Below are 137842 nucleotides of genomic sequence, written 5' to 3' on the forward strand. Positions count from 1 at the left end.
CTTCAAGTTGTTGTTCGTTGTTCTCGTTATTGTTATTATGCCGCCCTGCTTGCAGTCAACGCCTCCCCCTCATAACGACCTGCGTGAATATGTATCTGTGTGTGTTGGCTTTCAATCCCTTTGTATTTGACACAACAATAAAAACGGCACACACACACACACACACATACACACGCAAGCACACTTAACACATACGCGCTACACATGCATAAATATTTCATTATTTTTATCGGATTTTTCCTGAACTCCTTTTGCATTTCAAGTCAACAGCTGCTTGATTCGCCAAGTTCGCAGCTTGGCTCGATTTCGAGTGGTTGGAAAGTGATTCATTTGTTTTGATATTTATAGTGTTAGCCTAAATGCCTCAGGCAGATAGGTATCAATAAGTTATGCGCTGCAAGCCATAGTTTTATGAATAAGTTTTAAGCAGCTTACCTATTTTAAAGGACTCCCTTTTTTCCTCCTCTAGCCTGGGTTTCGAACTTAGATCGTTGTTGTCCTGTATTTCTAAGTATATTCTTTGCATTGTTTCCATTACACACTGTCATCCTTTTCTCTCTTGATGCCTCATGCCACAAATGTGGCGCAAGATCACATTTTTTCCGTTTTTGTTATTTGATTGACTTTTTAATATACCTGAAAACTTACGATCAGTGTTATTATAGTCAATGGTCATAAGGGTATATTGTATTTGTGCAAAATCCAAATGTATGTAACAGGCAAAAGGAAGCATCTCCGACCCCATAAAGTATATATATTCTTGATCAGCATCAATAGCCGAGTCGATCTAGCCATGTCCGTCTGTCTGTCCGTCCGTCCGTCTGTCTGTCCGTATGTATGAACGCAAGGATCTCAGAACCTATAAGAGCTAGAGACCAAGCAATCGATAAAAATCGATATCGATATCCTGTTCTTTGGGCAATTTTGGTAAATAATAAGAGCTAGAGTCACCAAACTTGACATATACCTTCTAAAATGTAATATATATATGCATTTGATGTTGGAAGCAGAGTGTTCAGGGTATCCCCTAGTCGGGAGCTCCCGACTAGAACCTCTTACTTGTTTTCTTTATTGGCCTCAAAAACATTTTCAATAATCAGATGCGTGTTTCGCACTTTTTGGAAAGTGGAAATGCTGGGCAATACCCGCTTTTATTAAGTGTTAATAACGAGAATTACAAATAATTACGTAATCTAATTTAAATTCCTTATCTGTTGTCCTTAAACATAATGCTTTACTTATCAAGCTTCACCTTATTTCCTTGTAAATGTTAAACATCTGATATAAGGGTTTTTCAATTTAAGATTAAGACTTAAACAACTTATCAAAAAAAAAAAATCACGAATTTATGATCTTTAATCCTAGTGGCAGTAGATAAAGCAAACACTTTGAAGTAAATTTAATATTATCTTCATATATCTCTTAACCTCTTTAAGGCCAAAATCAATCAGCATTGCCTGAAAAAACGTAAACGTGCCGAAGATTTGTCTCAACGGGGAAATCGATAAGTGAACATTTGCTTGGCTTTTCAACTCTGTTGCATATATTATCCATACATTTTGCATCAATCAAACTGCGAGCTTGTATCATTTGTGCGGACAACTTCCGTAGACTTCACTCCCACATGACTATGGGGGCGTGGCTGGTGGAATCGAACTCAAGCTGCAGATGCCCGACGTTTAATCATACGGCTGTCTGTTGATTGTTTTGTGGCAGGCGGAATATTTTTGATGGTTCGTCAGATGTTTTCTTTGTGTGTGTGATTCATGGAAATTCTGGCTGGCTCTGCTGAATGCGAAAACAAATCAAAAGACTACAAAATCGAGGCAGATATCGCACAGAATGTGGCTGACAGAAATATTTGTGTGCAGGCCCAAGCAATCAAAATTAAATTTAAAAACATTTAAATTCATAATTTGGCAAGAGCCTGTACTTGAGTTCCAGGCACGTGGCAAACGATAACCCAAGCCGAAGGCCAAGGTACCAAAGCAATTTGAGACCATTGTTGCCAGCATCCACATATTTTTCTCATACAATTTCTGTACATTTCTATGCTTATTGCATTTCCTGACTTGTAATCCGATTAAAACACAAATTTGATTTTTGGCGAAAAAACGCTTCCAATTTTGTGTAGCAATTATACATGCATTGTGCTCAACGTCACTTTTACAACGATATTTTATAACGATTCAGAAAACAGACTACGGCATTTGACACTTCCTGACAGACAGTCAGGTTAACAGGAAGCACAGTAGTCAACCTGGCTACCTCTCTGCCACCCACGCACTCGCCTGTCAAATTTGTCTGGCTTGGACAGGCGCTGGGCATTGACAGGTCCCAGCATAGGCGCCCGCCCGCAGAGTGCCTATTACATATAGAAATATATATCTATATATATATATAATGATAGATAGCTTGCATTGACCGGTTTCGGGCTGAAAGAGCACGACTCAAAGGGCTAGAGGAGAGATCTAACGAGGCATGACTAGGCGGCAGCTGTTGGCCTCCAGGTATTTGGGTGTGTGGAGCATATTTAGGCACCTAAAATATGGCGATTTTAAAACACCCTTTAACTAGCCTGAGTAATGAAAGATAAAGTTTACAAGTTAACTAATTTGAATTATGAATGAATTGATATAGTTATCTCCAAGAGTTATTTCCAAGCGTATTACAGCCTTGGCAAGCCGAAGACAACATTTCTTACTTGCTGACAATTCATATGCATAATTTTATATATAAATAAATTTGGCAGCTGAATGAGTAAAATATGTTTTGTGTTTTTTGAACATTGCAAGACGCATAACTAAGTCAACATACCCGAAAATAAGGTTTAGGCACTGCGAGCGCAACAAGAAAAATGGTCTCTGCGCACTGGCAATATTGTAGTATATAGTATAATTATTTGTTTTTTAATTTAGAAATTGTATAACCTGATTACTCAGGAGCATTGAGGTCCGTGTGCTTGTTTGTCTGTGTGCATGCCATTCAATGTTTCTATATACTTCAGTTAATGGCTTTTGACGGGCAGCAAGCCGTCAAGTAGAAGAAGAACAATGTCTGCGTCTGCCGGATCACTCCATTGCGTGCCGTATGCCAGCGTTTGGTGTCCAAAGCTCCGGGGAATTAGGTTTAGGAGCTGTCCGCTTCAAGTGTTTACCACGCAAAAGGCAATAGCAAAGTATTAACAGCATTTGTGGCTTACATATTTAATGGCACGCTTTGAGACGTTCATTTATGTGGGGTAATTGCATTTGCTGCGCACTAAAAACTGGGGCACATGTGGCCAGCCGGGTGGCTGTGTCATGAACTGGGTGCCACAAGCCACAAGGATAAGTGGCGCTCGGTTATGAAGCAACATAAATTTGGAGCATTCAACTGCAGGAACAGTAGCTGCAGCTAGTTAGCTGATGGTTCAGTTTAAATTGCTTTGAATTTATCCACGCACTCATAACATTCATAGTCAACTGTCAACCACACCCCCGGCCAGCATGTCGATGTCCATCATTGGCCATAGCCTTTTCAGTTTATGAGTCAGCCCACACACACACACACACACATTACCTGGCTGTCATTTAGCCAATTACCTGGCAAGGCAAACAAAGCACCATAGTGTACACACCGTACATTATATGCTTGCGAGTATATGCATATATACTAGGCTATATGGACAGCGATCGGTGAATGCCACCGGCCATTCATTCATATTTTTATGTCTATATTATACGCGAGAATTGATGCCCAAAAATCGCACATAAATACGGAGCCAACAATTGGCAACAGCTGTTCAGAAGCGAGAGAGAGAGATGCTGTTGCGATGCATCCCAAACGAATTGTAGCATATTGTATATTCTCATTGTCGCTTTGTCGCTTTGTAGCCGTGTTGCTTTCCAGTCGCGCTGTAGCTGAACAGATGAATTCAGCGGATCCCCGAAAAAATGCTCGCGCACAGTTGGGAGAGCTGTTTGGGGTTTTCTTTTCGCTTTGCGAACGTTTGGCGTTTGGACGTGTCCGCGTATTGCTAAATGTCGCGTCGACTTGCCGTTCGCTGAGCAAAGTTGGTTTCATTAGGCGTATACGCAATACGCGCCATCCATCACGCATACGTCCTGTGCGCCAAACCCAAGAGGTTCTTCCTGCGGGCCTAGGTTCTCATTACTGCGCGGTGGCCGATCTGCGATCAGCGATCTGTGATCAACGCTCAGTGTGCAGAGTTAGGCGTTCAGCGATCGCCTTTCCCGTTTCCATTGCCAGCGGATCGCCAGTCGTTGGCCGCCGCTCGTGCGTTCCGTTCGGTGTTCTCGCTCATATTTCGACAGCTCCGTCGTCGTCGTCGTCGTCGTTGTTGCCGTTACCGTTGTCATCTCCATTCGGTGCCGTACGCGTTGCCAGCTGTCAGCGACTCGGCGCAGCGCCGTTTGGAACTAAAAACGTTTCAAGGCACGGGATTTTCTCAACATTTTCTCAACGCCTTTGCCTTTTGCTATTTTTAACGTGTGTGTGCGGCCAAACACAAAAATTTTCACATTTTTTACCAACAATTTGCCCGAGTTGTTCTATGCGCAGCTGTGTGTTCGTGTGCGTATGCGTGTGTGCGTGTGTGAGTGCATTTGCAGGTGTGTGTGTGTGTGTGGAAAATTTTGTTGCGTTGAATAAGTTATAAAACAATTAAAAGTCCTCGCAGCAAACGCCATCAGTTCCATGGTTGGTAATAATCAAATCAACTATAAAATCAATATATATTTATTTGTTTATAAATAAATATTTATGATAAAATGCCACAAAGTAGTTTGTACAAATGAGCAACATTTGTGCAAAATAAACTCGTGAAAATTCGTCAAAATGTGAATATAATTTATTGCTTTAATCATTAACAAATGAGATGAAAATTGATTAACAAACAAAATTAAAAAATTCTATCGTCGCTGCTGATAAATAAAAAAAAACAATTATAATGAATCGATATATTAAATTATTATTGTTATCATATTCAAAATATTGCATTAAACTAAAATAAAATGAGCTGTCGTATTTTTAGTTGCTGTCCGACAAAGTTCCTAAGCCACAATTGAAATATTTATTTATACTTAAAGAAATATTTTCAAATATTTAAAGACTGTGGTGCCATTTTTTTAATTGAAATGATTTTATCTAGCAAGATATGTCTGCAAAGTTCTATTCGGAATCAAGCCATAAAACTTAGCAAGGCACTCGAATCAACTAGATAAGGCCAATAACTACAGTAGCTAGAAGGCTGGTTTGGGTGTTAATACTTAATTTTGGTGGTCCTATAAATAATTTCAATTTAGAGAATGTGTTGCCTGCCTTTTGCTACATATAATATACGAATAGTGCGCGTTGTTCGACAAAAATATGCTAAAAATACCAAAAACTGAACGCTGCGTGTCGCTGTCTATGTGTGTTTGTGTGAGTATGCATGTGTGTGTGTGCTTGTGTGTGAATAAGTGTGTGCTAGTGAGTGTGCGTGTCCGAGAGTGCAGTGGAGATTGATTGAAACGCAGTCGCATTGCTCAGCTAAAACAAAAAGTAAATGCAACTCAACCAAAACCAAAATAAAAATTTGAAATACAAAAAAAAAAAAAAACAACGCACAAAACAAACAAAATGCAAAACGCACTCAAGAACTGGCGACACTGACGACTGTCAGTCGTGCCCCAACCACATCCCCACATCCCCACCCCAATCCCCATCTTCATCCCCGTCCCCGTCCACAAACACATCGACAACGACGTCAGTCAGTGGACTATTATTTAATTTTCGTTTTAGCCAACAGAAACAGAAACAGAACCACGACTAAAACCAGAACCGGGGACACTTTTTGCTTGCAAAAAATTTAATAGACTTTGCCAAAGCACCTTAAATACAGTTCAACAATATTACGAGTTTTTTTCTTTCTTCTACATATCTTATTTTATTTTTGTTTTTGTTTTTTTTTTTTCGCAAAGCGAATTTTATTTATTTTCCTTTGCTTGTTGGCAGCCAGCAATTTTTAAAATAACAATGATACATGCGGCTGCTGCTTGTTTATAAATAAATGCGCATACGTAAATGCTTTTATCAGCTCAGCTCGAGCGAGTGCTCTGATAAAGTTGGACACTTGCCTGGCAAAACATCGAATTGGCCAGGTTTGCGCCTAGAATCTTGTTTTCCTGGTTGTGGTAAAAATTTGATGTAATTTCAAGAGCTGTTCCCAAACAGTTGTCAGTAAATCCATCTTTCCTTGGCTCAGAGAACTAAGTCCATCCAGTTCCGAAAATATAACCAACATAAATTGTGTTTCTCTAAAACAGACTCTCCCTATTTCTTTCTTTTTTTACTTTTTTTTATTTTTATTATGTACCTATTATTATACCCTGAACCCAACATGGATATAAGGGTATATTGTATTTGTGCAAAATCCAAATGTATGTAACAGGCAGAAGGAAGCATCTCCGACCCCATAAAGTATATATATTCTTGATCAGCATCAATAGCCGAGTCGATCTAGCCATGTCCGTCTATCTGTCCGTCCGTCCGTATGTATGAACGCAAGGATCTCAGAACCAATAAGAGCTAGAGACTTGAAAATAGATGTAGGTGCTCCTAGTGCCTGCGCAGATCGAGTTTGTTTCCGATAATCGATAACTTACTCCGTTTCCAAGCAATCGATAAAAATCGATATCGATATCCTGTTTTTTGGGCAATTTTGGTAAATAATAAGAGCTAGAGTCAGCAAACTTGACATATAGCTTCTAAAATAGAATATATATATGCATTTGATGTCGGAAGAAGAGGGTTCAGGGTATCCCCTAGTCGGGAGCTCCCGACTAGAACCTCTTACTTGTCTTTATTATGTAGCTATCATTAAAAAAAATTCCAAATTTGAAAAAACTTCTGTTTTAAATATTTTGTGTCGCCCTTTAATAATTTGCTGACGTAATTATTGTATACAAATGGCACAGATTTAGAAAATCATTCGTACAAGTTATTTTTTTTTAGTTAATTTATTGTATAACTTGTTAATCAATCTTTAAATAACCATTTATATTTTATAAAATTTGCACTGATTTTTTGATAACAAACCCTAATATTATCATAAGCCAAGTGCCATAAGCTAACTAAATCGATTTTAGCTGCTGCAGAAGTAAAGTTTTGAATACGGTATGTTTTTTTTTTTCTCTAAAAGTTGTTCGGCGCCCTAGCCTAATTTATGGCTCCCATTCTAAAGAACAAAATGTTGCCTGCAGCATTTGGCGTGTTGCCTGTTGCTGTTTATGCTACGCGTTCGCCTCTGCAATCCCGAGCATTTACACAGAGTAATTGAATTTTTTGGGAACAGAACAGAACAGAATAGAGAACTCGAAACGTTTACCAAGTGCGAGTGCGAGTGCGAGTGCGAATACAATCGCATGCACTGTGCGATGCGTGTGTTTTCATCATCGTTAATGTTTAAACAAAATAACATTGGCAGCCGTAACGCAGGCAACTGGGAACCTGCTCCTCCGCTGACCGCTGGCCCCTCGGCAGGCGCAGCTGCTCTGCTCGGTGTGTGTATTTTGCTATTAATAACAAAAGCTTCAGAAGAATTCAAAATTGAATTTGAATTTGAATTTCTTTTTGTTTCGTTTCGTTTCGTTTCGTTTGGTCGGCAACCGCAAGAGAACAATAAACCGAAAAACAGAGCTATGCCAAAAATGAAAAGAAAAAGTGCCCGAAACGCTTGCGATCATTTTATGAATAGCTATGTTAAATAAATAGTGCTGCAATTGGTATTTCATGATATTCAATCGATCGATTCTAAACAACACGCTAAAGAAATAATAAATATGTTCTTGTAAACAGAAAATTATTGTTCGAAATTTGCCAAAATGTGAAGAGCTGCAATACAGACATAATTCTAATGTAAGCTAATCGAAAAACTGAATAAGTTTCTCATGAGCCCAAATTCCTCTTGAATCTTAAGAACATTTCTTTTGTACGTCTTGTATTCAAATTAATTATTCTGGCCATACAACAAATGCCTTATACTAGACTATAGCCAAAATGTATTAAGCAGCACTTAAATTCTAATAAAAAGTAAATTTCATCTTTAATTATTTTGTAGTGGACATACCATGCGTATTTGACTTTTATTGCCACTTGAATTGCTTCTAAGACCAACAACGGAATTCTACGCTGAATTTATTAAAAAAAAAACAATTTCATTGTTTTTCCTATCGGAAGGTGTAATTTTTTAGCCCTTCTATCTCTGCTATTTCTCTCAACCATCTGATAAGCCTGCCCAGGCATCCGTTCTGTATCTTCTCTTTCTCTCTGTCGCCTTTGTTACGCCCCCTCTCTCTCTCTCTCTCTCTCTCTCTCTCTCTCTCTCTCTCTCTTTCTCTCTCGCTATCCAGTGTAAATTATTTGCAACAGAGTGAAGAATTTCCAAATAAACAATTTCCGCTGTAGCTCTGGTTTAACCGCACCACCGCTATCGCAATGCCAAGGCATTAAATACTGAGCCACATGGCGTATACGCAATGCGCGTTAAGCGCACATTTCCTGCCCGTTTATATTATTGTTGTTAATCTTTTTCCAGACACTGTTGCTGCCATTGTTGTAAGTTGGCTTTTTTGTGTGTTTTCCGGGTATTTGGAAGTGCTTTAGTAACAATCTATGATTACGAAATTTCGTTTAGCTATTTCTCTCGCTCTGGATATCATACCTTAAAAAAATGTACTATACTGAATAAATGTATCAATAAATTCTTTAGAATGGTACTTATTTTTTAATAATATACTTCTTCCTTGTAGAATATATAAAAATTAGATCAAAAAATGTATGTAATTCATACACTAAATAAACTCAAAGCTTAAAGCAATTGTTTATTCGACTGTTACTCGAAATGAATCACAAATACATAGCAAATGTTTGAATTTCTCATATCAACTCGTTTGCCACAATAAAAACTAAAAACCTAAAACAAAAAAATGTATGTTTAACACATGGCCCAGACGCACAAATTACACAGCTCTTAAAGAAAGCAAAAGCCCAATGGCCGAGCTACATAAATAATTACGAGGCAGTAAAAAAAAAACTACTTGGCAAAACTACAAAAAACCGCAGCGAAAAGAAAAAACAAACAACAACAACCAATACAATACACATGGGAGCTACATATAAAGAACTTTGATCTAATTCTCAGATAAAAACAATACAAGAAAATTAAAAAAAAAACAAAATGAAAACTTTGCAAGTGCTGTGCCTGGCATTTGTGTGCTACTATGCAATTTTCATAATATTTTATTACTACTATCGCGGATACGTGCAAACAAATAAACAGCCGAGTGCCCACAATCGCTGATCGCAGCAGCGAGTAGCCACAGCCGCAGCGAGTGGGGCAACAGCGAGTGGGGCAACAGCGAGTGGCTGCCACCGGGCAACAGCTGAGCGTGGCAACCTGCAGCCGCCTCCCACTCATTAGGCGGCGCGCCATTGAGAATATCTTTTTTGTTGGCCTTTGACGCTGCCCATTTGCGAGTGCCCATATACACAGATACAAACATATGTATCTGTAGATACATATACAGCTCGGTTGTATTGTATTATATACAAGATGATGCTGTGTTGCGCCTATAAATTTTGTTAGCCAAAACTTAACTGAAAATCGTTTTTGTTATTAACAAACAACAGCTCGGAATATATAAATATATACATTCATACAATTATACAGATATGTGCGAGTAGTTTTGCGATTGCACAAATACATTTTATCTACATCAACAAAAGCAACAACAACACATCTTCATCATCATCATCGTCATCGTCATTATCAACATTGCTCTCTTTCTACATTCATTTGAGGTATTTTTCTTTAGCATCTCATTCCAATAGATTTTATTTACATCATAAACATTTTGCCGCGCGCGTGCCCAAAAACAAAAACTAAAGAAAATCTGACAGATAAAAATCAATTAAATAGCGTTATAAATCATTTTGGAAAATGCAAAAACTTAATGGCCTGCAACTTTGAGCTTTTCTCAAATGTTAATACGAGAAAAGAACATTTGTTCGACTTGATTGCATAATGGGCAAATATATTTTCAAATTGATTTTACTTTTGAAATAATTGAAAAGAAGCAAGTTTATATAATTGAGCTTTAGGAATTGCAACTGAAAGTAAATCAAATTATATAAATATATAAATATAAAAAAAAAATAAAAATGTGATGAATTAAATTGAAATAATGATGAAAATATTTCTTAAATATTATTGGATTTATCTTATCGAACATATTTTTAGCTTTAAGTCTTATGTGATAACAATTGAATACAATATTAACAGTTTCAACTTTTTTCATTTTCAGCTTTAAACCTTACCCAATGATGGCCTACGACATTAGCATAAAGAGCCCCATTTTTGAGACGCCAGCGATAGAAACTTGATCGTTTATTAAAAGCTACAAGTCGAAGGCAAACAGAATCAAAAGAGAGAACAAGTTGTAACTTTCGCGTTTCAGTGAAAAATCAACAACTTAACCCAAGCAGAATTAACTTTAAGCTAAGCACAAGTCAACAAAGGAACAAATGAACAACAAACCAACTAATTACGTAGCTAATACAACAAACTAATAAAGAACGAAACTAAGCGAAACGAACTAAAAGTTAGATTTAACACAGACAACAAACAAATGCAAATGAAGCAGGAGCAACAACAACAACAACAACAACAATTGAGCAGTAAATCAATGCGCAGCATACGAAAACATAAAAAGCTCAAAGCGACATTAACAACAACTGTAACACTTAGTAGTAGAACCTAGGACGAAGAAGAAGAAGAAGAAGAAGCAAACGATATCCTTACCAAAGAACAAGCATTGAGTATGCAACAGGCTGACCAACTAACGCAACAACAACTACAGCTACAGCAGCAACAACAGCTACAGCAGCAACAACAACAACAACAACAACTGCAGCACCAACAAAATGGGGGCGACATGGCCGCCTATGCCGCTGCCCAGGCCGCTTCCGGCGCCGGCATCAAGCGCGCCCCGATGAGCGGCGGCCGCTTTGACTTTGAGGACGGCGGCACCTATTGCGGCGGCTGGGATGAGGGCAAAGCCCACGGGCACGGCGTTTGCACCGGCCCCAAGCATCAGGGCGCCTATGCAGGTGCCTGGAACTATGGCTTTGAGGTATCCGGATCGTACATTTGGCCCAGGTGAGCTCTCCTAGTTCAATTTATAAACTTAAGGACTTTCTGCATAATATAAATACCAATAATGGCAGTTCAGAACAGATAAAACAAACAAAAGCTACCTGTTTTGTGGACTTAAATTTGCCATTGATCATTTAATTACATTTAATTTCATGAATGTTCACACACTGCTTTCTAACTTGTTGCAGCGGATCACACTACGAGGGCCAATGGCAGAATGGACGACGACATGGTTTGGGCGTGGAGCAGATTGGACGCCAGATCTACCGCGGCGAGTGGTCCAAGGATGGACACAAAGGACGCTATGGTGTCAGGGAGAGCACCGTGTCGACGGCCAAGTACGAGGGCACCTGGAACGAGGGCTACCAGGATGGTTCCGGCTGCGAGACCTATGCAGATGGCGGTAAGCGAATTCACACGGCGTATACGTAACGGCGCTTTATGCATGAGATCATCTGCCGTCCGTTTCCTGGCCCATTTTCAAAAGCCAACAAAAAGCAGAAGCAGCTGAAATCAATTTGTTGTTGTTCTATTTTACTTTTTGACGTTTCTGTAATAATTCGGCACATGTGCATGTGTGTGTGTGTGTGTGTACTCATATAGGCCATTTCAATGTTCTGTTTTTGCCTTGCCGGTAAGCCAAAATCTCTCGCACACACACACACACACGCGCAGAGCACAGAGTGACCAAAGCCTGACGTCATATTTTTCTCAGTCTTTTACGTTTTTCTTTTGAAACATTTTTGCAACATGAGTTGGTTTTTTCTGGGGAAATTCGGTTAGCTCGCCTAGTGGTACGGTACCAGAGCATATGGCTCTATATCATCATGCATTGCCTTGTGTGTGGTGTGGGTGTCTGTGTGTGTGTACGTGTACACACACATGCAAATATTAAAATATAATTGCAATTTACATTGTCATTATGAATGCATGCGATGCATTCATTGTATTCAGGCGATTATTCACAAGTGTGGTTCATCGATTCATGTGCTTGCAATTATTATATATTATTTATATATTATTATATACAATATGCGCTTGCTTAAGATCTGTTAGACGAACATATTCAGCTTGTCAATGCATAATATTAGTTCGATCGTAGAGTCTCTCAAAGGGACTTGGCATATGCATATTAAATTAATATTGGTGTAAAATTATGGGAATAGTTTATCCTTAAACAGGGATACATTTTATCGACCCTTATAAATGGGATTTTCACATGCGATTAGCTTTCCAATTGTATGTGCGATATATGCGACGTTTTTTCTTTATTAAACTCTATAATTTTAGGTGTCCTCCGCTTTTTTTACGAGTTCAATTGCGAATAGCTGCAGTAACCTTTTATCCAGTTGAGTCAACTATACTAAATGTCTGCCTTCTGTTTGCTCGAACTATAAATTGCCATTTGCTAAGCCTCAGCAACATTTACTAATTAAATAACCCAACCTTTTTCGACATTCCGGCCGGAGAGCACAATATAATAGCAGGCGACCCTCTTAAGTAGGGTCCTTAAATGGCGCAAGACACGTGGACCCATTAATAGAATACTAGTTACTTTCAGCAATGCCTACGAATGAGCTCCCAGCTAATGAATGTATTCCATGCTAAGTCGATGCAGTCGAGCAGGACTTCCGCTAGCCTGAAGCATTCCAATGAGGTCACACAATGCGGTTGTGTTTATCATTTGCATTTTAATTGGCCAGCGAATGCAACAGAGACAGAGACAGAGAGAGAGATAGAGAGAGAGAGAGATAGAGTGGAGAGAGAGCAAGCGAGACTCATTAGACCTTTTTTCTTTTTTTTTTTTTTTGTTACAGGCAAGTACCAGGGTCAGTGGCAAGAGGGCAAGCGGCACGGCTACGGCATACGCACCTCGGCGCCCTTTGGCCTCGCCTCTCATCATCGTCGCAAGAATCTGCACGCCTCGTTGAGTTCCCTGCGCAGTGCTGAGAATGGCAATGCCGCCAAAGCTGTTGAGAAGACGGAGGAGATACGCGGCGGATTTGTGTTGACCGCCAAGTCGGATAAGCTTCCCGTTCGACGCAACAGTCTCACGGAAAAGACGAAGAAGGGATTTCTAATGGTAAGCAGCCGAACCCTCAACACGTTCCAAGACATTTGTAATGGGTTATCCTTCCGGCAGGGTCTGAAAATGCGTAAACAACGCAGCACCGGCGATCTGGAGAAACGTGGCACCATTGCTTCAGGCAGCATAAGGTCCACAATGTCATCGGCCTCATGGATTAGCACCGGCTCCGAGCAGTCAAATTTGACAACTAAGTAAGTGGTCTTAACTAATGAGATTAGGGGAATATTCGTTACGGATTACTCTTTAGTACTCCTCAATAGAACTGAGCTTAATTTGTAATAATATGGAATAACCCATTCTAGATAACTATGGAAACATATTTGGGATGCTATGAATGTTACTAGATTTTCCCATCTTTAAAATGCTTTTTGAGAAAAAAAATATAGCTCATATATTTATGATACTTTCAGATCTGCGCACACAGAGTCCAATGCCAGTTTCACCATGGACGATGAGCAACTGGATCCCACGGTGGTGGAAACCTACATGGGCGAATGGAAGAAGGACAAGCGCTGCGGTCACGGTGTCGCCGAGCGCAGCGATGGGCTGAAGTAAGTGGACATTTAAGATTGGCAGATCGCATTACTAATCCATACATTTGCTACACAGATACGAGGGCGAGTGGTACAACAATCGCAAGCATGGCTATGGTGTCACCACGTTCCGTGATGGCAACGTCGAGGAGGGCAAATACAAGAACAACATATTAATCACCAGCCAGAAGAAAAAGCATTTGTTCCTGGCGCGTTCGCGCAAATTCCGTGACCGCATCACGGCCGCAGTCAATTCCGCGCAGCGCGCTCTCAAGATGGCCATGCAGCGCTCGGACATGGCTATCTCGCGCATGGCCACAGCCGCAGCCAAGGCACAGAATGCGGACGTTGCCGCCGAGCAGGCGCGCATCGATTGCGAGAATGCCGTCCGCATGGCCCGCGAATTCGCGCCCGACTTCAAGCCTTCGGTGCTGGAGCGTTTCGAGAAGTTGCGCTATCGCGAGCGCGAACGTTTTCGAGGCGGCCCTGGCCCCACAAATGTGGATCTGGGTCTGGGCATGGCCGGAGCCAAGACAGCGGCCTCTATGCAGCAGCAATTCTCGCCGGCGAGTAGCGGCGGCGCTGGCTCCGGGTCCGGCTCAGATGCCTATGCCACGCAGGCGCAGCGACAGCAGCAGTACGTGAACATGCAGCAGCAGCAGCGCCGTATGTCGCAGCAGCAACACGAGTCGGAGTGCCCCGTGCCGTCGTCCATGTATTCGCAGCAGCTGCCCGTCTCGCCGCAGACGGATCTCTCGGGGCTGGTCAGCCAAGCGCAGCCGAGCCATGCGCAGGTCGTCAGCGCCATCAATCAAATGTATCACCAGCAGCAGCATCAGCAGCAACAGCAACAGCAGCAACAGCAGCAGCAGCAGCAACAGAGCAATCCACAAATGAATCCTGCATATCAGTTCCAGCAGCAACAGCCGCCCGGCGGCAACGTTAAACTGAATCAGCAGCAGACGCCGTTTGGCGCAGGCAACGCCAACCTGACGCCCAGCAACATTTCGCCGCAACAGCAGCATCAACAGTTGCTTCACCAGCAGCAGCAGCAGCAACTGCAGCAGCAGCAACAGCAGCAACAACAGCAACAAAGACTCTACCAGCAACAGATGCAGCAGCAACAACAACTGCAACAACAGCAACAGCTACAGCAGCAACAGCAACAGCTGCAGCAGCAACAGCAACAGCTGCAGCAGCAATCCTCGCTGCACTCGTCGCCCAGTCACAATACCACGAGCATGTTGCGTCGCGCGTCCCAGCAGCAGCAGCAACAGTTGGCGGATGCCGGCGCCAATGCGGCTGCGATGGCCGCGGCGCAGCAGCAGCCGCGTGGACAGCGACCGCCCATGCTGGGACAGACGGGCCAGCAGTCGTCCATTGATCACTTTGACCATTACAAGCGACCGCCGAGTCGTGACTCCTCCATTGATAGATATGCGCGCGCGGCCAGCCGCATGAGCGGCGCTTTTGCCGGCTCCCGTCAGGCCTCCCTCGATCGCTCCGGGCTTGCCGATGGTATGCCCAATGGCCCCGGCGGCGGCGGCGGCACCAGCACTCCGGATGGACGTCCACGCGCTGGCTCAGTATTTCGGGGCACGACGCCGGTGACGGGTGCTTCGGCCACGACTGCCACGTCGACCATGACCGGCAACGGTTCGCTGCCCTCTGGTGCTGGTGGGCGTTTATCACGCGCCGGAACGCCCAGTTTGGGGAGTGGCGGTGGGCGCGCGCCCAGCCAAAGCAATGCGGCGGAGCCGCTCTTTTCGTCGCCCAATCAGCCCTTCGAGGATGTGCTGCTGCGTCAACGTACGCTCGGTCAGGATATCATTCCCTCGCCCTTGCAACCCAAACGCACGGAAAGCTTGTATTTGCCAGCCAAGCCTGCGACACCGGTGGGCGTGGCCGTAGGCGGCAAAGGTGGCGGCGGCGGCGGTGGTGGCAAGAAAATGAAGGTAAGCTGTCGGCTTTTCGAAAACATTACTAGCAAATCTTAAACCCATTATTAGAAAATCTTAAACTCATTAGGAAATTGTATAAAGAGCAAATATTTTTAAGAATATTAAGAATAATCTTAACCTAAAGCTTATCCTAAAGATTATTTGTTTAGTTCCAAACTCAACTCCAGTACACATTCCGCATTTTAATAATATTTAGAGCGTTTGTAGCTAATAGTTCTTCGTACGTACACAAATTAAACGGAAGGAAGAAAAAGTTATAAAATGATAGTCGATGATAATTCAGTCAAATAGCATCTGGAGGGATGTCAGCTTCTGAGAAAGCACCCTAAGTGCTTATTCGGAAAGCAACCCAACAAAATTGAATTTTTGTAATTTTTCATAATATGTTGAATTCTCAAGATCCTTTAAGAAGCTTCAATTGCAATGATGCCGTATTTTTATACCCTTGTATAGAGTATTTTAGTTGCGTCATGAAACGTGTAACGCAAAAAGCGCAACATCTGCGACCCAATAAATTATATACATTCTTGATTAGCTTGATTAACTTAGCTTGTCTGTTAGTTTCAAAACTAATGCCATGAAATCTGTCTAAGTACATAAGTCTAAATCGGATCACTTGAACTGCAATAGGAAAGATCGGTCGCTGAGTAGGTTCTGGGATGAACAACTTGTTTGCTTATCAATATATCTGGACCGATCTCTTATTAGTTTCATTATTATACCCTATATTAGCAAAATCCTATCAATATCCGACTGCTTTAAGTATAAAGTTTATGTATGAAAAACTTATTTATATACCCAGACATCTTAAGCAAACTTGGCATTTATTAGTTTCGCCATATTTTTTACATATGAGCAAACTCTTATCAAAATCGGGCCAACGTCAATATTACAAGGGTATTTAATCTTCGATGTGCCAATAATAGTTAATATTTCGTTTTCTTAAAAAAACTTCTGATTATGAAGCGTATTCGGGAATCTGTAAGTGGTTGGTGTATTACATAGATACGCAAATCAAAATCAAAATTCTCATTTAAGTTTTTGCACTTTTATGCGGCTCATAAAATGTGCACGCGTCTGTTTGTCAGATTCCCGGGCAGCCAAGCCCAAATATTTCATAACGCAGTTAATCCGCGCAATTAACTTGATTCATATACCATATATCTGGCCAAAAGAGAATAGCTGCCAATAAGCCAAATCAGCAAGAGAGAGGGAGAGCGAGAGCGAGAGAGAGCTGGACGGAACATGTGCCCATTCCCCGGCTATTTATAGGCGGAACTGAGTGCACGCCAGGCCAGAATGGAATGCATGTGTGTCGTGGGCATGCTCTACGGCCCGCTGGTCGTCTCCGCTGAATGCGATGAACACTTCACAAGTGGTGGCCCATTGGAAGATCTGTCGCGTCGCTCAGTTGTCGCTGGCTGGCGACAGTTGGCGAAAGCACTTTGGTAGTAGCAAAAGACGCGTTGATCCCGCCAGAGGCGGCGGCCGAAAAACAAATTCTGCTAAAGTTGATTGCCACTTGGCAGCCATAAAAATATCTATTTGTCTCGTTAAACAATATAAATATATATATATATATTCTCGAAGAGCAGCAACCGCAGAGGCTGAGGCAGCAGAGGGGTTCTTGTTGTTGTTGTTGTTTTGGCTCAGTGCCGTGCGTGTTGGACTATTTTTGGCCACGGGGCGCATTGCTGGCAACTGACAACGACGAACGCCGAGTGTCGGCATAATTAGTGTTTAGTAAAAATGAACAACTCGTTTACAAGTTGGAGGCGGCGCCAATAGGACTCATAAGACTTATGCAAACTGCTGCAGCAGTGGCTGTCGAACTGTAAATATCTAGCTGTGCGGCAACAACATGGACTGGTATCCAGAGGAGGATGAGGAGGACTTGATGTTTTCGCCGGCGCTATTGGCGCGTCGCGCCAGCGAGAGCTGGATTGTTGAGCCGCCCGTTGAGGTGGTGTTGCATGCATCCAGGCGGGCATCCAAAACTGTTGCATAACTAAAATTTCTATTCTCTCTCTCTTGCCCACAGACGGTGCCCATCAATGTGTCGCTGCAGCGCAAGAAGTCCATGCCCGATTTTCAGGAGCTGCCGCGCGCCACGGAGGCGATGAGTCGCGAGGAAGTCTCCGCCCTGGGTTCGGCCCGCCGCGAGGCCGTGCGTCGTCAAATCGAAGTCAACGAACGCCTCCGGGCGAATCCCTTGCTGTATTTGGTTAGTCCGCAAGTGAAGGTGAGTGTTCCGTTCGAGTGGGCTTTAGCTCAGCCTAGCCTAGCCGGGCACTAAATGCTACTTCGTTTATTTCTTGACAGGATTGGCTGGTGCGACGACAGCTGATGCTGCTCGTGCTGTTTGTCAATATGCTGCTGGCACTCCTATTTGTCAAGATGGTTACCTAGCGCCGGATGCGCCAGACCACACGGAATCGCAGCAAAACGACAACAACAGCCGCCGGCAGCAAGGCAATAAAACTTTCAAAGTTTTGGAATCATTGTGTCACATGCTGCTAAGCGTCAAGCAGTTTGCGAGTCATTGTTAAATGACTGTGGTGAATTTGAAGCCGCCAACACGCTGCCTTCGCAGTTTGAAGGCGGTTGGACGCTGTGTTTTGTGAATTTTGTGTGGTTGAGTTTTTTTGTGGGGCGAAGGCTAACAATTTGTAGCATTTGCACTAAACAGATTTATATATATTTATATATGCTAAAATATAAATATATATATTTATTAAAAATACTATATATGTATATCAATATGTATGATAAACAAAAATCGAATTAAACACTAGACTGCAGCCAAATTCAAAATGAAAACAAACTTAAATTAAAAACGCAGAACTGCAATACACAAATCGTAGGAATATTAATATTTAAACAATAAATGGCTGTGCAGCCATTGCATTAACCAAATTTGTCAAGCCATTTGCTAGCCAAACCAACAATTTGTATTTGTGGCTCTTAAAGATCAACATAAATAGTTAAACAAAAAGAAAAACTATACTAAAAACTATACGCAAATCAATTTAACGAATTTTTCTACACATTTAAATGTAAAAGTACTATTCTACATATATATAGACATATATGTATGTAAACAAAACCCATTTATCAATATTTAAACCGTGCATACGCGCAATTTCTCTTCATGATTTCATACACACACACACACACACACACACATATATATATATATATAAATATATTTAAATTATGGCTATAATATGAGAAGCAAATTTTAGACAAATGCAAAATACAAAACCAAGAAAAACCTTATCCTATTTGCAATTGAAATTAAATTTAGTCAGCAAGCTAATCAAAAGGCAACTACATAATACTTAAAAAAAAAAATAAAACAAAAAAATTGTAATAATTGTGAACACGTATATTTGTATAATTAGCAAAATTGTGTGGGACCCAAATCGACAACAACAGCAAGATTATAAAAACAAAAACACATCTTTTATAAATAAAATTAATTTTAAGCGCCGGCTACGCGCTTTGTTTTGGGCGAGAAACAAAAAAGAATTTTGAAAATCAACTTAAAGTACATAAACGTTAAAAAAATAAAAGCGAAATATTGAGATTGAGATTGTTGATGAATGAAGCTGTATATATAACTTATAAATTATTCATATAACTATAACATTTAATTTTTTCTCTCCATACAATTATGAACATATTTAATTTCATAGCTAAAATTATGCCATTTTTGAAATGTTTGCAATTTTACTGTTTTTAGTTCCATATAATTTCAAATATACTTTAATTATTATTTAATTTTTTAATTTGTTCTTTTTTATGCATATATTATTTAAAAAAAAATAAAAAACAAACGCACACGCATATGTGCGTAAAATTTATTTATTCTCTTGGCATTACTTCTCTGATTTTCCTTATCTAAAATAATTAATATTAAAAAAAAAAAAAAACTCTCAAGTGCAATTATATAAGCTGTAAAACTTTCTGCATTCTTCAGCTGCTAATGAATGTTCGGGATTGGCAAAATGTTTGAACTGCAAACAGATAAAAACCCTACAAATCGAAAGACTTGAAACTGAAAACTGTTGGCTGATGTTGATTTGAATGGAAATTTAATTTGTCACGCATAGCTTGATGCTAGCAGTCGGAAAATATAATGAAGATATAATATAATATATATATATATTGCATACATTGCACTAAACAAACAAAAATGAAGTAATTTATGTATATACATACGTATGCCTATATACTTATATCATATGTGCTAGCATAACCAAAGAAACAAGCTGGAAAATTATATATTATAATTAACGATCAAATCTTATTAAATGTTATCAACAAAACATATATCAAAGAGAATGCATAATAAAATGAACTTTTTCAAGACTATAATGAAAATCGAAAACATTATTTGAAATATAATAGACTTTGCTAGTTTTGCTGGGCAACCTATTTATTAATCTCAATACTACATTTGCTTAAATTAAAAATTAACTTCAATTTCTTCGTTGGAATGTTTGACATAGAAGTCATAGATGATTAAGATCACATTATTTGGTAACAACATCCTTCTTGTTTTGGACAGCCTTATTCTCAAGTAAATGGCTTCTAAAATAGATATTATAATTCAAGTTAGTTACCATGGAAAGGTTCCCCAAAACTCGATGAGCTTTATATCAAAAAAGTAAACAATTGTGTATACGAAATGCTTTATTATCAATTTTGTTTAATGTTTCTTTTAGCAAAGGTTTGGGAGTACATTTTTCGCGATATCTTGTTGATGTTTTGCATATTTTAGCCTTTTGCAACAATATGACACACTGCACATAATCATTTGACTCACATATGTATTGTATGTATAAAAGATTTAAGTAAGTAGCTAGCATATTGTACTATATAGAGCTATATAATATTTAAATCGAAGAAGTTGGCCATTTTTTTTTTCATTCAATAAACAAAACTAGTTTATATATTTATGTTTGCCGGTCTGGATGTATGCATGTGTATGTAGTATGTTAAAAACATGGGTCAACCTAATAACACCTTGCTTGCATTCAAAACAATCAAACGCACTTCAAAAACAAATAAAATATAATTACAACAATGAAACCCGTTCGACTGGTTTTAAGCGCAAGCAAGGCGAAAAATCGTGGTTTAAAAAAAATAAACTAAAAAAGCAAAACAAAAAAGACAAAGGTAACGCCCACTGTATGCTGCAGGACACCTCATAACGCGCCCGGCTTCAGGGAAAACGATAGCTTTGGTCTTGAATTATTTTTGCCCAATATGACCTTTTGCTCTTCCTTGACGCGTTTCTCCTGCTCTTTGCGCATACGTTGACGCTCCTCATCCATCAGACGCTGTTCCTCAATGATAGCTAAACGTTCTTCGGCCTGTTTAGATAGATTTAAGATTTCATTAAAGACAATAAAAGAATAATCGTAAGCTATTTTGTCTTACCAATTTTCTTTGCGCCTCTTCGATTTTGCGATTATTTTCGGCCAAAATTTCTTCGAGCTCTTCGCGTTTTTGCTTTTCCTCCTCCTATAAAACCCAAATAAAATGGCGTATTAATAATTCAGATTTAAGGCTTCACGAAATGCTTAAGTCTAGTTATATTTATAAAGAAACGGTTTCTTTAACATCGGTGACGCAAACTTTGCGGCGACTTTGGACGCGTTTTTATCAGCTTTTTTTGTTTTTTTTTTTTAATTTTCGATGGGCTGCATAAATATGTATTAAATATCTAATTTAATGTTTTACAATAAGTTACATAGAAGATATTGGTAGAAAGTAAAAAACATTTAGTAGTGTCTAAAAAAAAAAGTTTAAATAAGAGTTGGTATTTTTTGCGAATTTAATTTTTAACAATAAGAGCACACAACATTAACAAATGTACTTTAACTTGATTTTTTTTTTTAAATATGATATTCTTTTTTGTTTTTTATTTTTGATTTTTTTTTTTTTTTTTTTTATTTTGTTTTTGTTTTGTTTTGTTGCTACTTACTATTGAAATAGTTCATTTTTCCAGTTTAATGGCTAAATCATTTTGTTAATTTTTGGCTTTGCTGCGAATTTGCATTTTGATTTACGGTATTCAGCTACATAGTTGTTTAATCAGAATTACATTACATATTGTGTTTAGAAAACAAATAAAAAAGCGTTTCGATAAACGATAAATGTTTGAAGAACAAACATACATAAAATTAACATTTTGGCACGACAACAACAACAAGTACAGTCATACCCATTGACAAATGGTTTATCCGGCTTATGAGTTACGATAACAATCTTAAGTCTGATCAGCTTTGGTGTTCCTATGACGAATGTTCCTAGAGGGAGAGCTTAGAGTCCTTAGAGTCTATTTTTTTGATATTGTTTATGCTTTTCGTTGCATTTAAACAATTATTGTTCACACTTTAAGACACTTCAGTTCGTTAATCCATTTTGTTGTTTCACACGTTTCGTATGCTTAAGGAACTCACTCACCCGTTTATTGGTATGGATAGGCCCCCTTACGGGATCTTTTGAGGCTTTTGGCATGCTGCGTACAGTTGGAACTAAGCTAAGCTATGCTAAGCCCGCCCCAAAGCTTGGCCAATCTGTACTGGCTAACGGTACTAACTTTACGACTAGACAACTTTACGTACAGATATATGTACGTGATACGTATGTATGTGTGTGGTACATCTTGAATGTCTCCTAGAAAGCTGTTGCTCTCATCCGTGTGGCCGAATTCTCTTCAAAGCTGGGTCCGGCTTAGGTTCGGGTGTGGGGCGGGTCGACATATACAGTTATGTATATGTACAAATTTACATGTTTTTATTACGTTCTGCTTGTTTGTTGTGATTGTGGTTCCCTCGCACACGCGTCAAATACACACACACACACCTAAACACACGCGCGCACACCCACACACGCATTCGATAAAGAAGCATTATCGCGCATTATGTAAGAACAACAACAACGAGTTACAGAAACCAATCAAAATAAAATTGAACTGATAGATGAAGCTAATGCAAGTAATGCAAAAATAGAATTATGCACTTTTGAGACGTCAAAAACTGCAAGACACATTTTTTGGCTTTAGGGAAAAATTTCTTTTTTTTTTTTTGTAGAAAAAATAAATAATAATTACAAAAATTATTTGGCAAGAGGAAATAGGCGAACTGTGCAGCGACGTGGCCAGAGGCTCAGCGTGTTTGTGTATGGATGTGTGTTGCGGCTATGAACCGAAAAATTACCAGTTAGCAGACATGAGAGAAGGTTAGTAGTTAACAGTGCAATGTGGGTTAGCCATGTTCTTGATTCAAGTAGAATATGGAAGTTCACATAGAGTCAGCTTAAGGTTAGCCGAAGTTTCTTCAGTTTTATTGGTAATTTAGCATTCTATGAAGTAAATTCAATAGTCAAAATAGAGCAAGAACATGGCTGTGTTTTATGACGATTATTAAATGGAAATTAGTAAAACTCTTATACAAACACACACACACACACACACACCCAGGCACACTGATCCGTCAGAACCCGGCAATTGCAGTTGGTAATTGGAAACGTCGCTACACAATTTCGTATTGGGGTTTACAAGACGACTGTTTGCAACTGCTGTTTGTTTTGTACGTGTGCGTGTTTCGGTAGTAGTTGTCGGAGGCTGTATATTGTGCGTGTGGTAGTTTTGGTATTTGTGGTAGCAGCAGTCGTCCAGCGAAATCTGAATACGAGCACCTACCTCGCGACGGCGTTCTTCTTCGCGTATCTGTTCGCGCCGCCTCTCCAGCTCCAGCATCATATCACGTTCCATTTCCGCTTTGGCAGTGTCGACTCGTCGGTTCACCTCCTGTTCGATTTCATCGCGTCGCTTCTCGAGCTCCTCCTCGACACGCTTCTTAACTAGCATTTCGATTCGTTTGGCCGCCTGTTCTTCGATTGTTTTCTGCTCGGCTTCTTTTTGCCGCCGCTGCCGTTCCATTTCGGCCAGTCGTTCCACCTGCAGTAAATTTTGCTGCAAGTAAATTAGTTTAGTACGCAAACCGAAGTAATAAGCTAGTCAGAAAGTCGTTTACTTCATCCAGTTTCTTAAAGCGGCTGCGCTTGTGTCGGCTGCGTTGCGTCTCATGATCCGAGTACTGTTGGCTATCACTACTTGATGAGGTGGAGCGTTTGCGGGACTTTGAGTGCGAGTGCCGGTGATAGTCTCGCTCTGTGTGTGTGTGCAGGTGCGTGTGCGTGTGCCTGTCGCTGCGGTGCCTATCGCGCTCTCGCCGGCCGTGTTGGTTAATCTCTGTTGATTTGTCTCTATCCGTGCGACTGCTGCGTGTGCAGCTGCTGCGCTCGTGGTCCCGATCCCTGTCGCGGTTGTGTGACTTACTTTTGCTGCGTTTCTTGTGTTTGCTCTTGTGATGACGACGTTTCACCGAGGGACTGCGCGAACGTGAACCCATTATTGTAAATATATATACTATATGCTATATATATTTATTGAATCAACAAAACAATAGCCCTTTTTTTAAGTAAATTTATTGAATGCTTTGCTCAGTTTCTCACAACAAAATCAATCTACAGATGCCTTAAAAATAGTGTTGCATATCGTTAAAATGCCGTACTTTATCGACACCGCTTGCAGCACTGAAATTGTGGTATTTTTATGGACATCCGCAGCCGGTCCGATTCTTATCCATATTCAGTATAATTTCATGAAACTTGTCTATCATCACTTGGTTGTCCTTAAAGCCAACGATTTCCTTTGCCGCTTCTTTGGGCAGCCATTTTAGTTCCGTGTGCTCCTCGGAGAGAACGGCCTCTTGGTTTGGATTTCGAAGCTCTGCTAGCCAGTAGATAACAACCTTGGGCTTACCTTTGACCTCATAATTAAGTGTAAGAGGCTTATCACGATAGATAATCAAATCTTTTTCATCGTAGCTTTATAAACAAAAATAGTTATTATTGTGTTCATTTTTGTACTCTTGAGTACCTACCCGGCTTCTTCCTTTGTTTCCCGCAAGGCTGTAGTGAAGTCATCTTCGCCTGGATCCACGTGTCCCTTTGGCGCGCTCCAGTGGAAATCACCATATGAAGCTCTTAAGAGTAAATATTGAATTTCTCCACATAAGCGCCGAAAAAGGACAAATCCAGCAGCTCTCTTGCCCATTATTCTCGTAACCAATTAATAACTGAGTAGTGTTGCAGAGCGAGTGAAAATAACGTTCGGGAGTTACCTTCTTGGTATAAATTTGTTTCATATTTTCAGATGGTAAAAATTAATAAACAAAATCAAATAATATTTATGCTTTAAATTATAAATGTAAGATAAGGCTTTACCATTGCCATTTCCCTGACCAACAGACTAATTAGCATAAAATGTACCAAAAAATGAATTTAAGCCAATTTATTTGCACGGCTAACAACACTGGTTGACTATTTTACACTAGACTTGCTGCGCACGTTGTCTTTATTAAATAAGTTACATAAAAATATCAAAATTGTAAAAGAAATGTTTGCACTTCTGCGCCGTTTTGCGTGCGCATCCATCACAAACAGCAACAGGGCAAGTCTGGTGCGCTGTTATGCCTCCTTCACGCCAAGGGATGTGCTGCGCGAGACATCGGATGAGGCCGGTACGCTGCTCAGCCGCTTTGCCAAGCACATAGCCATAGAGCGCTACAAGTGTGAGGAGCACGTGCTGCCACCTACGGAGATACGCTACTCCGACTATTTTCCCATAACGGACGAACGATACTTTAAGCGCTCTGTAGAGAAGACGCCGGCCTCGCAGTTGCCAGCATTGATTATACACACCTCCAGCTATCGGCCCAATGCAGCGGCGCCTATGTATGCCATGGCATTAAACACGCTGGATGCGCATGCGGCAGCAATGCTAAAGCAGATGGACACAACTACTATGCTGGAGACACTCTACGCATTTTTGTTCCTCATGCCAAATTGGCTAAAGCGCACGGACTTCTATCACGCGGCCATGCGACGTCTTTCAGGGGAAGTGCCTAGCAGCAGAGAGCGGTTTATGCAAATCTGTTTCTACCTGGGCCTTCAGAAGCAGCAGCAGCAGAACGATTTGGAGACGCTGATCGCCACACAGCTCGGTGATCATTTACCCACCTTGAGCCCTCTGGATCTGGCCCTGATCAGCAATGCTGCCTACAAGACGTCTACGTTAGTGACAGGCGCCGTGCGTGAGGCTTATGAGGCCACCCTGGTGAATGCAATTTTGAATCTACGGTTTGGTCCGGACAACGCCGCAGATGATGCGCTGCTTATTTGCTACATCAAGGCATTGCGGCTCCAGCGGGTGCAGGATGAACGCATCTGTCAGCACCTGCAGGGCATCTGTTTGGAGCCTGCGCAGCTATTGAAACTGCAGCCACGGGGCTTAGCCCATATATTCGCGTACTTTGCCGAGATGCAATGGGATCAAGCGGAATGCATGCACGCACTTGTTGAACGTTTATTGCAGTTCAAGCCCAGTGAGCTGCGTGCCAAGGACTTGGCCACATTCCTGTGGAGCTGTGCACAGCTTAATTGCCCGTTGACTACCGCACAGCTTAGGCAACTGGAGGTGATTGCCTTGCGCAAACTAGATCAAGGCGAATATGATTACTTTGCCGACCAATTGGTTGACACTTGCCTCTCCCTGTGCATCATGGGCCATCACTCAAAGGTGCTCTTTGATGCGGCAGAGGAACTAAAGGCCATACAACGCCAACGTCAGCGAGCACAACCCAAAGTAGACAGCCGCTTGACTGTACTGCGATCCGCTGTGGCCATCGAGCAGCCCAGCTGGACGGATGTCAAAAGGGAGCAGGTCTTTAAGGAGCTAGCGCGTGCGCCGGGCTATTTGCTAAAGCAGCGCGACGATCTAACAGCTTATGCCAAGCAGCTGGCTGCAGATGCCGAAGTGGAAGGTGTCGACCTGGTCTGCCCCATTGCTGGCATCAATTTGCCCAGCTTGCGTGTCCAGACACTTGGCGAGCAGTCATGTATTTATTACATAGAGCTGCTTACGCCGCAACAGACGCTGAGATTCAGTCGAACGGCGACTTCTTTGTTAAGGTTAAAAAGAAGACTCTTGGAATCGCTGGGCCAGCGCGTTGTACTCGTGAGTATTGAATTTAAAGCTAGAGTTTTTAAAACCAACTAACGTATTCCAAACCTTGCAGCTTCATTCTGGTGACATGGCGTCCAATGCGCAGGCGCTGCATCATCTTTTGGAGCAAACAACAGTCGCCAAGAACGAGGCTGACCAGGCAGTGCATGGCCTCAACAATTGAAACGTGTGATATAGAGTCTACATGAATAGCTTTAATTAACAAGTTTTTAATGTAATTAATTTAGTAAAAATAACACTAAACGTAATGTTCAACATTTTATGTATAATACAAGGGGGCAAGTTTAATCCTCGGAAAATCAACGCTCATCTGATCGACTTGATCTTTGCTTTAAGCACAATATAGGCACCCAGCCGGAAAAGAAACATCATAGCGCACAGTGCTATTATATCTGTCCAGAACTTATCGCCAGACATAGTAATCTCCTCCAGAAACTTCTTTGGATATCTGCAAATCAAAAGATTATCAATAAATCCGTTTTAAGATTCATCAATTCAGCCAATTACCTATAGTGGCAGTAGGGCGCCTCGTTGCACTCCAGAACGCCACGGTCCAGTCCATAGATGGCAGCTATGAAGCCCTCAAGGCCATAGCGCAAATGGGATATGTTACTGCCCCACTTTAGGTAACTGGGCAGATCGCGCAGTGTGACGCCAAAGCCGGCAAACATCATCATGGGTATAGTCAGCACTGGAGCCAGGAAAGTGCCATTGACCACATCGAACCAGGCTCCAATCATAAGGCCAATGCTTTGGCCCACAAACACAATTAACAAACTGATAGAGAAGAACATCCAGAAGCGTACCCATTCCAAGGGCTGATAGCTCCACAAATAAATAATCACCGAAAACAGGAAAGTACTGACAAACTGCAAGTCAAATGAAATTGTTTTTTAATGCAGTTTTTGCTTAAATTAGGTGTGGAACCTACCGTTATAGGCAGGTCAACAAGCGTCATGGCAAAGTAGTACGCCTTGAGTGAGTACCAGCGATTAAAGTGCTCCTTGATTAAAATCGTCATCTCAATGGGAACTAAAATGAAAGGCGATAAATATATGATATTAAGGGGCATTCATATATATTAGGAAATATATAATATATTAATAAGAAATTCTTTGATTTATTAAGAAGAGTACCCCATATCTTTTTGTGGATATGACAGAGAGCAATTCAGACTTGGTATAAGATTAAGACTTAGTCCAGCGCTCTAACTTGTCTTGACTACGAATCATTTCTAAGGACTTCAGAACAAGCTGACTTGGAGCCTCACATATGCAAAAGCATATCAGCTAGCTGTCAAATGGCACTTACATGTCAGGACCGTCAACATCATGGTGGTCATCGAATGATGCATCAATATGGCAAACAGTAGATTGTAGTTGTCCAAAACTCGTGAGCCCTCTCTGCCCGCACGATCGTACATGGCGCCGTAGAGTACGGCCACAGCGATGTTGACTCCAATGCGAAGATGTGTCATTGTCGTATCTCGACGTGCCTTGATATAACCGCGTCGCAGCAGCACAGAGCACTGATTCGTAAAGCTGGTGTTCTCGAGGGAAACATTTTTGGAGCGCTTGGGTATGGGATACTTGTGGATGAGCGCCTCGGAGCGCAGCACGGCGCCCGGATTGTTGAACCAGGTCAGACAGCTGCCGTTCTCCGTGGCACTCTTGAGCGTATCGATCTTGTCGAAGCCGTACTCGCCGCAGGCCAGCTCAATAACTATTGAAAGTAGGGAAGGTAAATTGTTACCTTTAATAGGAGTTAGTCTTATGCGGCACTCACTGTAATCAGCTGGATTGTGGTACATGGGGCATGGCAGGTCCACCGATTGCAGGAATGGCACCAGCTTCTGGGTGCCGCCTTGGTAGACGCAGTTGCCCGCGGAGAGCACATATACCTGATCGAATATTTGGAATAACTTGGCAGTGGGCTGATGTATGGTACAAATGATGGTGCGACCCTGGGTTGTCAGTCGCTTTAACAACTCCAAGACTTTGGTGCAGGAACTGCTGTCCAAGCCGCTGTAAGGAGAAGAGATTAAAATGGGCTCCTCAGCTTCAAGAGGCTTAAACACTTACGTCGTCGGCTCGTCCAGAAACATCACAGTGGGATTATTAATCAACTCCATTGCAATGGATAGCCTCTTCTTCTGACCACCGGACAGGCGCATGGTCAGCGTCTGGTCGTGATCATAAAGACCGAGCAGCAACAGAATATCTTCAATCTAGGATAAGCATGCCGATCTTAGACGTAACTCTCATGGAAATACTTTGCCTGTAAACTCACTCTGCTTTCCTTCTCTTCGTAGCTGACATTCTCACCCAACTTGAGGTCGGCGGCTATGTGCATGTTCTCGCTAACCGTCAGCAAAGGTTGCAGTCGATCATCCTGTGTGATGTAGCAGGACATGCGTCGAAATGAGGCTGCATCGAAAATGCTTTCAATGAGGGATAATTCTTTTAGCTTAATATGTGCTACTCACGCAAATCGCGTCGTCGTCCATTGAGTCGTATGGAGCCATCCACGCCTGTCGTCTTGAAGCCGGATAAAGCGTCGAGCAATGTGGATTTGCCAGCTCCAGATGGTCCCATTATGGCAATCAGCTGGCTTCCCGGAAACTTGCCGCACACATTATGCAAGATCTCCTTTTCACCTGTTGGCAACAATTTTTGATAAATTTGGAATCATTTCATAACTAATCTTATGGTACAGATATCAATGTGCCTTGGTCAACGAACCGTCCAAACCGTAAAAAACTAGGAAGCTGATTTTACCGTAGTTACCTTATGTGAGAAAACTTATTTGCTTCCCATCCGATAGGCATCGAGCTTATGCTCAAAGATCTTTGTTCTAATTCACTTGAGTGGTGTTTCACACTTTTCGGATAATCAACAATTCCTTGGAGGAAATGGGGCTCAAGGACCAAGTCATAAAGGCAACTGGAGACGACGGTTCTGGTTCGAATCTTAAGCAAGCGTATGGGTATATTGTACTGTCTTAGCCGGATGCAAAAATGAATATTCATAAAACTAATAAACTATTTTCAAAATGTTTGAGGATCTAGGCTAAATACGCCTAATAACATATTAAAACTCACAGTTAATGCAATCATTAAGTCATATTAAAAGTCACAGTTAATGCATTCATTAAGTCGAACCACTTATTTGACAAACAATTAGATGGTGATTAAATTAATTGGAATCTTGACTTTAAATAGTCTGCTTGACTATTTTAATGGCCAATTTATATACTAGAACTAACTTATAAAACAATTAAAATTGTCGTTATTGCTGGGTTTGATTAAATGCAAAATCGCGACTTCGGACGATCCGACCAATGCCAGCATACTCTCTGCATTGAAGTCAATTTTTTATATTTAAAAGTTTTAGTTAGGACAACTTAATTAAATACTTTTGCAAATCGAAGGCCATCCACATTTCTAAAAGGCTTTCATTCTTTTACAAAAGATATTCGCGGGAAATTCTTGCATTCTCAACTATTCATTTTGGTATGTTTATTATTGAAAAGGGGTCAAAAAATTATTCACATCTATAAAGTTAAATTTGTTTTTTGCTATGGCGGAAAAAAAAACCCGAAACAATTACGCGAACGCATCATAATCATACTATAATCAAGTTACCAGGGACAAATTACCTTCGATATAAAAGTGAACGATTTCTACTTTCTTGGACTTTGATATTAAATAGCTTCGCTAGCGTATTGACAAAAAAAAGAAAACGTTCGCAAAAATGCGATAATGATATCTTAACTAAAACGAATGCCAAATGCCCTCTAAATGCGGCGACTAAGAGCAGCACGGAGAGCTAATTATAAAATGAAAATATATAGCTCACTCTATAGATACGAGCAATGAAATTATTATTATTATATCATTATCATTATTATTACTACTACTAAATAACAAATATTATAAATAATATTATTATTCGTTTCGTTGTAACATATTTATTTTCGAACTGATATGCTCTGCTCTCTTGGCAACTTTTGACAAATTGATATTAAGGCAGTGGCAGGGGCAGGGGCAAGGGCGTCTTATCTAATCAATATGGGAAACAAAGAGCTGTTAAAAACCAGCTAACTGGTAGTTACTCGCATGTTTATAAAGCCTTCAAGAGACATGTGCCTAGGTAAGTCTGCTTGTTCCAGCTGCTTCGATGCGAGCATTATATTGATCAAAAAGTAGCCGCTGCTTCGCTAAGATTCATAAAACTTAAGGCCTTTTTATTTTGGCAATCTTATCGGGGCATGTTTGCACTTATATGGCCGAGTACATATCGAAGCAGCCGCAGCTGATCGTAAAAGTCTTACTCACCTCGATTGAAGCCCAATTTGACGGTCAGCGACAGCTCCTTGAACTCAATGTCCACGGGCTCGCGTGCCGGCAAATTGGACAACGCGTCCGTATTAAAATGTACGTCCTCCTCGCCCTCAGCCTCGGCCACTGGCTCCAACGCCGCCTGCGGCTTGGCGGCGGCCACAACTGGAGCGGCAGTGGGCGTGCTGCTGGTCTGTCCGTTCCGCCAGCTGTTGGCGCTCGTCATGGGCACTGTGGTGGCATTATAGACACCGCGTCCCGCCTTTGATGTGCTGCTCTCGCCAATCTCAATGCCCAGTCCGATGCCGGCGGTGCCGCCATCGTTGAAAAACTGCTCCCGCGCCGATAGCATTATTTTCGATCAGCTATAAAGAATTGAATGACATTTTTGCGGATCAATTACGTGAAAGGAAAGCGAATTTTTTCAGTCTGTCTTAATTTTAAATATAAGCTGATATTATTCATGTTATATAAGCTAAAAGTAACTCTTCTATAAAGACCATATATATATCTCTCTGTCATAAACTTTCAAAATGTGTAAAAATGCATTCAATGATTAATTACCAGTTGCCAGTTATGAATAGTTATAAATATGGCTAAGTAATTGAAATAGTGGGGAAAACTTGGACCTAGATTTGCCGTATAGGTTTTTTATTTCGAAATTATGGCATGTTTCAGGGTTCTATTCGACGGTGTTTTCGACAACTGATTCATATTTAAGGTTTAGTTCATTGTGCAAATAACACAATTACTTAAATATTTAGGTCAAGCTGTAAACTAAATTAGTAAATCAGTTTTCAAAATAATAAAACTGCTTTATGAAGTATTTCATAAGCATTCAATTGATGCATAATCAATTATGTATGGTAGAAAGCACACTTTTTCTAAGTTCAAATTTCTTTAGAGTATTTACATTTTTTATGATTTATTTTAATCTTCCATTAAACTTTGCATGGTGTGCAGCAGTGGAGCACTTAGCACAAGTAACTTTAACATAATGCTGGGATTTTATCAAATATTAGAGCTATTTTATTTTTTGTCTTCATATGAAAGTCGTATCGCACTATCGCACCAAGATGCAATGTGTTTAGTTCGTACGACGCTTGATTGATTTTAGAATGATGCAACGGGCGTCATGCATCAGGGAATTGTGCCACATTTTATTGGGGCAAGCAGCTAGCAGCTGCAAATGAAATTGCCAACTTGGCCAAACGGGTTTGACTGCGTGCCATAGTGCACTTTGATCGAACTGCGACGATGAGCATGGCTCCAACACGTGTGTCCAGCATTGTGAATGACTACTGTAGCTCGCTTACCTTTGCACCTGTTAATTGTCAATTTGGCGAAGCGTGCCACCCACTGCAGGTGTCCCGGAGCTTGAGCTGGAGCAAAAGCCACAGCGAAAGGGGTTTATGTTTATATTTAAATATTTAGTCGCGTATTTGTTTTTGTCACTTAAATACGCAAATGCCGATTGCAGTTGACGTCAAAATTATTCATAATATTTATTTGTTGTTTGTCAAGCTAACAAATCAAAGTGCAACCACAACTGTCACATGAAATTGAATTACTAAAGTTAAAAATCACTTATATTTGAATTAAGTTAATATGCTTATCTATTACACAAACATTTGCCAGAGGGTGTGTTCATGTACCCTACTACAACTATTTTTACACACCTTACTTTAAATGACTCTTAAGCCTGGCCTTCAAATATTTTATTTCAACTGAACTTTAAACTGGATAAGTTGATAGGAAATATTTAAAAATAGTTCTCTAAAGTTGAAATATTCTCCAATTTCAATACGTAAATATAATTTATTGACTAATTTAATAGTTCTATTAGGAACCAAAGTTCAAACCCAAGCCTGGGGTCATTGCTTTGAGCCGGGCTTTATATAATGAACTAACATATATCATATTAACAGCTACAACTGGTTGCTTTTTGAGTCTATAATTTCGTGCTAACTGTTTAAATGCACGTCGGATTTGAGTACATAAGAAATTGCAATTATCTGAAACAACCTCAATAAAATATTTAATATTTATATAAGTAATTGCAGCGCGCATTTTACTCCACTTTTCAGCACTTCTATATGTATACATACAAATATATAATTATTATTATTTTTTTTTTGTTATTAACAAACAGCTTCATTCAAATGTATATTAATTAAATAGAAAATATATTCCGTAAGATCAAGGTACAGCTGACAGAAGCAAAGCACAATTCATAGCAATAAGTATGCAGAATTGTAATTGTAGAAAAATCGTTCTGTGCCTATGTATAGTATAGTACAGGCACACGCATATATATATTTGTACACATATTTAAATATGTAATGGCATTAATCAAAACAACAAAAGCATTGTTTCAGTGCACACATTAATAAATGCTTATTGTAGGTTTGTAAATATATATGTATAAAATAAACACAAGAAATGCAATCGTCGTCGCCTTGTGACGAAGTATTTGCAATGTGTCATCTTTAACCCGCAGTCGGACACCTTATCTGCGCATCATCTGTCTCTCCATTTGAATGCGTTACATGTAAATCATGTAAATTTCATCTCACATATGGAAGGTGTCAAGTCGATAGCTCGCAGGGAAGAGGCACAGGAGCCTATCTATCATCCATCAGGTCTATTTACCTATCACTAATGGGCATTGCACTTGAACTACTTTCAGCGAAAACAGTTTCACAGCCGGTGTCAATGCCCTTTCTATACACATATATATATATATATATAGTATAGCTTACTGAAGGGCTAGACTAAAACTACGCCATTTGTGTGTGACGTGCAGGTTGAGTCTTTATCAGCAAAATTTCAATATTGATTGACACTTGTTGTCTTCTGTTTGCAGTTGTCTCTTATTGTTTGCATGCAAAAATTTTCGAAATCCGAAAATCTTTCATTTGTTGTCGTAATAGTTCGGTAATCCAGAGAGAGAAAAAACCTGTCTCAGAGTCACGCATATCGGCACAGTTTGCTTCGCAAAAATGTCGTGATTCAAACTTTGTCATTTATTTATGCTAAAGTATCAATAAAAATATATATATGTATGTATATTTGTTAAGGCAAAGTTTTGTTTTTGGAGTCTTTCGGAAAATATGCTCAAATATTATGAATTGTTATACACACATTGCACATGTGCTCTATGTACGTGCCATGTATCTGATTATGATGTTGTATGTATTGGCTAGTATTCTTTGCTCGCAAGGAAACCGGTTCAGAGAGTCCACGGCGCAGTTCTAGAGCAGGAGCATCATCTGCCAAGCCCGAAGCTCAGCACTTTTTGAGAGCAACAGAATCAAGAGCAGAACGACAGCTGCTTCCGTTTGGGAATCAGAATCAGAGCAAACCACGAAGCATTGATCAAATCTTGAATCTTAATTTGTTTTACATTCTTAAATATGCTTAACAATGTGATCATTTAATAATGGTAGCTGCTCTAAAAATGCAAATATTTTAAAAAATTGCTGAAAGGTTAATATACTCTTGGCAATGTGTAATCGAAACTAATCTTTGTGTTACGCCTTGACAGTTAATTATTGATTGAATTGTTCAGAATGAATTGGTTGTTATACCGAGCAAGAAGATCTTTGAGATAGATTATTTACAGAAAGACTCAATGTCTAGAATAAATGCAGAAGCTGGCCCATAAATATGCATAATCGAATTCGGTGATCATTATTGCAATAATTATAAACTGTTTACAAGACACTTTTTTAATCATCTAGTTACACTTTATTTTTGCGAACTATGCAGAAAGATAACTAGCTACAATGTAGAAATATTTATATAAATATATGCTTATATATAAATATATATGTTAAGATTTTAATTTTTCCACAATTCCAAATAAAATAATATAGTTATTTATTCATTTTTAATGAATTTATTTACTTTGTTTTGCTATTTAATTTTATAATAATTTAAATTTTGTTCATTTTGCTTTGCATCAGCTTTAAAGTTTTTTATAATTATTGTATTTTATTAGTTTTTTTTATTTATTACATTCTTTTTAATGATCTTTTTTTTTGTATTTTGCCAAAACACAAACGAGTCTACTTCGGTTTCACTATTCATTCCTAATTAAAATTAGATCCACATACGCGTCAGAACAATTAAATTGTTTGATTTTTGGGTTTCTTCGTCATATAATACTACTTATTTGGCGTTGTTTTGCCGTAAGGCTTCACTTTAATTAATTTTTTTGCACACAGAGTTTTAGTTCCTGGTCTTGTGTTAATTTGTAGATACAAGAGTTTCGTCATTTGCCTTACCCGTGCTTGAACGATCGCAATTAATAAATGATATTTTGCACGTCGCTGGGTATATGATATTTACGGTCTTTATATTAATTTTTCGCGCTCTATGCAAACCGCGTAACAACGTCTTCGATGTGACATCGGCGACTGGCGGCCAGCAAACAAATAATAATCCCAGCTAGCGCTGGCGATTCCCTCAGAAATCCAGTAGAGTCAGCCCCAGCCGGTTGGCGAGGCCGACACCGAGACAGAGACCGAGTCCGAGACCGAGACCGAGACGAAGACGGAGACGCAGACTGAGACTCATACAAAGACACGATCGAGCGACTCAGCTGTTGTGCGCGGGTGTGTGTGTGTGTGTGAGTGTGAGTATCTATGTGCACGTGCGTGTGTATCTGTGTGCAATGCAAGCTTTATCACAACGCTAAAACGAAGTCCGTTCGGCTCTTGGCTTTTATTAACGTACTTTTTGTTCACATCGGCTATTAATGTTTCACCGCTGTTATATTGTAGTTTTCCTTCATTGATAACAGCTCACACCTACAGCTACGAACACCTTTCAGCTTACCTGAGGCAGCTGATTGACTTTTTGGTAGTTGGCGCGATCGCTCGATCGCTTGGCAACGCCTGGGCTCGCTCTCGGGTCAGAAGTCCACATATCGAATTTATTTCTTTTAGTTCTCGTACGTAACACTACGTAATAAAATGTTGTTGCCTTTGTTGCCATATTCTTCATTTGGCTTTTTGTTGGCCCAAACTTAAACAACGCAACGCTCTATGCGAACGATATTATCGTTCAGTTTCACAATGCGAAGTCGGTCGCTTTGCGTTTTAACGTCTTTTTGTGCTCTTTCATGAATCACGTTCATTTCATTATTAACTCTAGTATATAAGAAATTATATATATATTATTGCAAGACTCTTTCTTCCTAGAGTTATAATATTAAGTAAAATTGTTTTGTTGCTTATAAAGTTATCCCTCTTTGGGGTATTTCTGCCAAAGAACTCTTATTTAGAAATCTATGTTTCTTATGTTTTTTTTTTTTGCTTATCAATGTAGCCATGGTATGATTAAATCGATTTATATGTAAGGCATGTATACTAACCATATATGAATAGAAAAATTCTTATCAGAAATTGTCAACAGGAAGCTATGAAATAATTGTCATATCAGTATACTATCTACTCATTTTTAAATTGATTCGAATATTTTACAGATAGAAATGCTTGCAAATTGAATAACACAAAGTTCAAGCTAATATACGTGTTACAGGTAGCTTGAATGTTTTACACTCATATATATCAAGCTGGTATTTTGTCATGATATTTTCAACGTTTCGTCCCAAAGTCTAAATAGATCTTTAAGAGTAAAATTTCCTATCAATATTAAACTTATAACTTATAATATAATATAAAAGTGTTTTTTCTTTCTAAGTTCAAATGCAAAGTGTATAGAAATTTTAAAATATATATATTAGAGGTCCCAGGTCTTAGGTATTATATCATAACGTTGATTTCTTGCGAGAGTAGAAATACAGTATCTTAAAGTACTTTCACCATTTCCCACATCCACAACCCTCAATACTTGAGAATACGACAAATGTGACTCATATCAAATGCTAAGCATTGCTTAGATTGTTTAAGAATAATGGTTGTGTACTTATTTATTATCGTAATTGTTGTGGTACATACACATAGTATGTGTGTGTGTGTGTGTTCAGTTTTAGACTTTGGACTGTATTTAATTTTACTGTGAATCGTGCTGAACAAAATCTAATTGAAACTTATTATAGTTTTGTAATAGAATAAAGAGAATAAATAAAATACAATTTAATTGTAATTAAGAGCTGACTGTTGAGCGCCGGTTCCCGCGAGTCTGGAGCGCTGATTAGCTGGGCAATGAGCACCCGTTTGTGGATCGTGGGTATTCAGGAGAAGGAGGCTTGACTTTGGATACTCAATGTGTTAATCAAATGCGTTGAACTCGATTTGTTTCACAATGCGAGAAGTGAAATGCTATAAATAAAAATTTACATAGGTGTCTCTTGATAAGCTACAATATCGACTAAAACACGAACTGCACATGAATTAATAAGATTAAAATATGCGACAATAAATATCACTCCATTACCACGAAATTCTAGGCAAATACTTAGTTCTTCAAGGCCCGAACTGAAAAATATTGACAACTGGCCTTCGTGTCCAGCTTACATTCTCTGCGATGTCGTCCAAAACCAAAGTCCAAATGCTTGCGGCATCTTTTGATTCCAGTTGAACCCGAAGTCAAAGTCAACGTCGACCTCGCCGTCATCAGCCTCAGTTGTGGGTGTTCTACTAAGGCGATATGCTGTATGGTATACAAATAATATGACATTGTTTTCCTGTTTGTTTATGAAGCTGATAACTCTGAATTTGAATTTGAATTGTCTTGGGCCATTTCATAAGGCAATTAATGCATTGTCTACGAATGCTCTCAACATGTGCCGATTTTATGATCTATTTGTTGATGGCGTGATTAAAAAAACCCCGACACTGCACACTGAGAAAAATATAGAATAATCATCAAAGGAGAACATATTTATTTAAATTATAGCTTAGGATCAATACAAATATTTTAGGTTTTCAAAGTAATTTAACTTGATCCCAGCGTTATTTTGTTAATCATTGTATTTTGAGAATGTATTAAAAATCCATCCGGACTGACGTGTGTTCTTTGTGAAGGTTATTATACTGACTCCATAATGAATTTATATTCTCACTCGATATAGTTTATAGCCATGCCCGTTTGTCGGGCGGTGCGAACGGTTATCTTTAAGTTATGATACTAGCCTAATGACACCTATTTTAGCTGTAGTCGGGATAGTCACATATGGCTAAAATGGAAAACGACACCTTAGTTTCTTTGTGAACCGGATAATTGAGGGGCTTAGTTTAGTTTAGTTTATGCATATAATGTTAGTATACTAGCGAGTATTCCCCGGCTTGCCGTGGCAAGACAACTTAAATCTACCTATACTATCTTGTTCACCACGTTTATTGTTATTTTTGAAATAGATAGTTAGTTCGAAGTCCATCAAATAAAGAACCAAAAGTTGGAATTAACGGTTTCCCGTGTTAGTCTTATGCTCAAAATCCTGAACCCCAAGATATAAACTTTTCTTCATTAAACATGTGACGCTCATTTTTATTCAAGAGCGCTAGATATTCCGAAAACTGAAACATGTATCATATAAACTTTTCCAACAGTTGCGGATGAAATTTCCAAAGTCACAATCGGACAAAATTATAACTTCCACCAAAAAGTCTTTGAATTGCATTTTCCACCAGGGAAGCTTGGTTTCTGTGGAATTATTGAAAGACGTCTCAAAGATCCTTTAACCTGATAACGGATCCAAAACATAACCCACCAAATTTATAACCGCCATTCCAACCGAGAAGGAATGGATTTTGGGAAAAGTTTTAAACACCCGTCTTAATAATTTAAACAAAAACCTTTGAATATAATTTTGGGTGGAATTAACCAAAGCCTTCCCGTCTTAGCGTCCGCGTCCATCGTATAAGATACAGTGAACATTCCAGCTTCCTAGCTCTTGCGGCTTGGGATGCGTGTTGATCACCAATCAGTCAAGCTATAAGGCAGTCAGGACAAACAAATATATAGAGAACATATAGACCTATTTGACCTAATCGACTGTTCAACGCACGGCCCATTCGGTTAGAGCTAGGAAGCTGCTTAGTTACCCCATGTAATATATGTGTTTTTAGGTTTCTTTATCATTTACCTTTAACATTTGTTTTTTAAGATATCTGTGAACATTTATATTTATCCCCTGGGTGATAAATGGGCCGCCAATGTTGTTTGGCGAACGTTAAATCTTCCTCCGATCGGCTTCAAGCTTATTTGCAAAGCTCTGAATAACATTTTATTATATTCCTATTTAAATGATGAGTTTTATGATTAACGATTAGGAAACGGTTCTTTTTCACTCAAATTTAATTTAATTGACAATTTTAAGGCAGTCGAGTTAAATTGAATATTCTTACTTTCGGCAAGTGGGGCGAAACCTGAGTTAAAGCTTGTAAACTACGATCTCTAAAGCTAAAGGGCGATACACATGAATTGGTAAATATTTCTAAGTTAGAGTAAAAGAACTTGGAATATAAGAACTTACGTTAAAAACTCTAATATGCAACATTATTTAATAATAAAGAATTACTGTCTATATGACTAAATGGGAAGTAAAGAAGAGGCTATATCAACGCAACAAGTCGGAAAAAATCAATGTATGTGTAATATAACAATTAAAGACCAAACGACAATATGCTCTCCAGAGACTAAAATTGTTAGATACTCACCTGTTTATCATTTTTAACAATTACTCGGATAGGTAGATTTGAAACACTTTCTTTTTTGTCATGATGATACCGCTACAAATTTCTCACACACCTGAAATTTTGCTCAACCGGATTTAGATGTCTCAATTGTAACGGTTCAGCAAGATACAGGCGCGAATGAAATATGCCGGTCAATGGATAGCACCAGAAAGATGAACTCCTGTTAGCCTGCATTCAGCTGGCAACATAATCGCAACCACAACCGCAACTATTCCTGACAACGCTCGAGCCTCGACTGATGCACGGAGCACACCAACAGCCGCTAGGTAGCCTCCCGAAATGCCACTTGATCAACTAACTAACTAACTAACCGCCCGTCCGCGCCCGACTATGTATAAAAACCTTTTTTTATTTCTATTTTTTTTGTTTGGGGAGTCGACATTAGAATTAGACTCGGAACAAAAGGAACAACAATGCCGGCTGGCCGCTTGGTTGGCTGACTGACTGACTGGGTGGGTCACTCAAATGTTGCAACAGCGGCGCATGCTTTCTAAACGCCACCGTTTCGCTTGTTCTTGTTGTTGTCGTTGTTGTGGGACGCACCTTACTAGTACAAATAGCCAGATAGAGACAGAGCGACAGCTGACACCAGCGAACGCGCCTTTTTAATGAGCTGACCCCACCTAGTCGGTGTGCGTGTGTACACCCACATAATAGCATCTACCTAACGGGAGAGGGCGCCACATGGCGTGTGTATGTGCGTGTGCGTGTGTATTTGTTGTACAGTTCCCATAGGGCGGGGGTGGCTTGGGCCTTGGTTAGCATATAATGTAACCGTTTATCATTGGACAGCCGTATATTCTTATATCCTGTCATATCAATTTTATATGTATTTAACTAAATGGGTTAATGACTTGGCAAATGCATTCCTTAATTAAATTCACGTGTCAGATGCAGCGCGTGAAACTGATCTAGAAAACCTTAATTGGTAGCATTTACGATGTAGTTCTTTTTGCAGTAATTGATTGTAGATCAATTTTCTATATATTGCTTTAAGCAATAAGTCCCCAAGAAAATTTAGAAAATAATATTATTACCATCATCTTACTTAGTTTAGCCTCCTAAACATCGAATGTAATTAAGTTAACACGGGGGTCTAACTTTTTCACAGCTGATACCTTTTATAACGAAAGTCAAGAAAGAGTTTTTCAATATCTAACCTTAAGATTGAACAATAAGTAGAAAACTTGGGCAGCCAATCTCTTAACTTATTTTAAAAGATATTTCTGCTCCTTTTACTTTTGTCAGCTTCACAAGTTTGGAACAAGTCCTTCACAAGGCTTTTCGTAGAAGGGAAAATAATTTAAATTTATAGAAAGACAACAGCTTTTACATTATATTATATATTTTTTCTTATTTTGTCGTCAACATTTATTAATCCTCCTTGTCGAATTATGATGTATGAGAAAGGCGGTGTCTATAAATTTGTCTAAAATACAGCTAAAAGAAATACTCAAGTAATATTTTTCCAAAAGCACCAGAGGGAGTCATTTTGAAGTTACAAAGACATTCGCTACCAATATTTATATGCCACTTTTAGGTATTCACAGTCCATTGCTCTATAGCACACCTTGTTAGAGGGCCAATCCTTAAAAGCATGCTACATACATATGTGCAGTCTATGTACCCATATACTGGCACACCCATGGAGTAGAGCGACGTGCCAGTTTTCGCGCCCCACAATTTGCCCTTTTTCTAGCTAGCAGCGTTATGCCAAATGGCCACGCAAGGAGCAGGACTGGCGCAGGGATGATCGGATGAGCGGTCACTAAAAGGGCGCGTTTCACATTAACACATGGTCAAATGCCAGTCTGGCTATGTGTACCACATACCCACTGTTTAATGGGATTGGCATTGGTGTCCCGAACGTACACACATTTATTAACATTTTAACTCTTAGCAGCTAGTTTGGTTAATTGAAATTTGAAGGGGTTTCAAACTCAATTCTCATAAGAGATGTCCGATCCATTCGAAAAATTATAGGTAGTTTTTTTATGAATAGAATTTTCTTTAAAAATCTCTTGATTTTGAAACATTCGTTTTTTCTTAAATTTTAAAATTAATACACTTTCAGTATTATATTTGTATACGGGAATGTAAGTTCTCCAATTACTTCGCATCTTTGATATATCCCCCGATACGCAGCATATTTAAAAACGCGTTTTAATATATATTGGTAATTACGTAGTAATGAAGGCTGTATTACACTAAACGCAGACTCTGTTTCTCGCTGCAAATTTTAAAACAACATATTTTAAAACATACCCCTCCTATGCGATTCTCATAAATTTATTGAGAACTTCAAGTTATGTTGGCAGTCTAATAAACTCTCATTTCTGGTCATAATCGTACTTTAATTTTATTATTGAGCTTAATCTCTTTCCACACTCAGTTTATTCCTTTTTCTTTCTCCTGTTCTATAAAATAAATGGCAATGAAATAATTGTGCGTGTATATGTGAATTTTCGGGCAAGTACATATTTACATATATACATAAATTGGAATATAAGTTAAGGAAATTCAGATGTGTATTATTGATTGCACATTGCTCTGATTATATATAACTGGGAGCAAAATAACTATCGAGTTTCTCACCGTTTCTTTGCACATTTGCACATTTATATAAAGTTCCGAGTCCACTGCTGGAAAATTACATACAAATCTGCCCCTTACCTTACCCATATTAGCAACGGGCGTGTTGTCAATGCTGACCATTGGCTGGAAACTACTTTTGTATACTCGTGTACATATGTATCTCATCGAAACCCGATTAAATCCATTCGTTTAGTTCATTGGTGCTCCTCTTTGTAACGCTCTGTTTTTTTATGATCTTTGTTTTCGCCATTAAACTTTAGCAGAGGGTGCGCTAGCTGTTTGAACAGCATTTACTATCAATGAAACGCTATTTAAATGCAACTAAATAATTAACAAAATTTACGCTGCGCAACGATTTGTTTGTATATAATTAAAGCAACAAATTGTTTGCTCGTTTTTTGAAGCAAATCAATTAGTGAGAGCTTGTAGCGTAAACAACATGATATTCATGTTATAACAATATATTAAACTATGCCAGTTCAGCTTGTTCCGCCGGCTCTGATTTAGGTTTAGCTTCCTTCGTTTGCGGCGTGCCCAAAGCCATAGGCAGGCGGTCGCCCCAGCGACTAACTCTTGCACAGCTGTAGGCGGCTCTGGAATAGATGCAATGATTGATCGATTAGGAACTAGAAGAAACGTTGCATACAAGATTGGTCGCTACTTACTTGCCGTGCTTTGCTGCCGTAAAGATGACTTCCTGCAAATTGCCAGATTCCGTGCACAGGCGACAAATCGAATGTTTCGAACGCACCAAAGTAGGTCGGACAATGCGTGGCCATTGTCGATAGGCATCTGTTATGGGACCTTTCTTCAAAATGGCATAACTATACACAGAACTTTGACGATCTGAAGCCGAATCACTGCTCAGACGCAGCGGAGCGTAGGAAATTTCAAAGTTGCACGGAGTGCGATCTGCCAAATCTTGCAGTCGTGGACAGGGCAGATCGTGTGGGCACTGGAAAATATATTGATAAGTTTCACCCGGAAAAAAATGTATAGGTACTTACTGGCGCCAGCGTTTGACCCGCATGTTCCCCATCAGCTCGCAGTAGAAATCGTCTCGCTTCATTGACTAGCTCGCTTCCGCGTCGTGTACCCTCCTCCACGATGACCATGTAGCCATCACACTTACGCCATAGATTCAACAGAATCTCCTGGCGCTGCTGCTTGTCGGCCAACTCGAATAGTGTATGCGAAATAATAACTAAATCATATTTCGTATCAATGGCGGGCAAAAATTGTCTATAAAAAACATTGCGCAGCGCAACTTGCTTATTCTCCTGACCCTCCTGCAGTATTAGCTCCGACAACTCGTTCATTTCCCGCGATCTGTCGACATTGTAATACTCAAAGATGCTGTCGCGCCAGAGTTCACTGGCCGCCCACATGGCGGTGCCAACGCCAGAGCCAAAGTCGAAGTAGCTGCGTGGCTTGAACTGTTCATCGCGCAACTGCAGCTCTGTCAGCACACGCTTCAGTACCGCATACTCCTGTGCGGCTCTGCCTACGGCATAAACAATGGCTTCGTATTTACCATATTCGATGCGTTTCCAGGCGTAGGTACGCTGACTCAAACGCTTGTTGATCTCTAGTTCACGCTTGCGTTGCCAACGCGCCACCTCTTCCTCACCAAGCGTGGCTAACCGTTCTAGCGGCATCTTGGAATTGACCTCTTCAATAATCAGTCGCTTTTTGTTTTCAATTTCTGATGGCGTTGGCGGCGGATGGCGCGATTTTATGTAACGGTTCAGCAGATCACTGTCGCGCAGCACTTTTCTCACAGGATGATCACCCACAATGCGCTTTAGAGTATCGCTCAGCTGTTTGGGCAGCTCGACATGATTGGGCTTTATGATGCCAGGATGCTTGCGCGGCTTTATTGCCGCCTGCTCCAAATCTGCAAGCACAGCCGGTTCAACTGCAGCACTGATTTTGGATGTGTATCGTTGCAATAGGTGTGTGCTTGTTAGAAAAAGTCGCGGCGCGAGCATTATGTGTCCAGCTGTGTCCAGAATGAAAAGCGAGCCCATGTTTAATGGACTTTTACTGCACAAAAAGAAAATAAACAAATCACATGTGGCGCCCGTTGCAAGCAGTGGACTATTTTGTTAAGTTGTGCAACACAACTGGCACGTTTTCCAGCACTATTTCAATTTAAGCTGGGTATGCAAATAAGTTGCGTTGGCACTAACAGAATTTCATTGTTGAGCACACAACAGCAACCATTTTCATTTGTTCGCCCTGGCAATTATTTGATATAATAGATACTATTTTTTGTTAACAGCTAGGTGGATTTATTAGTAAGACATTAACTCAATTTCGTTCCACATAGCATGTTCCACTATTTAAGCAGCATACTAGCCTTAAGTGCGTCGCCGCTTCGTTTTTACTGGCAAAACGGAACCATTGTAAAACAGATATAAACAAAATGTTTTAGCTATAAATTATGGACGAATATGAAGCACAGGTGAGTGTGTCACAAGATGATGATGTCGTATAATACCTATTGTCTGCATTTTAGTTGCTGGTGGTTGAGCAGGCGCTGCTTGTGACTACCGACGAACAGCAGCGGGAAGAATTAATAGCACTACGTACAAACTTGGAGGAGCTTCTTGCGCTGACCAGAAGTAGCGAAGCAGACGATACCAACGACACAAAGACACAACAGGACACTGAAATCGATGACGAGCTAAAACGTTTTCAAAGTGAGCTAAGCAGCTTAGAGCGGGAACAGACGGATTCACAAGATGACCAGCAACGATTGGAAGAACTTCGCACCAAATACAATGCTCTGTTGGGAGAAAAGTGTTCGGCACCGCATGAACATAGCTGGGGTGCACTTAGCTATCACAATGCACTGATATGTGGCGTGGACGATGAATTAATTCTGGATAAAAATGGCATTTTAGACGTACGATTGCGCGTTCTCTTTACAAACCCTACGCATCGCGAGATGTTGCCTTGCAACTATTACCTGGAGGGTGAATGTCGATTCGACGAAACTCGATGTCGTTATTCTCATGGAGCTCTAGTGCCAGGAGCGGCCATTAAAGACTACAATGCACCAGATTTTTGCAGGTTGGCTCGCAACTGTCCAGTGCTAGCCAAGCTGCAGGATCGTCTGTGGCATCGTGGTCGTGTGCTGTGTGTAAACTTCATGGAACAGCAGTGTCGCGTGCGCTTGGATGGCCAGGAACACAAGGAGCGTGAACGAGACTTTCCTTTTGAGGAACTTTTTCCGTTGATAGCCGAAGAAGATGACGAACTAAGTAGCGATAGTGAAGAAACAAATGAAACAGATGGAAGCGATGCAGCGAATGAATCCGACATGGATGACGTGGAGGCTGCACGTCAAGCACGTATGGTGGAGCTTAGCTTGTTTACGTTTAAGCCAAACGAACGATTGGGCGCCTGGGAGCAGTATACGCGTGTTAGTGCCCAGATAAATTATGACAATCAAAAAATTAATACATTCAATTACAGGGCATAGGCTCCAAACTGATGGCCAGCATGGGTTATATACACGGCACAGGCCTTGGGTCGGATGGTCGCGGAATTGTTACGCCGGTTAGCGCGCAAATACTCCCACAGGGCCGCTCGCTCGACGCCTGCATGGAGTTACGTGAGGCAGCCAACGGCGATAAGGATTACTTTAGTGTAGAACGCAAACTAAAGCGGGCCCAGCGTCGGCAGCAGGCAGCAAATGAAAAGGCCTACGAACGGGAGTCGAAACGGACAGATGTGTTTGCTTTTCTCAATGGCAGTGTGCTGGGACAGGGTAGTCAGCGGACCGAGAGCTCCACCAAGACGACAAAAATTGATAATCTCCAGAAGCATACTAACAAATCGCTTAATGTGGAAACGGTGCGCATAGCCGATGACATACGTAGAAAGCAGCGGGACATTGCCAAAACGCAGCAATCGCTTGCACGAAACGCCATCGATTCGCAGCTGCAAAAACGGTTGAGCTCCCAGCTTCAAAGCCAGAAACAGGAACTCGCTACGCTGCAGGCTGAGGAGAGCAGTCTCAGCAAAGAGCAGCAGACGCGAAAGAGTAAAAATAAAATGTTTGAGTTCTGAATTATGATTCAGTTCTTTTATATTCTTACATCTATCTAATCTATAATTCTCGGGTATATTTCTCTAAGTGCTGCCAAATGCACCTGCCGTTAGCACGGCAGTCATATACTGCTCCAACAACGCCTGCGCCAGATGTGAACCATGCTCCACGGCTAACGCGTAAGCTGTCTCTCCATTCTCATTAGTTGCACTAAAGTCCAGATCCCTGGCCAGCAGCTCATTGCAAGTGTGTGGATGATTGCCTGCCGCCGCGTACATAAGTGCCGTATTGCCCACAATGTCCATTTGGGTGGCGATTGCACCACGGTCTAACAGGAAACGCACAATTTCATTGTGTCCACCAGCGGCTGCAAGCAACAATGGTGTAACCATGTCCGGCGCCAGGCTATTCACATTTGCGCCTGCCGCAACAAGCAATTGCGCCGACACCAATTGGCCATATGACGCGGCCCAGTGGAGAGGTGTAAATCCATGCGAATCCTTGAAATCTACGTGTGGCTGTCGTTGTAGCTCGGCCTTTACCTGCTCTTCCGTGATTTCACCTTGACCGGCGCGTTCATGAAAAGACAGCGACACCTCCACAGTACAAAATGTAGCCTCAGTGTTACCACGCTGCAGATTCGTTAGGACCGTCGATTGAGGACGATATGGTAGAAATGCGCTCTTACGCTTAGTCGAGTTGGCATCCAGCAATATACTTGACCCGTGCAGCGTAGAGGAAGCCGGTGGATGTACGTGGGAAGGTCTAGAGGGTTCATCATCCTCGGAGTTTGTGCTGGTCTGTAGTTTGTTTACAGGTGCAACCATTGCCTACCTTATTCTTCTATTATCAATTCCTGCAAACGGTATTTGTAATAATTTTATAAAACATTTACTAAAAGTACCACGTTTATGGTACAAAACAGTATCTACGCAAATATGTTTTTACTGCAAATAGCGCTTGCCTTAAAATGCTCAGCTGATTTTTGCCAAACAGCTGCTCGCTCAGCTGATCAATGTGAAAAATAACAATTATTAAACGCAGCTTAAACTACCAACGGTTTTTTTTTATCATTGTTGAAAAGTGATTAAAATTGCATTTCTTGAGTAATTCCTGTGGTATATTAATTTAATTCGATATAAAGTGTTTAATAAAGTTTGTTTCGGGGTCATAAGAGTGTCAAAACAAAACCGTAGCATTCATGCATATTTATATTCATTTAGCTAGAGATGGAAGTATGGCGGTATTTTAATTTGCAAGTGCTGCTTATCGATAACAAAATTACCCAGCTGGTGATGGTTGTGTTTTGTTTGGGTTTTTTTATATTTTTTTATTAACAAAATTAATTATGTAAATATATTTAACTGATTCATTAGTACTTACTTATGTGTGTGAGCGTGTGTTTCATAACAGGTTTATTACTGTGGCGTTGTTAATAAAAAATACACCCTGCACCTGTTTGGCTGGTTTCAAAGCAAACCTGCGTTTTTGGGCCTTTTTTTGCCCCTTTAACATTGAGGAAATTTTTCGCAATTAAATTGCGACGAAGTTTGGACCCACGAACACAACACTATCACAACTTCATAACAAAATGGGGAACAATGTGAGTGCCAAGGCCGATGGCGAGGGCAGCGAACCTCCGTTGGACGGTGGGAAACATAAACACCACCATCAACATCACAAGTCCAGCATACAATCATCCAACAGCAATAACAATGCCAACGATGTTGTTGTCAGCAACAGCAGCGCCAGCGGCAGCGGCAGCAATAACAGTCTCAAGGTGCAGTCACAAACGCAAACAATGACCAGATCAGCATCAGGCGCAGATGTGACAGAGAAGTACCTTACCCAGCTGGTGCCAGTAGAGCGCCTGGCTGAAATATTAAAGGAACAGACGAGTAACAAGTACGGCATCAATGGCATTATGTCAGATGTTTTTGTGGTGAGCAAGCACAGTTAATTAGCTGATAACAGTTTTATAGCAGTTTCAAAACAATTATTTTCACGCACACAAACACACACAGTCTCAAGTGTTTCCCGAATACACTGATTTGGGCCATCGACTCTTTCAACTAATGCACCTTAACTCTAAGGCAACAACGAAGCACCTGGGCACCGTGGCCTTTCGACAGCAATGCGAACGATTCCTGGGCATCATGGATGATGCTAAGGTGCTGGAGAGTTACATCAAGATGTACGCACAGGACGATAATCCAGATTTGATAGACAAAGCAGGCGTCACACGCCTGTTGCTCATCTGCTATACGATTGCCATGCAACACTCGGGGAATGCTGTGCTCTGCACGGCCATAAACAGGACGTTTGGCTCTGTGACCAAGTCGATATTTTTTAGCCACGATAGCCTCAGCTTGGGCTTCGTTTGCCGTTGGTTCGAGCAGAATTTGATTCGTCTTGTTCTACTGGTTCACAAATACTGCGTCCATACGCTCTCCACTGCATATCGCGGCTTGGAACAACAGTCTCAGTCGTGCGGAATTGAGCTACAAACGCCAGTGCTGGAACAGCGCAATCCATTTGCATCCAGTGATGCAACGGATCACAGTGCGCCCGCCTTGCACAATGAGACGTTGATGCCGCTGTCACAAGCGTGGCTGCTGGCGGGCGCCCTACCCCCACTGTATTCCAAGCCACGGACGATTGTGCCGCCCAATAGCAGCAACAACAGCAGCGCTTCGAGCGCTGTGCAGATTTTCAAGGATAAACTGTCAATGATGCCATCACACTGGACACTACTGTACGATTCCAACGAGCATGGGGTGGGTGCCAATCGCTTTTTGCACCATGTACTCGGCTACCGCGGTCCGACGCTGGTTCTGCTGCACACCAAGGACGAGCAGACATATTGCATTGCGGCGCCCAATGAGTGGAAGGAGACGCATTTGTTTGTCGGCGGTGAGGGTAGCTGTGTGATACAGCTGTTGCCCAAGTAAGTAATAAAAAGAAAACACGGTCAGATTTAAAGGGGAACTCTACAGTAGAAACAATTTCATTTCCATTGTCCTTGTAGATTTGTGATACTAGAGAAGAAGCCCAACATTTTGTACCTTAACACCAGCATACGCGGCTATCCCAAGGGCTTGCGAGCAGGCGCTGATCCGCGCAAGCCCATCATATCGGTTGACGAACATTTCGAGAATGTAGACTGTAAGGGCATTGCGGCGGGCCTTATGTCCATTGAGGCAAGTAAATTGTTAATATGGTATATTTTTTGCTATATTTGTATGTGCAATAAGCCTTAGTCAACACAGTATACATATATAAATACTTATGTATGGTATAAAAATTCATAGACATATTCTAACGTATATCGCATATATATTAACGGCGTAATTTCCAGTCTAAGCATTTAAAAACAACACTTTCCAGCAATTGATAACCGAAGGCCAATTTCGCCTGTAAGCTTTTACAGAGCTTTTACAGAGGTAAATGAGCCCAGAGCTAACATTTAGCCGCGAAAGTGTGTGTACATTTGAATGAAGTCTAAATTCTCCTCACCAAAAATATAAACGACGATGTTACAATTACCAACAACAAAAACTGCAATGTCTTACAGGTTTGGGGCTGCGGCGATAAATCATCACGCGAAGTGCAATTGGATATTAAGAAATGGCAAATCAAGGAGGCGGAACGTCAGCGCACAGTTAAATTAACAGCCGCCGATTGGATGGATCATCCGGATCGATACCTTCTCGAGCTGGGCGGCAGGCAGAACTACAACAACTAAAAGCAATAATTATTGCTGTTGTTGTTGGTGCGTGTATTGATTCGAAAGCAATTGGTGTGTGCCTTTAATTCGAGAACGCGATTAAAATTAACGAGGAATACTTTTAAAAACGATGATACTTATTAGTCATTCGTTCTCACGCAGCGCGACAAGAGTTTGCTACCCTGGACTGAAATTGTTTTTTGATTTTTATGTTGTTTGATTAACGAATTTTGTTTCATGTTTTCCTATGTTCAACGGCAAATTGGAATCGATTTGATATATATTTTAACGTTATGTGTCGTAATGCCATTTTAATTATACTATTCGATTAAGCTTTTGCTTGTAGTTAAAAGCGTCGTCCTTGTCACCAGTTCTGTATTTCCTTTTTTCTAATCGTCCGCTTGTTTTTGCAATTTTTAAGTGTCAGGTAATTTAGTTTTTCTTTCTATTTTTTCGTTTTCTATTTGTTCTAATCTTAGAATGCAAGTATTATGAAAAGACAAAAAATTTTTAAATAATAAACATAATCAAATGTTGCAAATATGGCTTTGAATCTTTTTATGACCAGGCGCTGATTTGGTGGAACCGTTTAATTAAGTGTATGGTGCTTATCAGCCAAGCACTTCAAAAGTTGATAAATTTTCCACACTCATGCATACCATACGTATGCGTTTACAATGATTCATGATTTTATCTGTTAAAGAATGAGTTTGATAAAAAAAGCCATTATTTGCTGGGTTGCTTTAAAATGATATCATTATGTATATGGCAAGAAATAAAGTTTTAACAATCAAATGCAAAAATGATGAAGATTCATTTTTGGGTTAAGTATTCCAGTCTCAAATACAAATTCAGACAATTGACCCATTGAATATATCCAAAAAGAATCCCAGTCTTAATTATTTCAAACATAACCCAATAATTCTTAAAAAATATTTAAATGTCGTACTATTTCAAAGGACAGCAACAGTACAGCTCTATTATATTGTCATTTACAAGAGTCACAAAGACAACTCCTTGATGCTATGCATCTTGAAGAAAATTCAACGGAAATGTAAATGCTTAGTATAAATATAAACATTCTTGGTGGAATGTTTTGGTATTTTGGCAATTTAAAAATTTCTATAAAAGCTGTAAATTAAAATGGCAAATGTATAAATATAACATAATAAATTTCTTTCTGGTATCTTGAAGTAAAAGTATAAATTACTAATGTATAATGGTTCAAGAGAAATATGAATAAAACAAAAATAAAATAAAAAACGCACATTTTCCTACTGCAAGTTGAAAAAATAAAATGATATAGAAAATATCCGAATGGATTAATATAAAACAAAAATGTTTTTTAAATAATAAATACCAATAAAACTATTTGAAATGATAAAAACCGAAAAAAATACATCAATTAAGAATTTGCATAATTATATTATTGAGAATTACATAAGTTAATATACAATATATGTTTTCAATATAAGTTACGCCCTTTTCTGACCGGCAGTCACTCCATTCACAATCTTTTGCTTTAAGGGTATGTATCAATTTATCTACTAAGCAACATACGAGCACAAATACGAGGGTACAGGGTATTACTAGCCTAATAAAAGTACAAACTACTGACAGTCACCATAGCGTCGAGTCTAACTATCTGCATTTGTATAAGTGTATAATTTTCGTAGAATTTATAATTGCCTATGATTTTGAAGTTCAATGTATAAAACGTTCGAGCCTAATCTATAAATATATATATATATATGTTTAAGAAAATCTATCGATTCCCTTTGCATATAGATTTACATATGTTTAATGAAGATTCGTTGGAATTGAATGAATCTCTAAACCGATTATATATGCAGCTATTTTATAAAATCAGTTGTTGCTTTCGCATTGAAAACTAAGGCCACGCAATTTAGAATTTCCCAATTTGATTGGGTTGCCAGAAGAGTAAGCTATATGTGAGTATTAAGCTTAATTACAAAGGAATTTATGTTTGCCAATCGGTTGACTAAATAATAATTGAGTGAGTAATCGAAATAACTGATAAGGTATATAAACAGAATAAATATCGCTACTTCAATTTTAAATGGGTCTAGGTGATGTACTCTCTGTCTCGTCGACGACGCGTCGTCGATGCCACAACCACAATCGGCATCTGTTCAACATTCTCTCCACTCTCTATATCATCATCAGCGTCATCCTCATCGTCATCGTCTTCATCGTCGTCGTCATCGTTGTCATCGTCCCCGCCCGTTGAGTTGGACCACTCGGATGCAGTTTGGTTGCTGCACGTGGCGCTGAATTTTAAGCTGCTTGACATGCCAAATGAAACGGACAGCGATGCACTCAGCGATGAGGCATTCAAATTTTGACTAATTTCTACATCGTCCCCATCCTCGAGCACATCAATGTGCTGATGCTGATAGCGTTGTCATCTGCCCGCGCCCAGCAGCAGTGCATAATCATCGTTGGACTCGGGTATCGGGGCTGCCGCAGAAGCAGCAGTACGCGCCTGCAGGAAACTGCTGCCACCGGCTTGTGGCGGCCCAACGCCACCGAGAAAATGCTGCTGATCCCGTTCGCGCAGATGCTGGTTCGTATCGCGTTGGCGCGCCGACAGTTTCAGATTGGAGCCCGGCAAATGCAGTTGTTGTTGTTGGTAATTGTTGCTATTGCTATTATCATCAGCCACATCGGTGCCTGCTATAGGAAATCGAGATGGGGAATGAGTTTGGTGTTCAGTTAGTGGACCCATTAGCCCAACATTAACGGGCACAATTAACCGACTCGTTGTGGCGCCATATGTGGCATTGCTGTTACCTGCTTGTGCGACGTTACCCCCCGACATCGGCTGTTCCTGCCGCTTGCCAATTAAGTACTCGGACTCGCTGCTAGAACGGCGTGGACCCCGCGCCAGCGGCTGGTATGTACTTCGACCCTGAAAACGTCGACTAATTGAGCTGCTGACCACGCCCAAGTGCTCCGTAACATCCTCCTGCATGTCCGAGATGTCCATCATAGAGAGGAAGGCTCGACACCAGCTGTGATTTGGATTGTTCCAATACTGTGGTGAATTAATGTGGAATGGATGGTGGGGAAAGCTGTAAATGTGAGCCACGGCAGCAATAAACATCTCTATGCATATAAGAAAGTTCTAAAAACAAACAACAACAACAAAACAATTAAAATAACTTTATAGAAACCCGATCAGATATGCAATCAAAGACTTACTTGCAGCATGGACGCTAGATTTGCATCACCGACATCGCCAAAGATGCCCTTAATAATCCCGTAGTATACCAGCGCATTGAGCAGCACTCCTTGGCTAAAAATGGGAAAAATAAGAGATTACTGTTTAACTATAATGAAGTATTGTTTAAGTACTTACAAAAATGAAAAGAACACAACAGCCTTGATACACAGAAATTTTGGTATCGGCTTCATGGGCTTCAAGTCCTCTTTGTTCGCCCGATAGAAAAGCACCAGGCAGTACATGGCCACAAACTGTGAGATATTGTTAATGACCACAATATAGGGGAAGGCTACATTTCCGGCAAACTCGCCCTCGCCATAAACGCCGCACAGTTCGCAAATGCTGTGCCGATTAATAGGTAAGACATTATTTTCATTTGATTAACATCTACAGATAACGAAATATTGCTCGCCCTAATATGCCCCAGCTTAACATTGGAACATATAGAACTATTCTATGATACATAACAAAGTTGTTAAACAAAGAGTTTAGTTTTTCGATTGCCTCTTTTTCCATTATCAAATTTGATATAATTTTTAATAAATTAAATGATGTAAGCATAGCAATTATTTATCAATTTATTTTTATACATTGTAATCTCTACTATTATCATTTGTTCTCTTATTCTTATATATATTATTTTTAAGATTTCCCTCTAAGCATGCCAAACAAAACAACCTGAGGCTCATTTAATATTAATGCTAAGAAGAGAGCTCATCATTGTTTATACGGAATTGCAACGTGGCATTTTATACATTATCATACTCACACCGAGATGAATGTCGTGATGGGCCGCACCACAGTGTACTGCAATATGCCGTGCTTGCAATTGTGGATGAACTCGCGACCCATGACCCAGGGTCGCATGCAGCAGAGCGGAAAGAAGTGATGCACTTGCGGCTTGTACTCCATTGTCGCCTCCAGGTCCATGCCGAGATTCAAGTAGTTCAACAAATAAACCATGAAATTGTAGATTACGTATGCCTCATAGCACTCTCGCAGCGAGTCAACGTAGATGGAATGCTTGGGAAAGAGCAGGCCGAGCCACTGTAAACAAATTCAAATTCAAATTCGAATTTCAATGACTTCAATGCGAGCAATGTGGAACAATAATTGGACATGATTCGATTACGGGTCTCGATTTCAACCGCTTCCATTGGCCCACTTACCGCATTCAACGCGTAGATGGGCACCATCCACAGTATGCGTATTATGTGCTTTTGTAGAATGGGCTTTGTGAAATGTATGACGTGTTGTATGATGTGCCAAATGGAAATGGGCACCGCGGATAGAACGAACAGACCGCCGATGAGTATAAGCTGGTCATTTTGTTGGAAGCCATCCTTCACCGAGTTCACAATCAGCAGGGGCACCACAATGATCGCAAATATCGCATAGGTCACAATCAACAGGGGCCGTATCCAGATGCGCCATTCTTCGCAGAAGCGGCGTATGTCGAGGCGGCACATCCTGCACATAAATTTTGTGTTGGCTGTGTGTGTGTGTTTGAAGAAATGTTTCGAGTTTTGCTTTCGTCACAAGACAAAGCCCCAGAGCAGCAGCAGTAGCGGAAACGACGTCGTTGTTGTTGTTATTGTCGCCGCCGCCCCGTTATTGTTGGTTGTCGGTTTTGTTTGATACGTTTGTGTCCCTCTCAGGCTTTTAAATGGCACGTCTCTTACACCCGCGCACTGTTTGCAAGCGCCCAGCGCACATCGTTGCTATCGCTTGTTTTACAACACACACGCAACACAATATAAGCTAAGCTGTAGTATGCAAATTTTAACTATTAAGAAACTTTTGCGTTTTCTGTGTAGTGACAATCGCTTGATAAGGGGAAACTTTTAACTGTCTGGCATTATCGAAAACATTCAAGTGCTGCAAAATGTCAAGTCATTTGCATAATTTTTCAACACTGACGCAAGCAGAGTTGCTATTGGTACTTTATACTTTTTCTTGCTTATTGTATTAACATTTCTGTAATAATTTCCCCAAATTTTAACATTCTACACAAATTTCCCCCTGCTCCAAATTTAATTTTCTCTTGATATTGTATATGTATTTTAATTACAGATTAAAGAATTATAGAATTAATGCATATTCCATGCAGATAAAAACATTAAAAGCTATTAAACATATATAGTGTCCTTTAAGCTGCTGCTACGGTTCAAAAACAATATCGCATCGATCTGATTCTGGCTACCAGTTAGCATAAATCGCTTATTGTAATCATAAATCTGTTCACGCAACACCTTCTTGAAATTCAGATTTACCACACCAGGTACTCCCTGATATAGTGTAGCCAAGTCGCGTAGCGTTCCATAGATATGGCCCATTTTGTTCCACCACTCAATGGGCGACTCGTCCAACTGGACAATCACCTCATTACGATAACGCTTGAGGTCAGTTTCCACAGTGCTGTCGGCATCTCGCTTTGGCGGATTAGGTATCTCTGCAACGTCAAACAGCAGTTCCAGTTCTAGAGAAAACTCGTTTTAAATTAATCTAACTATTGCTGTAATATTTAGCAAATTCGACTTACTAGATTTCTTCGCACTGTGCGAGGTGGCAGCTGCGGCAGACGAGCTACTGCCAGACTTGACATTTGGCTCCGTTTTAATGGTTACTGTTGGAGCGTTGACGGGTGCAGTGGGTGCCACATCAGCCGAATCCCCGCTCTGACTGTCTGTGCCAACCGAGCCGCCGAACGTCTTGTTGTATTTCTGTGTTAGCATACGCACACAGCTGTCAAGGTTTTCAATTGTGGTTAAACGATGGAATCGCGGATCAAGCAGCGCAGCGCTGGTCAGCGTATCATTGGCTATAATCTGTGATTGCAGCACACCCGCAATGGTGCGCTTGATATTCATCATTAAGGGCTCGTCCTGCTCAGCAATGCCCAGTTTCTTAATTAAAATCTTTGATGTAATGGGAGACAGCATGCTGCACAGAGGCATGTCCTCGCCACGCAAAGTATCCAGTGCAATCTGATTTAAATATGAGGAATTGATATGTTTTCGCTCGAGTGGTTAATGGGCATATGACTTACCACTAGAGCGCTTAACGCTTCGGTCACGGTTTTGGCCGTGATGACAAGTTGATCCATGTCCTCTGACCAAGATATAGATTCGGCAAAGAACTTAAGCAGCTCGTACAGAGTCCAAGGGAAATGTTCATTATATGCCGGCAGCTCCGACACCTTGGAACTAATTTCTGCCGAGTGGCGCTGTATAATGTCCTTCACCTGCTCCAAGGACGTGGCAACCTCCTCCAGTTCAAAGACGTGCCGCAGGCACTTGTCAATAACCGACACATAGCAGAGCACAACGGGTATATCTGTTTGATGTTTAAACAATACATATTTATAGTCTGAAGAATGGGCATTTACAACAAATAAGCGGCTACATAGACACCCAATACTACAGCATACAAATCAGTACAGAGAAATCTCTTATTCCCTTACGTACAGGTAAAGTATTTTTGGATCAGTGTTAACACCTGATCCGATCTGGGAGCAGTTCTTATTAGTTAGCTTATTGGGTCTAGCGAAATGCTTAGGTACATAGCTCAGCACACCTAGGCCTCTGAGCTGCAGCAAGATTATGTTGTACTCACTCTTTTCCTTCAAATAGGTCTGCAGCAGATCATCCTCATCGTCATAGTTCACGATGGCCAGTGTGCAATTGGGCAAATAGAAATCGGCGAGCAGCTCGTCGAATGAGATGTAGTCAGTATACTCGATGGTGGCATACATGACGCTGCGGACGCACTGCGTCTCGTCACTCAAGTAGTGATGGTAGATGCTGAGGAAGCGACGCTGCTCCACATTCATCCACTGCTCGAAGGCCAGCGAGTAGGGCTTCTCGGCGGTAAAGTCGCGCGTGAAATCGCCCATTTCCAAGAACTTGGATGCATGCTGTTCGGTAATCAGCGCGTCAATCTTCTGGGGCATGGGCAGCGATGGCAAGTTGCCCATGGCTAGACGTATGAACTCGCTAATGCCCAGATCGTATAGGGTCTCCACGTTGCGCAGATCACGCACAACTATGTCGGCCAGGGCCTCGGGTAAATTGGTTATATAGCTGCGCACCTGCATGCCACCCGTGCCCTCCTCGTGCTTAATGTTAGCGCGCGTAAAGTGCATAGTTCCAGACGGGGCTGTACTTTTGCGCTTACGCGCATACTTCAGCTCGCGCGGCTCAATACTAATAGAGCGATCCTCCTCTTCGACCAGGTTATCGGCGTCGTCATAGGTTAGCGGTACCATGGTTTCGTATAGCATTGTCTGGGAGGCGGCATCATCTTCGGCCTGCATGGCTGCTGCGGCCACAGCTGCCTCGTCCATTTCCTCGTCTTCATCGTTCTCGTGGTGAGTGCGATTGTTAATGAACTCTAGCTTGACGCGACGTGAGGAGACGTTGCGCTTGGACAACGGTGGATGGTTTAGATTGCGCGGAGTCTTGCGCGGCGGCACTTGTATATCGTTTTCCTGGCACAAGGCCTTGAAAAGGTCCTTGTGGCGATGTTGCAGATGCGCACGCAAATTGGTGGTATTACCGTGATTGGTCAGCACTTTATGGCATTTGATGCACACAACATTTTGCTTGGTAATTACCTCGTCATTATCGTTCGATGGAAAGCCAAAGTAGCGCCAATAGACGCTTTTCATTTTGGGCGAGTACAGCTTGGAAAAGTTGAGCTGCGAGACATCCTCGTATTTGGCTTCAACAACCATTGGCGAACTGGCCACTCCGTCCATTTTTGAGTTCTTGGCTGTTTATTGATATCTGATTACCGATGCCACAAAAAAATAAGCGCGCAATTTCTCGATTATAGATAGTCAGTTCAATAGTCAATAGTTTTTTTTATCTGTATCAGAAAGTACAGTTCAGAGTTGCCACGCGACAGAGTAGCCAATCGATAAGGCAAATGCGCGTATTATATGTAATAGATGCGCAGAACTTGTAAGTTATTTATTTTTAATTGTTAGACATATAATTATTGCTGCGCGTTTGACATTTGCTTAGCGTCGGGCAGCGGAAAAATGTAAACTGTATGGAATTTTTGTTAACACTGATTGCATCACCAATCGATAGCTGGGGAAATTTTTGCGGCAGCCAGGGAAGTTTTTCGAGGGAATTTTTTAATACTGTATGCTCATGACGTGAAGTTGGCTGCGATTTTCTTTTTGATTCGTTGTTGGGTAGCAAAAGGTGTGTGGAATTTTACAATGCACAGAATTTAATATATTTAGATAAGCAGTGACGCGGAATATAATGCGATTAATAGCCTAAAGGGTGCACCGCCTAATAGGCTATGACTTAACATGAAATATGTGGGAAAAATGATTCCATAACGCCTGAAACATGCAAATATATGCCAGCCACGTGGTGTGCGCACCCGTAATTTGGTTATAATATATACAAACCTATATATATGAATGTGTACTAATTTGTGTTTTTTTACTTGATCTCTGAAACAGCTTAACTAAACCGCCAAGATGGGTAAGGGTAACAATATGATTCCAAACCAGCATTACCACAAGTGGTGGCAGCGTCATGTGCGCACCTGGTTCAACCAGCCGGCGCGCAAGATCCGCAGACACGAGAACCGCGTCAAGAAAGCCAAGGCTGTCTTCCCGCGTCCTGCCAGCGGTCCCCTGCGTCCAGTTGTGCGCTGCCCGACCATCCGCTACCACACAAAATTGCGTACCGGTCGCGGATTCACCATTGAGGAACTGAAGGTGCGTGTGTTATTTTATGCTTGCTGTGAATTAAAACTGATTTAACATTATTACACTTAGGGTGCTGGTCTGAGCCAAGCCTTCGCCAAGACCATTGGCATTGCTGTCGATCGTCGTCGCAAAAACAAGTCGCTGGAGTCTCGTCAGCGTAACATTCAGCGCCTGAAGGAGTACAGAAGCAAACTGATTCTGTTCCCCATCAATGAGAAGAAGATCCGCAAGGGCGAATCAACTGTTGAGGAATGCAAGCTGGCCACACAGCTCCAGGGACCCATTATGCCCCTTAAGAAGGAGCAGCCGGTTGTTGAGTTCCGTGAAGTTACCAAGGATGAGAAGAAGTTCAAGGCCTTCGCTACTCTGCGCAAGGTAGGTTTAATGTTTGTGACAAGTGGCTTGAATATTTATTAATCAACATTGTTATTGTTTACAGGCACGTACTGATGCTCGTTTGGTTGGCATTCGCGCTAAGCGCGCCAAGGAGGCAGCTGAGAGCGAAGAGGGCGCCAAGGCTGATACCAAGAAGGCCAAGAAGTAAACTGCATCTAGACCTGATAATTCTGTCAACAACAACAACAACCAGAATAAAGTTTTAGTTTTTTTCATAAACGTGAATGTCTTGTAGTCGTTTTTCATCCCCATTGTATCAAATAGTAATTCAAGCAAGAAGTACTCTTCTTACTGCATATTCCGTTCACTCGCTGCCAGCTGCTGAAATACCCGATTGGTTCGTGCGCTCCTTTTGCTGTCCTGTCCGAAAGATATATGAACATAGGAAGTCTCTTTTTTGAATCTGTGGAACATTCGCTAAGCTGATTGCCTTTCAATAAGGTTGCCCATCATAAGTCGTCTGCCGTTGAACAACAATGAATCCCAGCTAGAACAAAAGGAAGGTTTACTTGAGCAGCTGTTGATGGCCTTTGCACACGCACAACATTCAACAAATACGAATACTCTGTTTTTTGGAATATGTCGTGTGGGTGCACGGACATGGATGTCCAAGCAAATCGAAAATTGACAAAAGAGAGACAACGGTGGTGTTATTCTTAATTCATAAAGTCGAAAAAAACTTAACTTTAACAAATTTATTTAAGATTAAAATATTGATAAGCAATAAGTTTCAAATGAATTTCTAAAAAGATTTCTGACAATTAGAAGTTTTCAGCCTAAAGGTAATATAGTTTTATTCAACCGAGTTTCACAAATATCCCCCATTTGAGACTATAATTTTTAAATGTTTTCTTATGTAAACAGTGCATCAATAAGCTTTTACGGCTTGGGCTATGATTTGATAACCAACCAGACGAAAAGTTAGCCAGGCTATACAGCAATCAATTTAAATGTATATTCAAATGCTATGGGCACAATTATATTATCGTAGACATTTCTTTTCTTTGCAACGTTTCAGAGATGTGTGTTGAAAACTTTTTAAGTATCTCAGAGAATTTTGGCTGCTTTTAATGTTCAGTTTTTGACTCAAATGATATATTTTAAGCCTTCAACATAAATGTATAAAATATTTGTTCGTAGATAATGTTTTGTGGGATTGAGAATTAAAGATTCAAAAGGGAGCCATGCGTCTCTTTCCAGCACATATACCATAGTTTAGTTATTTTAACCTTAAGATAAGTTCACAATAAGGTCGAGTACATTTGTATATGTCGTCTGCTCTTTAACCCCTCCCAAAGCAGCCAAAGGGCGATGCAAACATATGACCACAATTCATCGAGAAATTATAATCAACTGAACAGAATTAACGTATAGAATGCAAGTGCACACTTTTAGTGTAACATATGCAAAAGGAAAACGTTTGTTACTTTTGTTAAAAAAGAAAAGGGTTGCACAGTTGTTGTTGCCTCCACCTCCGCCAAGCAAAGTCAACCCAATTCAATTATCGGGCTGCGGCTGCTGCCTGGCAGCCCGCACCTTGAACCTTGTTTATGGATTTCGGCGATTTATATTTCAGTTAACCTTGTTTTCGGCACTGTCGCTTGTTTTGTGTCAAATGCATTCAAATTTTTATTATTGAAATTTATGAGCGCAAAAGTGATTTTCCTCATAGTTTTTCCTGCCTGTCCCTCTGATTTTTTGTGCTCGTTATGCTGGTGCTGGCCAAGGGTGTCAACGGGGGTTGCCGGCAGCGGTAAACAACCAAACCGAACTAGGAGAACGCCTGACACCACACCGTAATTGGCAATTGTTTTTCTGTTTGTGTATGTGTGTGTGTGTGCTACCTTTTGGTGGCAGCAGCAGGGGCAGGGGCAGGGCGAGCATCAGGAGCAGTTGTGGCTTTCCATAACTTTTTTTTTTTGCAACATGTGCGCCAGACCCATCAAATGCAGATCCGAGTTCTTCTTCGTGTGGGCTCATTTGTTTAGTTTTGGGCAAGTAAAAAGTTCTGTTCGCCTTGACGCTTGGAAATTTCATTTCAATTTTCACAATTTACGCTTCAGCTTGCCACACTTTAAATGCAAAATCAATTTGACGTTGCATCAAAGTGTTTTTAACCGCGACATTTTCCACAGGCTCTCGATTGATATCGTAGCAGCAACGACCACCAACCCTGACCATCATCCTGCCCGCAGTGGGTTAATCTGCATATGTGCGGAATGTGCCGGGATGTACAAATCCATAGATGTATGTGCTCGAGTGTCTGCACCATAAACGCAATCAGTGCTTAATGATCCATACAGCAATTGGATTAGTGCGTGCCTCGCAGGCAAACAGAGCAGGAGCAGGGGCAGGAGGGGCAGCAGCAGGGACAGCAGCAGGAGCAGCAGAGACAGCGACAGAGCAGTTCCAGGAGCTGCAGCAGCACTTGCTGAAAGCTTCTTGTCAGGCTTCGGCATAGTGGATTGTCCATGTCCTTGGCGATTTGCGTTTGAAAGACGCAGCTGTCGAACCGTTTACATTAATGGGGCTCAGCTTAATTGATTCATGGAAAACGTTACAATATATAAATCGTATTCTTAGGTAAGCGTGATTAGCGTGATTAGAATAAGTAACTATTACTACTTATTATAACTTATTAGAAAAAGTTATCATTACTTAATCTTAATTGTATATATTAATACATTAAAAAAAAAAGATGTCCATTAATATCTGAATGTCCTTTTGACTATGCAGGCTGCGAATTCGTAATGATTATTATATGAATACTTATATTTTTTTAAACAAAATGTTAATTTATGTAAGTTAATTTTAATTATTAAAAAATGATAATTAATACTAACAAAAATGTATTTCATATCATTTTTAAATCGTTCACGTTATTAAGCTCCACCTCCTGGCAAAATCATAGTCCCTCTCTCACCCAGTCTCTCTCCCTCTCTCTCCCTCTCTCTTTCTCTCTTCTTCCCAGCTTATAAAAACAACATTTATACCCTCGATTTTCCAAATCGGTCAGTTGTCTGGTGCTCTACCCTCAAAAAAAATGCTTATTATTTTTCCATAAAAAATCACCCAAAACAGAAAATCCGAAAAAAAACAAGACAAAAAAACATATTAATCAAATATGCAAATAAGCAGAAGGCCTTCATTGAATAACACTTTGGTAGGCCACAACAAATTGTTAGAAATGCGCAATTTATGACACCCCCTGGTCCCTGCTCGGGCGCCATTTGAGTAGTTCACGCATCATCTATCAAAAATTGGCAAACCATAAAAAAGGCTCATGCAAATCTATATAAGGACCCTCTTACGAGTAAAGAACTGAATGCAGCGCCTGCTGTTGCTTTTTTAGTGCCAATCAAAAGGCAACAACTCGAGTCGATTATGATTATGAGATCAATGCCAGGGGGAGGGGAGGGGCCAAGCAAAACAAATCGTAAAAAACGCAAATTGCAAGGCGAATCGAACAAATGTGCGCGAAATATCTGAATTGCATTAGATATAACACAATAAAAGGGAAATTTATGCATATGCAAATAATAATTGGCGAAAAATATGCAAATGAGCCGCGAGCTTCAAGCCGAGCGACAGAGAGAGGGAGGGGGAGGAGGGGGGAAATCTGAGTTAGAGTTGCGTGAAATTGTAAATGGAAAATAACTGAAATGGCATCAAGGAGCACTCATCATCACAAATGGCATGTTGGCCAGCCAGCACAGGTTGAATGTCCTTTGGCGTTGACGTGACTCTGTTCTGCACCGCCCACATTTGGAGTTGTAGGCCAAAATCAATTTGCATATGTGGGCGTGGCAATAACAACTACAACAACTACAACAACAACAACAACTGCAAAGGCAGCCACATTTTGGGGCATTGTGCCAGAAAATTACAAAATGTTGCCTGCCCCTGCACTATGTCGACTCTGGAGTTTGAGATAATTAATGTGGCAATATTCTAAAGGACCTCTTGTAGGTGTGTGTGTGTGTGTGTGTCAGTGGGCGTGTATGTGAAAAGCATTTCAATGTTTTGATAGGCAATTACCCGGAATCGACTTGACGGCCTCGTTTTGTGTCACAAATAGAGAGCATAAATAGAAAGAGATGTATATATATGTATTTTTAATAGGATTATTGGCAAAGCTTCTTTTACATTTTTTTTATTTATTATATAGAAGCAGGACTTTAGAAAACTCTAAGTATACACAATTCCAGAGACAGCTTAATTCATTTATTTCAAAGAAACTTGTGATAAAACATAGAAGATTTAAATTTAATTACTAGATATATATTATACTATATTAAGGATAAGAAGAATTTGAAGTACACATCTAGTTTATTCTATAAATAATTAGAATGGCGGAATATATATCTATTTTTATTAATCATTAAAATGAAACATTTGTGGTAAAGAAAATCGAAAAAAGAAAATAGTTAAAAGCTGACCAATTGATAAGTATTGAAGATAATTCAGTCAAAATCAGCCAAGTAGAGTGCTTTAAACTTAAACCCAAGCCACAAGTAGGCCAATTTTCTAGGGGTAAATAAAAACTGAAGTCCATTGAGTCTCACTTGAGGCGAAAAACAATTACACAACTGTCCAAAAGCAATAGAAAACGAAAACGAGAGTCCCAGCAGAGTGGAGTTTATCGCATAATCAACAGCAGACAACAGATTTAAATTTTAGACCAAAAAACACATGTTCGAAAATTGCCCAGAGACCAAATGAAACCACCAAAAACCACCAACAACCACAGGCGAGCCCACATAACGAGCCCAACAAGTGAAACATTTGAATGCGGCCGGCCGGCTTTAAAATCAAGTGTCTGTGTGTAATGCGATATTTAAATTTGATATAAAAAGCGAACCAACAAAAAAAAAAATGAAAAAATGATACACTCAGATAAGGTGGTGGGTTGTTCCAAACCTGTTAATGTGAATACAATAGAGCTACTTGAAGCAGCGACCGACCGACCCTTCCTGCCTCCCTCCCTCCGGCAAGCCAAACGATCATTTAATCACGCACTGGGCCGTTCGACAATCCTGCAACCCCCTGGTTGGAGAGGCAGGACGACAAAAAAAAAAGGTTTGCCTGACTTTCAATTAATCAAATTATCGCGCCACGGGGTTGGCGGGCACAGCCGCCACTCGAGAATCGCAGCCGGGCAAACATTTGTCCACTTTTTTGCAATTTGTACAGGTCAAACGCTTCGAACTGGCGACTTTTTTTTTTTTTGCTCGATTATTGTGATTTGTCGCGCGCTCTGTGGCAACATCAATAAATTGTCAAAAGCTGTCAAAATTTTTAATGACCGTGTGACGCCTAATAACCGAAAATCGATTCGCTCGAGCCACAGCATTTCATATAGGTTTTTGCAATTTTCAATTCTCCACATTTGATTTTTTTATGATACTGTGAACATTTTTATGAATTGCTCGCGATTGTGTTTGATCAGCCGGCCTTTTAAAGTTTTCATTAATAGTGGAACATGTGGGCAGACAAGTATATCAATCACCCGAAGCTGCGAGATTTTTAGGACCCTGTTCCCTTATATTTATCTGACCCTAGAATTCGGTTCATTTGGTTCCAATAACAATATAACAAAAATGAACCTAATGAACCTGATCCAACATCAGGAATGCCTTATAAATCGTGGGCTTTAAAGTAAGAATTTCGAATAATATTCAATGTATTTCAGTTTTTGATTTCTATTAGTTTCAAATGCCTTGCAAGGCTCAAGCCAGCTCTCTGCCTGTTCAGTTCTAAGAGCACATCCTAAGGCCCAGGCTTGGTTTCAAACATTGTTTATTAAATACAATTGCCCGTTGTACGGAAAATATTAAAGTTGTAGATATTTTCCAAAAACAAGACACGGGCTAAATGTTCTATTTTGAGAAATATATTATTTGGTTAAAGATTGCTTAAGATTAAACAAGTAAGTGGTTCTAGTCGGGAGCTCCCGACTAGGGCAGGGAGGGGGAGGGACGGACGGACAGACGGACATGGCTAGATCGACTCCGCAATTGATGCTGATCAAGAATATATATACTTTATGGGGTCGGAGAAGCTTCCTTCTGCCTGTTACATACATTTGGATTTTGCACAAATTCAATATACCCTTATACCCATTTTTAATGGGTTCAGGGTATAAAAACAGCTTGGTTCGGGTACAAATAGATTTGATTCGTTTCGATTTCTCTGCATTTCATCAGTTTTCTTTCGACGGCTCACATGCTCATTGCATGACGAGATTTCTGAGTGCCTCAAGCGGATTCACGCCCAATGCTCAACCCACAAAGATAAAAAAAAGAATAGCTTTGGAAGCCCCAAAATTGAGTAGTTCCCACGAAATGCTCTGTTATTGGCACTTTCCAAGTTTCAACCACAACAATCAACACTTCTGCACCTGTCTGCCCGGTCTGTGAAGACCGACCGCAAAAAAAGAGTTCTGCCTGTCAGTTCCGTGAATCCGGCATCCACCCGGGATCGCGTGGTATTCGCTATTGTTGAACTACATCAAGCTGGAAATTGCAAACTGCAAGTTGTGCTAACCCTTTGGCTTTGATTTTGTTGGGATATCATTAAAAAAAAAAAGGAAACCTTTAAAACAGGAACGTGACAACGTTGTGTGAAACATGCATAAATTATCGTAACTGTAACAGTCGCACATAATTCACTTCATTAACGGGCAGCAACACCCTTCGGAGCACCCTTAACCCTTTCTGGACATATGCAAATAGTGCCACATCATTAGTGCGTGCAGTATCCGAATTCGAATCAGTATCTGCATCTGAATCACAATCTCAATCCCGATCCCAAGTGCAAGTGCAGCAGATAGAAAGGGTTGCGGTTGCGAGTGTGAAGCACGTGTCGAGCACTGTCTGGAACATTTTTTGGACTGCCCTTCAAACTGAATTCGAACCTGTGACCTCTGTGCTGTGAATTTGCTTTTGGTTTACTCTTTTTTTCCCTGGTATTTGCATATGTTGTTGTTCACAGCGATTAGTGAGCCATGGATATGGAAAATTTGTTTTTAGCCATTTGTCTGTTGCGGCTTGGCTGCGTCAAAGGGTTGTCGGCAGAATGAGTGCCAAAACCTATCTGAAAGTTGACTGTGTAAAATGTGCTAAGCTCGTGTCATTTAACTTTTCAATTTTGTAAGCGTTAGGTAAAGTAACACAAAGTCTTTTAGGGAAAGTAATATTATATTTGAGCAAAACTGCACAGATTGCAAATATCATGCATTTTTTCAAGGCGTGATGCTTTTATACAATTGCCTATAATTTACACAATTTAAAAATAAATAAATAATAAATATATAAAAATAATTAACATTTATTTTATTTTCTATTAGACATTCTACCATGATATAGAGTCCAATTCGTTTAGCTAATCTCTTATTAGCATCAGTTATGTTTATCCAAAAACAAATCCCTTTTATCTAACTCTTCCCGGAAAAACTCTTTAATGTTGCAACTTGTTCAAATCTAGACATCTTTCGACTGCCCAAAAGTTTCTACCCGGAATCGTTTCTATTAACTTTGTTGGCTTATCATATGTTTAACGCCTCCTGCAGCTGAGCTCAGTTCTGGACGGTTTTTTCCCACACACCGAGCCGGCAAATTAAGCCACAACAAATTTGACCTTGTTAAGTTAGCTCAAACAATCCGCAAACACCAACAAAACGAAACGAAAAAAGGAAAAGCGAAAACAAAAAATACCAAGGAGTCTGGCAGATTCCCAGCATTGTTTTATGACCAGCTCGCATAACCGAGCGTCGACAAGGCAGTTACCTACCTCAGATTGCAGGTGATCAATTGGCAGTGCCGGCATCGAGCAATGCGACGCATCGGGGCAGGTATCCACGTTTAATCCACTCATAAGTCACGCCGTTCTCTTGTAGCATCATCCTCTGTGTGTGAAGCGAAGGTGGAGCTATAAGTATGCCCACCACGCTGTTGGGATGTGTTCAGTTGAAGATCGCTTTGCAACACTAAAAAAAAGAGCTGGGAAATGGTTTGATATTAGACAAAACTGCAATACAGTGGCTTTCCCCTGACTACACAGATTAATTGCTTATTTATAACTCAAATATATTTACCAGATTAAGCGATTAAAATATATATACACATCTCCCATAAATATCTCGAAAGTAAGACATTACTGCCCAATAACCCAAGTACATGGCGATGTATTGTATGCAATAGACTATCATTATAAATAATATAGTAATTTATAAAGCACGACAAAGCATATATTTAAAGTATGAATAAAAGTGTTAACATAACATTCAATTAACTACTTAGACGAAGTGTACAAGAGTTCTCAGCGCAGAGTCCTCCGGGGCATTGGGGGCTGGCTACCATCATGACACCATCTATAAGGCAACACCAAAAGCAAGAACATGAACAACCGCCAAGCTACAATAAAGAAGATCTTTTACACACCGCCGAGTGCAACAACAAAAGCGCAGACAGAGCAGCCAAAATCAAAACCAAAACCAAGTACAACAAGAAGACAACAACAAATATGGGCAATGTTCAAGGAATCCCAAGTAAAAGAGCACAACACGATCGCCTTCACCCTCGGCCAGGGCATATGCATACAAGACGGCAATGATGCGACGATGTGATTGAAACAAAACATCTTATTATTACCAACGACGGAGCAGCCAGCCGATCGGCCGACTGGCAAGAAGAGCGACCCCGTGCGACCTCGATGTGGACCTGGACCTGGACCAGGCACTGACACTGGACGTTGCCAGAAAACAAAAAAAAAAAAAAAAGAGAAGAGCGTGCAAAAACAAAAATTCCCACGCTCAGAGACTGCCCTTTGTCGACGTCGTCGCTGTCGCTCGTCCCGCCCGCCCATATAGGGCGCAATCTGGGAAACGTCCTTACCGCCCCCCCATCCGAAGATTTTGCGAAAGCTGAGCCACTGCCAAAAATCTCTGTGGCTTTCCTGCAACGCCCCTCCCCCCCTTTGTTGTTGCACTGCAGACTGTGCCCTGTTGCAGTTTTGTGATTGATTTCACTTTGGTTTTTTGGTATGCCTCTTGACTTTCACAGCTCATTGGGCTCGCTATGTAGCTCACACGATGCCATCCAGCGGGGCATCCTCCACACACACACTCACACACACCTACTCCATATAGACGCTGGCATGCGGACAGGTTAAAAATCGACAGGTATCAAGTGGTGAACGCTCATAATTATAGTATTTAGTGGTGCGTAAAATGTGATATTCTTTTTTATTTTTGTCAAAATCTTTTGGTTTTTTAAATTGACCAGGGTTCGTCATGCGAGGAATTTAAAATTCTGTGCTCACTTATTTTATTTAAAGCTGTAAAACAAATAAAAACTGTTTAAAAAGTGAATTCATATTTATTTATTTCCCAACAGAACTTTTTATATTTAGAACATTTTAAAACAATTTGAGTTATTGTAGACTATGTTTTTCAAATGTTCTTAATCATTTAATTTTTCTAACTTGCTATTTTCTTTGTAAATTCTTTAATTTGATTAATATTCACAATACAAATTTCAATTCTTTATTATATTTTCATTTACGTACGTTACGGGTATCTTACATTTATTTACAATTATTGTTTAAAATATTCCGTCATTTCCTTTTCAATTTATCTTAACTATAATTTTCTTTTTTTTAATTGTTGATTTATAATTCTAAAAATAGAATATATGTAAAAATTTAATTTTCTCATGTTTTTATATTTATATTTTTTTATATTTATTAATGATAATGTTTGCCAATGCTTTGAATAATATCTTGCAATTAGTCATTTAACATTTTAGCTCTTCTTCTATGTTTGCAACTTTTTTCTTGTGGCTTAAAAGTTTAAATTTTTGGGCTTATTAATATCCATTTTAAATTTAAGCACCCGTTGGAATCACCCTAAGCATATGCTGCACTTTTCATTGATCAATATTATATTAATTTTATTAATGTACCGTAAAATCAAAGACCATAATACTTATGCATATTCAACGAAAGCTGAGATGTGCTCAGGACCAGCATCCAGCAGATGCTTGAGCAGCCTGGGAGTCCGAGTCCGAGTCAGGTTCGGGTTGTTGTTGTTGTTGTTGTCTGCCCGTTAAATCAGTGTTATTGATCATAGCTGCATAATCAAGTTACGGACGCTTTTCATTATGTTGCCAGTTGCCGAAAAAGCAACCAACCACCAACAACAGCATTATCATCTTTAACAGCAACATCATCATCGTCCTCGTCATCGTCATCATCAGCAATGACATTTATGTTGACCAACAGGTTGGCTGTTTCGGCTTTCGTATTCTCAACTTCACCGCGCTGCGAGGGTTGCTTATTCAACATAGGGCCACAGACAATGCTGCGTCGGTGGTGTGGGCAGTTGCCTAAGCAGCCAGTGGTGATGGTGGTGGTGGTGGCGTTGTTTCAGCCGATGTTGCTGATGGTGAGTTTTTGGCGTCAACTTGTTCGGCATTCGCTCGCAATACGCACTTGTGTACGGTCGTGTTCTCGCGTCGAATCCAAGCATAATAAAAACCCAAAACGGTTAAAGTTCAAAAACATCGTACCGTCGCCTGTCGTTGCAATTGAAATCAATTGAGTGCAATTTGCGAGTGCAAAGTTTTTCTTCGAGCGAACTGAACAAAATGTTTGCCTAAGACAATTTCGTTAATTCATCTGTGTCGCGTGTGTCGCTTGTTTGCCAAGTAATCAGCGCCAAAAACCAACTCGCTGCCATCAACTCGAATCGAAAACATAAACAACGAGGCACCAACCATGGCCGACGAGAGTCTGCACACAATGCCGCTGGAGCACAATATAGACTATCACATTGTCACATTGTTTGAGCGCTTGGAGGCGATGCGCAAAGATTCGCACGGGAACGCCATCAACAATCGACTATCGAGCACCCTGCAGGCGCCCAAGCGCAGCATGCAGGCCGAGATACGCACCCTGGAGTTCTGGAGGTGGGCCATTCGCTTCTAACCATTAGCATTAGTCCGTTCCACTGCAAGTCAGCCTCTCATAGTTGCAACCATTGTTTACCCAGTTTATTGTTTAATGCGGCTTTTTGTGCATAATGCAGACGCGGCCAGTTGTAGAATGCTTAACTAAGTGAAATTTAAGTGCTTGGTGTTTGTCTTCTGCCAGAAACTTGAGGACCTCTCAAATATTTATCCAAACTTTACAAAAAAGTGTGTATTGCTGAACGAGGCGCGAATTATATTGTTAATAATCATGAGATATGCATAATGGCTTATCAATCAAATTGTATCTATTAACTTATTGTTTTTTGCATTATTAACCATTTTTGAACATTTAATTGCATACACTTTTTGTTTTGTACATATTTGAACATATTAACTTTTATCTAAATGATTGCAGTTCTTACAAAACTTCATAAATTCAACTATAATATACCTTACTTTTATTTGAGTATATACTTAACTCACATGTTTATGAATCAAGAGAGTTTTCTTAAAAATCTCTAGATAAGAAAGTTTCTCTAATAATAATATGCATTTTCTTTATTTAATTTGCTTTCATTTCCACTGACATGAAATAATTGGGGAAAAAAAGATCTCTTAGTAATAGTTCTCAGTTGAATTTGAGTACTATTTTATGCCTTAATTTCTTCATAATTAAAATGTATAATTTGTAGACAAATACTTGCTTTTAGTGTAGCAGAAACCATTAAAAGTCTTAATATTAACGCCAAGTTGTGCTTTATTGAAATTTAATATTGTCAGTCTGCATTAAATTTGCACATAATTAACATTTCGTTGAAAGTCGACAAAGAGTAATTTAATTGTTAGTGCAAAAGGCAACGCTGTCCAACGCAGTTTACATAAGTTTCGTATGGTTTTTTGTGTGCGTTCATTAATTATTTTCGATTTTAGAATTTGAAAGAAAAGTTTGGCTTTAATGAGTTGCGTGTCCATGACAGCAGCTCCGCATAAAAAGCTAGAGCTGGGCACATGGCAATAAGTTGCATCAGAATGCAAAAGTTAAATAAGAAATTTTATGGAAATTAACAAACGTAAAGTTGGGCAGCCAAATTGCAGCTGGCCCTCGAATGTTGCTGTTGGCTGCGCTGCAGTTTGTTTGATTTTTTGTTATCTCCGTGGAGCCCGGGCAGCTGGAGGCTCATGTTTGTTCATGTTTGCGCTGGGCTGTCCAGCAAAGACCTCCGGCAATGGGCACGACCGCAGTCAGCAGCTGCTGTCCCGGGTGTTGCGATATTTAGGGTTTGCATCTGGAAGCTCGACTGTGACTGTGTGCTCGCCCCTCTGGAAAGAAGGCGCCGAACAAGGCGAACATTGTGTGCAATTTGTAGCGCAGCATAATTTCTTGAATATTTACTTTAATCATATGAAATGACATGCCCCGACTGAAGTAACTGTGCCTCACTCTTCACTCTCTGTCTCTCTTTGTGCCTTTGCAGATCCATCATCAGCGAGTGCCTAGCCTCGTTCCTGTATGTGTTCATCGTATGTGGCGCAGCTGCGGGCGCCGGTGTGGGTGCCAGCGTCTCCTCCGTGCTGCTGGCCACGGCGCTCGCCTCCGGCCTGGCGATGGCCACGTTAACGCAGTGCTTTCTGCATATATCGGGTAAGGCAAACACAAAACAAACAAACGAATAAACAGGCGACAAGTGTTGCATGTTTTTGTTGCGGCCTGCTTGTTGTTGCTGTTGTTGTTGTTGTTCTTTGGAGCGAGTTTGGGCACAAGCTCGCCCGTGGGAATTCTGCTGCCACCAAACAGCAGCAGCAGCAGCAGCCGGCGCAAGAACCCCATTTTTTTGTATTATTTTTCTTTTTTTAATTTACAAAAAGCCAACGCACTGTGGTTGTCGCCCACGTCCACGTCCACGTCTCCGTCGCTGACTCCAACTCCTACTCCTTTTTCAGTCCTCCTCTTATCTCGGCGGGCGCACTCTACTCTTGTCTCTCTGTTATTTTTCTGCTTTGTACAACATGGCCGTGTATTTGAGTTCATCTGCGTTGACATTCAGGGCAATTAAATGTTTCCACAAAAACAACATATCTCCAAAGTAACAGTTGGGGGAGCCCCAGTCCGCCCAGTCCGCCGGAGAACGAGAACATGTGTTCTTGATTTTGCCTTCAAGTTGCATTTTGTATATTTTCTTTTTCACAGCCAATTGGCTGCGCATTAAGTTATGATGTCAGCTCTTCAACTCATCCACCCTGGAAATGATATATTCCCCGAAAGTGTCAAAAAAAAAAAAATATTATTTACATATTTTATGGTAGGGTCAGCTGATTGCTGTCAATGCCCGTAAGGAGAGCACATTCGTAGTCATATATAAATTGTTATAAAGTTTATTTGCTCGCATTTCTCTATTATTTTGCTCGCTTTGACACTTTAAGACCTATAACATGACATCTTTTTTTTATGGTAATTTACCTGCAACAGCGGCAACTTTTTACTTGTTAAATATTTAATGATTAATCCACTTATCTGACATTTTCCTTTCCTACACAGGCGCTCACATCAATCCGGCCGTAACTTTGGCCTGCTGCGTGGTGCGCAGCATCTCCCCAATCCGAGCTGCCATGTACATGACCGCCCAGTGCGGCGGAGGCATCGCAGGTGCCGCCTTACTCTATGGGTGAGTCAAATGAATATCCAAGTATTTAGCAAAGCGCTAAGCTGATTAATTGGTCGCTCAGAAATTAGAACTTCCACAAATTGAGTTTGGACTTGTCTGTGAATACGCAATTTGTATTCTGTAACATAAGTCCTGAATGTTTGCTGGTAGATTAGTTGGATTATAACAATCTCTAAATTTTAAATAGACCAAAGTTTATTAGTTTTTCAAATTTAATTGCAAATATGATTTTTAAATTTTACTATTTTTTTTAATTTTTGTGGACGAAAGAACTAAAAGGATTTATATTCTTTCAAACAAATGTTGCCTTAATTCTCATACTTTTATTCTTGAAAAAAATAATTTAATTAAATTACATTAAAGCGACATTAATATATTTATTTTTATAAAGATCAAACTCTATCGTATGCAATATATTTGCATAAGCAAAAATATATATACTTTATTATTGCTTATTTATATGTCAAGATAAAAGTCTTATTACTCAAAATTTAAATTTGATAATGGACTTTTCTCTGGAATAAGTTTCTCTTTCTTGGCTTAACAATTTTGCATGTCTGTTAAATATTTCGATCAATTTCTAATATGCTGAAATTGTATGTTCTGCAATCATATTGCTAGATTACTTGTTTTGCCTTAATATTTTTCTCTCAGTGTATAGCAAATAGATTGGAATTTTATATCATGCAACTCTTTGAGTTGTTGCTGTTGTCATCATTGCAGCTGCCAAGTATTTCCAAATAACTTTATAACTTGCCAGTAGAATCGCACAGCCTTTACTTTAAGCTGCATTGGTTCTGGGTAAATTGCATTGAGCATGAAATACATTTCAATGTAAAGTATCTTTGACCGGGCAGGGACAGAGCTGGGCTTAGGTGCAGCAGCAGGATATGCTATGCTAAACAATTTCCGAATTAAATCCAACAAGGTGCTCAATGTCACTCGAAATCACTAACGCCTGATGCGGTGACTGTACACAAGGACACTTTACCAAAAACCATTTACAGGAAATACGAAGTTTATGTGCAAAAACAAAAAAAAAGAGGGGAAAGAGCTAGAGAAATGTATAAATAGGATATGCAGGTAAACGACGTGTCCTCTGCACACACACACAATCACACACACACACACATCGCTACGCACAAGCACCTGCATAGCACGCAGGTAGATCTACTTACCTTGCCTTACCTAGGAGTTGCTGTGTCTACCCACGTTTATCTACTGGAGAGAAAACATCTGCCGCTGCTGGCGACGTGATTTCCCATTTTTGAAAATGCGTTGTTGTCAGGGCCGGCTTCCTTTGTCGAGGCCAGCACCAAGTGCTGCCTAGATACACACCAACACACACACACACATACGCGCGCGAGGATACGCACAATCAAATCTTTCTACAGCCCGTCAGCGTCTTTTATGCCTAGATAACAAACTCTGCGCAGGATATGCGTGTGGAATAACAGTCTTTGTCCTCGAGAGAGAGAGAAGAAAAATATCTTCTGCAACTTCGTTTGCGACTGCGCAGCGTTTTTAGAAAAAATTTCGCTCCCATTTTTTGTTGTTGTGCGTTGAACTCCTTTTTGGAAAGTTAATGCGCCTGCGCAGCCTGCCCCTCGATGTCTCTGGGTCTGTTCAACATCTGTTTTGCTGTTGATTTTACCCCTGGCTCATTTTTTGTTGTTGTTTTTTAAGTGCATTGGCATCTTTGCTTTCTAGAGACGCGCAATCCGAGTAGCCGCTGCAACCGAAACATGTTTCAGCTGCCAGTCCGATCAGGTTCGTATCTTTTGCTTTTTTTTTTTTTTTTGTGCTGTTTCGTTCTGCATCTTCCACAAGGGTCCCGGTCGAGTTCGAGTTGTGTTTTAGTCGAAACATATGTTTCCAAAAGTATCTCTATCAAGTAGTGTGCGTGTGTGTGTTGATTAATTGGTTTAGATTTGGCAGTCGATTTTGTGGTTTTGGGGAATTTATTAGTTCTCGCCCCGGTCGTTTGATTGATGGGCTCTAGCCGAGATTGAAGCCAGCACGAAACTAAAGACGTCTTCAATTTTAAGCCAAGCACGAAATTCACTGCACAAATTAGAAGTTTCTGCGAAACTTTGGCCCTTCTTTTAGCCACAGAGCTGATATCTTAGAAACATGCATGCCTTCGCATCATTTGCCCAAATAAATAAGTTGCCAAAGTTTAGGCTCATATATTTTATTATTAATAGAACAGATCAGCCCTAAGAGAAGGGCAAATATAATTTTCACTTCTTTCGCAAACGTAACGAATCATTCGACCTACTTCAAGCTTATTTTCAAGAATCTATTTAAAATTCTATAATATACTTCTAGGAAGCAAGAGCTTGAAGGCAAACAAACAAATATTTACTGACATATTGTATTTTGTTTTTTATATATTGTCGGACGTACATTTGAGCCAAGCTACGAATTTCTAACCTTCTTTATCATATACTCTTAAATCAAAATGTAGGGGTAGGCACTTCTTCCTCTTCTCTTTTAGAGTTTTATGTGTTAGTTAGGAGTTTTTGTATCTGGAGACTTTTGGAAAATTAGTTATGTTTAGCATGTTCAAATTAGCAAAGCAGCAATGAACCCGTACTTGAATTGGGGCTCTTATTCTATATCCCAGAGCTACAACTAGGGTTGAGAATTAGCTGCCAGCTAACTTTAGAGCTTATAGAGTTGTGAGTTGTGGCACTTCCTCAGGCACTCTCCACGGCGCTGTCACATATCAATTGTCGCCTCTAGCCCCCGTAATTGCCAGACATGTGTCGCATGTGCGGCGGAGCGTGGGCAAGACAAATGCTGGAGCTGAAATGCACTTGAAGGCAGCTCGCTTTATTATTTTACATTTTTTCCATCCATTTTTTTTTTTTCGTATTTTGTAAAAACTCTTCGAAAAGTGTCTGACAGACCCGCAGCATTTTGAAGTATCGATATCCGGCTATGCGATATTTTAAGATCTCGTTCGCTTAGTTATTGTTATGCCAGTTGCGTTCCGAGGATTTTCAATGAGGATTCAGTACACAGCTTGGTTTTGCCTTTCATTTTGGCCGGCCGAACGTGCGCCAAGCACGTTCCAAATTATGCCCGAGCAGCCTTTGCAGATGATGGCAGATAAAAATCAGGTAGAGCCCGAAAAACGCATAATTAACATTGCCATTGGCCTTTGTTCAACTGGTTGCCGTCTTTCGTGACTGCCCGCTACCGTCCCATGCTCCGTCCCCGTCTCTGTCTCCGTCACCGATCTCGTCGTTGTCGTTGCGCCTGCGCAGGATGCGTCGGAAACTTGAAATCAAACACGTGTCTCGCCGGCGCTGCTCCTTTCTGGTTGGTCAGCCAGAAAGGGCAGCTGGAAAAAGCGGCACATAAACGAGCTCAGGCCAGGCACACACCTGCCGCCCAAAAATTACAGTGGTTCCACAAGAGAGGGAGATACACAAAAAAACAGGATTTTCAAGTCGAAATTTGAATTTAAACGGACTGAAACTGGGACTCGGACTGTGCCTGTGCCTGGGAGTTGAAATCGCGGCTTATGCATTCATTAGGCGAGTTGATTTGTATCTAGCATGGAAGTGCGCTTCCTGCATGAAAAGGGCACAAATCGATATCCAAAATCAATTCGTGTCACATAGGCAATTCAATTACGAAATGGAATCTGTGCACAGTTGCGTTTAGTAATTCGTTTTGATGCCGCTTTCGGCTTATCGCTAGCTACATGGAAATGGCATCCTGTTTGGCGCTTCCGGCTGTTGCGCCCTGCACAGCTGGTCCAGTTACATGCCACACACCTGACACACTTCACCTGAAGCGCAATTGAAGCCAGCACAGCTTCCATTCAATCTGTATCTGTAGCTGCAACTGTTGTACATTATTTTGTGGCCAGTGTGGTGACAAAATAATTACTTGAAATTTATAATTAATTGCTTTGTGGCACAGTCAATAAATTGCGGCCACTGTATGAATATTTATGGGGAGTTTTAATTGTATTTCCACCTATATGTTCGTGTGTGTTGAATTTGCAATTAAAGAGCACTTGGAATAGTTTATAAATTGCATAATTTACAACGAATCCGTGTTAGTTCTTCAGCTTTTACTCGCAAAGTTCTTCGATTATGCACAACTATTATGAAATGCCAAAGACAATAACTCCCGCATAGAGTCAGTCCGAATGTTAATATTCCCCGCTCCCCAAAGCAACTCACACGCGTGTCCCCTCAGACCTCAGACCACAAGCATAACACATAACCTCACTTTCCATGCGGATGTGGTGGCCAACAAATGTGCGAGGCAATGTGTTTCCTTTTTAAACCAAGCACACACACGCACACACACGCACACACACACTCGGCCACACACACGGAAACACACTCTCGCACATTTGGGAACTACTGCCATAGTTCAAGTTTGCAGTTTGTTGTAAGCTTTTAATATATGTTTATTTTCATTTTTCCTTGTTTTTCTTTTTTGTGCTGCTTTAGTTGTATTTTGCTTTTTGTTTGCCTTTATCGTGCGCAAACAATTTTGGTCAGGAAGAGATGCTGCAAAGCTTAACGGCACATAAACTTGTGGCAACATTTTGCTATTTCCTGCTACTTAGCTGTTAGTGTGTGTGCATGTGTGTGTGTGCGTGTTTGTTTTGTGTTGTTCCCCCCTATCGCTGCTCTGTAAAATTAGCACTTTATACATTTATGAGTAAGCGAGAAAATAAGTTCGAAAATCAAACTAACGCAGCAATAAGCAAAGGAATATTTGTACACTCGTTCACAAAATGAAAAGAGTATATTGGGTTTTCGAAACTATTGAAGTTGGAGATTTGAAATTTGAAATATTTATGTACTTTTTATTGCGTATGTGCTCAAAGTGCCCGCATGAGGCTTGGTATCTACCACAGCTTTAAAGCTATGGTGAATTACTGATGAACTCTCCTAAAGATCGTCTCATGAATCGCTAACATTTATATCCACCACAGAGCTGGAATATGTCGCAATACTCTGTTAGTGTGAGCGAATGTTGTGCAGTCGAGTTCACCCGTCTGCAATATGCTCACTTTTCGTTTTTTGCGATCAATTTTTAATAAATGTTCAGCCAAGTGAAAAATTGTTTTGGTCAGCGGTATTATGTGTGCATAGCACATGGTTGTAAAATATCTCCACACACACACTCTGCATTTTTCTTTCAAGCTTGAGCTTTTCATATTTTCTATTGGCAGAGCTGTTTGCCAGCAAAGCTGCCGCTTATTGCCGCTAAGCCGGCAGAGATATGTCCCGCGCTCACCTTTGCACTTTTTGCACCTGCTCCTGCCAAAGATCCCGGCATCCTGCTCCTCCTTCACCCACTCGCTCAATGCCATTTGTGTCCATTGGCAGCGCATTTCAGTTTGAGTGAGTGCTAAAACTCCGGCACTGGCTGTTCATTCTATTTGCTCAAGTACTTTTAAGTGCATTGCGAAAGCGTTTATTTCCGGATTTTCGCAGTTATTCAATCTTCCGGTGATGTGCTGCAATTGTCGTTGCGGTGTGCACTTGCTCACGTCTACGTCTAGAGAAAGCTCAACAAATATTTATTCAGCATTTCTCATAATGTGTGAAAGTGAGAAATTTACCAACACTGTTATTGCTTATGTCGTGTATATTTGACAGTTTAAACATGCATTTATGTCAGCTTAAAAATATATTTAAGCTAACCGTTTACTAAATGATAAACTTTTTCATATTTTTGCAGTTTTAATTTCTTATATATTTTAAATGGATTCTTAAAACTTCTGAAATAGTGGCAACGCCATAAGAAAAACGCACTGTTAACTGCAACTGTTATTAGCTGGCAACATTGTAATTCCTCCTTGCAAGATATTTAACAGGAAGCTAAGCTACCTGTTAATTTTTAAAACATGTTAACAACTCAGCGCAAAGTAAACTGTCTACTTTCTGTGCTCTTTGCTTTTTACAAGCTAATAACTTGACACCAGCTGCATGTCGTTAAACTCATTAACATTATCATGAAAGTTGAATTGTTCATAAATCAGAAAGAAGCTCAAAAACTTTTACACCGCACACAGCCTAGAAATAGGCAACAACTTTTGCCACTTGCCAATTGAAACTTTGGCAATCTAAATTATGTGTTGTCTCTGCCTACTATATCTATATGTACTTGTGTGAGGTGAATGTTGAGGCCTGTGAGTGGGGTTGACGACCCGCCGTCATAGGCATAGTATAGCATGATATAAATTATTATATGAGTGGTAAACTTTTGTCAATTCGCAATCAGTAATCAATGGAAATGGTTTGCTCTCTCTCTCTCGTTCTCGTTCGCAGTGTCACCGTGCCGGGCTACCAGGGCAATCTGCAAGCGGCGATCTCTCACAGCGCCGCGCTGGCCGCCTGGGAACGCTTCGGCGTGGAATTCATACTGACTTTTGTCGTGGTGCTCTGCTATTTCGTCTCCACCGATGCCATTAAGAAGTTCATGGGCAATTCGGCGTTCGCCATCGGCGCGGCATACAGCGCCTGCTGCTTTGTGTCGGTAAGTTTGACATTGATAATGATGCTTGAGGAATGCTTCGGCGAAAATCCCGCATCGCTGGAGTCGAGAGTCGAGTCAAAACGCACCTGCCGTTTAGGCATTTTTATGGTGCAAAAATCGCAGCGTGACAGGCACAGGCAGGCAGGCAGTCAACAAAGGGACCGAGAAATTGGGAGAGATAATTAATTTAGTCGCAAGTCAGGGTCGAGCTGGGCTCAGTCCTGAAATGAAAAGCAAATATTTAGCCAGATTTAAAAGCTGCACGATAAAATGCAATTTATATCGATTTGAATTACGATTTCGGACTTGCGAACACGCAATCAAAAAATTAATATTAACCAATTTATTGATTGGAATGCGGCTCCTTAATTTATAAATCGAAAAAAAATCTAAAAAATAAAATATTCAAGCAATTCAGAATGGGTTTCAGTAAATATAAATTTATAGACTTATATATTTTTGTATGATTTCAATGTTCTCCTTGTTAGGAAAAGTTTTTTGTTGTATACTCCCCGTTCTACTTCCATATCCCAAATGTTTCTAACACTTGAACCTTGTCTCTGATTCATTGCAGATGCCATATCTGAACCCGGCGCGTTCTTTGGGTCCATCGTTTGTGCTCAACAAATGGGACAACCATTGGGTATACTGGTTCGGTCCACTCGTTGGCGGCATGGCCTCCGGCCTGGTATATGAGCACATATTCAGCTCTCGGCGCAGTGTGCGACATGCCAAGGGCAGCATTGACAACGACTCGAGCTCCATACACTCCGAGGATGAGCTCAATTACGACATGGACATGGAGAAGCCGAATAAGTATCAGCAATCCCAAGGCACCTATCCGCGTGGGCAATCGAATGGTGGCGGTGCCGCGGCGGCTCAGCATGCCGCTGCCAACATGGCGCAAATGGGCGTGGTCAACGCAGGCGCTGGCAACTACTGCCAGAATCTGTACACCGCACCGCCGCTCTCCTCCAAGTACGAGCAGCAGCAACAGGAGCCGCTCTATGGCGGCACTCGGTCGCTCTACTGCCGCTCGCCCACGTTGACCCGCAGCAATCTGAACCGCTCGCAGTCGGTGTATGCCAAGAGCAATACGGCCATCAATCGTGACATTGTGCCACGTCCTGGACCGCTGGTCCCAGCACAGAGCCTCTACCCACTACGCACACACCAGCAGCAGCAGCAGCAACAACAGCAGCAGCAACAACAACAGCATCAGCAGGCAGTCACGGCAACTCAATCGTCTCATCTGCAAAACCAGAACGTGCAGAATCAAATGCAACAGCGTACAGAGAGCATCTATGCCATGCGTGGATCCATGCGCGGACAGCAGCAACCTCTGCAGCAGCAACAACAACAGCAGCAGCAGCAGCAACAGCAGGCGCCAGTTGGCATGCAACAACAACAACAGCAGCAGCAGCAACAGCAGCAACTGCATCAAGGAGCGCAGATCATGTCGGAGCCACAGGCGCAACCACAGGGCTTCCAGCCGGTCTATGGTTCACGCAACAATCCCACACCGTTGGATGGCAATCACAAGTTCGAGCGTCGGGATCAGCAGCAGCAGCAGCTCTATGGCATGACCGGTCCGCGCAATCGTGGCCAGTCGGCGCAATCCGATGACAGTTCGTATGGGTCGTATCATGGGTCGGCAGTCACGCCGCCAGCGCGTCATCCCAGCGTGGAGCCCTCCCCGCCGCCGCCTCCCATGCTGATGTATGCGCCACCGCCTCAACCCAATGCGGCTCATCCACAGCCCATACGCACGCAATCGGAGCGCAAGGTGAGCGCACCCGTTGTCGTTTCGCAGCCGGCTACCTGTGCCGTTACCTATACCACATCGCAGGTGCCCACGACGATCACGACCTCAACAGCACAGCAGCAGCAACAACAGCAGCAGCAGCAAATGATGATGCAGCAGCAGCAGCAGGCGCATCAGCAGCATTATGGCATGTTGCCATTGCGACCGAACTGAAAGCGGCTCTCCTGGGGCCCCGTAACGACGCCGCCGCCAACAATACACGCCGCCCTCGCGATCCATCCCGCGGGCACCATGACCCTGCACAGCTGCAGCCTAGCCAAGCAGAGCAGTTTGTTTTAGCTCACAGCTAACAACAATAGTTGTCCGGGCATCCAAAGGAAACGTGCGCAAAGTCCTAGCATTTAGCTCAACCCAACACCCAACACGTTAAGTGCAGTTTAGATATATATATATATATATATATAGAAAGCTATAGAAAGCCTAGAGATAACAATCGAAACATAGCCACAATGTATTAATAATATACGACAAGTAAAACGGAACTCACACCTAGCAACAGCAACAACGATAACCTTAAGTCACAATAGAATATCCGTAACACCCGAATCCTACCTATACTTAATACTGTTCTATATCATGGAATAATCGTATATAAGATATTCTTTCACTAAAATATAGCCCATACATTAATTAGGTCTCACGAATTTCCAAGCATTTTTATTAATTTTGTTGTTTTCATTTTTTTTAATTCGAATTGGATATTTCATTTTGAATACTGTATTCAAATATTCAAAATTTCTTTAACAATTTTTTCTTTTGATATCAAGCTCAATTTACTGATAAGCAACATAATTAATTCTATTATTATTTTTTTCTCAGCGTCACATTTGTAATATCTTCAAATTATTTAAATGTCAAATTTTTAATTTTTTTTAAGACCTAAATTAAATTGTTTCATGAACCACTTATAAGTTTGTATATACATAAATACTGATGAATATTTAAAGTAAATGTTACTATTAACGATATTTATGTAAATGTTAGGCTAATATGCATAAAAGTCGACATCTATATAGCATATATAGGTAATATACAAATAAATACATTACTCATGATTAATGCTTACTATTAATTGTAATACAATGTGTATTGATAGCATTGGAAAAGAAAACCAAGATATATATATGTATATCAAATACAAGAACTGTTCTGTAACCTAGATAAAAACATTTATTAAATTAAATTCAATTGAGAGCATGCCTAAAATACTCTCTAATTTAAGAACAAAATGTGGAAACTACAATGGTAAAAGTTGCCAAACATTTTGAAGGCTAGAGTAACGAGCTGCACAGTTGGTTCGCTGCCAGCTGCCAGTTAATGTCACAGGGACATGTAAATAACCATACGAGGAAAGTTGTTCTAGTTGCGGCAATTACAGTATCTTACTGTCAACTCTAATAAAGGTATAATTCTACACATACGCATACAAAGCATAAAGTTTACAACTGAAATTTCCCTAAAGGCAGAAATACCCTTGTTGCAGTGCTGCACAATTATGCAAGACTGCGAAATTAGTGCTAAGAAATCGCAAAGTTATGCACGTACTTTAAAACACTGCTGTAGCGCTTTTTTTGTATTTGCATAAATAAACAGTGAATATTTAACATTTGACCATGCAAAGGTGTCTTTACAACTTAAACTCGGACCGCAGCATGTCCCCAAGGAATATGTGCACCCGAATCGCTGTGGCAACACCAACGCCAACAACAATACGGAAACGTCTCAGAGTTGTCCTGACCACAAATTTGGGAAACACGTGCGAGCTGGATGAACGATCTAATTTGTTTCCGTCGATTGACGGATATTACGCCATCAACAGCCTACAACCGGAAAAGTGGAATACACTCAAGTTAAGAGAGTATTTGCAGATAGCCAAAGAACTTTATCAGCTGTCGGACTGCGATGCCTTGCAACTGCTTGGATTCTTTAAGAACAACTTGGCAGAGGCCTGTCGTCATCTGTACATCGACGGAACCCGGTCCACTTTACATCTGGATTTCGATTCACCCTGGCGACTTAGCTCCAAGTCAATTAGCGAGCTGTCCTGCATGGAACACTTTACCACCCATACATTCTTCAAAAGCTTTCACCAGCTCTTCATAGTCAATTCCAATATACTGACTAATGTTCTGCCACAGCAGCCACTGGCTGAGCAGTTTCCAGGACGTTATCTGCGCATACAGCGCACCTTCCATCGGGGCCATGTCATTTGGGCCGGCTGCGTGCTTCCCAATGAAAATGCACCCATTGAGGTCGCCGCGCTGCTGTTGCCGTGCTCCGAACAAAGCGAATTGAATCACTATACGGAGCTCATGGAGGAACTAGAACGATATTTGGGCCCGCTGGTGTTGGCTAGCAAATCCTGGTCACCCAAGGAGCAGAAGCCAATGCATCAAAGCGTTTTGATTCAAGTACTATCCGCATTGACTGCCTCAGTGGAAGGTCTTCTCAAGAATGAGCTGTTAACCAATCAAATTCCGAGAGACGCTGTCAGCGCTGTTCTTAGCTCTTTTGAACTTTTATATTAAGATGAGCATTAGGTTTTTGGGCTTAAAGTTAAGAAGTATTCGATCTGTAAGATCTTTAATTTAAATTTTGTATATTAAGCTAAAACGCTTTGGAATCAAACACAAATTTGTTTTTATTATACCCTGAACCCATTAAAAATGGGTATAATGGTATATTGTATTTGTGAAAATACAATAATCGATAATCGATAACTTACTCCGTTTCCAAGCAATCGATAAAAATCGATATCGCTATCCTGTTTTTTGGGCAATTTTGGTAAATAATAAGAGCTAGAGTCACCAAACTTGACATATAGCTTCAAAAATAGAATATAGAGAAGGGAGCTCCCGACTAGAACCTCTTACTTGTTTAATATTATGTCATGCAAATGGCTTGGGTATGCAAAGTAAGTATATTGATTTAGATAAATCTACCTATTTATATGGCTTGAATAAATCCAGTGGAGAGAGCTCGATTGGGACAGTACTTCGTTTAGCATAATTTAATGAATCTCACTTGAGATACTCCAAAAAAGGTGGACTTTGCAAGCGAAACGTGTTTTGGCCAACTACTTTTTTTTAATGAATGCCATATGATAGTAGGGATCCGTACGCATTCAAAAAGGTATAACATTTTAAAATGAGATTATATTTACCCGAGATTTTCAAAAAAATCATCAAACATTCCAAAACGACATAACTCCGCGCGGAGATATGACGTTCCAAAACGATATAACTCCGCGCGGAGATATGACGTTCCAAAACGATATGAATCGAAACTTTTGCGATGAGTATACCCTGAACCCATCAAAAATGGGTATAAGGGTATATTGTATTTGTGCAAAATCCAAATGTATGTAACAGGCAGAGGGAAGCTTCTCCGACCCCATAAAGTATATATATTCTTGATCAGCATCAATAGCCGAGTCGGTCTAGCCATGTCCGTCTGTCTGTCCGTCCGTCCGTATGTATGAACGCAAGGATCTCAGAACCTATGAGAGCTAGAGACTCAAATTTTAGATGTAGATGCTCCTAGTTCCCGCGCAGATCGAGTTTGTTTCCGATAATCGATAACTTACTCCGTTTCCAAGCAATCGATTAAAATCGATATCGATATCCTGTTTTTTGGGCAATTTTGGTAAATAATAAGAGCTAGAGTCATCAAACTTGACATATAGCTTATAAAATAGAATATATATATGCATTTGATGTTGGAAGAAAAGGGTTCAGGGTATCCCCTAGTCGGGAGCTCTCGACTAGAGCCTCTTACTTGTTTCATTATTATTACTAGCGGGCAATGTCGGGCCTTAACCGTGAAAAATTTGTTGCTAAAAATTATCCCCTCATTCCATCGAATAACGTACCAAACGTTGGAATCAACGGTTCTCACACAATCCCCAAATCTTGAAGCCTGAATATAAACTTTCGTTGATTAAACTTTTGACCCGAATCTTCGATCTTTTTAAAGAGTTTAAAGCCGATGATAAACAACAATTTTCATAGTGACAACTTCCACAGTTGCGGGTGGAATTTCCAAAAACACTGAAACATAAATTCATTTAATTCGCCCTTATAACCTCACACCCGCATTTATCATCGAAGAGGGGCGGATTTTGCGAAGACATGTGAGAAACGCGTCTTTGAAAATGATTTTGAATCCGATCGGATGGTAAATCTAGTAATCTAGTAGGGTGATCGAATCTAGACAGTGTAAGGAATTACACAAAAAAAAAAAAATGGTTTTCTTTATCCCGTTGCTTAACTTTTCTATTGGATGCCTTCTCGGAGCTAGCAACTGACCGGGGTTTAGTTTATACTTGTACACAATTTATTTTCAATAGTCAGAAAAACAGTCAAAATACAGATACATAAAAGAAATAACATAAATGCAGAGTTTAACAAATGGGAAATGAAACTACGCCTGCGCCTTTGATTAGAAGCCACATTCGGTTGATTACAGAATAGAAATATGTCAATTATTTTCCTATAGATCATCGCAGCTATCGGTGCCAGCAGGTTCCACATCCGAAGAATCGTTCTGCTCGTCCGCTGACCAGAAGCCATCGTTTTCGCGCTCCTTCTGGACATAATGATTTTGGTGATATCGCATCCAATAGATGCGGCCTAAATTATGCTGGGGGATGTTGGCGCGCTCCGTGTCATATACCAGCCAATGGCAATGCTGCTGTAGGTACAACGAGTCCAGCAGACTGGGCCAGTACATATTGAGACCATCTTTGGCCAACTTGACGTGCAGCTGGTAACCGTGCTGCTGCTCCGATAATATTTTAACCGCGCCCAGCAAATTCAGGATGCAGCGCTGCGGCGGTATGGTTTCGGTGACCTGGTAGAACAGCACATTGCCCTGATGCACCAGCTCGTATTGCGGCACTTGCTGTTCGAAGATGAGCTCAATCTGCAGGAGAGTCTGGTGCCAGCGCACCTTTGGGCGCGCCGCGTTGCCAGCGATGGCGGCACAGCACAGCGCACTGGTCATCTTATCAGGTGTCAACTGTGGCTTTGACCTGGACAAATTACTGGTCCCCTTAGTAAGTGTTTTCTTTGAAGGATTGGCCTCACCGGCTGTGACATTTTCGGCTCCAAGTATGTCCTGCATCAAGTGCTGTGCGGCCTCCTTCACCGCCGCATCAGCACTGCGCAGATCCTGCAGCAGCGCGTCCATAAATAAGGCAGCGCTATCTACCAATGCTGCAGTCTCTTTTTCCTCCTGCACAGTTTCCCCCATCGATTCCTTGGCTTCGGCTGCCGCATTTGGATTTTCACTTTGCTCAATTGCCTTCTCGGGTGCTTGTGCCTCTTTGCGAAGCAAGTATCTTTGCACTGCACCAAAGAGTTGACTTAATTTGCCGCCATTAGAAGTGGGATTTGATGACAGCTGTGGGTTGTTCTCTGTGGCTATTCTTTCCTCCTTCCTTGTCTTTTCGTCGCTCTCAGTTTCCTCAGTCTCCGCCAGCGGCAGCTTCACAGGCTGCATTTGTCCGTTCGGTTGCACCTGCTGCTCTTCCAACTTTGAGCTGGTGACCTGCTCTTCTATTAGTTTCTGTTGCTCTGCGACCACCTCCTCATGCAACTTGCGCAGGTTATCCATGACTTGCTGCTCTCGCTTGGCATAGCCCCGATTGATCAGCTCATCGTGCAGTTGCATGGACTTCACGCAGATTCTTATTGCTGGACAATCCTGCAGAACGGCAATTTCTTTCACATAGACAACATTCAACATGGTAAACTCCACAATTAGCTGCAAGTGCTGATTGTCGCTTAGGTCACTCAGTAACTCCTTGACCCACTTGGTGGCCTCCAGCCGCCAATCGCCCTCACCGACAGCTGGCACCAGTCCACACAATCTCACATCCATTGCCAAGGGCGGTTCCACTGTGAAGCGTGCGTCACACTCTAGCAGCTCGGCTGGCTTCACCCGCAGCAGTTCCGTACCCTCGTCCATTAGCTGAACGATGACAAGCCGCTTGTCGGACAAATCGACGACACGAACGCGCTGATATTTAATTCCACGGTGTAGAACGCAGACATCCGCGATTTTCAGCAACTGCTTGGGGCGACGATTCTGCTCGCTGCTCATGTGCATGTAGAGAGCCGTACTCAGTTTTCGCAGAGTCGACAGGTTCGACGCCTCTTGCCAGGAGTCACTGTGGCTGCTCTTGTAGCTGACAGCCATGACGGCAAAGTGTACCGGATCGTACACTTTGATAATATTGCAGCGCACCGCAGTCTTTGGCTGCCACAGGGCACAAAACTGCCGCTGAAAGTCCACACTGACTGGATAATGCCGTTTGCTGCAATACAACTGGCCGCACTCGCCGCTGCTCAGCATCTGGGGACAGAACTGACGACTCTGATCCGTCAGCTGGCGACAGCTGGCCACCATTTGCAGTATGTGCTCGCCCAGCTCAATGTCGTGGGCTTCAAGGAATTGCACCAGACGCGGCAGCTCGTAGCTGTTGCTCTCGTCCAGCATCACGCAGGAGACAACGTTCTGCTTGAAATTCTGCGGAACCAGACAGTTGCTAATGTTGTCGCTGACCGCATGTAAGCGATAAGAGAACTTTGACCAAGATTCCGGCAGACTGTAGTGCACCATCAGCTCGAAATTTCCAACAGGCAGCTGAGTTTGCTGCACTGCATCCGTAAGCAGGAGCAGCTGATGAATTTGCTGCCAAAAAAAAAAGCAGATAGTAAACAGATAGTAATCGCCATAAAGTTAAAGTTAGGGTTTGCATTTTACCTGATTAGCTACTTCGTTTGGACCAATACACTCGTAACCAGCTTCAGTCAGCGCGCTTCGCAAGGCTGCCAACTCCTCTTCGTGTTTGCAGTAAATGATTGTGCGCCTCTTGAGGGGATTCTGGACACCCAGGTAGTCGAGTAGCTGCTGTGTCTTCTTGCTGCTGCGCAGTACGGCGACGTTCAGTTTGAGGCTTCCGTAAACGGCTGCCTCCAGGAAGTCACCGAAAAGCAGAAGCGGATTGTCGCCAAAGCGTTTGACCAGCTCCAGAAAGACGCGTGCATGCCACTGCTGGGCGATGAGCACCAGCTGGAGCTGGGTCATGGCCATGTTCTGCACCATTTGCAGCAGCTCGTTGAGCAACTGGGGAGCGGAGGCGCGCATGCGATCGTAGTCATCGATGACGAAGTACTTCAGACGGCGCGGATCGATGAGCTGCATGTCCAGCTGCAACAGTTGCTTCAAATGCGTGGGTGTGGTCACCAAGATGCCGCAGGAATAGAGCAGTCTGATGTGCAGCTCCTTCGCGCAGTGGGCATGCGTGTTGACCACCTTTAACATGTTCGTTTTGTAGGAGCTCATCAGGTTGGTGCAATGATTGAACAGCGCCTGGGCATTGGCCACGGAGTCCGCCAGCAACACGGCTAATGGCCCCAAGCTGGGCTCCTTATTGAGGCCAATTGGTGCCGCGCGCATTCTGCGCATGACCAGAGAGCACAACGGGGGCAGGTAAGACCAGGAGCGACCTCTACCATTGCGATCGACCAGCACCAATGTATTGCTCTTCATCAGATGCGGCCAGGCATAACGCTGCGTGGGCAACACCGTCTGTAGATCCATGTCGCCCAAGGCCATGAGTACGTCCCGGCAGAGCAGCGAGTCCGACAAGCTGCTCATTGGCCGCACGGGCATATTGCTATGGGCCAGCACGAGATTCTCGATGGGACGCAGTTCGAGTGATGACTTCTCTGGCACATCCTTGGATTTAGCTGGCAAGCGGTATTCGTTGTAAATTCGGTCTAGTTTATCCTGGTAAAGAAGTCCATCCTCTTTTACATTTCGTTTGTGCAACTCGGCTGCTCGGAGAGATACCGACTGGGCGGGATTCCCATTCAGCGTTAGGCCGCCCATCTCATTATGGAGACCTCCCACTTTTTCTTTGACAGATTCCTGCCCGAATTCGCTTGTGAATTCTTGGGTACAAACCAGAGATATGCTCTCATGCGCAGAGTCTCTTCTATTGACCACCTTTGGGATTTCCTGTATTTGATGGAGCGAACTCCCATTTTCCTTTAACTGGGTGGCCTTAATGTGCTGCTGATTGACCTGCGGCTTAACCACTTCCTGCCTGTAATAATCCAGAATGTTTCTTCTGTTCAATCGGACGAGCTTTGATTGTTGTTCGCGAACCTCGAAACTGTCCGAGGAGCTGTTGCTGCTGCTCGAGTTGCCTGAGCTGCATTTAAGAGCCGTCTCCACGACGGTGTCATTGCAACTGCTGACCTTGCTCAGACGCTTGGCGGAATTCGGTATCTCTGGCACAGTCCGGGCCTGCAGCAGTGTGTCCAGCTTGGCCGACTGCGTCGAGGGGCAGGTCAGATTACGTGTCTTGGCGCCCAGCCTATGATAGCCATTTCTAAGCATCGAATCGACATACTTCTGTTTCTCTTCGCTGCAACTTTGCGAGTTGGTCTGTGCCTCCAAGTTGGGTATAGTCAGCGGCATCTTAGGACGCTGCGATTCCATCAACTCGAGAATGGTTAGGGCGCGCGTATTAGGCCGAATGTCTGGGTCATTCAACTCCGCCAGATCCATGTCGTTCTCAACCCTACAGCTGTGTGCCTGTATTTTACTGGGCTCCTTTTGCTCTAGGCGTGCACATTGCTTCTCCACCAGATAGCTGGCAGCATTCAGCAAGGATTCGGCTTGCTTCGACATTTGGAGCCACAACTGACCAAAGTTGTGTCGCTCTTCGTTTCGGTACTCGACCTTGAACATCAATCGTTGGGCCTCTTCCATCCGCTTGTCGAGCAGCCGCAATGCCATTTTTGACCATTGGGTGCCCGTGCGGGGCGCCACACAGGCCACGCCGCCCCACTCGATCTGGATGTACTTTTCGCTCAGGAACGCAGGCAACAACCACAAATCCTTGGCCCTGCAGTTGATGGTGAAGCCATAGTCCATCGCCCAGACGAGATACTCGCCGTGCTGGCGAACCATAACGAGGCCCCGCAACCATTTGTGCATATTCAGCGGTTGATACCGCACGATGACATGCTCATTGGACTCATAGTTCTCCCGCTGGTTGTGCGCGTGACAATGCGCCGACAGATGCGTCTCCACCTGGTTAACATAGGCGCCGCACGCTTCCAGTTGAGGAAGCGTTATGTAGCAGAACAGCTGCGGACTCACATAGTGCGTAATCACAATGAACTCCACTGCATCAATGTCCAGCTTTTGCATCTGTTCCGGTTCCTTCTGCTGGACTGTGGAGAAGAAAAAAGCTCAGTTTCCATTGCTTTAAGTGAAGCCTGCGTTAAAGCGAGTTCTGCACATTGCGTCTAAAATATCAAAGGAAATTAATGGCCGTAGATTAAAGTTCAAATAATTTTCCACAGCGCCGGCAACAATCATTCATGCGGAAAGTTCTGTGATTTCCACGCCAGACCAACTTTTGTCTTTTTTGTCGCAACGCAAAAATTTCATGCCACATACATACATATATATACAGTAAAAGCTCTACTAACGGACAGCTCATGAGACAAACATCTCTCTGCCTAGTTAGCTGACAATTGGAACACGTTCAAATGTATGGAACAGGAACAGTATTGCCGTGTTACTTAAGGCTATGGAACAGTATTGCCGTGTTACTTAAGGCTATGGAACAGTATTGCCGTGTTACTTAAGAGTATGAAACAGTATTGCCGTGTTACTTAAGGGTATAGCTCATTAATCGAGGAAATATATTGATAGAGCAAGCGTTCGCTCCCTGTACACACTTGTATAAATGAAACAGTGTGTCCTTAGCCTAATTTAAGACCAGGTCCATTAAATTTTGCAACTTGGCTAATTAAGTTTGAAACAAAGCTTTGGCTGTGCAGTTAAGCGGCGCTTTTTTCCACATTTAAAATGCGGAAGGCAAAGCAAAAGTGCCAAAAGCCGCAACTACCGCGTCTAGTGGAGGTCCTTGTGCCTATTTGCCACTTGTTTGTGCCGCACTGGAAGTGCACTCTGCCAGCCCCGCCACAGCTGCCCGTGGACAGTTGTGCACTTCAAATTGTTGCTGTGTAAATGAATTTACTGCGAAAGCTACACGGCAACACTTAACCCATTGCGGCACAAGAACTGACAGCTGATAATCCCCGGCCTGAAATCTTAACTATAAATTGATTAACAAACATAAAACTCAGTTTACTAGATGCCTTGTATATCTGCTGACCCTCATTCTAACAAAATAAAAATAATTAAGAATGAAATACAAAAAAATAATAATAATAAAAAAAAAGTGACCAGGCTACAGTGGGTTAACGGCAAACTTGTCAGCTGTGTTCAGCGCCAACAATAGGCGAATTTAAGTATTACGATCCGCTTACAGCGAAGACAACAACCATGCCGAATAGCTACTGCGGGGAAACACAATGCGGCTGCCTACCCCCAACGCAGTTAAGTGGACATAAAAAACTATAATTTATCGTATAAAAAATCTTATAAATGCAACGAAATCATCCAGAAGTGGTGGAACATATGCAAATGCATTGCCGCTCGCAGAGGGGTTGACAGATCAATCACGGCTTGGCTATTCAAGCGCAAAAACCTAAGCTAATTTGTAAATGATACAACAATCAATTAAAGGGTATGTACTTACATCGCTTGGCTTGGCCCATGTCGCCGGCAGACATTTTGAGTTAGTTTGAGGAGAATCCGCAACGAGTAGAAAAAACAATACAGTTGAAATGATTAAAAGAAAACGCGTCCACAGTTGTCAGGATACACTGCGTTTGGCTGCAAATAAAAATAATAATAATTAAAGTGACAGTCGGCTTGTCAAGAGATTTGACAGTGAAGTCAAGGACGGCTAGGTTTAGACATATTTTAAGACAACTTAAGCTGAATTAAAATTAAAAAAAAAATGGTTAAAAAAAACAAAAGAACATGGCATTAACAGGTGAATAAATACATAGTTAAGCAGAAGGTTTAATTACAAACATACTTTAATTTTTATGGTAATAATGTTAACTATGTATCTTTCCACTGTATAGAGACACTTTATATTCAAATTCAGCAGCATTAGTAATAAGTTTTCTTCCTTAATCAACATCAAGTGCTTAAATGATTTAAGAACTTATTTGAAATTGATAACCATTGATTACCGTGTCTTGTTCGTGTTGGTATAAGCCCTATTCTGAGAATCACACTCACATACACACATACATACATGCGTCCATCCCTAGATCTAGCGAGGAGTTAACACACAGCCTCACACATGTAAACAAAACTTATAACGGCGTCTCAAAAACCACTTTATCAGCGAATATGGAAGTGAAATAACGTAAACAAAATGAGAACAGATTCGGCGTTTGCATGAGTCGAAATGACTTTTTGAATCTGTTGCAAAGCTCTGCTTAAAGTACAGGAGATAAGAAATTATCTAGCATTCGCTCGTATATGTTTTAGATTTATACAATTAAGCAGTACTCACCGAATAATCAGTTGTTGATAACGAAAATTATATGTTTAATAAAAACAATTCATTTGCAAAAGCTCAGCAGCTGAAGGTGCACATTGCTTTGCACAACCATGGAAATAAGTGCTTTAAAACAAATACGGATGCACGCACGCGACAAGACACAGTTTAAAAAAAAATAAAAAGAATTTCATAACACAAAGCAAACAGCTTAAGACAACTGCACTTTTCAATTGGCAGATTTTCAGTTTTGAACAATAAGTCAATCATTGAAACCACGATACGATATAAAAGAGCTGCTTAGATCGACTGCCGTCGCTTTACAGTTGACGTCTGCTCGCCGGATCTACGAACACATATGCACACACACACACAGGAATGTTAGACATGCATGTGCACGTTGGTGTAGCGATCGTGTGTGTGAGTTTGTGGATATCGTATTTCTTTTGTGTGTATGCGAAAAGATGTTCTGAGTTGAAATTTCCATTTCCAACTGGCAGTTAAAGACGGTGTTTTAAAACATCCAAGAGACTAATTTATCTCCTTTTTTTAAATATGAATTAGTTATGTATTTCCACTTGCTAATTTGTTGTTTGTACAGTTAAACAAATGGCTGGCAGTTACGATAATGTTCATTTCTTAAAAGACTCAATTCTATTCTACTTTAGGATTTATATGCTCTAACTTCTGAGCTATTAAACGTATATATGTATATATAGGCATGTACATGTTTTCCCTTATAAATCATTGCAATCGGAAACTGCACGCACCCTTTACCCAACCCTTTTGTTGGCTAATTTCAAAACAAAGTGTGAACAATTTATTTGTCCCCAAAAAAGTTGTTACTTTCTCTATAGAAAACTGCACAATTTCACCCTTTTTAACCCTGCTTGCAACTTTCACTGTTCCGCTACTTCTTCTGTTTTTTTTTTTTGCCGTTGCTTGTCGCCTATAAAAAAGTTTTATGGGTCGCCGTCGTCTGTCATGTGTGCCCAACCCCTCGTTGCTTGCGTGGGTCTAACTCCTTTTTTTATTTGATTGTTTCATATTTATGAGGATTATGGCTTAGTGCTGAATGCCGTCTGCCTTGCTGCCAAGTGGCTGCTACGTGTGGTAATTTATTTTGCGGTTAAGGACTCTCGTCTGATGGATGCCTCGGCTTGGTCCTAAGTGAAAGTTCTATTTGAACTGGCGTTGCCGGATTCGCATTGTTTGCGAAATTGCGAAGGGACGGAAGATCGCACGCACAAGATAAACACCAATTGTGTGCGCGAATGTGGATGAGGTCAGTGCAGAGTTCAGTTGCTAACGCACTCAATTGAAATGTGCCAGTTGCGATGCGCTTTGCCAAACGTTTATTTAAACAAATCAGGCCGCACGGGTTAAAAGCCATTTGTTGCGCGGGGTGGGGGGGAGGTTGTTTGAATGTGTGGCTAGACTTGGCACGCATTTGTGTTTATTTTGCAAATCGTTGAGCGTTCAATTTATGGCATTCATGCATGCTGCCCTAAATTAATATTTATACATTTAAGAGATTTTTAAATCTAAACTTGGCAAGCGCTAAATCAAATAAAATTTTGTCAATAATTTACACAAAAATACATAAGTGTTTCAGTATGTATGTTTTATAATGTAAGTGTGATTAACAAAGTTGAAAATAAATTACTCGAAATAAAACGAACGCAAAAGTAAATCATATAGGAATCAAATCAATAAAACAATTAGCAGTCCAAACAATAAAACCATCAGCTGGTCATACTTTTGTTTATATTTTAATTTTATGGACATGCCAACCTATCTAAGAAATGCCAACCTGCTTGACAGAAAAATCCCTAAATAATCGATAAGCACACGCATCACATGTCGGGCGCCATTTTTGTTTTCGATACAATTATTATATCGACATACACAAAGCGCATCACACATATAAAGACACAAAAAAAAAATAAGCAGGCTGCGTACGAAAAATTAAGAAAATTAATTAAGCGCTGCGAACGACAAGTTTGTGCTAAAGCAAATATACCATTTTTGTGTGTGTCGTCCTAATACCAGCAGCAAAATAACCAAGTTTAATATACGCCTTGATAACATCATGTCGAAAAATAAAAAATTGTCGCTATCGGGCGACTCGACAGAGAAATTTATCTACAAGCCTAAAGATTTAATATGGTAAGACTGCGATGCTTAAAGCAAAATGGACGTGGTTTAAACAATAAACAAACAGCGAAACTAACTTGTGTATGCTGGATTGTACTTTGTGTCCGATTTGGTGAAAAGAAAATTAAATGCAAACATACATAACCTCAATTGCCGCTGTGTTGGGCAAGCAAAAAAATTTTGGACAAATACAAAAGAACAATTAACTCATAATCAAGCAAAACATAAAACATTTAATACATTTATGTTCTCGGAACACTACATAAACGATTTGGTTGTAGTTGGCTCTGCCGACGTTTGCTGTTGCTGCAGCAACGACGTCGACGTCGCTGCGTTGGCGCTTTTTTCGCGCGCGCGCGCCTAATTTTATACATAGTAGTTTTTGATATTAATAAAATCGAAACAAAAGCCTTATACTAAGCTAAAATGTTATATTTATTTATATTACAGGGCCAAAATGAAGGGCTTCACACCATGGCCGGGAATGGTAAGCGAAATGTTTATGCTGTTGTCGACGGCGACGCCGCTGCCGCTGCCGTGTTTGTTTTCGACTGTACTTTTTTCTTGTACCAGCGGCAGAGGCGTCGGACGTGCGCTGCTGCCTCTGTTACTGTTGCTGTCGACGTCATAACGCACTTGCATGCTTCAACATTTGTTGTTGTAAACGGAGCGTATTGTCTCTGCTGCTGCTGCTGCTGTTGTGTGGCGGAAAGCCTTGATATCAAGAGCTCGCGCTTGTTTTGTGTTTGACTTTAAATATCACAGCTTTCTTCTATGTACAGCCGAACAATGAACGAAAAAACAAGAGAAAAAAAAATAACATTCACAGTGAAATAGTTTGAACTTTGCATCGGTGCGTGTGTGCTGTGTTGTTATTGTACATACGTGCTAGAAAAAAAAATAGCTGGTGTATATTTTGATTTTTTATAATTGTTTTAATTGTTGTGTTGCAGATTGTGGAGCCACCGCTAGATCTGCTTAGCCAGCAGCGACGCGCCAATACGAAATGTGTCTTCTTCTTTGGGTCGCGTAACTTGTAAGTAAATTCGAAGATTCGAACAAAGTAAAACATAACTAATGTGATATGTGATATGTTTGTGTGTATGTACAGCGCCTGGATTGAAGAGCACAATATAAAGCCGTTTGAGGGTCCCTGGAAAGAAGAGCTGGCAAAAGTTAGTAAACCGGCCGCCTTTAGGCACGCCATGGCCGATATTGACAAATATGTGGAAAGTCCTGCTGAAATAGATGGCCAAATCGATGAGAGCTGTGGCATGGCCAATCACGCCACCGAGGCAGACTTCGACAAGATACGCGATGGCCTGGACAGCGACGAGAATGCTGAGGCGGCAGCCGATGGCAACAATGGCGTTGTCCCCCATGTCGTTGGCAGTCCCGATGAGTCGGATGCGGTGCACACTTGTCCCGCTCATAACAGTGTGAATGTTGCCACTTCCCCAATTGTGACAACTACGCCAACTGTCAAGAGTCAAGCGAAACGTACACCCAAAGCTAAGTCCAGCGCCGCTGTCGTTGTCAGCAGCAAACAGGCGAGCAAAGCGGCCTCTGCGAAATCAGCAGCAGCACAAAAGCGACGTATCTCGGCACAACACACGCCCACCGGTGCAGGCAGTGCCAAGCGCGGCCGGCGCGCTGCATCCGGCGAGGTGGACCATTATGAGAGTCCAGGTGCCGATTACGATGTCGGCAGCTCGTCATCGCTGGCAGCAAGAGCGCGTATTGACACAGATGCCTTTTTGGGCACGTTAACAAAGCGCACGCCCAACGCAATTGCGCTGCTGGATCGACCGGTTGTCACGCGGCCAGAGACACAAGCCATAGACATGAATTCGCGCTCCAATACATTGGCAGATCGTGACATAGTGCCGTCGGAGCAGACATTTGGTTTTCTTGGTCTGGGCATGATGGGATCGACTATTGTCAAGGACTTGATTTTCACGAAACACAAGGTTGTGGTCTGGAACCGCACCATTGATAAGGTGAATCTCTATTCGCCCCCAAAGTTAATTATTTCGATTAAATGTTGTTTTATCTCTTACTCTTTATTCCAAACGTGTTCAGTGTCAACCCTTTGTTGATGCTGGCGCTGAGGTTAAGGACACGCCCATGGATGTCGTGGAGGCGGCGGACATAATATTTTGCTGTGTGTCAGATCCCAAAGGTGCCAAAGATGTAAGTTCATTTAGCATTTTTTACTTAAACGAAATTCTCTGTCATACTAATAAATCTCCCAGTTCATTTCATTAGTTACCTTTATAACTTTGCATTGCAAGATTTAAGTTTCTTAAGCTGTTAAGAGAATCTATAAGTTCATGTGACAACCCATAGAAACAGTCAATTGAAAATTTAATTAATCACAAATATATATATTATGTACTATAATGTCGGCAAGGGTATTTAAATTTCGGCACTTGGAAGACCTCATTTTGCTCATATTCTATTTCGATTGCGTTTTATGTTGCAGCTCGTCTTCGGTAATTGTGGTGTCCTGCAGCTAAAGGATTTGCGGAACAAGGCGTACGTGGAAATGTCGACCATCGATCCGGACACGTCAATGGATATTGGAGAGGGCATCAAGCAATGTAATGGCCGATATTTGGAGGCACAAATACATGGCTCGCGACAAGAGGCCGCCGATGGCATGCTTATCATATTGGCCGGCGGTGATCGCACAGTCTTTGAGGAGTGCCATTCCTGCTTCAAGACTATAGCCAAGAACACCTTCTTCTTGGGCAGTAAGTTGAGAATACCAATAATATTTAGCTAATCGCAATCGTACACTATAATTTGGATAATGGTTTTTATCTAGCAGATGTTGGCAACGCCTGTAAAGTGAACCTCATTTTGCAAACCATTCTGGGCGTCAGTCTTGTTGGCCTGGCAGAGGCGCTAGCTTTGGGTACGTTGACTTTTTATTCTACGACTAAATCAAATTCATAAATGCATCTAATTGCTTGCAGCTGATCGTTTTTCCATTTCGCTAAACGATATCATAGACATATTCGACTTAACTTCTATGAAATCGCCGCTGCTCCTAGCAAAGGGCAAGGGTAAGTGTGAAGATTAGCAACTAACTAAGTATTTATATTCTAAATATTTATATCAATTTCCGTTACGAAAACTCTTTATTTTTTTCTATTCCAAAATTTCGCAGAAGTTGTAACTGTTGTATAAAAGCTTTTCTTAACGAACATAATGTAATTTTAATTATACTACATTCATGTTTTTGTTTGTCTAGTTGTTTTCATCGTGGATATTTTTATTTTTTCCTTATTTGAAATAATGTTGGATTTGAAATATCTAAAACTCTGACATAGTTTAGTTACATATTCATGTATTGACTGGATAAATAGGGTTGTTCTTTCGGCGTAGATATTGTTAATGTTTGCAAAAATCGTTGAAAGTTTTAAGCTTACCGATCAAGGCATTCAATTAAGAAATATATGTCTTCTTGTACTATAACTTTATTTACAATTGTTAATGAAATGTTCTTTGGGTATTATTTTAATTTGTTTAATTTTTTGCTAATATATTATTTTGTTTTTCTTGCAGAAATGGCCAAGGGCGACTTTAATCCGCAGCAACCGTTAAGTCATATGCAGCGCGACTTGCGTCTTGTGCTCAACATGGCTGAGAACTTGGATCAGTCGATGCCTGTGACGAGCATTACGAATGAGGTGTTTAAGCATACAAAACGCTTGGGGTACAGCGAGCACGATTCGAGTGCTGTATTCGTAAGATCCAGATTTTAACATTTAGTTAACACGACTACCATTTAAACTATACTTTATCATTTAGTTTAAACCGTACACACAAGCAAACGAAACGTAACATACATATAAACTGACACACAGCCACACACACATACATACATACAAACAAACAAACAAACAAGCATACATTTGGAGTCGTGTTGACAGCAGTAACCACACACATGTTGGCCACTGGTTGCATCAATTTGTTGTTGTATAAAATCGAAGAAAATAATTGATGCATGCATTTGCGTTACATTTGTGTAGTTATTGTTATTGCAACACGAGTTCTAATCCATTCATATCTCTACCCCAACTGCCTCTTTACTCCACCCCAAACGCATTCGCACACAAAACTAGAGTAACTTCTATCCAGATCAAAGTCTAAAGCAAGAAACCAAGCCAATTAACATTCTGGCGAACGTGTCAACCAGACCGGGTCTCTTGTCACGTTTGGAAATGCCGCCGCCAAGCTTGAGGCGCGAACGCTGGGCCAGCGTTTGAAATCAGATATACGGGAGATAAGAGAGAAAGTGAGAAAGAGAGTGCGAGTGAAAAGAGAAGATGATAAATATGAAGAGAATTGATGAGTATTGATGAGAGACCCATGTGAGAGACGAGATCAAAGGGGCGCGCATATACACATATACATAGCCAGTTGACGAAGCAGTTGTGTGTTAGCGGACCGCTTTCATACCTCCTTGTGCGTTATAATTTAATAGTTCTGATGTTTTTAACATTTATTATAATTATTATTGTTTTGATTTATTTTGGGCCTAATGTCAGCCGTCGCCGTTGTTCGAGCAATACGCATGAATTCCTCCCCCGCACCCTCGAAGGCCGCAGAAAATATGGCCGCAGGGCATTTGTCTGTGTCAAAGGCTGCATATTATTGAAATATATGTCGAGCGACTGCGCTTCTCTTTTGGTGTTATGTTAAAGTTGCTGCCCAAGTAAAAATAATTTATATTAATATACAAATACGCATGTATTTGTGATTGTTGGAGAGCATGCGAATAAATTGTACAAAAAGTCTATATTTTGAAACAAAAGCAACAGTTTAAAACAAATTTAAAATTTCGACAAAAATAAAATGAATACAAATTAATAAGCCCTTGTTTGTACGCGGCGCTGGCTACACATTACATTTCATTTAAACGAAAACAAAACTTGCATTATAGATAGTTTACTTTTATCGCACATAAATCTAGAACCCATATTGCCCAATGCAATACCAACTACCGTTTCGTAGTTTTCTTTGTTCATAATCATAAAAAAACAAACAACAAAATACATAACTGGAACAGAAATAAAAAAAGTAAAAAAGAAACAAACAAACAAAACAACAAAAATTATAGTGTAAACATTTAGAGCCAAGAGAGTTTCGAGGGATCTATATTAATAATAATAAGATTATATATATACATATATATTTATATATATATATATGTATATAAATAAATAAATAAATATATTTTACTTATTATTTAGTCTGTATTTTGTTGTAAAACAAAGAATAATAAAAACCTTAATTTTTAACTATATTCGCAGCTAGAAGAATAATCAAATATATATCGACGCGACTAAGTTGATCTCTGGCTTAACACTCCGATTAAATAGTAACGGAATAAGTCTGTGTTTTTTCTTCAAGAGAAGCTAGTTTTTACGGATTCTTGCTTCCAATTTAAAGAAAATACTTAAATTGTACAAAAGGTACTTTGGTAAATTGTTTCCGTTTTGTGAGATATATATATATAAATTTGGAGATATAAAAAAAATGTATGGGAAAATTATGTTAAATATTATAATTAGAAAATCCGTGCTATATGCAGTTGCCATAATTTTCCATCTCGTACAATTTACCTTGAAGAATTATTATAAAAGGGAATTTATTTATATATATATGTATAAACTCGGCAGAAACTTACTATGAACATAGCAGGTGCATTGCCTTGTAAAAGTTTCCTGTCTAGTTCCATTTGGAAATTATTACAGTACTGTGTACGCACACACTCTAGACGGCAATGTTTTTTTTTTTTTGTAAATCACACTACACTATTTTAAAATCTCTCGAATAATTGATCGAAGGGCATCATGGATCTATCACGGTATACATTTATGGTCTTAGTTTTGGTCCTGCTGATACACATAAGGAACGCGAGGTCCGCGGACGATGATGTACTATTGGAATGCCAATTAATGCTGTATGCCAACTCGGAGGTAACATTCGGTGTGGAGACCAAGCTGTTGATCACGCTGGCTGAATATCCGAAAACTACGGTTGTACTGCGCGTCAGCACGGCCAGGTACTTGGTGGCCTATTGGGAAATCGGGCGTGGAGCTAAGCCAATGCGACCTAGTTTCACTTATTCACGGAAAATTGGCAACGATCTGAAGCGGCGCAAGATTGAGCCAAGCGTTCCTGTAAGCTACCAAACGGGCTTCTATGCGGAATTAAAGGCAACTTTCTATGAGTCGGCGAATACAACACTGAAACTGGAAGGCACTGCGCCATTAAAAAAACATGTTGAACCAGTTCAGGTGGTTGTATCGGTGTCAATAAATACGTTTTCCAATTGCACACCGGTGCTGAGTGTGATGCACTGTTCAAATCCCGATTTTCCACAGCAGGTAATTATTACCCGCAGTATCTTATTTCGGGCATTTTTCTTTAGAAGCTGCGGCCTGTCGGATCCGATTCTTACATGGAGCGTTATGGATGTGCTTGGGAAGGGTGAGTTGCTGATCTCCATCAGTTTTTTCTATAGAGCTAATCCCTTAACAGAAACGTTGAAAAGCTATCCCGGTGAAGATATGGCGTTTAATTTAAAGAGCTACGAGCTGCGTTATCCAATGCAATTTGAGCTATGGCAAAATCTCTACATGCTCTATGTTGAGGGCATTTTTAACGGCGAAAAATTCGGGGCACGCTGCTACCTGAAGACGCAGCAGGAAAAATTGGAGGTGATCATCAGTGGTGGCACCAATAGGGAAGCCTTCAGGGGCAGTAAAATAACCTTGGACGGCTCGCTGAGCCGCGATTACTCCAAACGGCCGAAAGAAACACAATTTAAGGTTTATAACTGGGACTGTTTCTCATATGATGATTATTACAATACGGCCTGCCGCCCAGATGTCTCTAGAGGTAAATGGATAACAAATCATTTATATGCGACTACTCGTAATACCCAGGGAACCGAAATTTGTAGTGTAGCCCTGAATATCTTCTCAGGTTCGGACTCTCGGGTTAAGCATTAGATTAAAGTATAGACTCATTAGACTCAAAGTATTTGCCCCTTTCTGTGTAAGCCTATTTAGTGTTTGAATATAAATAGTCCTTATTTGTGTGGATAGCTTGACGAAAAATGTAATTCATGTCTGTAACCATTTGCAGTCAAGAAATTTGGAATAGCCGCCTACTCATTTACGTTTGGATGTCGCTATATATTTACTTTAAAAGTGGCGTCCGATTATGATCCCGGTCTCAAAGCGCAAGCGACGCAGACAATCACAGCTGTGGATACTGAAAGTTTGCATATTGTGATTGTATGCATTTCAAACTGCTATCATAATATGTACAATCCGATGAACAAGGTGCTGCTTGGGGGCAAGTGCTTAAACTGTCAGAATGCGCAGACCAGTTATGATTGGTATTTGGACGATCAAAAGTTGCACACCTCTAAAAAACTATCCATGATTATAACCACGGACAAGACGATAGCGTCCCTCAAGTTGGTTGTCCGCACAAATGATGGCCGCAGCGGCAGAGAAGTGAAGAGTCTAACTCAGAACATCCCGCCCCTAGGCGGAACGTGCTCAGTAACTCCGTTTAAAGGCATTGAGGCTATCACACAATTCTTGGTATGCTGCATTAGCTTCCAGGCCCGCAACAATCCCATCGAGTTTTTTTACTATGCGGAACGGGTACTGCTCAACAGATGCCAAGACTGCAGCTGCTCAATTCATCTGCCGCATAATTTGAATTTCATCAAGGTACTCATCTGTGACAGCTTGTTCACGTGCGTTAGAAGGATGGTGCGAGTGACGGTAACTCCATTGATGCACGCGCCCGTAGACTCACCAGAAGCTTTGAGGATCTTCATCACAAAACCACCCAACGATGTCGTGAATCTGGCCAACCAAGGGCACATGTTGCGCTTCCTCCAGACCATACAATCGCTGGCCGCAGGCGTTACAAACGCCGAGAGCGCCATGATTTTGATCGATGCCTTTAATAATATTAATCTGGAGTCACTCGCTGCGCTTGGCAAGTTGGCTAATCTGACGCATACATTGGCCGTTCAGTTGACGCCGATCGATGAAAATGAACAGGTTGTTTTGATTCGCTCGCTAACCATACTGAACAAGATCTTTCAGTCTGTGCACAACAACGACATGAACCGGATGCTCGTCGAGGAGCCGTTTGTTAATGTGACGGTAGCCTGTGTCACGGTCTACAACATTATGAATCGTCTCAACAGCCAAATCTCACGTCCACCGCAAGACATTTACGACAGATACTTCGCAGCTCTCAAAAAACATAAGCTCCAACAATCGGTCGTTGATAGGCTAATGGCAATCGTCGCTGGCTACAATAATGAGGACGCCAAAGAACGTTCAATGACCTGGTTGAACTCAATGTGGGAAACGGAGCGTCTATATCGCTTCCTGTTCTTTGCCCGCAAGCATGGCATGCAGCCGGATTTTGGCGGCACCAACGTTGACGGCTTGTCCCTAGAGGTTAAATGCTTCAACATAACACCTGGTCGCACCTACACGATCGAGACGACCGACCACATGCATAAGGTATATTTCTCGCCGGAGCTACTGCAGGAAGTGAAGAAGCCGCACAAGAATGAGATTTGCATCAAAGTCATCTCGACAATACGCGAGCTCAACTGGTGGTATCCTGAGGAGAAGCAGCCCAGCTCGGTACTGCTCTCGGTGCGCATTTATCATGATAGGGACGACTTCAAGGTGGAGCGTCTATTGCACCACAGCAAGTTGAGCTTCAGAACCATAATTGGCAAATACAAGCCAGCCATGGATCGTCCTAATGTGGGTAAGCACCAATTTCAAAGCTCGCCAGGTAGGAGTACCACTTTATCCAAATACGAATTAATATACTAATGAGGTAACAATGTAGATTGGAATTTTATGACAATACTTTGTTTCCGTCGCATTGTTTCTGTATCCACAAAAATGAAATAAGTTGCTTCCATATTTTCACCGATTCCTTCTATATGATATTTCGTGCAAAAATTCTGATACTCTCTGTAAGAGTAAAAATTATAAAAACCTGTGATGGGATCTTTATGTCCAGATTTCATGCCCATCAAGTTGTCCAGTTTATACAGTCAGTACATAAAGTAGCATAAATATTCTTAGCTAGCCGTTTTGCTCCTTGTTTATTCGTCTGCAAATTTCAAGTGAAGCCTTTCAAGATTAATTAAATCTTTGAGCAACTCTCCCTTCCAATAGCCTGCATCGATAAATGTGGATCTATAGATGCTATGCAGCGTAAAAGTTTTGCTAAAAACTTTTTGGAGAGGGCAAACAATAGTATAAAACTGAGATTTAAATAATAATATATTTTTAGTTTTAACTAGTTTGAACATAAATCTCACACAATATAATAAACTGCCTATAGACTTTGTTCCCGCTGGGAACCAAGTTTAATGGTAGAATATTTGGCGAAAGACTCCTAATAAAAATGTTGAAAACTTTTCAGTCGCTGGAAAAAAACCAGTAGCCAGTAGAACCATTGGAACAGCTCGATTCCGGCCCAAAGCGATCGATGAGGATGAGACCGAGGATTTTATCGCGGAAACTGGAAAGTACATGAATTGCATCACGCATGGAAAGTTGGAAAGCATGCAGAAGGTGCTCATTTATCGCGTCAATGTGGATGAGACGTCGATGGTTGCGGTACGCTTTACGCAAACCACACACAAGCTGCAAGTGCTCCTAATCTTTGGAGACCTACCGAAACGGCTGAGGGAGTCCATTGCCAAGTCCGGTTGCATTGTTCCAGCCAATTCGCAAAATTCGACAATGCTGTTGCGCAACAATTGCATGAAATCGCATCGTGTTTATGTAGCGATACAGGTCTATGGGAGCTCCGAATACGAGGCCAAGTTTAGTACTCCAGTGCCAGGCGGACCGGCGTTCTTTTCGTTTGTGTTTCAGCTGCGCAGCTGTGATTATTGGATTTACAGTTTGCCCGGAGACTCGCAGCGTTGGGGGCACACTTACTGCCAGCCCGGAATGGAGTATCCAAAGAAGGGCTCCATGAACTGTATGTGCACCGTGTTGGGCACCTATACCAGCTATGTGTACCATGTGCCGGCCATAGCTGTGCCCTCAACTGGTTATTTGCCCGTCGAGACCCATTGGTACATTGTCGTCGGCTACTTTTTATTGTTTGTAGGGTTGACCCTTTGGTTGGCAGTATTGTTCTTGTATCATAACAAGCGACCCAGCAAGACGGTTGTTTGCGATATGACCGGCCTGGAGGATGAGGCCCATCGGGATGTGCACGACGTGTTGGTCTTTCTGAAAACTGGTGGCCGCACTAATGCACTGACAACGGCCACGATACGACTGATCTTTCAGACTACAAATCGCAATGAGCTGCAGTTCACGCTGATGCAGGATCCGGAACATCCTGAGCTGACACGCAATTCCACCTACATACTCTGGCTGCGGACGCGAGACATACGCATACCGACACGAGTTGCTGTTGTCCACAACAATGGTGGACGGTATCCCAGCTGGTTCTTGCGAAGAATCGAGGTGATGGACGTGCAGGCACAGCTAACGCAGGTGTTTATTGTCCAGCGCTGGGTGCACCAAAAGTTCTTAATTCTCAGCTCCTCAATGGTGCTCCGTCCGGGCGATGGCATGATTACGGAATCTTGGCGCGAACGATTCAATACTGAATTCGAGCGCCAGTGGATCAACTGGGGCCTGTGGCAGCCAGTCACGGGCAACTGGCGGGAAAGCGCCGCTTTCGACAGCTTGACCCGGGCGGAGCGCGTTTGCATATTTCTCAATAAAATGATGGTTACTTATTGCGTATGCGCCTGCTATATGGGACCCACAACTCCAGAGACTGTGTATGGGGATCGAAGGAATCTGATTCAATATCGCGATTTTTTGCCTATGTTCCTTATTTGCAGTGTCTTAACCAATGTAGTTCATTATGTGTTAGAGAAACTTGTTTTAAGAAAACATAAAAATTCAATGTTAGATTAGAAAGAATAAAAGGATTACGAAAACAATTTTGACAATTAAAATAAACACGAATGTGTTAATAATCAAAAAGAAAAGAAAACAAGACAGAAAATGTCGTAAAAAAATGAATATTAGGAAAGCAAATTTAAAAAACCGTTCATGGTTTTTCAAATCGTTTTTTTTAATTATGTCAAAGCACATGAATTGCCCATTATCATTTAAATAAATTATAATAAAAATATTTTGCTATTGGTTTGTTTTGTTTATTTTACATGCTGCTTAAATATATATTAATATATGAACAAAAAATTGGTTTATTTTATGCTTCATAAATTTTGTGGATAAAATTGAATCTTGAATATCGTATGCACATACCTTTAGCTTTAAAAATATACAAGCAGATGCTTGGTATTTTTATTGGTATTATTTGGTGTATTTTTTATTTACTTCATACAATTTCACTCTTCCTCTTGCAGTGCGCTAGTTCGTTGTGCGTGTGTGGCAGAAATATTAAAATACTTGGAATCAATTAATACATTCGATTAAATAGTGCTCAACCAAAAATGTCGGAAAAGAAAAGAGCACGCCGCCGTAAAGATGTAAGTGTGGTTAAGGGCAAACCCAAAATCCAGCGTCCGCAACAAAAAAAAAAAATACAAAATTTACGTCGTGCGCTATGAGTGTGTATATATGTGTGTGTGTATATGCTACAGTCCAATTGGCATGCTCATTGTGTTTGTTTTCATTTTGATGCGTATCATAGACTTAAAAATCTGCCGCCGAGTCGTCAAAATTATAACACTTATATGTATGCGAATGTATATATAAATATATATAATGTCGAATCAGTGTATCTGTGTGAAGGGGAGGGGGCTCTGATACGTAATTGCCATGCGGCCGGGCTGTATTTGCGTGTTTTGATGTTTCGCATATACCTACATATGTGTGTGTGGGCGGTCTGAACTGTGTGTGCCCCCTGCTTGCACCCGGCTATTATTAACTTGTAAGTGCTGTGTATACCACAATCGCTTTGGAAGTGCACTTTTTCGTCTTTTATGTCCAGACAATTTACAATTTAAACAGCTTTATTTGTTCATCAGGCATCTAACCCCCACCACCATACCAATTGTCATAGTTCGCATAATCAAACAGCTGGTAGGAATTGTAATATTGGGACAGGTCTGGCAACGCTGACACACTGAAAAGCTTGTGTTGTAAACCATCGTTGTGAGCGGGAATAAAGTACGAATGTATTAGTGATCGGCAGTAACTGTGTTGATGATTTAGCGCTCTCACAATGGCTGGTGTTATGTGTGTAAAGCATTGCAGAAGCTAGGTCCCCCTGTTGTAAGCGATGCTCTTACGGTTTGGCTGACTCTCGCCATGTCTCGTCGCTCTCGCTCTCTCTCTCTCTTGCCCGTTCTCAGGTGCACCCACTTATCAGCGGTTTAGTTTGTATTCTGTTGTGCCTGTTTTTGTACTTGCTGCTGTGCTGCTGTTGTTGTTTTTGGGGAAAGTTTCTACCACAACGGTATAAACCAACACATTTACATAAATATATGTATTCATGGTTGCATTTGTATTGATGTGTGTACCGATCGAGAGCCGTTTGTGGGGTATCAGCACTCGTTTGACCAGCCAGCTGCCTGTTTGCTGCTCAGATTTAATACTTTCTAGACTCGCTTAGCGATTGCAACACGTCACGGCTCGGAAAAAGAAATAATAAGGCCTGATATATTGCATGTGTATATAATTTTCTTTATAAACGAAATTCAAGTGCAAGACTCGCTGCAATAATGAGCGACGAGGAGCGCCTTGCCAAAGAAGGAGAGGAGGAAGAAGAACAGGAAATCTTTGACGATGGCATGGTATTATATTATTGAAAATACGTAAATACTTACGTACATATTGTTTATGTGCACATGATAATTAAATCTACAGTGTGACGAAATACGAAATTGATGGCGTGGCTTAAATGGGTTTTTTGAAAAAGTATAGTTAGTTAGTTATTTTTTTATATTACGCTTACAATATAGTTATAAAACAACAATTATTTTGTGAAACATAACTTCATTATTCAAAATTTAATTGCCTAGAATTGTTAATAATTAGAATTATAATGCTATCAATTTAAATGAACATTGCTTTCAAAAATGATAGAAATCAATTTAAATGAAATACTTATATATAATGAATTTGATAGAAAATAATTGTGAATTATCATTGATTCTAGGAGTACACCGAACCAGGACAGCAGAAGATCGAGAAGCCCTCAAAAGATGAAAAGAATGTCGCCAAATGGCTGAAGAAGAATGTGAAGACAAAGAAAACCAAATTTCTGAGTCACATTGTCGAGTACTTTACCTCGAGCAAAGCTATCGATGCACTAATGAAGTCCAAATTCGCAGAGGGCGATAATCCACTGTTCACTACACGCGAACAAGTCGTCGAATTTCTGGACGTTATGCTGGAGCACAAGTTTTTCCATCGTGCTAAGAAGGTGCCTGTCACGCTTGACGAGCTACGTGGCAAGTCTGATAAAAAGTCCGACTCGAGCAAAACACAGGACAAGGAAAAGGACAAAACAGAAACGACGAGTGGCGGTAAGGCCAATGTAAAGTCGTCATCATCATCGGATAAAAAGGAAACCGACCCGGAAGCGGATGGTGATGCGGCACAGGCCGCTGCCGCCGCCGATAAGAAAGAGAAAAAGAAACGCAAAATCCGCCTGGACATGCATCCGGAACAAATTTTCGTCGATGGCTCCGAGGCATATGTGTGGATCTATGATCCCATTCCTTTGCACTATTGGATCTTCGGTTTCATATTGCTGCTCGGCGCCGTTGGCATTTGCCTGTTTCCATTGTGGCCGCCGCTCTTACGCAAGGGTGTTTACTATTTGTCCATTGCCGCTGCGGGTTTCCTGGTCTTCATACTGGCCCTAACTGTCGTGCGTCTGATTGTGTTCACCATTGTCTGGGCTCTGACCGGTGGCAAACTGCATTTCTGGATCTTTCCGAATTTGACCGAAGATGTTGGCTTCTTTGCCTCTTTCTGGCCACTGTATGAGGTATGTGTTTGCTTCTGTTCTTGAGTCGTCCGAAAAACATAATATACCCTCTATCCATTTTTACAGAGCAATTATGTTACCGATGCATCCGCATCCACATCTGCAAACAAATCCGATAAGAAATCCAAATCGAAATCAAAGAAAAAGGATAAAGACAGCGATGGGGAGGAAGATACGGCTGTTGATGCGGATGGCGATGGTGACGCTGATGTAGACGCGGATGCGGATCCGGATGCGTTACCACTGGAACCCGAGAAAATTGAGCAGATTAAAGAGCACGATGCCGACATGGAGGTGCGCAAACGTCGCAAAGTTGGTGCTGATGAGTACGAGGAGGATGACGAAGATGTTGAAGGATCGGAGACTTTACCGCCAGTAAGGGATGCAGCGGCGCAAGCCAAGGATACCAAAGCTGGGTAAGCTGGCCGCTTGTTTTTACCGAACGAACCTCGTTTCTAAGGCATTTGCTCGAATTTTAACCTATGATCTATTGGCCTTGATTTTGTTTATTCGCAATTCAAGTCAAAATAACGTTAGCTGTTAATTGTGTAAATTTCTGTTCCTTAATAAATTATAAACTGTACGATTTCAATATACATTAAGTTTTATTTCTCATCATTTTATTTTGCCAATTTTGTTATTGTCGTTTGCATTTCATTTAAATATATAAATTTCTCTTGAAGCACGCCATTCATTCATAACTCATTTAAGAGGTAGTTGGTCTTAGAGCTCCTAAACAATATTGGTTGTCCAACATTAGCTTAAATATCCAAAAGCTAGTTAAACAAGAGATTACAATAATGGTGACAGGAATATATTAAAAAAAAGGATGCTTAAAAATTATAAGTTTAGTTATACTTAATAAACAAAGATTGGACAAGGACTTATTTACACATGTAGCCGTATTATCAGCGGAAAAATTATATTGTTTAAACTGATTAATGATCAATTATATCAATTTTTAAAAAGTCTAATTCATATTCAGAACAACGAATGAAAACCTGTCATTGTAAATAGTTTTTATAATTTTCTTGAATAACAATGGAAAAATAAATATGTAAGCAGACAAATTATTTGGCATAAGGTAAATTGTTAAAGAAATTCATGGTTTAGAAATGTCAAGTTGTATTTTGGCCAATGTGTACATTTGTATATTAAACTCATATTTCATGTAGAGCATATTGGATTTGGCTGACACATTTTTTTTGGATATCAAATCCAACCAATTCCTTGTATCATATCATACCATTTGCCATTGAAACTCATTCAAGCAGCTCTATTCTGTTCTGATTCCTTGAGTTTGAGCTCTACGTAAAGTATGGATTTTAAATGTCATGATTAACCCATTAACTGAGTAAGTTTTATAAGTTTAATTTATCACAAATATAAACACACGTTCACGCACCAATCCACAACACCCACACCCACCCACACACACACGCACACACATTTCGGCTTTGAGCTTTATTTTAAATTTTCATTATTTTAGTGGATATTATGTGATCCTTTTGATTTGCTTCTGGTTACCAGCCGCCAATATCTGTACTAACGATGCCTCCATCTCTTTCAGCACGCCGCGCCAATCGGAATCGGACTCGGAGAGCTCAAGCAAAGATTACGAAATAATTAGTTCAAGTGAAGTGCAAAACGTTGCCAGCAACTGAGTGAAAAAATAAAATGAAACGAAAAACGAATTCATTGAAAATCGATGCTTACTGTATTTAAATGAACCACATCCAATTAGTAATAGAAAAAGCAGCAATTAATATTGATTACAAACAGATTGATATGTCGGATTTTTCCGCGCATTAAGCAAAAGTCCAAAAATAGAAATTCAAATTTATTTATGTGGTAAATACGTTTGATTTGAATTTTCAAATTGTGCCTGAATTCACAACATTTCCTACCATAGTGCATACTAAGACAGATATATAGCCTAAGCATTTTGGTTAATGCAGCTGCAGTTGACTTTTGTTATTTCTAACAGAAAAGAAAGTTATGGCAAATTGTTTTTAACAGCAATATTATTGATTTTATAGAAAAATTGTGAGCAACTCAAAGTTCTGTTTTGTTTTGATTTGAAACTGAGTGCGAGCAACAATTGCAATTGATAATAATGTTTATGATGTGCATGTGTATGAATATACAAACATATATACAAATATACTTATACATTAATATATATATACACACTTAAAGAATATTAAGTGTACGATCATTAACTTTAAATGTAATTAAAGCAACATAGCATTGAAATTAGTAGTGTAAACATCTAATTAATTATTAAAATAAAGCTAGGCAATTCCGATATGAGAAATCTTGAAAAAAAAACAACAAAGAAATACTCGTTTTAATTAGAAAAGAATATTTAATTATTACACAATTTTTAAAATATATTCAACTCGCTTATAACTCGTCTTTAAATTGACGCTCTATATGGTACTGATCCAAGGAATGATTCAGCAAGTACCAGGCATATCGGGGAAAGAGTAAACCAAATATGACAGCTACGCCGGCTAACTAAGAAAGTGAAATCATGGTTAAGACATATTTTAATAAGCTAATCATACTCACCAAAATAAGACAATGTGCAAAGCAATATATTAACCAGAAAATCACACTGGCACAGGCACTCAGCAAAGCTGCTGCAGGATTGCGATAGTGCACCCGGATGGGCCGTGCACCTGGTGGCAAGCACATGTTCTGGAAAATTAAGCAAACAGACTTTTGAGTTGGCAGATATATGTTATACGATATAAGGTAGGACACTCTCCACTTTTCATGCTCTTAACTATTTCGTTTCCCCAACTCGATTTCTTGCAGGAGTTAGGAGCATGTCTTTGGCTCAATTAGCTTTGAAGTGCTTTTGTCTCATTCACACTTAGCAGCTTTATGGGCTTTGTCATCATTTCGTTTATTTTCTGGTGCACCATTTCATTAACTATCCACATTTCACTATTCTTTCGTCTCTTACGATTCCTTAAAGTCTTGTTTTCCTTGGTCACGCATTCTTTTAGTGGCCTATTCTTAATGCTCATATCTTCATCACTGACTTTGTAGCTCAGTTCCAGTTGCATGGCTTTGTATTTGATGTGTCCCTTTCTGTGCCTGAAGGGATGAGCCGGCCATACTGGATGGTTTTTTTTGTTTCCAAGGACCTTGCTGTTCAGCGAGGATTCATCAGTTTGCAGACACGTTTCTGAATGAGCGATAGGTGTAGGCTTTTCTTCTAAGTTTTCCTGCTTAAAATTTGCATTGCTTTTGGCCAGTTGGATGGCCTGTATGTCTGGAGTTCGAAACTCGTATATGCCCAAGGTAGATTCCGGCACAGTTGCCGGGCTTACAATATATTGTTGCATCTGTCCAGTGTTGGATGCGAAAGACACGTCTCTAGCGACGGCCACCATTTTGGGATTGATGATCTCGCTGCTGGCATGTCGAACTGTTGCCAAGGTCCTTATAGCATGATATACGGTTGGCGGCTTCTGCCTTTGGCTAGCCTTCAACTTGTGCAACAGTTCCCGGAGAAGATTATTTTTGACATCAGTTCCAGGCTTTAGATCTGCGACCCGTGCTGCTGGTTTTACTGATGGACTCGCAATTCCGAAACACGATTCGAAATGTGTGGAACTATTGGTTACGGATTGAGCTGGCGTTGGACACTCTGCTGCTCCATTTGTGACATTCACCTTAAGCTTTGAGCTATCCAACGATTTCTTAAGCTCTTCTCTATGGCTTCTACATTTCTTATTTATGCTGGGCTTCTCTAATTTTGCTTTCAGCTCAATCTTTGTGGAGCTTGTTCCCGGAGTTGTCTGACAAGGACTGGTGCTGGTTATTTTAGAATCTGTAGAGGAATGCAGCCTGCAGCAGGGCTTACGCTGTGTATTTGCATTCGCCACGTTCCTTTTCCTTCGATTCAGGCCACATTTCCGGCAGCTCTGCTTGCTTTCTTTGATGTCTTTTGATTGTAATGGATTTGATGGCTTTGTGGGATTTGTGTTGTGCGCATTTATGGTTCCATAGTGCAAGTTGTGTGCTCTTTTCAGGGGTTTCATTTCCTCGTCAAGACTTGAGGAAACATTTGGTTTCCCGCTGGATTGCTTTGATGTGAACAGGCCACTAATTATGGACCACATCGAAGTGCTGCCGCTGGATCTGGACTGCGAGCTGGATGGCTTTGACAACAAACGTGCCCGTCCGTTCGGGGCACAGCCCTTGTCTACGCTGTGTCTTTTGCCATTTGATAAAACGTTGACATACTTTTCATCACCTGCTGATTTATTTGAAGTATTTAAAGGCAATTCGTTTGACATGTCATTTGGTTGGTGTGATTCTGGCACGGAAGTGTCTACAATCTTGAGCTCTGCATCGTTATTCAAGATCTCTGAACGATTATCGTCGCTCTCGCCGGCATCTGTGATATGCAAGCTTTCCATAAACTGGAGCAGACCTTTCACCGACTCTGAGTGACTATTCTCGATGTGCTCGTCCTGCTTTTCAATTTGGGAGATGTGCTGCAAGGCGTCGTCTGTCAAGGGATTTGTGGGACCGTTTTCAGTGGCTGGTTTCTGTTCCATTAGCCACAAGATCTTTTCTATGATTGAAATGGGCAGCAGCTCGGGCTCAGCCGGCTTCTCCTCAATATATGGCGGCTCCTCTCCGCCACGACTGCGCACCGACTGCTGATGCACGGGCAGTGTGGAGCTGGCGCTCTTGCGGCTGCTGCTGCTCGAGCTGCTGCTGGACGCGCTGCTATCGGACAGACCCGAATGGGCCACCGCCTTCATCATTTCGTGAAGGCGCAAGGGTGCGCCCACACTGTAGCTATGCCGCTGGCGGTCTGCAGGTGGCGCCGAGGGCACATCGAAGGGCGACGACGAGGAGCAGTCGCTGCTTGGCTCGGACTCGAAGCTGGAGAGTCTAGTGGGGGGCAGATCTGCACGTTGCTTGATATGTAAGGCTTTTGGTTGGCGCAGCACTAGACGAGCGCTGTCCACAACGAGTGCATCCTCCGAGGGTCCCTCATAGATGTCGAACGGCGAGAATTGTGTAGCCGCATTGCTACCGTTGGGCTCTTCTTCCTTGGGCGCCAAGCCGCCACCTTTAGCGCGCACCTTCTGCTTCGCCAGAATCTCGGATAGAACTTGGGATAGCGGCGGCAGCGGGCGGCTGCAATGCGAGCGCAGCGGACGTCCAAAAAGTCGGCGTCGCTTGGAGATAGCGCCGCCAGCAGAATCCGTAATGGGCTTGTCCAGCGGGATAAAATCGCTGACAAAGAGATTGTCATAGAAGCTGGGCTGGCGCTTGCGCAGATGCAGCGGTCGATTGAATACCTCGTGCGCAAATGCGACCAGATTGGGCATATCCTCGCTGGGCTGCTCCCACAACGATTCGCTTGGCTTAGCGGCATAAGCTGGCGGCGATGGCGGCGGTGATGGTGGTGGCGGCGGTGCTGTTGGCACCGGCTCAATCTCAATCTGATTGATTGGTCCGTTTGCGAAATCTTCGTCCTTGCGCTTGGACTGCAAACGCTGCGGCTTGCGATAATGCCCGAAGCGGCCCGCGTATAGCTTGTGGTTGGTGCCCTTGGATTTCGACTGCTGTGGGCCAGCCCCAGCCAGCGGAGGCTTTGGCTCCCCGCCGCACTTCATGCAGCTGGCCTTGCGCCTGGGCTTGGGTTTCTTGGCGGTCATGGCCACTTTCACGCGGACTGAGCCCTGGCGCCCCTCCTCGGAGCGTCGACGCTCCGCTAGCATTTGTTGTCGCACCGCCGCCTTTTCCTCCTCATCGCTGGAAGAGCTTATGCAGGCGCGCGGGCGCCGGCGTCGTCCGCACACCTCGCACCACAGCTCCGGAGTGGGCGCAATGTGTAGAATAGAGCGCGGCAGTTTCTCGCAGAGACACCAAGTCGGCGATGCTCCGTAGCTGGCCATTTTTTTTAAATACAGCGAATAAAGCTCGTACAAACGAAACATTAACAAGAATTCAGCTTGGAATCTAATGCGACTGTTTTTTTTTTGTGCGTTGGGGAAACTCCAGAGCTCGACTGACTGTTTGCTTTATTTCGAAACACCCAACGGCCTGCTTAAAGCAGGGATCTTTCAAGAGTTGCTGTGATTTGTTTTGGGAAAATTAACACATTTTCGGCTAGTATGAACTAAATAATACGAATTGAGCTTAGTGTTGTAAAGTGCCACAAACAGATGATGCCCATTAAGATACAGAACTAGGGGAGGATAACGCAACATGAAAATGGAGTCTTCCTTTTATTAAAGTCAACATGCATAACTGTACTTGAGCTAATTCTAAATATAAATTAAAAAAAAAAAATTCTCAAGAAAATGCCAGAAGAAAAGGAAGGCAATTAACATTTAGTTTATTTACTGTTGTAAAAAATTTTAGAAAAAATAATTCCGAGTAAACCAGTTGTTCTTCTCTAACTAGAACAACTTTTCGATAAATAATATTTGTTTCTGTATTTTTTTGCGGTTTGAATTGAATAACTTCAAAATATTTACTGCGTAATTGTTCAATAAATTGTATTTACTTTTAAATAATTTGTAGAGACATTAACCGTTATCCAAACGACATTTTCAGCTACACTGACTGGATGGATTCATCGACTGTCTGTTCTTTGGACACGCTCGAAGTATATAAATAAATTGCATGTCCCGCTAAGTGTTTTTTCATGTACTAAAGGAAAACATTTGTCTCATTAAAAGCGGAACCCACACGAAACTGTTTTTTTTTCAAATTTAAATAGTGCCTCAGTGTGAGTTTATACACATTGTTTGTACAAGTTTCGATATTTAAGGGATTTCATTAAAATTCACAAAATAAATTTTAAATTCTTTAACTTAGATTTGAGCAGAAACTGTTTCAGAAGACTTTTCCTGCCAGAGCCCCTAAATGTTTGTTAGTCTTATTTTAATTAAAATAATAGTAATAGAATCAGGTAACTATTATGCATGATTACATAGAAATAGCTAAAAATAGCTAATTTTTATATATAGTGTTAATGTTATCTGTATCTTATACATGTACATAACTTTTAATGGGTGTGTATGAATTGGGGATATTATTCAGATTAAATGTAATTAAACTATTTAAAAAAATGTTTAATTATATGTTTTCTATTTCGATTTCTGGTAGGCAATGGCAATCTGTGATTGCTATCAGCATTTCGAAGTTCAGTTTTGCCTTGGGAAATTTTCTCGCGTCCAGAGTCAAAGAACGCATTAAGAGCACATTGGCCGCAGACATTGTGCGAAATGTTGTTGTGCATTTCCGGCTCATTGGATAGCAAAAGGCGTTGCATAGTTTAGGGCGCAGTCCGAGTTACAGGGCTGGATATACCGAAATCGAGCATAACTATAAATTATAAAGCTGCTGTGCACGTTCGTGCGTCCTTTTTGAATTACAGGCCAGCTGTTCGGGATTTATGCGAGCTATTGCCCATAAAAATACATGTCTATAGTATGCTCTTCTTATATATATATATGGCCCGCATTAGTTGTACATAATCTCATCACATTGGCGCCTAATTGTGTCCCGCATTCGATTGTTGTGCCGTATATACATAAAGATTCGGAGCTGGGATGGGCATGACTACAACTGCAATTGCTGCTGGTGGTTCGCCGGATATTTGGTTGGCATTTTAATGTATTTTTATTGCAATACTTTTGGCGTTTCTTTATTTTCGGCATTTTTACTTTGTCCCGGAATTTCTGTGTGTTTCTTTTGTAATATTACCCATTAAAAAAGGGGCATAAAAGGGGTAAAATGCGTTTGTGCTAATGTCTGTTACAGGCGACAGAAGGCATCTTCGAAAAGAAGTATAAGGCTTATATATTCTTGAAAACCTTGTCAATCTAGCTATCCTTGTCAATCCATATCCTTTCTGTGACTTCAAATGTGGGCGGCACAAAACAAATTTGTAGCACACAAGAAGTCAAGAAGAACTTATCAGAGTTAGCGAAAATTTTGTATATGGGCATACCTATTTTTGGTCTTAATCTTAACTTTTTGTATAGCATTATTAGCAAACCTCAAAAGTATACACTTATTCTCCGAGGCAGAGTCGTAGGCTTTGTTATATACACACCTTTGGATGCCATTATGAAGCCGTGCAAATTTAATAAGGTTTAAATGCTTCAAGTGCGTCCTTTATTTGTTTTTGTGACGTCAAGTTGGCGCTGGGTACCCTCTAGTCGAGCACTACCGAGCAGCACTTTTTATTTATTTATTTTTTTTATTTTCGCTTGAATTTTGCTTTACTTGTTGGCGTGGCTTTTAGTTGGCGTTTATTGCATTTGGCCGGCATTTAAAACGCGAATGGGTTTCCGTAATTCAATGTGTGCCAACTATTTGAAGGGGCGTGCAACACACAAAAGAGGCGTGGTCATGGTCTGGTAATGAATTTTCCATGAAATTCAAACAAAACAAAAAGAAGCCTTAAAGCGAAAAGTTTCAACAACGATTGTTCATTTGTGTGATTATTTCAGATTAATCGGGCATTGAATAATTGTATAGAATTTAACTTAATTGTGCGCTTAAATTATTTGATAATAATGCACGTCAATTTCGACAGCTGCAGAAGCTCACCTCGAGGCTTAGAAAGAATTTTAATTGGACTTTTGCGCTTTCATCTTTCAAAAACAATTTCCGCCGTGGTTAAATGCTCATATTATATATATCGTACAGGTGTAGCACATATATTCATATATATTTTAGCGAGCTCGAGGGCCTGGTCTAGCACCTTTTTCTGCTCGGCCAGTTAGCTGCAGCGCCATGAAATTTAAAAGTCAGACCAAACTCGCTGCTGCTACGTGACTTGTGCGTGGCTTTGGTGTCTGTTGTGTCGGTTGTGCCTGTGTCTCAGTCTGAGCATGTGGCACATGCATCAAAAAGTATGTGTGCAACATGTGCAACGCACCAACTGTTAACTTATTCAACACAATTCGTACATTTCATAATGCAAGCTGTACGGGGGGGGGGGGGGGGGGGGGCATATGGATGTGGCAGAGCGTATTGCTGCCACGCATGCGTAGCCGCCCCGCCTGAGGGTTAGATGTATGTGCCAGGGGGGCGTTTCTTATTTAATGGAATTTTATATGCAGCTCTGCCGTTTTGGGCGCTGCACTGTTCAGGCTTCCGTTCCTGCTGTCATTTGAAGTTTGTTGCGGTAAGTGGAAAGTGTTGTCAGGCATCTTGAAAAGGTGCAGCACTGACCCAAGTCTCTAAGCGATGTGACAACCTTGAAAAGCACTCAACAAATAATGCCACCGAATTTTCCAAACAAGTCTGCTTGCACACACACACACACACACACACACAACAAAAAATATTAACATGAGTCCCGTCCATAATTATGGAGCTGAACACTTTTGTGCAAAAAGCTCACGTATTCGTCGTTCACAGTTCAAAATGCTTTGTTCTATTTGGTTCTTTTAGACAAATCCTTATTATGTGATGAGATCTTTCGGGGCCTAAATATATAAGTTTTATGTTATTATAATATTATTGAGATGACTTTTGGGCAAATCCTCATTAAGTATGAGATCTTTCCGGGACTTAATATATAAGATTTTTGTTATTATATTTTTATTACATGTATTTTTATTATTATTCAGATGATTTTACTTTTAACTTGACTATTACTATTATTATTATTATTATTATTATTATTATTATTATTATTATTATTATTATTATTATCATTATTATTGTTAATATTATTATTTTATTTTTTTGTTACTATTTAATTTTTTTTTTCTTTTTTATTTATTATTTCGCCATAGTTAAAAACTGTCACAAAAACTGCAAAGTTATACTGCAGCCTTATTTTAGTCTTTAAATCATATTCGGGATCTATGTTTTTCTCTTTATCCTTACTTTGTTATTACTCCAAGACTCTAATTGCAACAGTCGAAATTCTATATTTCATTTAAATAAACGACTGTGAAATTCAAAATACCTTTTTGTTTTATAAAACAATTATGTTTGGTGCAAAACGTAACAAAAGCACATCTCGTTTTAATTTGAAAGGGATTTGAATAAGTCAAACAATGCATTATGGCATAGTTTAAACGGATTACAAATGAAAATTGAATACACGAAAGGCAGAAAACACCAACAGACTAGAAGAAAATTAAAGAATAGGCTCTCAGTTCTAGCTATTATTTTTAGTTTATTTTGCGTGAAGCGAATGTTATAAAAATGGCGTTATGATTGCACACAATGTGCTTATAGGGTGCTCTTAATGCCCTTTTTTGCGGAGCGCTGGTTTTCCGGCTTGCTTCTGTTCAACTGCTGAGGCTTTGCTGGTTAGCCAGAAGCTTCCGCTTTCATAAAAGCACTTCTAAAGGTAATTGTTTAAAAATATATTTCATTTTATTATGGCGCACTGCTGCAGTGCTGCCTGCACCCACCCACATGCTCAGACTTATAGATCGCCTGTCTAGTCATCTGTGTGTGTGTGTGTGTGTGTGTGTGTGTGTGTGTGTGTGTGTGTGTGTGTGTGAGAGTTTGTGTGTGCAATGTCCATGTAAATTTGAGCAACTCTCCCAAACTAACCAACAAAATTTGCTGCTGTTGCGGTTTATTTTGTGTTGCAAAAATATGTACGGTCCCCTTATCCCTGCATCTCGTGCACATCCCGCCCACAACGGCTCACCACCTCTCACCAGTCACCCCTCAGTCCATGATTTGAATGTTCACTGGCGCATTGTTGAGCTTGACTTTTTGCTGGTCGCGTTTGGAATGCAGAGTTTGTTGTGTTGTGCTGTGTTGTGTGTTGGCCTGGCTTGTTATTTCAGCCAAAAGCTGTTAAATTGCACAAAACAAAACAGAGCAACAGCGAAAAGTATACAGGCTGTGTATGCGTGTGACTGTGTGTGTGTGTGGGAGGGGCGCCCATGAAAGGTGACTGCAAATGTGCATTTAGCTTTGGCAGGCAACTGACCAAGTGCGAAAAATCCAACAGCAACAACTCCGCAAACAACCCCATCCACACTGGACTATAAATATTAGAGCGAGTGTCAAGAGAAGAATATGTGTGTGTGTGTGTGTGAATGAGTGCAAAGGAATCCACAGATACTTTAAGAAACTTTGGCTTAAGTAAATGCCAAATTTAATGCTAAGTGGTTCGCTAAACGGAGAACCTGGGAAATAATTTAATTTTATATAACTTGATTGTTTTATTACATATACTTTATATTCTTCTCTCTGCTACAATTAAGTAATAGATACATTTTCGTATACTTGAAGATATCACCTAGGTGTGATTTTCAAATCGAAGAAAGTTAATTTTCGATTGATCGAAGAAACTTTCCCAAAATAGTTTGGAGTAATCTTACACTAAATCCTTGCATAAATAACTCCCGATCATTCACACTTTTTATTTGTTGGCCATTCTTTTTAATTAATGTAATTAATGTAACAAATTGGTAAAATTTATTTTAATGGTAGCAAAAGTTGAAATTTTAACGATAATTGCACATAAGTAATATGGAAAAAAGATGTATGAATTACCTTAATCCTGACGAAAAGTTTCGAATTTTTTCACCATCTTTAGTCAAGGTTCTTTGTTAGCAAGTAGCTTTTTATGTATTTTTTTTTGTGAGCCCTCAACAGCAAACTTTTCAAGAAAATTCAGTTTTAATTTAGCCAAGAAAAATAATTAAAATATCTTTATAACTCGGACGCACCTTGTACACTCATAAAAACTATAAATAATTTAATCAAAAACCGAAAAGCGAATATAAGTGAAATACGAGTTTTTTTAATCCACTTTTGGCTGTGGGTCAAAGGCTGCTTTTGCTAAAGAAAATGTTCCTTATAAATGATTTTAGGTTGAGCGCTGTTTAAGATGTGTTAAGAAGTTGTGCAGCTCGGTCTGCGGCAGACTGGCATTGAACTATGCGGCGTATACGCAATGCACGATATTTTGCTTTAGAATATACAAAGTTTGCGGCGTTTGAGCTGTTTGCATTTTATCTGACTGCCTGGCTTTGAGTGAGCTTAACTTTCGGCTACTCAAAGTATCGAGCCACGCTTATTTGTTATGAAAACTTGAAGTGGACTAGCTGGGCGCAGGATGTGCCAAGGGCGAGAACGAGAACTACTATGAAAAGCTGCTCAAGTGCAGCCTTTTGACTGGCGGCAAGGCAAAAAGGCATGCGTCCCGGCCTCAACTTTACTCCTTACCCGAATGCACTTGATTTCCTGTGTGTGTGTCTATGTATGTGTGCGTCGGTGTTAGTATGTGCTTACCACTACTTATGTACCAGGAAGTTGTTGGCTTCCTAAACGGATATACTGACTTCAAATAGTGTTTTTTTCCAGCTAAGCTGCATTCTTTTATGCTATTTTTGTGCCACTCGTTCTTATTGCTGTTGCTGTTGTTGTTGTTGTTGTTTGCCAACAGAGCCAGCGATGATTTCTTGTTATAGAAAGGGATGCACGAGGAGCACTGGGCATGTGGCAGCGCATAGAAGCACGTGCCAAAGGTGTGCATAGTGGGCCAGTTCCATCGTTTTGCATGCTCAAAAGTCAACAAACATTGAAGATGCAATAAATACGATGTTACAAGTAGGCTAAGTCAGTATAAGGTGAAGACAGCTAAGACAGTATTTACCATTAAGTTTGTTCGATATCCTATTTAATATCCGATTATCCAAAAGACAGAGGTTTTATAATTGTTTGATTCATTTCCCTACATTCGATTTAAGTAAGTTTCAATGGATCTTTTAAGACTATTATTGCTAGCTGTTAAAAGATTATAAAATAATACCCAATTCCAAATAAATGATTTTTGTATGAAAAGTTGGGGGAATTTTCTAGTTCCTAATAAAGGACCAGGCTCCGTCCCGGATAATAATCTCTTCTAAATGCTATTGATAGTCGATGGACAACATGTATTGACATATTGATTTTATATAGATTTATATTTATCTCCGTTTCCCGTTTAGTTACTTAATAAAGGACCAGCCTCTGTCTAGATAGTCTTCTGTTTCAAAAGTGCTCAAATGGTCGTGCTTAAATTCGAATAATTTTTTAAGCATTATTTGGGAATATGTTTAGGCTGTGGCCTGTTTAGGAAATTGAATTCCCAGGTTGGAGAGTAATGATGGATATTGTTTTTAACTTTAAGAATGAATTGTTTGGCAACATTTTTCGGTAAGCACGAGTCCACTGTATGCAACATTTTGTTTTGCAGCACCTTCGTAACTGACACCATGGGCGACTACCTTCCAAGAGTCTCAGTTAACTTGCAGGTTCATAGATATTTACTAACAGCCACTCGAAGCTGAACTTTTACCAACATATTTTAGCTGGCATTATGGGCAGTTGGAGCAACCCAAAGGCAAAGTGCTTATCGCTTGCTGTTTTTGTGTTTTTGTGCTCAGCTCTGCCGTTAAATGTGGCCTTTGATCTGGTTATTATATATTGGAAAGTGCTCAATCTTGAGTACCATAAATCATGTCCAACAAGTTTCGCCAGCTAAAGCCGAATTTAAGAAATTCTGCAGTAATCTTAGCAGTTCAATTCCATTCAAATCTGTTTGGCGGCGCTTTAAATGGCCAAGGATAATTTATTCACACTTAAAAAAACAGGTGCACTCGTAGTAGTCAGTGCTGATTAGCTTAAATGCTTGTTCGTCTATTTAGCATAATTAAAGCTAATGTAAAATGAGAGGAAAAACACGAAAATGCGCTGGTTTAAAAAATTTGTGCAATGTAAATTAATTTCGCTTATTACGACACGCAGTTCCAACACCAACGCCAACGCCGACACCAAAGACAAAGCTGGACTGCGGCGGCACACCATAATCACACCCAGACCGAGACTAACCCACCTGTCCGCGCTGACAGTTTGGCCCGTTCCAGAGCCAAATGCAACTGGCCCCATTCCCTGCGACTGTCGCGCATTTAATCTCGACAGCATTTCCTTTGCCTGTGCCTGCGGTATGACATTTCCTACCAGTGACCAGCCCCCAGTCTCCAGTCTCCAGTCGAGTGCCACCTCTTTGGCCTGCGACAGCCCTTTTGCCGTTGTCGAAAACAAAAATTAGCCGTGCAGCAAAATGGCCAAAGGAAGTGGCAAGTAAATACCTTGCTGCAGTAACCAGCTCCAACTACCACTACTTTCCATCTCGCCATATCGCCATCTCGCCAACTTCCTACCTTCCTCCATCAGCAACTGCCACATGCAGTAAAAATTCGTTAATGTGCAGCTAATTAAGTTCAAAGCAGGGCTCCGGGCCCTGCCCGGTCGAGCCAGGGATCCGTCTAGGCTCCCTTGCTGGCTTGGTAGTTCTTATTCGTGCACAGCCAGCGGCAGTTGTTTTTTGTGCAACTCTCTCGCACAACCCAGCCAGCTTGGTAACAGTTCTGACCAAGTTGAGGAACCGCCTCAGAGACCCATATTGTACTCAATTAGCAGGCTGGTTGTTCCATTAACTCAAATTGTTGTGACTGTTTGAAAGGGACAGTGTAATACCAGGATTTAAAAATCAATTTGCAGTTGATTTAAGCCGTATTACTTAAAAAAATGGACAAAATGTAAAGGATATGTTAACGTGTCGCTGTAAAAATGAAGCTTTTAATTGTGCACTGTTAACATTAATTCTGTTAATATACTGTTATTATTTGAATCATACATCTTATAGCTTCTTCGCTGCTGATTTTGTTAGGGTACATTAGAAAATAATTTAAAAAAATCACAGTCCAGTTCTTCTTCTTACTGGGAGGAGACTGTTGAAACAATGCTACACTATATATTGTAGTATACGATAATAAGGTAACAACAAATTATTTTGGCTGATTTTGTTTATGGGTAAACGCACGATATTTTCGTGCTGGGGTGCGCAGTCGGGGCTACACAACACTGTCTCGCCACGCTGGTGACATTAAATTTATGGCTGCATAGTTTGAGGCGCCATTAAATATGCAAATATCTAAGCTACTTGCCGCGGACTATCCTGTACAGTCGACTTCACTTTATCAGCCACGTTAGAAAAGTTATGCGACGATTTTTATTTGGTAGCCTTATTTATATGCAGACTGTAGTTTTTGCAAATTTAGACTTTTACTAAGCACAATCATACACAAATTGCCTTTGGACTGCACAGGGAGTTTATTAAATACTTTTGCCAGCGGTTTTTAGGTGCCACTTGATGAGCTGTGTGGGCCAAAGAAATATTTGCGGATGCTGTCCGCTATCGAAGTTCAAGAACTAAGTGTAAACTCGAACTGAAGAAAGTCAAGCTCCATTGGGCCGCTGGGCAGCCGACAACAACAATTGCCTCGCATTGCTCGTGCAGCAGTTGATAAAACTCTGTTCTTAACTGCCGTCTGGTGGTGATTGCAATTGCAGTGGCTGGGACGTCTTTGGCACTGCCGCATTGTCGTTTGTCTGATGAGTTTTTAAGTACAAACAATTACAAACGACAAATGCAACAGCAACAAGAGCAACAACTTCAATTGTAATCCTAGAATCGTGCCACAGTCGCTTAGCTATTCACTCAACTCTGTGGCCCTTTTGTGTTGTGGTCCATCGCAGTCTGTTGGGCAGTTTAGTTGCGTAATTGAATTAAATTACATTTTGGAATGTAAATGCCTTTGTTTTGCTTTTGCTCAGCAGCTTCAGACGGTTCTTTGATTTAGGCTAATTCTAAATTGCCATTTGTTTGCAGCGTGTGACAAATCTGTATATTGTATATAATGTGCTAAACGGAAACAAAGCACTTTATGAAACAGAGAATGTTTCAGAAATTGTATTAATTTTTTGGAATTGGCTCAGAAGCCAATGTAGGCATTATGCGAACATGAACATAATAAATTAAAACCATTTACCAACACTGAAACTTATTTATTTAGACTCCTTTTCTTCCTGATTTCCCTGTAAAATCTGATTAATAAATAAATAAATAAATTAGATATTTACAAGCCTCCTGGGAATGTTCTGAGAAAACGTTAGAGCTTCTAGTCGGGAGAGCTGAGTGAAGAGATAAAAGGGGCTATATCTAAATGCCTCATTTTGAATGAAGATCCCGACCAGATTTTCCATTATTGAATTTATGCCCCATGTATCACACGTCCAGGGATAAACAATTATATTGTTAAATAATAAAGTTAAATCAAATTGAAGGGCCCAACAAGCAGATTAACCTCTTTCGTCTTGTATTTCTGGCATTCTAATAAGTAATAACTAAATGAAGTATTCTAGGTAATACGTATATATTTTAAAATATGCCGTAGAAGGAAATGATTGTAAAATTATCAAATTAATTCGCGAAGTGTACTCGTCTAATCGAAATCAAACAGACACAATCAATTAAATATGCAGATACACTGCCAGCAAGAGGACTAAAGTGAAAGAGACAAAATAAAAGCTAAACATGACCAAAAAGCCGCTTAGTTTCAAAATGTTCGTTTACCTGCGATTTTAATGTGGGTGTTCGCTTTCGGAGTAGGGATAAATACCAGGGCGAGCCCGAGGACGACGATATGGCCGAGGTCAATGGCATGTAACAGCGATGACATGCGAACATTTGCGCCACGCACTGCCGTTGCTCATTAATTAAAAATTGGAAAACAGCAACAACAATGACAACGACGACAACAACAACAACAAAAACAACAGCAATCCTGTGGCGGCTGCCTTGTGACAATGACACACACGTGACACATACGTGTGTGAAACGGAGCTGACACGGTGCCGAGGACTTACATTGCCGGCTGACTGACAGCGAATGCCACAGATGCCGCTGATGGGCCCAACAGAGTGCCTAGCAAAAGTTTATGTATTAAATCAGCAAAGCATATGACAGGATTATACTTATACCCTTATATGAATCATGTCCGACTCTATGGGAGGCACAAGCTTAACGCGTATTCCAGCTAAAACATTCTTGACTAACTGATATTTAACAAAAAATGGCACATTCGCTTAAACGTTTATTTTTTATTTCTATTGAAAAGTGCATTTCTCTAATGATAGTAAAAACTTTTTTGGCAGCAACATCAGCATTATGTTGACTTTAAAAAACGAACCCTTGCATGTAACCCCAGGCGCGCATTGTTGCCAATGTTGCAAGCGCAGCACAAAAGTGCCAGATAATCGCCGGCTAATACAATGAATGACCGCCCCCCGGATGCGGATCCATTCGTATTGCCATTAAATTCAATTACATGACAATAACGTGGCGCTTATGGCGCTGCGGTTCACGAAAAATTGAATATAAAAACAAAGCTGCAGCTGATAAAAACTGCGAGCTAAAGCCAAAACTAAAGCTGCTGCGACGCGTGCACAAGTGAGAGCGCAGCCAGGAGAAAGCGAGAGAGTGGGCGGGAGCGCCGCCCACCATCTGCGAGAAATTATGATTAGCTTTTGGTAAAGTTTTCCACCCAGTCAGCAGCCACTTGAAAGCTGCCATTGCATACTTTGCGGCATCCAAGCCGAGCCACTGCATCCGTTGTTAGTCAGGCGTGCGAGACAGTTCTGGACAACTCTTGTGCTCGCTCCGTGACAATGGGGCCAAAATTGTGCAACGCTTGTGTTTCGCTCGGCATTCTAATGGTCGGCGCGTTGTGTGTGGGCTACTTTGTGTAATCGCTACATAATCCGACCAAAATTACAATAAAGTTTCGCCCTCCCATTAAGCTGTTTTTCGAAAACAAAAGCGCGGATTATGCTTAAGTTGTGTGTTCGACTGAAATTGCAGCATTCAAATTCGTAGCCCTGACCTTCGAATAGGAAACCTGTCCTAGAATCCTTGTCCATAAAATATTTAACATTCAGAACGAGTGTGAAAGGTGTCGAGAATTCCACAATTCAGTGGGTTGAACTCAAGACTTTCATGCACATTTTGCACTTCCTTTTTTGATTCTAGAAAGTATTCTTAGTTTTAGAGTTAAGCCCGATATTTTAGGAGATACGGACGCCGAGTTCGTCGTCTTTATAGAGGTATATAAACTGTCGGCCAAGCATTATTTATTTATTTATTATGTTGGCAGCTTTCAGGTTATCTTGAATTGAACAATATAATCTTAAATAACTAACCAAATCGACAAATTATAGACTCAGCAGTTAATAAAAATATATTTTCCACGATCAGACATGCATAATTTTGACCCTCGCTTTTATAGGTACATGACTAACTAATTAAGTATTTATACTAACACACATATTTTTTAGCATATTTTAGGATCATCTAAAACGAAAGTATTTAGAAATTTAGTCTGAGTTTTTGCACTTAGCTGGATGTAAAAATTCAGATAAATAAAAGAAGATTTTTCTGATTTTTGCATATACTTTAATAATATTATTAATATTTAAATATTAAATAAAAATGTTCTGTTGTAGAGATTTACAGTTTATTTTCCGCTTTTTTATATTTTACCTTGATCCATAATCAGTTATCTACACATAAGTATTTACATAATATTGTCATTTAAGTCAACAATTTGCATATATTTGGGTACGCTCAAGATGTTATTTTTCCTGTACGAAAAGACAATTTGTCACAATCACAATTATTTCATTCGCAAAATGACAGGCAAATGAAAACCAAGCAGCTGGAAAACAAGCCAAGTCAGTTCCAGGGTGTGCTCATCGTTTGGATGGAGTTGCTGTCTAACGACATTCTGGGCCTGCACAATGATGCAGCAAACATGGCCGGAATATGTATGCAGGAGGCGACGACACCTGAAGCCAACACCCAAAACAGTTTTGCGCCACATTTTGTCATAATTTTTAGTTAATTTCAAAAATGCAAATCATCGATGCCAGGTCTTGGATCCACAGGCACTGCTGTCTAGTGTCCTGGCACGTCCTGGCATGTCCTGGCATTTCAGCCTTTTGACAAACTTCGGCATAGTCGCTCATTTGGGCGCAGGCTTGTTAAAACTATGCAATATTTCAACGACCGCCCGTGTAGGATTTCTATTCTTGTTTCTCGGAGCGTGTACGAGTTGCTGCCTCCGGGATCTTGTTGTATTCGTCAATCCTTACGGAGCTGGGCACATTTGGGCTTTGAGCAATTTGTTTGGCTTTTGTTTGTTTGTCTTGGCTTACATGCATAGTTTCTGTTCAAGTTTTTGGAAAATAACTTCATAATTCTCTCAGTGCAGTTTGCCGAACGCAGCATCACGATATGGTCACGATTGTTTAGAAATTTTCCTTATCAATATTGATGTTGGTATTGAGACTACTTCAAATTTTATACATTTATTTGTAAATAAAGTTGTATAAACTTAATATGGGCTTTATAGCGACTTATATTTTTATGGAATTTTTAAGCGTATTATTAAATTTGCTAAATATGTATGTCAAAGTCACGTATAGCTTGACTTGCATGTTATTATTTATGGATCATATGCGATAATTGATTAATTAAATTTGCTTAAACTGGTTGCAATCTAGGAAAACTGTCTACTAAAACAAGTTTTTAAAAAATCAAAGAAACTTTCATTACTTCTGCTGCTAATTGAAATAAGGAAAATCTTTAAAATCGCAGAGATCCAGTTGGATTGCCTTTACTGATTTGTTTAAAATACTGAAAAAATATACAAATATAAATATGGCTAAGATAAAAACACAAACAGCTTAGACTATAGCAATTGCTGAAAGTTAATTATTTTCAACTTTAAAGCTGCCATACTTATCGTACTTATAAATATAACTCTGGATGAAAAGTTGTTCTGAAGCTTTCGGTAACAATAAAAGCTCGGCTTAAGCGAGCTGCCGCTTAGCGCTAAAAGCTTCGAAAGCTTTGCTACAGACGTTGCAGATGCTGGGCAGAGCCGGTTTTGGTGATTGCGTATGCGCCACCGACGCCGACGTCGACGATGCCGCTGTCAGATGCATTTTGCATAAAGTTTTTAACAGTTATTGTTGTTGTTGTTGTTTAAAGGAACAACAACACAAACAAGTTGACGAGCACATTTAAAAAGTATTCGACGCAAGCTCAAAGCGAACAGTTGACTCTGAGACGACGACGCGTGCGCACAACGAATACGGCAACGGTAAATAATGCAAGCTGGGCGTGGAATAAATGAGAATGGAACATGGCAACAAAGTGCATGAAACGTGGAAATCTTGATGAAAATAAGCTTTAATATGTGTTAACAAATGTTGCGTGTTAATTACCCTTAAGCTCAAGTGAATTCTTGCGACATATTTTGTAAAAAGCTTCTCTTTGCACAGGTTGAACTGTTAACAAAATGGCGTCTCTGAAAATCTGCATATTTGCTCTGCTCGTGGGTAAGTGGAAATTTCTCTCATTGCCGACGCCAATTAATGAAATGGCATTAACAGTCAAAATATAACAAGCACATTTATTCAAATAAATTGTGCATCGCAAACAATTAGCATTCATTTGGGCACCAGCTGAAACGTTGGCATTGCAAATGCGTATTAATAGTTGCAACAACTTTTTTACACCATAAATCAACTGCGAATTTCAACAGTCGACAACAGAATTTGAACAATTTGATTGCTTTTGGTGTTTTTTTTGGTTAACTTTCGCTTAGCATTAAAATTGCATTTACATATTTCTATTTTGGCAGCTAACAAATAGATGTGTCAGCGGCCATTTATTTCGTTTAATTCATATTTCACACATACATTGTCTGACAATTTGCATAGTATTTGGCTTCCCATTTGCCAGTCGGAAATTCAACAGTTCACTCAGCATATTTTTGGTTTGGCGGTTCATTAAAAATTTGTTGCCACCCTCGATGTTCAAATGCGAGTGTGCGACATGTTTTAAATTGTATTTTGTTAATTTTCTGGTCGCACAAAAGTTAAATTGATATGCAGGCAACTGTTGCGTCTGTGAGTGTAAAACATATTTTGTAATTATGTTAAAATGGCCATGAAAATTATTGGCAATTGTTTGCGACGCTCCCTCATTAAATGTGCGAACTAATTGGCGAGTGTGGGCGTCGAAAATGGAATTTTTGTTTAATTACGGGCCAATTTTGTGTGCAGAATTGCAAATAGCTGGTAACAATAGAATAAGCTAACATTCCGATAGTAAAAACATATGCAACGAAAATAAATTAAATTGACATTATTTTATTTGGTGTAGCATTCCTTAATTATTTTTAGTCAACTATTAATCTATATCGATAGCCTTTAAATTTAAAAAGTTTGCGATATCCCAGTTTCACACCAACAATGCTTGCGCCCTTCTACGCAATTCTCATACCAACAAATGTGGCCTCAAGAGAGCAGTCTAGACAACATTAATTGGGTCTTACTGCTTAAAAGGCTTGATTAACAGTTCAATGAGCGACTTAAAAAAGCATTTCAAGCTGTTTAATTTTAATCTATTCAGTGTTCAATGAACTTAACACGCATGTTCCACGCCGATTTATTACTGTGACGACAGCTCGACACCCACAAAAATTGTGTGACTCGAATTCAATTTGACGAAAGCAAACAAGGCACAAAAACGTTGATTTTTTTTTTTATTTCATCACAGCGGTAGCTAAGGCACTCAATTAATCTAGTTTAACCGGACTGGAAACGAAGTCAAAGCGGTCGGGGACAGGCGACAGTTGTCGCAACCGGGATTCTATGATAAACTCGTTGACAAACGGTCAGATCGACGGTCGATGGTCTAGTAAAAAACTCAAGCCGCATTGCCAATGACTATGCGACTCTTTACTTGCCACGATAATCAAATAAATAAAAAGAACTGTCTAGTATAGCTAAAGATTATATAAAGTTATATTTGCAATAAACAAAGAACACAATAACGAACTAGCAATTTAACGCGGTCCTATATGCGATTCTCATATGAATGAGTAACACCTTTTAAAGACCATAGCCAAAACTAGACTAGACTAGTTCATGTTGCAAAGCCGATGACAAGTTCACCGCAACCGGCCAGAGGGCTAGAGTATAACCAAAATCAACTACGAAAGTCATAGCGACTTTTTCTGTTTTTGTGCGTTTTTCTCTTTATATTCTCTTTTTTATTATTTTTTTTTTGGCCAAGTCGTGTACGAAACGTGTTTCAATGACAAGCGGCAGCTGCAGTGGCAACAACAACTACAACTATAACAACTTGTTTCTTGTTGCTGTTGCTGTTGCTGGTGTTGGTGTTGGCGGCAACTGCGGCTGCGTCGGCTTAAATGTTGCCTGACACTTTACGCACTAATTGCTCTGTGGAATTGTTTCTTTATTAACGTTTAATCGAATGTCAGGCAGTCGCAGTCGCAGTCGCAGTCGCAGCCTCAGTCGCAGTCGCACTCCAACAGACAGAAACTTGTCGGCATTGTTGGCGGCTCGAAAATTTAATTGAATTCGTCTTTTCTTGTATTTCTGTGTGCCTTGGTCGTGTTTTTATGCAGTGTTGCTGATTAAAGTGGTTTACCTTGAAGTGCCTCAAGTATGCAAGTTGTTGCAACTTGTCGGAAGTGCATGGCAATGGCTGTGATGATTGAGTGAATGGACTCTGCCTTGTCTTTGTCTCCTCTTCTAACAGCTGATTGGCAATAGAAAACAGCTGACTTTGTGCATTTGCGACTGTATCCAATCGATATGCTTGAAGTAACTTTCACTTTTAAGGTCGCATACCTGATTACCCTATGTCACAATCCAGCCAGACCACAAGGCAGGAAAGCAAAACACGCTAACTTATATACATGTCTGCATAAATTAAGTTCGAACAACTGGTTTTAAGCGTCTAAAAATGAAACAAATAAACAACCAAAACTTGCCTTGCATGCACTCAACAAAATTATGGCTGTAGTTGGTATTGTTTACCGGCCGGCATTTGGCAAGCGAAATAACAGTTCGTAATACCAAAGAATATCTGAACAAATCTTAAAATAAAAACAACATTGTAATAATTTAATGATTAATTTTTTCTTTGTTTCTACATTGCAAATACTTGAAAGCTTGATTCATGTTTCAAAAGATCCCATTAAAAAAGTAATTATTTTAATAATACAAAAATAATAAAACGATTAATAATAGTAATGAAATTAATAAAAATAAAAAAAATAAAAAATAAAAAATAAATAAAAAAAACATTCTTTCTTTAATCCATAAAACATATGACCATATACTCAATTTTGAATTTTTTTTTATATAATATTTATATAATTGAACAACAACAATCATCAGATGATCCAGTTAACGTGCTCGAATTCGAAGGCTAGTGTAGTTTTATTGTCTAAGTCGAAAGCCACTTTAGTTAACAAAAAATAATTAATAGAAGTTCCCTCTCTCTCTTCCTCTCTCTCTCTCTCTCTCTCTCTCTCTCTCTCTCTCTCTCGCCCTCTCTCTCTCTCTCTCTTTATATATTTCTCTCACTCTCTGTATATTTAACAGTTCAACATTTAAATGTTACCAACTGCCTTATATATAGTCATGCAATGTGTATTTAAATAAACTGTAGGGTATTGCGCAATGTTCAAAGTTTTCAATTCAATTTATTCGTGTGTGGAATTTTATATTTAACATTATGTAAATATTTATTTATTTTTTTTTTTTGCACAGGAACAACGCTTGCTCAGCAGCGCGAACGTGGCAATTTCCGGGTGGGTGCTGGTCATCCGCCATCCCAACGTCACTTGCCGCAAAGGACGCGTGATCCCGTTCAGGAGGCTGCCGAGGAGCCAAAACGCAAGCAAGCCCAGGAATATGAGCCCAGCGACGAGTGCCCAGAGCCAAATGGCTTCTATCCGGATAATAAGCAGTGCGATAAATACTACGCGTGCCTGTAAGTTCCATCATGCGGCTTCTTAAATAAAACTTTAAGGTCAGGATTTACGAGTGACACACTTGAAAGTTTGAATATATGAAGATAACAAGGATAAAATTTAATAGACATTATTTAAAAAATTGCTGCCAGGTTCTGCATTTAAAAAATGTGGATAAATATTTTTAAAATATTATATAATCTATATTTATTCAACCCATTTGTGAATCACTTTGAACTCCTATGGGATACATGCTTCCTGTAAGCAAATGATGTGTATAAATATGCTTTGCTCATCTTTCGCGCCATTGGCCTCAGGTGAGCGAAGCCAATGATTCAGGCGTGCTCGAAAAGTGTTGAAATATGAATTGACTCAAATGATGTGTAAGCTCTATGGGGACATAAAAAGTATAAAGCTTAAACGAGTCAAAGGATGACGTACACTGAGACACTTTCTTATGTAAAGCTAAGATCTGCTTCAGGCAAGCTAATTTAATTTTAAGCTGCATTCAATATGGTTTTGTATAAACTGCAATAGTTTATATTAGCCAATTAAAAATTAAAATTGACACTAAGCTACCACAACATTGGGATATAAAAGAAATTTTCTCTCAGTGATAATACTTTTTGTTTTTAATTACAGAGATGGCGTGCCCACGGAACGACTATGTGCGGATGGCATGGTCTTCAATGACTACTCACCCAGCGAGGAGAAATGTGATTTGCCATATAACATTGATTGCAGCAAGCGCTCCAAGCTGCGTGAGTATAAAACCTGAGCGCCCATCTGGGAGCTGTGACAAGTTCGGTTCTTAAATGTATTTTAAGTATGCGGAGCGTGTTGTTCATTGGCAAACGCAGCGAAGAATCTCACGCTTGCTGCTATATTTAAACCTGACCAAAATCAACCCAATAATCACGAGCCGTGCCCGCACTTATTTGCTCGTTACTCGCACTTTGGCTTTAAAACGCGCAAGAGGAAAAAATACTTATTTATTATGCAAACGGCATGCGAGGTGGTTAACCCAAATTGTTGTCGTCAATAGGTCTTGGGTCTGGGTTGGGGGTATGGTTAGAGTTTGTTCTTGTTTTGGTGCTTGAATTTTATTTCAGCTATTTCTTGGTAGACTCGTTTTATTTTAGATTTTATTATTTTATTTTGTCACGCTCAGTAAGGTTTTATGTGAGCATATCAGGCGTCACGTGGCCTCAAGGCTTTTTTGAAGTATTCTGCATGACAGCTGATGCCAATTTTCACATCTGTATGCAGAGTATTCAAAGCAAAGAGGCTTAAAAATCCTTTTTCAATTTACAATTAGTGATCTTTTCTCTGAACTCCATTACATTCTCATTTGATATGCCATGGTTTTTTTCTGCAATTAGGAGCATAGCATCTACAAATTTAAATAAGTAATTGTTCGTCCATCAAAGCAATTAGCACACTTTATATGAGCCCACTAGCAATTTCAATTGCGTTTGCCTTTTGTCCAACATATGGGTCCAGTTTTTCACACAAAAGTAGCTTCTTTTATGTAAGGACCCCTCTTCATAATCTATTTAAGTCTACGCTCTCCGGTCGCCCATGCAAAGGAAGTGCCCAGCGTTGGCCCACAGGAAGTTGGTCATGCTAAGATATGTGCTTCCAGTTGACCATTTCATAGTATGTTGCATTGTTGGCAAACTACTCGGGCAGTAAACTTTCAGTTTAGAGCATAAACAAGTGCCGGCAAGGAATGTTCCTTGGACACTGCAAACTGGAATATTTAGAAACAAAGCACGAGAGCATATGGAGAGTACAGCAATACGGATATAAAGTGCATAAAAAAGACTGAAAAAAACTTAAAAGAATCGTTAGCAAAAAGAGAATTCAATATGGGCTTAGGCACTTGAAAAAAATTTGTAAAATTGTAAAATCATTTAAGGCTAGTTTGAATTGGAAAAAGAAAATGAACATTTAAGTTTGGCGTTGGGTACGCCCAGAACAGTTTGATATAAAGAAAAAATCATTTGAAAAAAAAATACTTATAATCAATTCTCAATCTCTTTAAAATAATATTTGCCTTCGCAGAAACTCCACAGCCCTCACAGCATTGTCCGCGCAAGAACGGTTACTTTGGCCATGAGAAGCCCGGCATTTGCGACAAGTTCTACTTCTGCGTCGATGGGCAATTCAATATGATCACCTGTCCAGTTGGGCTGGTATTCAATCCAAAAACTGGCATCTGCACCTGGCCCGATGAGGTGGGCGTTACTGGATGCAAGTCGGAGGACATATTCGAGTTTTCGTGCCCCAAGGTGAACGAGAGTATTGCGGTTACACATCCTCGTTACGCGGATCCCGACGACTGCCAGTTCTTCTATGTCTGCGTGAACGGTGATCTGCCACGTCGCAATGGCTGCAAGCTTGGCCAGGTGTTCGACGAGGAGAACAAAACCTGCGACTGGGCACGAAAGGTGCCAGATTGGTAAGATCTGCCGAGTCGAACAAAATGTGGCGAATTACTATGAATTTTTCAATTCAGTGCTGACTGGTATAAGGATCGCTTAACCGATGCCGAGCTGGACGAACTGGAGAACCCCAAGCCAAAGTCAACGACCACCAAGAGGCCGGCGCGTGTGCGTGGAGCCTCTAGACGTAAGCCGCAGCCGAAGGTCGTGAAGGAGGAGGAGCCTGAGGAGGAGTAGCTGGTCCAATTGTCGACTGTTTAATCTTAAGTTTGACTTTCCTGATAACAAATAAAAGAACCATTTGACATATCATGTCCATATCAATTCTGTATAGTCATAAGTTTATACTGAAATTGAACTAAGCAAATAGATACATAATTTAACTTGCCTACAAAGGAAATTTATTAGCCATACATATCATGATAAACTTCTCTATATGTATTAGTTTCATATCTTGAGCTGAGGCCAACAAATGTTTTCCAGTCTGTTTTCCACAGACAGCTTGCAAAACAACTACAATGTTGCCCATAAAAACGACAACTTCAATATGCGTTCAGATTTAGCGAGCACAACATAAGACGCTGCCAAAATGACTGGATTTGTATGCAGGATCCCAATCCAAAAGGGGGTGTACTCCCATTTACTCCCTAGTTTAGAAGATGAAAATCAATGCATCCCTTCCTTCCAATCTCTCTCTCTTCCTCTCTCTGCCCCTCGTGTTGGTGTTTTAAGTGTGTCTGGTGCTGCCTGCAGCGCATAAATTCAATTTGCCGTTCAGCATGCACAAAAGTATGCAACAAAATAGCAACAACTCGCGAACACACACACACACTGACACACCCAAACAGCCAACGCACACACACACACACACTCTTAACAGATACTGTGGACATGTGTATGACGTTTGGCAGACAAGAAGCATTTGATAAAACGCATCGAAATTGTATTGTGAAAATTGTGAGCAGTTGAAAGACGAGATTTACAGTGGCCATTGCCAGGGCGGATAGGGATACAGTGAAAGGGGGGAGGGGGACGCGATGGAGGCCAAATCGTAAATTGCATTGTTTAAGTAGCAAAGTAAAATCTCAGACAACGATAAGACATTTCACTTGGCAATGTGGAAGCATTAGTTTATGCATTGCATTCAGGGGACAATTGGCAACGGGCAAGAGGATAAACTGATAACAATAAATTGATAAAGAAATTGAGGTAATATGATGGCAATATCATTTCAAGCTGGAATGGTAATATCCAGGCGAATTAAATCTGACAATAGGACAACTATTTTTTAATGCTTATATTCTACTTTATTCATGCTGTGATTAGTTAAACAAATTATTTTCTAGTGCAAGTAATTAAATTACTGTATTATGTGCCCTGCCGTCTTCCACATAAGGTCTGCGTTAATATGCAATAAAAGAAGCAGACTTTGGGAATAATTACTGCAATCAACATTTGGACTCAACCGGGGTTGCTGAACCAAACCTCATTAAATTCTCGTTATCAATTAATGTTTCAGGGAGGCAAAAAGGATTTAAATATTCCTACTACGACCTACAAACTTCAAATAGAATGTAGGCTATCATTTACCATAGCCGGATTAATTTTTTTCAAGCGCTCCACTTAAGCAAACTCGATAAATATCGAAAGCTTTTCCTAGCTTCTAGTGCATATCCCTTAAACAGTAAAATCGTTTGCAGGAATCCCCTTGCCTCTTGTTGCACACACATATTTGAATGCTCTTGTGAAGCCCTGCACCTCGGCCTGATCGAATTAGAGGCCCTAAAGTTATTAAAAAATGAAAGGAACAGCTTCAATGCGTACATAATCAATAGCTTCATTTAATGACGTACTTCAAATATGGGTATGTCCAAGTTAAACAATTTAAGCCAAGCATCAAAGAGTGTTAAACCAGGCATAAAGCCCTCAACCATGCCAGACCGTGCCCAGCCTGATGGTTGTATCTTTGTTTGGTGTTAATGAACAGCTCGATTCCACTCAACTCAACTCAATGCGACTCGACTCCATTCGTCTCCTCCCATGGAATGAATGGCGACTTATGACGCGGTCACTGGCGCACGCACATGACCAGCATAAGAGCCAGGGAAACCTGTTAGCCAGTTGCCTTTGGCTTCTAATTAATCAACCAGCCAAAGCTGTCCAGCAGTCACGGGGCAAACACTCGCAGTAGCGTGCAAGCTGGCGTCACGCTGTCAATAATTTGGCACGTCCTGTGACCTGGCCAACACTTCCTCATCCGCTGCCTCATCGACGCCAACGATTCGAAACTGGGGCCAGAGCACCTGCTGCTGAGGGCGTCATCTAAAAAGCATTTCGTCGAACTCAG

At 40.8% G+C, this 137842-nt stretch overlaps 19 protein-coding genes across 29 annotated transcripts in view; 10 read left to right on the forward strand and 9 right to left on the reverse strand.

Moving 5' to 3' along the window:
• LOC115763412 (junctophilin-2) overlaps window positions 1-19181 on the forward strand; it is a 22519-nt gene extending 3338 nt beyond the window's left edge. Inside the window, exons 2-10 of one of the 2 annotated variants that reach the window (XM_030705964.1) lie at window positions 10347-11200; window positions 11386-11600; window positions 13015-13280; window positions 13341-13477; window positions 13697-13837; window positions 13896-14842; window positions 14912-15774; window positions 17822-18022; window positions 18103-19181. In XM_030705964.1, coding sequence (XP_030561824.1) covers window positions 10863-11200; window positions 11386-11600; window positions 13015-13280; window positions 13341-13477; window positions 13697-13837; window positions 13896-14842; window positions 14912-15774; window positions 17822-18022; window positions 18103-18189 — 3195 coding nt within the window. In that variant the 5' untranslated portion in view covers window positions 10347-10862 and the 3' untranslated portion in view covers window positions 18190-19181. Of the gene's footprint in view, window positions 1-10346; window positions 11201-11385; window positions 11601-13014; window positions 13281-13340; window positions 13478-13696; window positions 13838-13895; window positions 14843-14911; window positions 15775-17178; window positions 17744-17821; window positions 18023-18102 lie in introns of those variants that run through there. The other variant, XM_030705963.1, reaches the window with a different exon arrangement.
• Window positions 19182-20463: 1282 nt separating this feature from the next.
• Window positions 20464-24225, reverse strand: LOC115763588 (UPF0430 protein CG31712). 2 transcript variants are annotated; one of them, XM_030706210.1, is made up of 4 exons: window positions 23832-24225; window positions 23498-23770; window positions 21229-21312; window positions 20464-21161 (listed from the first exon to the last, which is right to left on the reverse strand). In XM_030706210.1, the coding sequence occupies exons 1-4, from the start codon at window positions 24207-24209 to the stop codon at window positions 20994-20996; spliced, it is 903 nt and encodes a 300-aa protein (XP_030562070.1). In that variant the 5' UTR covers window positions 24210-24225; the 3' UTR covers window positions 20464-20993. The 2 variants fall into 2 exon arrangements, with proteins under 2 accessions (XP_030562070.1, XP_030562069.1); XM_030706209.1 differs by lacking the exons at window positions 20464-21161; window positions 21229-21312 and having other exon boundaries at window positions 21776-23770.
• A 165-nt stretch (window positions 24226-24390) lies between these two features.
• LOC115763589 (bis(5'-nucleosyl)-tetraphosphatase [asymmetrical]) lies at window positions 24391-24961 on the reverse strand. Its single transcript, XM_030706211.1, has 2 exons — window positions 24744-24961; window positions 24391-24687 (listed from the first exon to the last, which is right to left on the reverse strand). The coding sequence occupies exons 1-2, from the start codon at window positions 24914-24916 to the stop codon at window positions 24411-24413; spliced, it is 450 nt and encodes a 149-aa protein (XP_030562071.1). The 5' UTR covers window positions 24917-24961; the 3' UTR covers window positions 24391-24410.
• Window positions 24962-25170: 209 nt separating this feature from the next.
• Window positions 25171-27069, forward strand: LOC115763587. Its single transcript, XM_030706208.1, has 2 exons — window positions 25171-26878; window positions 26940-27069. The coding sequence occupies exons 1-2, from the start codon at window positions 25259-25261 to the stop codon at window positions 27048-27050; spliced, it is 1731 nt and encodes a 576-aa protein (XP_030562068.1). The 5' UTR covers window positions 25171-25258; the 3' UTR covers window positions 27051-27069.
• A 112-nt stretch (window positions 27070-27181) lies between these two features.
• LOC115763586 (ATP-binding cassette sub-family G member 4) lies at window positions 27182-35639 on the reverse strand. Of its 2 annotated transcripts, XM_030706205.1 has the most exons (10): window positions 35516-35639; window positions 31224-31591; window positions 29373-29543; window positions 29177-29313; window positions 28969-29114; window positions 28673-28911; window positions 28199-28609; window positions 27819-27919; window positions 27395-27756; window positions 27194-27335 (listed from the first exon to the last, which is right to left on the reverse strand). In XM_030706205.1, the coding sequence occupies exons 2-10, from the start codon at window positions 31576-31578 to the stop codon at window positions 27194-27196; spliced, it is 2064 nt and encodes a 687-aa protein (XP_030562065.1). In that variant the 5' UTR covers window positions 31579-31591; window positions 35516-35639. The 2 variants fall into 2 exon arrangements, with proteins under 2 accessions (XP_030562066.1, XP_030562065.1); XM_030706206.1 differs by lacking the exon at window positions 35516-35639 and having other exon boundaries at window positions 27182-27335; window positions 31224-31578.
• A 3907-nt stretch (window positions 35640-39546) lies between these two features.
• Window positions 39547-46587, forward strand: LOC115763606 (zinc finger CCCH-type with G patch domain-containing protein). The gene is made up of 4 exons (XM_030706234.1): window positions 39547-39623; window positions 44823-44957; window positions 45012-45920; window positions 45974-46587. Exons 2-4 carry the CDS (start codon window positions 44937-44939, stop codon window positions 46568-46570), a joined length of 1527 nt encoding a protein of 508 aa, XP_030562094.1. The 5' UTR covers window positions 39547-39623; window positions 44823-44936; the 3' UTR covers window positions 46571-46587.
• LOC115763607 (methyltransferase-like protein 17, mitochondrial) lies at window positions 42849-44630 on the reverse strand. Its single transcript, XM_030706235.1, has 3 exons — window positions 43498-44630; window positions 43156-43445; window positions 42849-43083 (listed from the first exon to the last, which is right to left on the reverse strand). The coding sequence occupies exons 1-3, from the start codon at window positions 44518-44520 to the stop codon at window positions 42960-42962; spliced, it is 1437 nt and encodes a 478-aa protein (XP_030562095.1). The 5' UTR covers window positions 44521-44630; the 3' UTR covers window positions 42849-42959.
• On the reverse strand, window positions 46575-47651 carry LOC115763608 (DNA-binding protein RFXANK). Its single transcript, XM_030706236.1, has 2 exons — window positions 47515-47651; window positions 46575-47406 (listed from the first exon to the last, which is right to left on the reverse strand). The coding sequence occupies exon 2, from the start codon at window positions 47375-47377 to the stop codon at window positions 46634-46636; it is 744 nt and encodes a 247-aa protein (XP_030562096.1). The 5' UTR covers window positions 47378-47406; window positions 47515-47651; the 3' UTR covers window positions 46575-46633.
• Window positions 47652-47892: 241 nt separating this feature from the next.
• Window positions 47893-51528, forward strand: LOC115763605. Its single transcript, XM_030706233.1, has 4 exons — window positions 47893-48492; window positions 48575-49497; window positions 49579-49750; window positions 50125-51528. The coding sequence occupies exons 1-4, from the start codon at window positions 48142-48144 to the stop codon at window positions 50293-50295; spliced, it is 1617 nt and encodes a 538-aa protein (XP_030562093.1). The 5' UTR covers window positions 47893-48141; the 3' UTR covers window positions 50296-51528.
• A 154-nt stretch (window positions 51529-51682) lies between these two features.
• Window positions 51683-55371, reverse strand: LOC115763419 (transmembrane protein 184C). The gene is made up of 6 exons (XM_030705977.1): window positions 54694-55371; window positions 54294-54571; window positions 53660-53866; window positions 53503-53596; window positions 53092-53425; window positions 51683-52974 (listed from the first exon to the last, which is right to left on the reverse strand). Exons 1-6 carry the CDS (start codon window positions 55000-55002, stop codon window positions 52703-52705), a joined length of 1494 nt encoding a protein of 497 aa, XP_030561837.1. The 5' UTR covers window positions 55003-55371; the 3' UTR covers window positions 51683-52702.
• A 209-nt stretch (window positions 55372-55580) lies between these two features.
• Window positions 55581-58479, reverse strand: LOC115763356. The gene is made up of 4 exons (XM_030705881.1): window positions 57140-58479; window positions 56574-56860; window positions 56067-56511; window positions 55581-56003 (listed from the first exon to the last, which is right to left on the reverse strand). Exons 1-4 carry the CDS (start codon window positions 58281-58283, stop codon window positions 55654-55656), a joined length of 2226 nt encoding a protein of 741 aa, XP_030561741.1. The 5' UTR covers window positions 58284-58479; the 3' UTR covers window positions 55581-55653.
• Window positions 58480-59006: 527 nt separating this feature from the next.
• On the forward strand, window positions 59007-59873 carry LOC115763357 (60S ribosomal protein L13). The gene is made up of 3 exons (XM_030705882.1): window positions 59007-59267; window positions 59328-59633; window positions 59698-59873. The coding sequence occupies exons 1-3, from the start codon at window positions 59025-59027 to the stop codon at window positions 59800-59802; spliced, it is 654 nt and encodes a 217-aa protein (XP_030561742.1). The 5' UTR covers window positions 59007-59024; the 3' UTR covers window positions 59803-59873.
• Window positions 59874-70372: 10499 nt separating this feature from the next.
• Window positions 70373-82273, forward strand: LOC115763441 (neurogenic protein big brain). Its single transcript, XM_030706006.1, has 5 exons — window positions 70373-70621; window positions 72100-72266; window positions 73161-73287; window positions 79602-79809; window positions 80384-82273. The coding sequence occupies exons 1-5, from the start codon at window positions 70431-70433 to the stop codon at window positions 81785-81787; spliced, it is 2097 nt and encodes a 698-aa protein (XP_030561866.1). The 5' UTR covers window positions 70373-70430; the 3' UTR covers window positions 81788-82273.
• A 3699-nt stretch (window positions 82274-85972) lies between these two features.
• Window positions 85973-92408, reverse strand: LOC115763399 (putative ATP-dependent RNA helicase SoYb). The gene is made up of 3 exons (XM_030705943.1): window positions 92268-92408; window positions 88403-90888; window positions 85973-88330 (listed from the first exon to the last, which is right to left on the reverse strand). Exons 1-3 carry the CDS (start codon window positions 92299-92301, stop codon window positions 86126-86128), a joined length of 4725 nt encoding a protein of 1574 aa, XP_030561803.1. The 5' UTR covers window positions 92302-92408; the 3' UTR covers window positions 85973-86125.
• A 2582-nt stretch (window positions 92409-94990) lies between these two features.
• LOC115763401 (putative oxidoreductase GLYR1 homolog) lies at window positions 94991-100653 on the forward strand. 6 transcript variants are annotated; one of them, XR_004017904.1, is made up of 11 exons: window positions 94993-95255; window positions 95694-95730; window positions 96197-96279; window positions 96355-97243; window positions 97326-97436; window positions 97729-97999; window positions 98074-98163; window positions 98225-98314; window positions 98817-98998; window positions 99377-99719; window positions 99803-100432. XR_004017904.1 is itself a non-coding variant. In XM_030705950.1 (10 exons), exons 1-10 carry the CDS (start codon window positions 95179-95181, stop codon window positions 100577-100579), a joined length of 1842 nt encoding a protein of 613 aa, XP_030561810.1. In that variant the 5' UTR covers window positions 94991-95178; the 3' UTR covers window positions 100580-100653. The 6 variants fall into 6 exon arrangements, 5 of the variants coding, with proteins under 5 accessions (XP_030561810.1, XP_030561808.1, XP_030561809.1 ...); XM_030705950.1 differs by lacking the exons at window positions 99377-99719; window positions 99803-100432 and adding an exon at window positions 100568-100653 and having other exon boundaries at window positions 94991-95255; XM_030705946.1 differs by having other exon boundaries at window positions 99377-100432.
• A 389-nt stretch (window positions 100654-101042) lies between these two features.
• On the forward strand, window positions 101043-106315 carry LOC115763418. Its single transcript, XM_030705975.1, has 4 exons — window positions 101043-101750; window positions 101802-102161; window positions 102411-104078; window positions 104748-106315. Exons 1-4 carry the CDS (start codon window positions 101111-101113, stop codon window positions 106271-106273), a joined length of 4194 nt encoding a protein of 1397 aa, XP_030561835.1. The 5' UTR covers window positions 101043-101110; the 3' UTR covers window positions 106274-106315.
• Window positions 106316-106744: 429 nt separating this feature from the next.
• LOC115763380 (translocation protein SEC62) lies at window positions 106745-111374 on the forward strand. 2 transcript variants are annotated; one of them, XM_030705918.1, is made up of 4 exons: window positions 106745-106851; window positions 108486-109322; window positions 109389-109738; window positions 110893-111374. In XM_030705918.1, exons 1-4 carry the CDS (start codon window positions 106816-106818, stop codon window positions 110984-110986), a joined length of 1317 nt encoding a protein of 438 aa, XP_030561778.1. In that variant the 5' UTR covers window positions 106745-106815; the 3' UTR covers window positions 110987-111374. The 2 variants fall into 2 exon arrangements, with proteins under 2 accessions (XP_030561778.1, XP_030561777.1); XM_030705917.1 differs by lacking the exon at window positions 106745-106851 and adding an exon at window positions 107932-108120.
• Window positions 111375-111705: 331 nt separating this feature from the next.
• LOC115763455 lies at window positions 111706-115404 on the reverse strand. 2 transcript variants are annotated; one of them, XM_030706027.1, is made up of 3 exons: window positions 112099-115404; window positions 111897-112025; window positions 111706-111842 (listed from the first exon to the last, which is right to left on the reverse strand). In XM_030706027.1, exon 1 carries the CDS (start codon window positions 115298-115300, stop codon window positions 112172-112174), a length of 3129 nt encoding a protein of 1042 aa, XP_030561887.1. In that variant the 5' UTR covers window positions 115301-115404; the 3' UTR covers window positions 111706-111842; window positions 111897-112025; window positions 112099-112171. The 2 variants fall into 2 exon arrangements, with proteins under 2 accessions (XP_030561887.1, XP_030561886.1); XM_030706026.1 differs by having other exon boundaries at window positions 111707-111842; window positions 111897-115404.
• A 13919-nt stretch (window positions 115405-129323) lies between these two features.
• Window positions 129324-135796, forward strand: LOC115763438 (protein obstructor-E). Its single transcript, XM_030706004.1, has 6 exons — window positions 129324-129355; window positions 129537-129593; window positions 132846-133068; window positions 133691-133809; window positions 135116-135512; window positions 135570-135796. Exons 2-6 carry the CDS (start codon window positions 129554-129556, stop codon window positions 135730-135732), a joined length of 942 nt encoding a protein of 313 aa, XP_030561864.1. The 5' UTR covers window positions 129324-129355; window positions 129537-129553; the 3' UTR covers window positions 135733-135796.
• Window positions 135797-137842: the final 2046 nt, after the last annotated feature.

This window comes from Drosophila novamexicana, unplaced genomic scaffold (genome assembly GCF_003285875.2).
Source record: "Drosophila novamexicana strain 15010-1031.04,08,12 unplaced genomic scaffold, DnovRS2.1 tig00000739-arrow-arrow-pilon, whole genome shotgun sequence".
NCBI classification, from domain to species: Eukaryota; Metazoa; Arthropoda; class Insecta; order Diptera; family Drosophilidae; genus Drosophila; species Drosophila novamexicana.

Excerpts from the sequence above, each read along its gene's own strand:
- LOC115763418 (XM_030705975.1), top strand. The coding sequence starts at position 101,111 with ATGGATCTATCACGGTATACATTTATGGTCTTAGTTTTGGTCCTGCTG. Across the intron at positions 101,751-101,801 it reads TATGGATGTGCTTGGGAAGG|AAACGTTGAAAAGCTATCCC; the intron begins GTGAGTTGCTGA and ends ATCCCTTAACAG. Across the intron at positions 104,079-104,747 it reads CATGGATCGTCCTAATGTGG|TCGCTGGAAAAAAACCAGTA; the intron begins GTAAGCACCAAT and ends AAAACTTTTCAG.
- LOC115763589 (XM_030706211.1), bottom strand. The coding sequence starts at position 24,916 with ATGGGCAAGAGAGCTGCTGGATTTGTCCTTTTTCGGCGCTTATGTGGA. Across the intron at positions 24,688-24,743 it reads GAAACAAAGGAAGAAGCCGG|CTACGATGAAAAAGATTTGA; the intron begins GTAGGTACTCAA and ends TTGTTTATAAAG.
- LOC115763607 (XM_030706235.1), bottom strand. The coding sequence starts at position 44,520 with ATGGGCTCGCTTTTCATTCTGGACACAGCTGGACACATAATGCTCGCG. Across the intron at positions 43,446-43,497 it reads CGGGTCAAACGCTGGCGCCA|TGCCCACACGATCTGCCCTG; the intron begins GTAAGTACCTAT and ends TATATTTTCCAG. Across the intron at positions 43,084-43,155 it reads ACGGCAGCAAAGCACGGCAA|AGCCGCCTACAGCTGTGCAA; the intron begins GTAAGTAGCGAC and ends CATCTATTCCAG.
- LOC115763380 (XM_030705917.1), top strand. The coding sequence starts at position 108,049 with ATGAGCGACGAGGAGCGCCTTGCCAAAGAAGGAGAGGAGGAAGAAGAA. Across the intron at positions 109,323-109,388 it reads CTTTCTGGCCACTGTATGAG|AGCAATTATGTTACCGATGC; the intron begins GTATGTGTTTGC and ends CCATTTTTACAG. Across the intron at positions 109,739-110,892 it reads GCCAAGGATACCAAAGCTGG|CACGCCGCGCCAATCGGAAT; the intron begins GTAAGCTGGCCG and ends CATCTCTTTCAG.
- LOC115763357 (XM_030705882.1), top strand. The coding sequence starts at position 59,025 with ATGGGTAAGGGTAACAATATGATTCCAAACCAGCATTACCACAAGTGG. Across the intron at positions 59,268-59,327 it reads TCACCATTGAGGAACTGAAG|GGTGCTGGTCTGAGCCAAGC; the intron begins GTGCGTGTGTTA and ends TATTACACTTAG. Across the intron at positions 59,634-59,697 it reads CCTTCGCTACTCTGCGCAAG|GCACGTACTGATGCTCGTTT; the intron begins GTAGGTTTAATG and ends TATTGTTTACAG.
- LOC115763455 (XM_030706027.1), bottom strand. The coding sequence starts at position 115,300 with ATGTTTCGTTTGTACGAGCTTTATTCGCTGTATTTAAAAAAAATGGCC.
- LOC115763587 (XM_030706208.1), top strand. The coding sequence starts at position 25,259 with ATGTTTGCACTTCTGCGCCGTTTTGCGTGCGCATCCATCACAAACAGC. Across the intron at positions 26,879-26,939 it reads TGGGCCAGCGCGTTGTACTC|CTTCATTCTGGTGACATGGC; the intron begins GTGAGTATTGAA and ends CAAACCTTGCAG.
- LOC115763401 (XM_030705946.1), top strand. The coding sequence starts at position 95,179 with ATGTCGAAAAATAAAAAATTGTCGCTATCGGGCGACTCGACAGAGAAA. Across the intron at positions 95,256-95,693 it reads AAGCCTAAAGATTTAATATG|GGCCAAAATGAAGGGCTTCA; the intron begins GTAAGACTGCGA and ends TTTATATTACAG. Across the intron at positions 97,244-97,325 it reads GGAACCGCACCATTGATAAG|TGTCAACCCTTTGTTGATGC; the intron begins GTGAATCTCTAT and ends AAACGTGTTCAG.
- LOC115763399 (XM_030705943.1), bottom strand. The coding sequence starts at position 92,301 with ATGTCTGCCGGCGACATGGGCCAAGCCAAGCGAT. Across the intron at positions 90,889-92,267 it reads CATGGGCCAAGCCAAGCGAT|TCCAGCAGAAGGAACCGGAA; the intron begins GTAAGTACATAC and ends TCTTCTCCACAG. Across the intron at positions 88,331-88,402 it reads CAAACGAAGTAGCTAATCAG|CAAATTCATCAGCTGCTCCT; the intron begins GTAAAATGCAAA and ends TTTTTTTGGCAG.
- LOC115763438 (XM_030706004.1), top strand. The coding sequence starts at position 129,554 with ATGGCGTCTCTGAAAATCTGCATATTTGCTCTGCTCGTGG. Across the intron at positions 129,594-132,845 it reads CATATTTGCTCTGCTCGTGG|GAACAACGCTTGCTCAGCAG; the intron begins GTAAGTGGAAAT and ends TTTTTTGCACAG. Across the intron at positions 135,513-135,569 it reads GCACGAAAGGTGCCAGATTG|TGCTGACTGGTATAAGGATC; the intron begins GTAAGATCTGCC and ends TTTTCAATTCAG.
- LOC115763605 (XM_030706233.1), top strand. The coding sequence starts at position 48,142 with ATGGGGAACAATGTGAGTGCCAAGGCCGATGGCGAGGGCAGCGAACCT. Across the intron at positions 49,498-49,578 it reads GTGATACAGCTGTTGCCCAA|ATTTGTGATACTAGAGAAGA; the intron begins GTAAGTAATAAA and ends TTGTCCTTGTAG. Across the intron at positions 49,751-50,124 it reads CGGGCCTTATGTCCATTGAG|GTTTGGGGCTGCGGCGATAA; the intron begins GCAAGTAAATTG and ends AATGTCTTACAG.
- LOC115763588 (XM_030706209.1), bottom strand. The coding sequence starts at position 24,209 with ATGGGTTCACGTTCGCGCAGTCCCTCGGTGAAACGTCGTCATCACAAG. Across the intron at positions 23,771-23,831 it reads GCTTTAAGAAACTGGATGAA|CAAAATTTACTGCAGGTGGA; the intron begins GTAAACGACTTT and ends ATTTACTTGCAG.
- LOC115763606 (XM_030706234.1), top strand. The coding sequence starts at position 44,937 with ATGGACGAATATGAAGCACAG. Across the intron at positions 44,958-45,011 it reads TGGACGAATATGAAGCACAG|TTGCTGGTGGTTGAGCAGGC; the intron begins GTGAGTGTGTCA and ends TCTGCATTTTAG. Across the intron at positions 45,921-45,973 it reads CCTGGGAGCAGTATACGCGT|GGCATAGGCTCCAAACTGAT; the intron begins GTTAGTGCCCAG and ends ATTCAATTACAG.
- LOC115763356 (XM_030705881.1), bottom strand. The coding sequence starts at position 58,283 with ATGGACGGAGTGGCCAGTTCGCCAATGGTTGTTGAAGCCAAATACGAG. Across the intron at positions 56,861-57,139 it reads GACCTATTTGAAGGAAAAGA|ATATACCCGTTGTGCTCTGC; the intron begins GTGAGTACAACA and ends AACATCAAACAG. Across the intron at positions 56,512-56,573 it reads AAGCGTTAAGCGCTCTAGTG|ATTGCACTGGATACTTTGCG; the intron begins GTAAGTCATATG and ends TATTTAAATCAG.
- LOC115763586 (XM_030706206.1), bottom strand. The coding sequence starts at position 31,578 with ATGCTATCGGCGCGGGAGCAGTTTTTCAACGATGGCGGCACCGCCGGC. Across the intron at positions 28,912-28,968 it reads TTTCTGGACGAGCCGACGAC|CGGCTTGGACAGCAGTTCCT; the intron begins GTAAGTGTTTAA and ends TTCTCCTTACAG. Across the intron at positions 27,757-27,818 it reads TTGTTGACCTGCCTATAACG|TTTGTCAGTACTTTCCTGTT; the intron begins GTAGGTTCCACA and ends TTTGACTTGCAG.
- LOC115763441 (XM_030706006.1), top strand. The coding sequence starts at position 70,431 with ATGGCCGACGAGAGTCTGCACACAATGCCGCTGGAGCACAATATAGAC. Across the intron at positions 72,267-73,160 it reads GTGCTTTCTGCATATATCGG|GCGCTCACATCAATCCGGCC; the intron begins GTAAGGCAAACA and ends TTTCCTACACAG. Across the intron at positions 73,288-79,601 it reads GGTGCCGCCTTACTCTATGG|TGTCACCGTGCCGGGCTACC; the intron begins GTGAGTCAAATG and ends TCTCGTTCGCAG.
- LOC115763608 (XM_030706236.1), bottom strand. The coding sequence starts at position 47,377 with ATGGTTGCACCTGTAAACAAACTACAGACCAGCACAAACTCCGAGGAT.
- LOC115763419 (XM_030705977.1), bottom strand. The coding sequence starts at position 55,002 with ATGTGCAGGATGTGCCGCCTCGACATACGCCGCTTCTGCGAAGAATGG. Across the intron at positions 53,426-53,502 it reads ATCTAGCGTCCATGCTGCAA|AACTTTCTTATATGCATAGA; the intron begins GTAAGTCTTTGA and ends GTTTGTTTTTAG. Across the intron at positions 52,975-53,091 it reads GGGTAACGTCGCACAAGCAG|CAGGCACCGATGTGGCTGAT; the intron begins GTAACAGCAATG and ends GATTTCCTATAG.